Source organism: Dipodomys merriami, unplaced genomic scaffold (assembly GCF_024711535.1).
Source record: "Dipodomys merriami isolate MVZ:Mamm:240054 unplaced genomic scaffold, mDipMer1.0.p SCAF_173, whole genome shotgun sequence".
Classification (NCBI taxonomy): Eukaryota; Metazoa; Chordata; class Mammalia; order Rodentia; family Heteromyidae; genus Dipodomys; species Dipodomys merriami.
Window position 1 is genome coordinate 1,293,482 of NW_027203082.1, and position 144,179 is coordinate 1,437,660.

The 144,179-nt window shown below is 37.8% G+C and overlaps 2 protein-coding genes across 4 annotated transcripts; one reads left to right on the top strand and one right to left on the bottom strand.

The window, feature by feature from the left end:
* Positions 1-19,043: 19,043 nt before the first annotated feature.
* On the top strand, positions 19,044-32,316 carry Ttc14 (tetratricopeptide repeat domain 14). Of its 3 annotated transcripts, XM_070025861.1 has the most exons (12): positions 19,044-19,314; positions 20,748-20,872; positions 20,960-21,159; positions 23,024-23,108; positions 23,263-23,392; positions 24,152-24,307; positions 24,847-24,918; positions 25,372-25,491; positions 25,597-25,719; positions 28,694-28,811; positions 29,673-29,782; positions 31,112-32,316. In XM_070025861.1, exons 1-12 carry the CDS (start codon positions 19,154-19,156, stop codon positions 32,028-32,030), a joined length of 2,319 nt encoding a protein of 772 aa, XP_069881962.1. In that variant the 5' UTR covers positions 19,044-19,153; the 3' UTR covers positions 32,031-32,316. The 3 variants fall into 3 exon arrangements, 1 of the variants encoding a protein (XP_069881962.1); XR_011372631.1 differs by lacking the exon at positions 31,112-32,316 and having other exon boundaries at positions 28,694-29,284; positions 29,673-29,746; XR_011372632.1 differs by lacking the exon at positions 31,112-32,316 and having other exon boundaries at positions 28,694-29,284; positions 29,690-29,736.
* A 2,409-nt stretch (positions 32,317-34,725) lies between these two features.
* Positions 34,726-100,177, bottom strand: Ccdc39 (coiled-coil domain 39 molecular ruler complex subunit). Its single transcript, XM_070025828.1, has 20 exons — positions 100,023-100,177; positions 94,961-95,080; positions 92,847-92,993; positions 90,309-90,467; positions 89,069-89,161; positions 88,839-88,967; positions 85,125-85,316; positions 69,092-69,195; positions 68,177-68,309; positions 65,846-66,040; positions 62,496-62,660; positions 60,578-60,715; positions 58,354-58,562; positions 45,503-45,626; positions 41,556-41,715; positions 40,333-40,439; positions 37,313-37,453; positions 36,870-37,049; positions 36,559-36,641; positions 34,726-35,546 (listed from the first exon to the last, which is right to left on the bottom strand). The coding sequence occupies exons 1-20, from the start codon at positions 100,110-100,112 to the stop codon at positions 35,399-35,401; spliced, it is 2,817 nt and encodes a 938-aa protein (XP_069881929.1). The 5' UTR covers positions 100,113-100,177; the 3' UTR covers positions 34,726-35,398.
* Between the last annotated feature and the right edge of the window lie 44,002 nt (positions 100,178-144,179).

Consider the following 144,179-nt stretch of genomic DNA (forward strand, 5'->3'; position numbering starts at 1 on the left):
TGGAATGTTATCCAGGAAGGAAATTCTAATGTACGTAACAGCATGAAAGAATCTTGATGGTATTTTCCAAGTAAAATGAATGAGTCACAAAAAGATGTATACCATTTATATGAGGTATGGTGAGGAGTCAATTTATAGAGGCAGAAAGTAGAATGGAGGCTTCCAGAGTGATCCAGGGACCACAGAAAGGGAAGGATCTTTGAGACCTATGCATTGTCTTCCAGTGACTTACAGATTATCACATGGAAAGTGTCAATTAAAAGAATGTACATGGAGGTTTTAGTCTCTTCTGGAACTAGCTTTCCATCAAAAGAAAAAAGGGAGAGTTTAAAATTTAAAAAATAACTATTAGTTTAAAGGATTGTCAGCAATGTAAGAGCCCTAGTGAACAAAAAAGAAAACTAATTAATGAAAAAAAGGATATGAAGAGCAGTGTATATACACAGATGCATACATAATTATATATTATTATATAATCTTTATATATATAGTATATAAAGTAGTAAGATAGTAGAATTAGTATAAAGGTAACAAATAGAATCAACAATGCAGATCTTCACAAATACTAAAAACAAAATTTAAAAGGAACAACCCTAAAACAAGTCAATTATTTCTTAATTTATTATTTTATTTTATTTTTGTGTTAGTACTGGAGCTTGAACTCGGGGTTTAGGTACTGTCTCTTAGCTTTTTTAGTCAAGGCTGGTGTTGTGCCACTTGAACCACAGTTCCACTTCTGGTTTTTTGGTGATAAGAATCCAAGAAATTTTTCTGCCCAGTCTGGCTTCAAACCATGGACCTCACATTCTGAGTACAAGCATGAGCTACCAGCACCTGGCTCCAAATCAAAGTAAATAAGAAATGAACCAAAATTATGCAAATGAACAAAATGAACAAAAATTATGCAAATAGAAAGGAAAGGATTGTGTCCATAATTTTTAACAATCTAGAGTTGTTACCAGGAGCAGCATCAGATAAAAAGAGAATATAGTTGTTCAAATGAAAGTGTTAAAAACAAAAAGGCTTTCTTGAAAATGAAGATAAAAACACAGAAAATATTATACATTTATCATGAATTAAAATTACTTCTTAGGTGTTTCTGAGAAAATATTTCTCTTGAGGATTTTTTTGAAATAACTATTTCTTGAAATAAATGTCTTTTTAAAATAAATTTCTTCTGGAAACAAAAAGAAAGACAGTAAATGGCAGATCCTCATAAATCACAATGGAAATATAACAGTCCTGGAGAATGTGGTGCTGGTTTTCAGAGTAATCAACATTGTACAAGAGTTTCATTTTCCCAGTGATGCCAATATGTTATCTTTTAATTTTTTTGGTAATGACAATCCTATCATATCCCAATTCTAATTTGCATCTCCCTCATGGTTAATGATGGTGAGGCTCTTTCTATTTATCTACTGACTATATAGATATCTCTTCTTCTGGAAATGTCTATACAAGTCCTTTGCCCGTGTGTGTGTGTGTGTGTGTGTGTGTGTGTGTGTGTGTGTGTGTGTGTGTAGAATACTGGCATTTGAACTCAAGAGCCTCACCCTGGTGAGGCAGCTGCTCTGCCACTTCAATAATGCTTCCAGCCTTTTCATATTAGTTATTTTTCAGGTAGAGGTTTGAGGTTTTGCCCAGGGCCAGCCTTGAATCACAGCCCTCCTACCTGTACCACATGTATAACTTGCATTACAGATGAATACCACCATATATAGGTCATTTGTTAGCATGAAAGTCTCATGAACTTTTCTTCCAGGGCTATCCTTGAATCACAATCCTCCTGAACTCAGTCTCCATAGAGCTGGAATTATGAATCTGCACCATCATGTCTGGCTCCACTTTATCTTTCACAATGGGTCAACATTTGTTGCCTTTTTGAAAACAAATTTGATCACATCGTTCCTCCTTAAAATCCTTCAAAAACAGTATACATCAACACAAAATAAAAGCTGAAGTCTTTAGAATGGTACATAATAAAGTCCTTAAAAGAAATTCTTACTCTTCAAGCCCAGCCCCTCCTGCCTTATGCCTCAAAAGAGTATTCAGTTTCCACAGATTTATGAATATGCCATTCTGTTATCTCCTGCTGTTTCTCCCCTACCTGAAGTACCTGCACACCCCCTCTTCTTACCTCACATACCAGTTTTACTCACATTAACCCTTCAAGACTCAGCTGTGCCACCTCTGGCACTCTGTCTCTCTTATGGCACTTGCCACTTAGTACCAAGCTTCTTGGCCTCAACCAAGATGTCCTCAAATAAATGAAACAACAAACACACAGTAGTACTTCGATACAAAGTAATATTTCTATGAAGTAGTTCTGCAAAGGAGTTTCAACTCAATAAATTAACTTATAAATACAGTGCATCTTGATCAAAATACCCCATATTATTCAGTAATAAGGATATAAGTTATCAAACCACAAAACACATGTAGGAAACATAAATACACAATGCTAAATAAAAGAAGCCAATATGAAAAGGCTATGTATTATATAATCCTAACAACTCTGAATGACATTTTGCAAAAGGCAAAGGCAGTAAAAATACCAGTGATTGCCAGTTTGGGAGGAAGAAGGGAGGGATGAAGACATAGAGAGGGAATTTTAGGGTGTTAAAGCTTCTGTAATGTTGATTATATGACATCATGCATTTCTCAAAACTCCATGAAAGCTCACAACACAAAGACTTCAAATAGTAATAATATATCAATATTACTTCATCAAGTATAACAAGTTACCACACCATTGCAGATGTCAATACTGGAGGAGGCATATGGGGACTTTGCTTTCTGTCCAATTTTTTTCTGCAAGTCTAAAACTGCTCTAAAAACAAAGTCTATTTATAAAAAGGCATAGATTTCTATTGATAATTCTCATTCAAATGAACATACTTGTAAATTATCTTCTTTCATTTAATATTTCTCTCCTCACATTAAAATTTTAGCAACACATTTATATTTATGTTTTTTCCCTAATACATAATCATTTCAAAATATTGAACTCTTTCAACAATCACATCGATATTACACATAATATTAAAGCTACTGAATAAAATTTAAATTGTGTGTGTGTGTGTGTGTGTGTGTGTGTGTGTGTGTGTGTGTGTGTGTGTGTGTGAGTTGTGGGGCTTAAACTCAGGGCCTGGGTGCTGTCCCTGAACTTTTTTGCTCAAGGCTAGTGCTCTACAACTTGAACCACAACTCCATTTACAGCTTTTTTTATTTTTTGATGGCTAATTGGAAATGAGTCTCATGGACTTTCCTGCTTCGGCTGGCTTCAAACTGTGATCTTCTCATCTGTCTTCTGAATAGTTAAAATTATAGGCGTGAGCCACTGGCACCTGGCTGAAATTTAATATTTCTTTATAACTATTATATACTAAAATGTATCTTAATTAATATGTGTGGGGAAACTTTGCTACCAGCTTTATTATACTATTGTTTAATACATCTAAATATTAATTCCATTTTTACACATGTGGATCTTAAGATTCTGTTGGTATAGCCAGGGAATGTCTTTGAGAGGTATCATAGAATTGAAAAAAGTAAGAAATGAGAAAGTAATTCCGGAAAAAATGTCCAAAATTCTTGGAATATAGGTTTAGAGTTTTGTACCTAAAAGGATGGAATGACGGAGCTGGAGAAGACCAGGATGGGGACTGAGGCGCCTGACATCCACGGGCTCCTCTGTCCTCATCCTGGTCTCCTAAGTAGAGTCTGGGGAAATTGTGTAGGAAAAACATGGGCTTCATTTTTAAATTATATTTTGCTTATGGTATTCAACAATATATACATATTTAAGCCCTTTTGTAAATGTTTTATCTTTCAGAAGTATTTCTTTCCTAAACATTTTTAAGGAATGTTGATGGAATTTTTTAAAACCTAAGAAAGTGTTTATACAGAACTGTTTACACACACACACACACACACACACACACACACACACACACACACACACACACACACACACAGAGGGAGTTTTTAAAAAGTTTTGTGATTTCCCCTAATGATTTTTGGGTTTGTGAAGTAAGAACTCTCTTTGAGAACCTTAGCCAGGGTCAAGAACAAGCATGTGAGGTAGCCAGGAGGAAAGCCCAGATTGTGTCTGTGGCCAGCATTATGCACACATGCCCTCTTTCTTCCTCTGACAATCCTGGAGGCTGTATGCTCTCTGAAATGCTGTGACTATTCATACTGCCTTATGTTAATAGTTCATATCTCTTAAATTATTTACATTCGTCCTAAGAGCAGAAACTGTACCACACTGTAATTATTAATTAACAAAGGTTTCTAGACTGTTAGAATCCAATTTTTCCATTAATTTATGACAGAGATGGAAAAATATATTAATTAATTTCAAGCTTTTACTTTATCTTGCAAAAGGGAAATAGGACACTTATTTCTACCTTTTGACTTATGTAAAGTGGAACCATAATTCCTGCTACAGAACTCTTATGTAAGATTATCACATCTATTTTCTTTAATATTTTATCCAATATAAAATTATGCTATAAATGACAGCCAGAAAAAAACTAAATAAAATGAGAAAATAATTTGATTTTTTTCTATTCAAAATGAAAATGGCATTTTGCTTGCTGTAGATGACTGAACATAATCCATACTCTTGAACTAATATCAAATATTTACTGTTACTCTATTGTGTCAGAGAAGTGTAATTAATTATCTTAATGTTACAATTCAGACTAGTTGAAGAAAAGGTTAATATGGTTAAAAAAAACTGAGTGGCAAATCATCTTAAAGAAATCTTCTGTTTGTTTGGTTTTGGTGTTACTGGGTTTTGACATCAGGTCTCATATTTTTGCCTAGTTCATCCTAGGACTGCAATTTTCTCAAACTACACTTCCCACACAGCTGGGATCTCAGGCATGGACCATCACAACTAGTTTGTTTATTGAAATGGGGATATCCCTAACTTTTTGTCCAGACAGGCCTCAACCATAAAACTCAAAATCTCTGCCCCCTGAGTAGGTAGGATTCCAAGCCTGATCTACCAACCTGGCTTAAAGGATCATGTTACTTAAAACATCCTAAAGAAATTTCATAATACCTAGTTTAGTTGTTTGCAAGGTTTTCAGTTCTTTTAAGTACTTTTTAACAGACAAATTTATACATTTTTAATATTTTTAATTTTCTTGAGAAATCCTTTTATGTAGATGATACAAGAAACACTTCGGGCAAATAATCATACCTATAAATTGAGTACAGATGAGTGCTTTTCTCATCTAAAATATATATTTTTGAGAGTACAGCTATGCTTACTTAAAGTAACCATGGTTTCAGCATGGTTGCACTGACAGGTAGTTTGGGAGTATTCTCTTGGAAAATAATCCAATCTTAAACAAGACTCTTCAAAGATTTCACAAAATTCCATTCACAAAATTTCACAAAACATCTGAGGAGGGGGCTGAGAAGGTGGCTCAGTGGTAGAGTGCTTGCCTTGCATGCCTGAAGCCCTGGGTTCAATTCCTTAGCACCACATAGGTGAAAAAGCCGGAAGTGGCACTGTGGCTCAAGTGGTAGAGCATTAGCCTTGAGCTGAAGAGCTGAGGGACATTGCCCAGGCCCAGAATTCAGACCCCACTACCAACAAAAATAAATACATAAATAAATACATAAATAATAAAAAATATATAAAATAAAATAATATTTTTTTAAATCCGAGGACTTTTTCTTCTAGACTGAGCATTTGCTATCAAGCAACACATTGTTCAGATGGCAAGCCTGATTATGACTTTCAAGTTCTTGCATTTTCCATTTATTTTAAAGATTAAAGATGAAAGGAATATACATTGTCCTGGGTGCTGATAGAAAGAGATATCCCATGTAAAGTAGAGGATTTAGTATGGAAATGGTTACAGGAAATCTATTAGAGGTAATGTTTTTAAGTCAGGGCCAGCAGCTGTGAAAGCATTACTCTTCCAGGTCTGAGAGCAGGAAGGTACAGAATGGCTTCTCTAACCTGGAAAGGAAAAGGCACTAGGCAGGATCTATAGCCTCCGGAGAGGGATCATCAATCAACTGAGATCTGGGAAAGAGAATATTTGCTGACCTACTTTTTAGAGGAGACTTCTATTGGCTGAAAGCAATCAGAAGCCAGAAGGAAAACAAGTTCTTTGATCCAGTTCAAGGAAGTCAGTCCCCTGGGGCACAGAGAACATTGGAAAAGAGCAGAGAGTAGACAGGGAAGGCAAATGGGAAATATACAATACAGTACATTTTTGCTACAAATAACAAAAAAAGCAGGCTAGTCTAAGTAAATAAAGGAACATATTTACTTAAGTATTTTCATGTCCATCTTGATGCAGGATCTTACAAGAAGACACTGGGACTCATATCTTTTCATCTTTTTAATCTGAGTTACTTAAATGCAGACTTTATACAAGGTCTTCAGGTGGCAGCAAAATAGCTGATTGTAGCTTTAGATTGAGACCTATCTCCTTAACTAAAAAACAAAGTAAGAAAATAAAATAAAAATAAAAGGTCGCTAGGCACTGGTGGCTCATGCCTATAATCCTAGCTACTCAGGAGGCTAAGATCAGAGGATTGTGGGTCAAAGCCAGCCCAGGAAGGAAAGTCCATGAGACTCTTATCTCCAATTAACCACCAAAAAGCAGGAAGTAGAGCTTTGGTTGAGTAGTAGAGTGGTATCCTTGAGCACAAAAGCTCAGGGACAGCCCCAGGACCAGTACAAAAATAAATAAATAAATAAACAGATAGTCAAGTAAAGTAGAGGTCATTTTAATAGCATAACAAGAGTTCATGCACTTGACATCTACTGACCTAAATCAAGTCATCTGCCTGTTCCTACACCAGTCAGTTTAAATCATACAAGTTAAACATTATTGATTCATCCTGGATCTCATATCTATTTTTTTTCTTTTTTTTCTGTTTTGAGATGTGTTCTCACTTTCTTTCCCAAACTGGTCTCAAATTCATGAACTCAAGTAAACCTCTCACCTCTGCCTCCAGAGAGTACTGTGACTATAAGTGTGTGCCACCATGCATGGCTGACATGTAACTATTATTTAGAAAATGGAAGCCCAATAACAGGGAAATTACTAAAAACTACCAAAACTGATCCCAGGCAAACAATGATAATAAATGACCATTAAGGCCTATTTATTAATGCCAGTCATTTCTTAGCTCTCTACTATCTTGATGTTCAGTAATCTATGGCCCTATCTTATTGGTCTAAATAGCATTTAAAAATGTAACTTCTACCTTTTAATGCTCATCATGCAACTATTTGATTAAATATTAAATTAGTTTTCCAGACTCCATAAGCATTTTCTACAACATAAGCAGTCTCTTTAGGCTACTAAATCCTGAAGAAGAGGAGTACTTTCTGCTTTAATTGTTAGTTAAATTCTCTTCCCAAACAACTAGATAGGAAGATAAATTAACAAGTCAATCTGATATTAACAATAGAATACTCTGTATTTTTCATGCCAAAAGATAATGGTTTTGAAGCCTGAAGAATCACATAATCATAGATATTTAAGGCTGGAAAAACCCAGATCATTTTAGGAACTAAAGAATCAAAACTAGAGAGCATTTTTACATGTTGAAGAAATACATTTTTTCCAGAGACTTTATAACAGGATGAAATAACAAGAACATAACTTGGTTTGTGTTAACTGGAGACACTAAATGAATTTACAACTCACTGTGACCATCAAGTGAGTGGCAAGAGATTATGAGGGATAACATTTGATGTATATTTTCTTTAAATCACCCTGATGTTTAGGGGATGAAACATTTTAACAAAATACACAGCTCTCCCAGATCACATTGATAGAGGAGATGGAGATTTTTATTGCAGCTGTATATTTGCTGATAAGACAAAGTGAAGTATGCAAGTACTTAATCATCATATCTTCTATGAAATGAAAGGGAACATCATTTATTTTTAGCTGTTTACAGGACTTTCTTTTCACCTTTCCTCTCAATAATATACCTACATATTAGGTTTCAAATTGCTTACCTACACAAATTATATTAGCTTTTCATAGATATTCAGGATGGCTTCGTGTTCATTCCTCTACCTAAGCACATTTCTAAAATTATCCAGTAATGAAGGTGAAGCTACATGTTTAGAAAAGCAAATGGGGAACAGCATGTCATTTTATTTTAGTCTGTTTAACAAAAACAAACTGAAACAATGCACCGGGATAAAAGTCACAATAACATTACATTCTCTTTGTCTCCTTCTCTCTCTAGTTATTCTCTGGCGGGGAGGGGGGGAAGGATAGGATGTTAAATTGAACCCTGACATCTGGATGGAAGATATGAGCTGGTCTTACTCTTGGTAGCTAATATCCTTGGAGAGTACGATTCTCCACTGCATTAACAATCTACTGAGATGCCACAGCACATTCTACTGATCAGTCACCATCTTCCTGAGGGGTCCCTTCACCCTGGCTGATACTGATAAACCACTTACAGATCTGATGCGTCTCTCTTTCCCACCTATATTCTATACTATCACATTTGTACTAATGCCTTTTTTATGTACCTCTTAGACTATAAAAGTTCCTAGTGTTGTATCACTATGCCAAATCATCATCCAGTGTTCTCTGATCCACTGTTTTTGAATAACTATATGAATCTCAGGAAGTCTACTACAATTCCAGGGAGAAATGGCGAGACTGAAGAGTAAAGCCATTGGTGGAAGAGGAGGAAAAGACTCCATTGCCTTCCTTGCACTGGCACCAGGTTCATCCCACAGGAGAAGAAACCCACAGGGGAAAATAAAATGCCAAGACTTCCTTTGCTTGCTTCCATCTCCATTTCCATTAGTAACCTTTCATCTGTAACTAAATACCTGAGCAACAACTTTATTTTGGCTTGTAATCTCAGAGCTTCACCCTCCAGCACTTTGTGTCTGAAGCAAAGGAGAATATCATGTTTGCAGGTGTGTGTGAAGGTAGCCTCGGCTCACCTCATGTCAGCCAGAAAGCAGAGGGAGGGAGGAGAGATAACAGAGAGGCAGGCAGAGACCAAGTACAAGAATGTCCCCAGTGATCCAACTCTTCCAACAGGCACCACCTCCATATGAACTCATCAATATTCATGAAGAAAGTGTCCTTAGGATTCAATTTTTTCACAATAGTGCCACTTGGAGGGCCAACAGTGTGCCCTGGAGGGACTATTCCTACCTGGAATGCTCATCTTGTACTTTATTTCTAACAGATGCTGCAAAGGTCCTGGTCTATTAAGTCCATCATCTCATTTATTGTTTACATTGTTGTTTCTACAATTTCACCTAGTTATGAGTCACAATTTTTATGCCTTTTTTACGTTCAATGGTCTTTTTTTTTATGGATATTGGGTAAATACTGGATATTACTGAGTGAGTTTTAAGTTTTGTTTTGTTTTTTTTTTTTAAGAAAGCTGAGTTTTATTCTGGCAGACAATGAATTTACTTAGGGATTAGATTTATGATTTTTGAAGCTTCTTTTTCAACTTACTTTATAGAACAAACTTTAAGGCTACTTTTAAACTGTCTTCCTGGAACAAGATTAAAAAAAATAAACTTTTGGAGACCTCCAATGCCCAACAAGGTCTTTATACATTAATTGGCCAAAATACATCTCCACACCCCATCAAACTGATAGTTTATAGCTTCCCAGTACTTGTTCTTTCCCTGATGGTTGGGTTTTTTTCTCTGCTTTCTAGGGTCTCATACTATATATGTGTGGTTTAGTAGTCAGTCAGATATTTAAAGGAACACCTCTAAAATATCTGGAGTCTTTCCCTACTTAGCTCTCTCTACTTTGGTCATCTGTCCTATAAATTCTAATCCCTTAAGCCTCCTCAAACTCTGATGTCTGTTTCCTCATCTTAGCAAGGCTGCCATGCTGTCTAGATCCCAGCTCTCTGCATCACTGTTTGTCTACTAAGTGCTACCTGGGCTAGGGATGTAGCTCAATGGTAGAGTGGTTGCCCATCATGAGTGAGCCTTGGGTTCAATCCCTAACACTGTGAAACCAAAAATAAGAGATGTAAAGGGCTCCTAGCCACAAATGTGGGCAATTACAGGAATTACTTAGTTTTCCTTCTCTTTGACTTTAAACCCTGTGTTGACTGTTGTCCTGGATCTAAAACAGTTGTTTTGTATATTTTGTCTAGAACTGTGTTTTTTAAGGAGTGGGAAGAGGGGAGGTAATGATGGAAGGTTTCATTTGGTACCAGCCACTTAATCATAGCTTCAAGTATAAGTCAAGACTTTTAGTTTTCTCTATAATATTGATGACAGTCCCTAAAACAATGATTATACTTTTGTGTTAAGCCTCACTGAGAGAAAATATCACTGCTTAACCATTTGGATAGGAAATAATTCAATTAATCAACTCATATGTTATACTTCCATACTTTACCCCACTGTCCACGGCTGTATTAACTAGATTGTATACTCAAATTGTATTGCCACTGAAATGATTGCAATCCACATATGTGAAGCAGAGCCAGAAAACTGGTTGACAAAACTGGACAAATGAAAGCTTTCTAAGAATAGAAGGTAGATGTAGAAAATAGACATGATTTTTGAAGAAGAAAAGCAACTTCCTGAAAAATAAAAGAGGGATTGAGATCTCTTCTGATCATATTTAGGGGGAATAAGCTCATTGCATGGACCTTGGAAATAGAATATAATGATCTGTAAGAGATAAGTGGAAGTTTGAGTGTGATAGAGATAAAAGGACTTCATAGCTCCCATCAGTATGGTAGGGCTAGCCTTCAAGGAGACACGTCAAATGCTCCCAGTGAACAAATCTTGAATAAATTATAGAAAAAAAAAACTGAAATGGAAACCTAGGAATTTCAGAAAAAATTCAAAATATACTACCTAAATGAATAAGTATGCCAAAAGTCTCACATAGGCAGATAAGGCATTAATGTATTGAAAAGAAAAATATGTTCATAAGACAGATTTCCCATAACAGTAATATGCTATCAATTCACTATCCTCTTAAAATGTATTTGTTTAGTCCGTTTTAACAAAGTTAACCATAAAAAAAAACACTTACCTTTACAGTCAACTTTTCTGATGCATGCACACCTGGGGAAAGGATTATGTAAACTCTGAACAGTTCATAAAAAGAAATTTCTACAAAATGATATAAAATTCTCACTGATAGCTCTATACTACTAACTCCAAAGTCCCTACAGAGATTTTTGTTGTTTGGTTCAGGAAATAAATTATCTTTAATTTAGCCAGAAATGAGAAGAAAGCTGGGCACCAGTGGCATACACTTATAATCCTAACTATTGAGGAGGCTGTGATCTGAGGATTACAGTTCAAAGCCAACCTGAGCAGGAAAGTCTGTGAGACTCTTATCTCCAATCAACTACCAAAAAGCTGGAAGTAGAGCTACTAGTAAATGGTAGTAAGTGCTAGTTAGTAAGTGGTAGAATTCTATCCTTGAGCAATACAGCTCAGGGAAAGCTTCCAGTCCTTGAGTTCAAGCTCCAGGACTGGTAACAAAATGAGAGAGGGGGATAAGAAGGGAGGAGAGAGGCGGGGAGGGAGAGAGAGAGAGGAGAGAGGAAAAAGAAGGAGAAGGAGGAGGAGGAGGAGGAGGAGGAGGAGGAGGAGGAGGAGGAGGAGGAGAAGGAGGAGGAGGAGGAGGAGGAGGAGGAGGAGGAGGAGGAGGAGGAGGAAGAGGAGGAGAAGGAGGAAGAGGAGGAGAAGGAGAAGGAGAAGGAGAAGGAGAAGAGGAGGAGGAGGAGGAGGAGGAGGGGTGCGAGGGAGGGGGAGGGGGTTGGGGAAGGGAGGAAGAGGGGAGAAGGAGGGGGAGAAGGGAGGAGGGAGAAGAAGTGTAGGAGGCATGGCAAAGGCTTGACAATGTTCTAATTACTCAAAAATAATCAATGTAATATTTATCATTGTGAAATTAGATTATAACTTATTGTAATTTTTCTGATCTAAAGTTTAAAATTATAATAAGGGTACTAGTTATTTTTTCTGTTGAACTAATAGAAGCTATAAAACCATATTTTATTTAACGTCCAAGTCCCTAACATTAAAAATATGAGATTCTTCAAAATATAATAAAACATTGCCAATAACCATTCATGGTTAATTTTGTCAATTGGAATTTTTCTTGTTTGCTTGCTTGCATTTTTGTCTTTCCTTTTTTGATACTTGGGATGAAACCTAGGGCATTGAATATCCTATGCAAATGCTTTGCCATTGAGCTACATCCCAGCTTTCAACTGGGATTTTTCCATGTTTTTTTTCATCACTGAATTTCCAGCACCTTGAGTTGTTTAGAATAAAAAGGTATTCAATAAACATTGGATGAATGCATGAATTACAACTCTCATATCCATGCTAGTTGGAGTGATACCAAAGAAAATGAATATAATTCGGAATCATCAACTAGTGAAAAGTCACAGAAAAAAAAAGCTACAAAAGCATAGCCAAAACACTTCCTTCACATGCTGGGTTTTGGTTTTGTTCCTCGTAGGAGACAGAGTTGAAATGTAACCAAAGATGAAAACGAAATAGTAGCAAAACTCTAAACTACTACAATAAAGAATGATGTTCAATAGCTCAAAAAATGAGGTTATTGCTAGGCATCAGTGGTTCACATCTATACTCCTAGCTACACAGGAAACTGAAATCTGAGGCTGGAGTTCAAAACCAGCCTATGCACGAAAGTTCATGAAACTCATATGTACAATTACTACCAAAAAGCTGGAAGTGGAGGTATGACTCAAGCATTAGAGTACCAGCCTATCATGAAAAAGTTAGGAATAGTGCTCAGGCACTAAGTTCAATACCTAGTACTGGCATACAGACAATAAATAAATAAAGTTATTTGGAGTCAACAGTCCATGAAAAATGGGAATTATTCTTTACTCTATGCTCAGCACAGATGTTATTTTTTTAAACCTTCATCAAACATAAGGAATATTCTTATAATCTAGATTTTGTAAGGTAGTTTAGAAATGTTGATAATGGCCTTTAAATAAAATTAATGTAATTTTAGACCAAAAGATGTTAAATCACTTCAATTAATATCTTTTTTGGAAGTGTTTATTAGATACATTTATCCTCTTTTATAAGAAGTGATGATTCATTCTGCCCAGACTAATAGTACATATGGACTACCAAGGCTAATGATACATATGGACAAGCGTGGAACCTAGTAGATTGAATGAAGAATTTCTAACCATTCCCAGTTCTTTCATCTATTCCTTGCGAGCAAGCAAACAAGAAAAATTCCAATTAGGTTTCTAGTTACTTCATAATCATAGGGTAGCCCTGCTCTATTGTCTTGAAATCTGGCATCAAAGTAGAACACAATTGTGATGCTTTATGTGTTCACTTGGCTGGGCTATGGTGCCCAAACAGGTAGTCAAACATTGTTCTGGGTGTTTCTGTGAAGGTATTTCAGATGGGATTCATATTTAAATTGTCCCATTTTGAGTGCAGGTTCCTGTCTTGGGTTCATTTCATTCAATGGACTGAAGGCCTGAGTAGAACACAAGACTGATGTCCCCTCAACAAGAGGAAAGTCTGCCAGTAACCTTAACAGGCACCATTAGCTCTTCCTTGGCCTTCATTTTACAGGCCCATACTCTGCATTTTGATTTGCCAACCTCCACAATCACACAAGCCAATTCCTTACAAATAATTTTTAATATATACATACACAGCCTATTAATTCTGTTTCTCCAGAGGACTCTAATGCAACTGATGGGAGGCTATATTTTCTCTAAGCAAAGAACATCACAGAGAAACTATTTACTTACAAATACAATGAAATCAAAAACTATTAACACAAGATAAAAAGATAAAAACTAAATGTAAAACTGGAAACCTGGGATGAGATATGGAAGTAAAAAAGTACAAGTACTACTTTTGTGTTTTTTGAGAGTAAATAATTTAACTTATATCTGAGCTTTTTTTTTTTTTTTAAAGAATGAACTCCTTTACCATCAAGTTGAAAACAATCAAACTACATGCTTTTGGAGTATCCAGTCATCATGTTCCCCGCACCTGTCAAAGGCACTTTGAGTCCATTTGTAATATGGATCACTTTTTTTTTGCAAACAATGCCTTTGGGAAGTGTGTGTGTGTGTGTTTGTGTGTGTGTGTGTGTGTGTGTGTGTGTGTGTGTGTGTGTGTATCTTTAGGAGTAGTCATGAATGTGTAGCTGAAGATATCAATCTATTCTATATCAGCATTGCACACATCTTGCAACATTTTCAAATGAACATGCTGAATTTGTTCTGAAATATCTTCATTCTGCTTCTAGTCCTTTTTATAAACAAAGACAAACATAGGAGCCATTCTGGTTGAGTCTAGCTAGCACTGCAGATGGTCACCACATATGATCAAACATCACACATCCCCAGGGTTGCTACATGCATCATACACAGGTTGTGATACAACTGTACCACCACTGTGTCCTGTGTCCAACAGCTGTACAATGTTCACACTGAGTCTCTTCAGAACTAACCAGCCTAGATGGGAACAAAAGCTATTAATTTTGTGTAAGAGGGGAAAATCTCAAGTACTGAGCCAATCAACTTGAATAATGTTATATAAAATTACTTATAGTCAAATAATATTCTCAAACACTTATCAGTCACTAAAACATAGAGAAGGTGTTAGAGATACAATTATCCTCAAATAGGTCTCCATCCCCAAATTCTGTTTCAGCTGACAGGTTTTCTGGTAAAGAATATACAATTTGATACCACAGTGATCTTATAGCACCCTCAAGTGGATTAGACTGACAATGTTTTCATTTTTGAAAAGAGATGTTTTCTATGACAGGAAAAATAGAGGTCAGAACCCTTTCAAACAAGGAATATTTGACTGAATGAAGATGTACCAAACCTTATCTAAAGGCTTGTGCCATGAGTTATTCCTTTAATAATGGGATATATTTGAGTTTGATTAACTATACTCTCTATTAGTATTCCTTACTGCTTCTTGATTTGCTTCAGGGTGGTTTTGAATAGAGTTTTTAATATAACCTAGCTAGTTCCCTAATATAGTAGCAAAACAGTAACCTAACATCTTTCTTACCATGTACTTTGTAATGAAAACTAAAGAAATAATAATAGAAAAAAAGGGTTCACGCTATCTTTCAACATTTTTCTTAGGTTCTTCAGAAAAACAGAATAAGAGAATTAATATTACATGCATATATTACATATATACTATATATGTCCTATAAATGTCTATGTCTCTATAGCTGTCATATTTATACATATATAGTGACTCACATGTGTTTTGAAGGGTTAGGAAAATAGAGAAATTTTATAATTTTCAATTATAGTAACATAATTCAGTCTGAGTTCAAAAACCTGAGAATAAGTGGTTGATGATATAAAATCCCAGTCTAGAGGCAGGCAAAGATGAAAAGTAGAAAAAGTCATGAATTCCTCCTTCTTCTGTGGATCAAGTCTTCAGTGGATCAGATGATGTCTACCTTCTCTGTGAAGAGCAATCTACTTTTCTAAGTTCACTGATCCAAATCCTAATCTCATCTGAAAATATCATTAACAGACGTATCCAGAAAGAATACCTAATCAGCTATCTGGGCACTACCTAATCCAGTCAAGTTGTCATATAAAATTATCACAATACGTTAAAAAATTAAGCTTTATACAAATATACTTAAATATTATGTCCTTAAGAATCATGGTTTCAGGTATTTTCACAATAAAAATAAATAAAAAAATAAATGCAATGAAAAAAAAAAAGAATCATGGTTTCAGCTACTCCACTAAGCTGAACAGAATACTAGAGATACAGTTAAACAATGTGGATTACAAAACTAGTGTTTGAATTAAAAAGCATTTATTAACCTTTCCATATTCAATTTTTTCATCTTTAAAATGCCACAGTAGAAAGTACAGAGGCTACTTACTTGATATTAGTCAAAACTCTTAGTTCCAAACCATAAACTTACTCAAACTGGCTTATACAACTAAAATGGATTTTCTTCAACAAAAAAGGAGTGAGGGAATTAGAGAATAACAAAGTTGTAGAATTGGCACCATCCAACTTAAAAACATACTCTAAATGTACAATTACTGGAGAAAGAATAGACAGACAAGAAAGCACACAGGAGAAAAGTCAAGAGATCTTTGACAAAGGCAAAAGGCAATACTTATGGGAAAACAGTCTTTTCAACAAGTAGAATTGGAGTAATGGGATGCAAAAAAAAAGGCTACACACAAGTCTCACACCTTTTATTAATTAATATTAAATGGATTATGAACCTACATGTAAGGTATAAAACTCTAGAGACTCCAAGATGGTAACATAGAAGAAAATATAGATGATCTTGATTGTGGTGATAATTTTTTAGCTAAGACATGATAAAGGAAAAATAACATAAGTTAGACCTCATTTAAAAATTTTTAATTCTCTATAAAAGATACAATCAGGAGATTATAAAGACAGAAGGTTTATAGAAAATATGTGCAAACAACATATACAAACAACACTTAAAAGTCAACAGTAAGAAAACTAACAAGCCAGGCCCTGGTGGCTCACACCTATAATCCTAGCTACTTAGGAGGTTGGGATCTGAGGATGGTAGTTCAAAGCTAGTCCTGGCAGAAAGTCTGTGAGACTCTTAGCACTAATAAAAACTACTCCGAAAAGGCTCAAGTGATACAGCATTAGCATGGGCCGAAGAAGCTATTGTGCCAGGCCCTGAGTTCAAGCCCCAGGACTGGCACAATAGAAAGGAAAAAATGAAAACCAACAAATCAGCTGGGCACCAGTAACTCTTGTCTGCAATACTAGGTTCTTAGGAGGCTGAAAACGAGAAGATTGACACGTCCTTCTCACCAACAGGAAGCAACAATGGTGCACATCTGTCTTCCCAAGCTACATGGGAAGCTCAAAGTGGGAGGATTGTGGTGCCAGGCCAACTCAGGCAGAAAACTGAGTCTCCATGGTGAGCAGCAGGACATGGTGGCATGTGCCTATAATCTCATGGAAAGACAGGAAGCCAAAAAGTAGGTGTACCCAGTCATATGCTTGGGTGGAAAGCTAGCCCTCAACCAAAAGCTGAAAACCACAATGGTTTGAGTTCAAATTCCCAGTACTTCCAGAGAAGAAAAGGGGAAGGAAGGTTAGGAGGAAAGGGGGGTAGATGGGAAGAAGAAAGAAAAGGAGGAAGAAGAAGAGAAGGTGAGGGGGGGGAGGAATCCAATTTAAACATAGTCAAAATACCTTAACAGCCACCAAAGAAGATATGTAACTAACAAATAAGCTTATCAGAGAAATGCACATTAAAACAATGAGCTCTTATTGCACATCTACTAGATTTGCTGTAATTTAACAATACCAAGTATTAGTGACAATGTGAAGCAACAGGAATTCTCATTCATTGTTGGTGGGAATACAAAAATGTATAACTACTTTGGAAAACAGTTTGGAGCTTTCTCACAAAACCAAATATACTGTTTTCATGTGATCTAGCAATCACTCACCAATTTACCTGCCCAAGAGATGAAAACTTATGTTCACACGTAGCTATTTGAAGCAATTATATTCAAAATTGCCAAAACTTGGAAGCAACTAAATGTCTTTTGGTAGGTGAACAGATAAGCTATGGAGTACCCAGATAATGAACTATTTATTCAGCACTAAAAAGAAAGGAGCTATCAAGCCAAGGGAAGACATATAAGGAAAAAAAAAAACACATTGCTGAGATTGTGAACAATGTATAATTTCAACTGTAAAGAAACACCCACCTCACAGGCCTAATCTCCGCCCTGGAGGGCAGCACCTGCTCAGTAGATGAGGCACCTCCCACTCCCCCCCCCCCCCCCCCCCCCGCGACCGACCATATAAAAGAGGCCTCCAAGGAGGCAGACAGCACTATTTTCTCCCTTTCCTCATGAGAACTTGGCCTTGTCAGCTCTGCTGGCAATAAATCTTTTCTTCTACTTGATTTCGGTCCACGTGGTCTTTTGGGTTACTTTCTTTGGGGTTACTTTCTGCCTAAGTTACATTTTTTCCTTCACCAAATATTTGATATTCTAGAAAAGGAAAGACTAAAAAGAACAAAACTCATTGTTTTCCAAGAGTACTGGAAAGAAAAGGAAAAATAGGCAAAACAAAAATGCGTTTTAGGGAGTGCTTGGATGGTAAACTCGTCTTTATACACTTGTCTACATGCATAGAATGTACAGTGCCAAGAGTGAACTTTAAGGGAAACCATGCGATTTGGACGTTATTATGTATTTCTGTATAGGTTCATCAGTTGTAACAAACATAACCTGGGCAGGGGGTTTTAGTAATGGGACCCCGTACATGTAAAAAAGGATGTCCAATAGGAAGTTTTTTACCTTCTATTCATCTTTGCTCTTAAAAAAAAAAAAAAAAAGCAGAGCTTCACGGTTTCCTTCGGCTTTTCCATCAAGACTGGTGCTCTACCTCTTGAGCAACACTCGGGTTTTTGTTGGTTTTTTTTTTGCTGGTTAACTGGAGAAAAGAGTGTCAGGGACTTTTCTGCCCAGGCCTGACCTGGAACCTTGATCCTCAGATCTCAGCATAGCTAGGACGGCAGGCGTGAGCAACTGGCACGTGGCCTATTGGGTTCCCTAACGGACATCACCAGCAGTGAATGCCACAACCCCAATTACTTATAGTTGCCTGCTTCCGTCTGCACTTGGGTCTGCCCAGGAAACGGTCCCAGAGCGAGAGTCAGTGCAATGCGGTCTAGCGAGCGACGACGGAAGGGCACTGGGGCCGCAGCCGGCGCCGCTCCTTCTGCGTTCTCACCCCGGCGCGGCCACTTAGGAGCACGCCAATCAACCGGAGAGCGAGTTATGATTTTCCCTAGACCGGACCCGGGCTGTTTTGAGATAGTACAGACATTCTATAATCTCCGAAGAACAAGCTTACCCGCCCGCCCCTACCCCTTAGTCCCAGTCGGCCCGGGCCTAAGGGCCTTTCGGCTTCCGTAATCTCGCTGGATCTCGCGAGGCCAACGCTGAGCTCCGCGGCGCCCACTCCGGAATACTTCCGGGGAACGACGGCGGAGAGGGACGGAGGGTGCGCTCCCTCAGCCCAGCCCGCGGCCGGCCGGACCCGCTCGAGTAGGGGCACGGGACGGGGCCCCGCCGCCTGCCGGCCGTTATGGACCGTGACCTTCTGCGCCAGTCGCTGAACTGTCACGGGCCGTCCTTGCTCTCCTTGCTTCGGAGCGAGCAGCAAGACAACCCGCATTTCCGGAGCTTCTTGGGGTCGGCGGCGGAGCCAGCCCGGGGCCCGCCGCCCTCCCCGCACGTCCCGGGCAGGTGAGGGCCCAGCCGCTGCGGGCGGGCGGACGGGCGGGCCGGGGTCTGGCGCAGGTGAGGGCCCAGCCGCTGCGGGCAGGCGGACCGGGGTCCCGCGTAGGTGTGGGCCGGAGCCGCTGCGGCCGGGGTTCGAGGTCCCGGGCAGGTGAGGGCCGGCGCCGGGGTCCCACTCAGGTGAGGGCCCAGCCGCTGCGGGCAGGGTCCCGGCCTCAAGTGGGCCCAAGCTGCTGCGGGTTGTGGGTGTGCCATGCCAGCTTTCTGACACTGCCAAACCGAGGTGATTTCCCGAGTAAAAAATTCTGTGGGCCTTCTAAAGCTGGAGACTCCACTGTGTAAGATTCCCCGTCCTCCATTTCCAGGTTGGCAAGAGAGAATGCCTGGTTAAAAACTTATCTGGGCGAACCCAGATGCAGTTCGTTAGATAAATGGATCAAGAAAATGTGATATATATATATATATACATACATATGTATATATATACATATATATATACATATGTATATATATACATATATATATATATATATGAATTCTGTGCCTCCATCAGAAAGAATGACACTGCCCCATTTGTTAGCAAATGAAAAGACTTGGAAAAAATTATATTAAGTGAAGTAAGCCAGGCCCAAAGAAACTTAAGTCCCATGGTTTCCCTTATTTGCAATAACTAGTACATGTCTAGGAAGAGCAGCAAAGGTCAAAAGCTGTGTACATATGACCATATAAAATGATGCTAGGCAAAATGACACGGACATAAGTGTTTTTTTTCTTTCTTGCTGTTGTTTTTAATGCATTTATAATGTACCATGTGATTATTTTTGTGTCTTTTGTATGTTCTTCCCCCACGATATAACCCCTGTTTACACTGTATTTGATGTTGGTGCCCTGCATCTTGTATATACATTTTTCTAATTTGGGAAGGGGAAGGAAAATAACAAAATGCTGAAATAAGGATACAGATTGTCCCATTGTAACAATGAGATGTACAAGACACTATGTTGAAAGGAACTTTACAACTTGGGGGAGGGGGGGAGTTGGGGAAGTGGGGAGGGAAGGGATGGTCAGGGAAAAACAAAGGAGGAGGTTATAATGCTCTATAGGAAATGTACTCATTACTCAGGTAACTATAACGCCTCTGTATAATATTTTTACAATAAAAATATATACAAAAAAAACTTATCTGGGCAAGAGTATTGAAAGGGGTAACATTGGACAAGATGCATTATACTCATAAACTGACGTGCTGAATTGAAATCCCCTTGTACAAAGTACCTAATAAAATTTTCAATTAAAAAAAATACCGTTTCTCCAGCCTGGAGCTTGCAAGAGATTGGGCAATGAAAGTCACAAACAGAAAATTGCACCAACAAGGGCACTGCAGGTTTTTTGTTTTTTTTTTTTTAAATCAACTTTCACAAATTCTGTTTCTTTTTAAGAAAAGAGAAGAGAGTTGAAAACATTGAAATACAGAAATTCATCTCCAAAAAGGCAGATTTGCTTTTTGCACTTTCTTGGAAATCAGATACACCAACGATTTCTGAAGCTAATGAAGACAGCGAAGGTGAGTTTTGTCTTGGATGTTTTTACAATTGGTCATTTGGTTTAATGGGATGATTCAAAACAACCATGTTTTTAATTATTTTCTCAGCTCACTATGCAGTCATGCCACCTTTAGAGCAGTTTATGGAGATACCTAGTGTGGACCGGAGAGAGCTGTTTTTCCGAGATATTGAACGAGGTGATATAGTGATTGGAAGAATTAGTTCCATTCGGGAATTTGGATTTTTCATGGTGTTAATCTGTTTAGGAAGTGGAATCATGAGAGACATATCCCACTTAGAAATCACAGTAAGTTATTCACTTTTTAGTCATGGGGATTACTGTTTTGATAGTCATCTCATGCAAAAACATTGTTTGTGTTCAATTGTGTTTAAGTATCCCTGCTGAGATGCTTGGGGAATTAAATGAGTATTAGAGAAAAATGTTTCCTCTTACCAAAATACTATAGTTTTTTTATCCATTGCTATTTCCCTTTTTTTTTGGGGGGGGGGGTTGCGGGTTGCACTCTGGTTACCGGAGCAGTTTCCTTTCTTATGGTGGCTCTCGCCTGTAATCCTAGCAACTAAGGAGGCTGAGATCTGATGATTGCTGTTCAAAGCCAGCCCGGGCAAGGAAAGTACGTGAGACTCTTATCTCCAGTTAACCACCAGAAAACCAGAAGTGGTAAAGCATTTGCCTTGAGCTGAAGAGCTGAGGGACAGCGCCCAGGCCCAGAGTTCAAGTCCCACAACCGACAAAAAAAACAGAACATGCTCAAAGATGTATTTGTGGGCATGGCAAAGTCGATCAGATATTCAGTAGCCTTACACCCTCTAGTTGAACATATTCTTAACTAATATTTGGCATTAGATACTTGAATGAGATAATTTAGAAAAAAAAATTCTCATCATCTATATAACTACAATTGACATTTGAGATTTGCCCATTATATTTTATTTTGCCTAAGATAGTCCTGAATTTGAGATAGTGTATCACTTTAAAATACTTGGTATTTGCTGCTGTCCAAGCAGATAAGAAGAAAGTAAAGCAGAACTTTGTAGAACTCTCATTTCATTATTTCTGGGAATCCCTATACTTTCTATACAAATTTGAGTCTTAATTTTAACAAATGCAAAACATTTTTTAATCTATATTTGGTTCCTAAGCTAATGGAGATTTTAGTTTGTTTTTGTCAGTTGTGGGGCTTGTATTCAGCACCTGGGCATTGTCTCTGAGCTTTTTTGCTCAAGACTGGCAGTCTACCAATTTGAGCCTCAGCTCCACTTCAGTTTTTTGACAGTTAATTGGAGATCAGCCTCATGGATTTTCCTGCCCTGGCTGGCTTTGAACCACAGTCTTAAGTTTTCAGCCTCCTGAGTAGCTAGGATTACAGGTGTGAGCCACCAGCTCCCAGCTGATATTTTAGTTTTTGAACCGAACCAAAAAACAAGTTGTTGGAACACAGAAATTGTTTCTAAAGTTTTTAAATTGAGATTTTTTAGGTTGAGTTACTTGTGTATTGCAAGTGAGTGAATAAAGAAAACATGACTGTGTATATACATATAACAGTGAACTTTTGTGCCATGAAAAAGGAGTAAATCCTGTCATTTGTGACAAAATAGGTAAAACTGCAGAACATTATGTTAAATGAACTAAACCACATACAGAAAGATGTAAACTACATGTTCTTATTCATTTGTGAAATCTAGAATGCTTATTTCAAAGAATAGTAAAAGAGTAGGTAGCAGAGGCTGGTAAGGTTTGTTACAGATAAAAGAGTTGGAGAACAGGTAACATACAGTTAGATAATAGAGTAAGTTCTAGTGCTGGTACTGCACAGCAAAAAAAACTATAGCTTACAACTTCTTACATATTTTGAAAAACTGTAGAAGAAGAATTCAGAGATTGAATCACAATGAAATGAGATGGAATGCTAGTTATCCTGATTTGATAATTATTTGTTGTGTACATATATTGAATTTTCAAATGTACCCTATATAAAGATAGCTACTATACGTCTGTTAAAAAGAAAAAATTAAGCTTTAGGATAATGGTTATTACTTAATGTTCATGTTCATTATTAACTGTTCATACTGAACAATTAGGATAAAAGAAGATACTCTTCTTGCCCGAGAGTGAAGTATGTGGTATTTTCAGCTACTTGTCATTGCAGGCTCTTTGTCCATTGAGAGATGTGCCTTCTCACAGTAACCATGGGGATCCTTTATCATATTACCAAACCGGTGACATCATTCGAGGTGATAATTTTTACCATATTAAAAACTCAAAAGTTGTTAAATTTTTTATTTTAAAAGTTTAGTATAATACGGGTAGTATTTGGAAAAAATACCATGGATTTTTATGTTACTTTACATTTTCTTAACAGCTTAATTCTTTCTGTTTTTTTTAAAGCTGGAATTAAGGATATTGATAGATACCATGAAAAGCTTGCAGTGTCCCTCTATAGTTCATCTCTTCCACCACACCTGTCAAGTATTAAACTTGGTGTAATTACTTCTGAAGAGCTTCCTTTATACTACAGGTAGTTATGCTTCATATATATCTGGGATTAAAATAGAAAATTATGGTAAGATTCTGATAATAAAGTTGAATTTTAATTTCTTTTATTGTATAATGTGTTTTTATTTTTTGTATGTATGTCAGTCCTGGGGCTTGAACTCAAGGCTTGGGGCCCTGTCCCTGAGTTTTTTTGCTCAAGGTTAGTACCCTACCACTTGAGCTACAGCTCCACTACCAGCTTTTTGTTGGTTAATTAGAGATAGCAGTCCACAGGAAGGAGAAACGGGGAGAAAGTGAAGAAAAGGGTGCTATTGTCCAAAAATACATATTATTACCTGGCTTATGAAACAGTAATCCACTGTACAACATCTTAATAATAACATTGTTTTTTAATTGGTAGGAGAAAAAAGTTTCATAGGCTGTCTTGCTTGCGCTTGCTTTGAGCCATGCATGATCTTCAGATCTCAGCTGCTTCAGTAAGTTTCTGTGCTTAGAGCCATGGTTTAGCAGTATTGTAGCCAGCCTAGCAAACTCAAAGCCTTGAGTTCAAACCCTAGTACCACCAAAAAAGAAATTTCTACAAACATACCAAAAAGGAAACTTCTACAGACATAGTAGAATGAACTATATTATGATATAGTGTGGCACCATTATGTGTACAAAAATGGTTTCAAAACCTAATACAATAATGTTATTTCTCTAGTAGAAATGTGTTAATTGTGCTAAATGTGCTAAGACAAATATTTTATGTTTGTGTGTATGTGTCTGTGTGTTTCCTAAGGAGGAGCGTTGAACTAAACACCAATTCTTTGGAGTCCTATGAAAATATCATGCAGAGTTCCCTCGGATTTGTTAATCCAGGAGTAGTTGAATTCCTCTTAGAGAAACTAGGAATTGATGAATCTAATCCACCATCTTTAATGAGAGGCCTACAGAGGTATGATACATCAGTATTATTCTCTTATTTAGAAAGTTATACTTGATCATAGCAACAAGACTATGTCAAAGATTGAATGAATTCGGTGGTCCCATCTGCACTGGACACTTGACAATGATAGATGTGACCTCATAGAGAAAGGTGTAATAAGTTTGTATAACAATTGTATGTTGCAGGCACCAGTGGCTCAAACCTGTAATTCTAGCTACACAGGAGCCTGAGATCTGAGGATCACAGTTTGACATTAGCCTGGGTAGACAAACCCAACAGACTCAGAGACATCACTGATACCCTGAGACATCACTGATACCCTGAGTTCAAGCCCAGGACTGGCAGACACATGCAAAAATTGTATTGGTACACCTAAGAAAAATATCATTTACTAATAATACTTCTGAGATTTGAAGGATTTCACTATGTAAATGAAACACAGATTTCTTTTGGGATTCTCTCTTTCAGTGTATAGTGTCCATCTGTCAGAATGAAGAATAGTTATTTTAATATTACTTACACAATGAATTTTATTATTTTTTTAATAGCCAAAGTTTCTCTGAAGAAGATTATGCTGCTTCATTAAGAAAGAAACAGTCTGCATCTTGGGCTTTAAAATGGTATGAAGATTGTTTTGTTTCAACAATTGCATCATCTAGTCTGAAAGTTAGGGTAAACCAAGCACTCATATTATCATTAGAATTTGAACAAGTGAATTAAAACAAAGCTTTTGACAAAACAAAGCTTTTGATAGGCATTACATCGTCTTAGGTTGTAAACATACTTTTGTCTACCATTTTCAATTGTTTTTCGAAAAGAATTAGCATATTGATGTCTGAGTTTTATAAACATAGTGAAGAAAACCTTGAAAGGAGAAGTGCTTCTTAGAATATCTTTAAAGACATTTTTAAAGTAATTATTTGCCAGGTTTGAAGACATTTGCTTATGAAAAAAATTTATCCACACACTTAGATGGACATGTTAAATTGTAACCACTTGCACAAACTTTTGAAGTTCAGAAAAAAATTATTCACCCTAATATTTTATTTAGCTATTTTGTGAAATATTTTTAGTGTGAAGACTGGAGTTGATTACTTTAAGGTTGGACGCCATGTAGATGCAATGAATGAATACAATAAAGCTCTGGAAATAGACAAACAAAATGTGGAAGCTTTGGTAGCTCGTGGAGCATTGTAAGTAAACTGGATTTTAATGTGTATAATGTAATTATACCTGAATAAGACTTAAAAATTAAGCTCACAAGCTTACGTTCCTCTAATTTTATTTAATGTCTCTAGATATGCCACAAAAGGAAGTCTGAACAAAGCAATAGAAGATTTTGAGCTTGCATTAGAAAACTGTCCAACTCACAGGAATGCAAGAAAATACCTCTGCCAGACACTTGTAGAAAGAGGAGGGCAGTAAGTATTGACCTTAATAATAGAAATCTAATGTAAAACAACTTCTATGAAATCTTGAACTGTATATAAGGAAAAATATTGTGTGAGTATCTTTAGCTCTCACAATTCACTCTTTGCTTCAATTATGGACAACACTTTTTTAAAGAGGCAACATAAAGGCATATTAATGAAGAGTTTGAGGTGCTGTATGACCTTTTTTTATTTTTTTGGGTCTGTTCTCTGTCCCTCAGCTCTTCAGCTCAAGGCTAGCGCTCTGCCACAGCGCCACTTCCGGCTTTTTTCTTTTTGCTTATGTGGTGCTGAGGAATCAAACCCAGGGCCTCAGGCGTGCAAGGCAAGCGCTCTACCACTGAGCCACCTTCCCAGCCCCCATTTTAAAACAATTTAAAACAACCATAGATGAGTCATTTTTTACTATAAAGGCTGATTAAGGAGTATGGCCTGAGTTTGATATAACTTTGAAGGTCATCAATACTGTAAATGGCTTTCTAAAGAAAATAAATATTTGTTAAAAAGTTTTCGAGGAGTTTCTCCAGTAGCACAATCAGATTATTGGCCTCCATTAACTATTCCCACATCGATGGTTGGGACTTCTTAAACTGTCCTGAGCATCTCTTTTGTGTTAACATCCCTGGACTTTATGAACCTGATTCAGGTTCTGCTTTAGTTCCTTCTTTTTCTGAAGCTTGTAAGGAATGGTAAAGAGACCTGGAGAGAAATTTCCAGGCCATCTGCAGTAAACCTAGCAAGTTGTTCTTAAAATCTCATCCTGTTAAAGCTCTTTCAGTTGTAAATGCATCCATTTTTATGTCCTTAGGATATGAGATTATTGCCTCAAATTCTACTTTTGGGACCAGTTCTATAGACTATAAGTTAGAAGGCTAATAATATTAGAAAAAAACCTTTGCATGTTGGAAATTGGGAATTGGAATTAATGTTTTGTAGTTCTTGGAACTAAGATATTCAAAGGCAAAGAGTATTCCTGGTTTATGGATGAGGTGGGAGTATTTTATGAACACCTGTCCAATATCAATTTATAGGTATTTACCATTCTTGGTATCTTTGTCACTTCTGCCAAATTTGATTCTTTGGGGACATTCACTTTTGAAACTTACTGTAGTTGGTCTGTTTTGTTTTGGGTGCTATCCCTGTTCTTTTTTGCTTAAGGCTACTTTACCACTTGAGCCACAGTTCCACTTTTTTCTTCAGTGATTAACTGGAGATAAAAGTCTCACAGAGTTTTTTGCTTAGGCTGACTTGGAACCATGATCCTCAATTCTCAGCCTTCTGAGTAGCCAGGATCACAGGTATGAGCCACCAGCTCCCAGCTTATGATCTTTAAATAACCAGGTCCTAGGTATTTTTTTTTTCTTGTCTTGTAACTTCTTTCTTGCTCCAAAGAGGATTCCTGTTTCCTAATGATCTCTAACTTTTCCTTCTCAAAGAAATGAAAGGATTCAGGGTTAAAAGTTGTTCAAATCTTCCTCTAGTGTTGGTGTATCTTTTTGATTACTTCACTGTCCATATCCCACAAAGAAACGTTCTGATTTTTTAGGATAATAATGTAAGAAAACCTTATAAGATGGCAGCATTGGAATCAGGCTGCAAATCAAGGTTTTCCTGAAGAAGTATATGTACATTAGGTTCATTTCAGAAACAACTACATTCTCACTAGTCTTGACGTAGGTGACACTTGCAGAAAAATGTCCAGAATTGTGTCTTTGGTCATGTTTCTAAGGTTGTAGTTAATCCTGGGCATGCTTATCTGCTTTGAATCTACATCCACTTTAGTGTGGCAAAGGAGTTTCTTCTTCATTGACTGGAAGAAATTATATTTTTCCAAACTGCTTATTTTTGGGTGGGGGGTGTCTTTTTTAATAGGGCCATACTGCAGTTTGAATTCGGAGCTTTGCACTTGCTTTTCCGGTGCTCTGGCCACACACTCTTTTTGTTTTGTTTACAGGCAAGGTCTTCTTTCTTGTTTATATCACCTGCCTATTTCTCCTGAGTAACTGATAACCTTTGATAACCTTGGGCTTTCTTAAAATGAGTCTGTTGCAAGTTCAAGAAAACACTTAGAAAATCATTACCACACAAACATGTTTCAAAAGCAGAGATAAACAAGCTTCAGTACTGCTTGACTAATCATAAAATCTAAATTAAGTGAGATTTTTGAACTACATGTCTTTAATTCATGTGAACTTTCTAACTAATGGCTGGAGCAGCTTTGTATCTTCTCAATAAGTTCTGAAAGCCTACCAAGATGATCCTGTTATTACCTATGTATTCTCTGTTAGTTGAGTAGTTACTGGTTATCTAGGCTACTAGTATTGTTAATCTTTGACTTGTCTCTTACTCCTTATGTCCAGTTTACTTACCCAAAAATGATAGCCATTGTTTGTTTTGCACTAATTGTATGTTCCTTCTATGAACTAAAACATTTTGCAAAGTCATTTTCTAGTGATTATCCTTTCTGAAAAGGGTGTGTGTGCGTGTGTGTGTGTGTGTGTGTGCGTGCGTGCGTGCGTGCGTGCGTGCGTGCGTGCGTGCGTGCGTGCGTGCGTGTGTGTGTGTGTGTGTCTTCCAAAAGACCTTTACCTGTGGATTTTCTGGGGAAAAGTATTCTGTGGAAAGGAAAAAAAATATAAACTACAAGGGAAAACTATGTAATTGTATGCTAAAGATCAAAATCATACTGAGGTTTTCAGACATCAGTTATCATGTTTTCCTGCATTTCTTCAAAAACAGGCAAATGGTATTTAGTTAGTTTGTAATGGCTTTTCATTTGTTAAATGGTCTCTTTTCCAAGTAAAATACAGTAAAAAGCACATGATTTATTCATTTTGGCAAAAAAAAAAAAAATTGCTCAAGATTGCTTTTCTCTAGTAAGTTTTGTCATATTAACTTCTGACTTATATGTGTACTTAGATACTTTTGTTTTTATAAAAAATGCTAAGTCTTCTTTCAAATTTAGGCTAGAAGAAGAAGAAAAGTTTTTAAATGCTGAAAGTTACTATAAGAAAGCCTTGGCTTTGGACGAGACTTTTAAAGATGCAGAGGATGCTTTACAGAAACTCCATAAATATATGCAGGTGATTCTTTATTTCCTCTTATTTAGTGATATTTAAAATTAATGCAAGATACAGTTTTCCTCTAGGAACAAAATATATAGATTATTTTAAGTGAAGCATTAGCATTTTCTTAATGAGTTTGTTATTGTTTCATAGTGCTCTTTTTTTTTTTTACTTATACTAAAAGACAATTCTTACTGCCTAATTTTGGCATGTGTTTTTGAGAACTGTCCTTTGTAGTGAGATTACGTGGTGGTTATAAAATTATCATTGTTGAGACTGTAATTGAGCTGATTATAGAAACCTTTTTGAGACACCGTGTTATCTGCCTTTTCCTGTAATACTGATGATGATGTTTTCTCATGCATTTTCTTCTGAATTGGACCATTGCTGCTGTGTCTGTGACATCTGATGCTGCTCATCCCCATCCACAAACTGGAAAATGATTTCTTATGTAATCATGCATCCAACTGGGCTGTGCTATTTTTTAAATGGTTTGTATTCGAATGTGGTGATTTCCCCCTTGATTCACCTCTATGGAATGTCTTTATTTGAATTTTACTTGCAAAATTTGTGTCCCTTTTTGCACTCTGGGTCATTGGTACCACTGCAATGGCTTCCCCTCTTTTCATGGGATACCAACTGCAATATGGTCCTCAATATTGTTCTGGCCATTCCAATGATTAATGCCAAACATCTGTATGACTAACCTTTTTATGTTCTTTAAAAAAAAAAAAAAAATCCTTGCTCAATACTGGCTCTATGGTGATTTCATTATACTAAATTGGATTTCTGGTTGGGGGATGGTCTTTTAAATACTGTGGTTTGTATATTCTGCTATTTTTTAACGTGTGGTTTTTTCCGATATCTGGGTTCTAAAAGAAATCTTTGGAATTAAGAGAAAAACAAGCTGAGAAGGAAGAAAAGCAGAAAACAAAGAAAATAGAAACAAGTGCAGAAAAGTTGCGTAAGCTCTTAAAAGAGGAAAAAAGGTAAACTATAATATGCATTACTTTTTTTAACTTAAAGCAACCACTGAGTTGAACCCAAAGTGCCATATGGAGGTAAAGTATATTCAAAAGTATCTCAAGTGATAATTAAGAATTCTTAATAAGCCAAGATTCATGGCCTATGTCTATAATCCTAGCAACATAAGAAGCTGAGAGTTGGATGATAGTGTAAGTGGTAAAGTGTCAGCTATGATCAAGAAAGCTGGGCAAGTGTGAGGCCCTGAGTTCAAGCCCCTGTTCTGGCACCAGAAAAGAATTCTTATTCAATCTCTATGCCGCATGGTTTTCTATAGAGGAAATTAAGCTTAGTAGAATCTAAGGTTAGAATTCTAATATTTATATGTAATATAATTTATATGTAATATAACATAATTTGTATGTAAATTATATATATAATTAAAACAAGCCAGATGCCAGTGGCTCATGCCTGTAATCCTAGCTACTCAGGAGGCTGAGATCTGAGGATCGCGGTTCAAAGCCAGCTTGGGTAGGAAAGTCCGTGAGACTCTTATCTCCAATAAACCACCAGAAAACTGGAAGTGGTGCTATGGCTCAAGCAGTGGCATGCTTGCCTTGAGCTGAAGAGCGCAGGGACAGCACCCAAGCCCAGAGTTCAAGCCGCATGAATGACGGACCAAAAAAATTATATATATATAATTAAAACATAGAATAAGTCGTTTTAATTATCTATATGGTAGGGAAAAGTGTTTCAGAACTAGAGCAATGATCAGTATCAATGATTGTCAGTTAGCAGTGGTTCTTGTTGTCAAGAAAATATTTGGTAGTGTCAGGAGGCTTTTGGTAAGATTCACACACTAGCATAGTGAATAGAGAGTCAAGGCACTGGTAAATGTCCTGCAGTGCATAAGAACCAAATGTCAGTAGTGATGAAGCAGAAAACCTATGAAACTAGAGTGGGCAAACTTGTTTTCTCTTTGATTCTTCAGGAGAAAATTAAGTTGCAAGTCTCCCAGTGTCTTCCAGAAATGAAAGGTTTGCTGGTCTGGTCTCATGGCTCCACTGGTAGAGCCATGCTCAGCAATCACAAGGCCCTAAGTTCAAACCTTAGCACCACAAAAGAAAGAAAGAAAAAAATTGTGGACTTGCTTATTGAATACCAACTATTTCCACCAGTATTATTTTTCTTACAAGTCGCAAATTATGATAAAATTGTACTTTGTAGTTACTGAGATTCTCAGCTCTATAATTTATAGAAAATCTTTAAAAGAAATAAGATCAAAATATTTATGGGTAATTTACTAACATTTTTTGTATTGGGCATATCTGATGAGTTAATTACTTTTTTTCCAGGCTGAAGAAGAAAAGAAGAAAATCATCATCTTCTTCAAGTGTTTCTTCTGGTGATGAGACAGTTTCTTCTTCCTCATCGTCCTCCTCTTCTGGTCACAAAAGGCATAAGAAACATAAGAGGACCCGTTCAGAGTCTTCTCGAAGTTCCAAAAGGCATTCAACAAGGGCATCCTCAAGTCATATAGAACAGAATAGGAAAGACGAGTGCTACCCAGTTCCAGCAAATACTTCAGCATCTTTTCTTAACCAGAAAAAAGAAGTGGAAAAACTGCTGGAAAAGCAAGAGAGGTTACAGTACCAAAAGGTACAGGTGAAAGAGAAGGATAGATGCCCTCTCTCTTCATCTTCAGTTGAAATAACAGATGATTTTGGAGGTAGGTCTGAAGATCCAAGAGATGTTTACAACAGCTCTAAAACCCAGGCAGGATGTAGCAAAACAGAAAAGCCATATAAATCAGAAAGACATTTTTCCAGTAGAAGAAATTCCTCAGATTCCTTCTGTAGAAATTCAGAGGACAAAATAAGAATGTATGGTTACAGGAAATGTGAAAAGGACACAGAGGGAAGAAAAGAACACTACAGAAGGTGGGAACCAGGCTCCATGCGGCATTCTACATCACCAGCAAGTTCAGACTATTCTTGGAAGTCATTTGAAAGACATAAAAAATACACTTTTTCTGGATCCCGTGATTTCAGTAGACACGAGCAAAGATACCGATTAAATGCAAATCAAGAAGAATATGAAAGAGAGGACAATTCTGGGGAGGAAAATAAAACAGAGGTTCCAGAAAAAGATGGACTAAATAGCACAGAGCAATCAGAAAGCAGAGTTAAAAAAAATTTACCTCAAAATTTACTCAATATATTTAACCAAATAGCTGAATTTGAGAAAGAAAAGGGAAATAAGCCAAAAAATTAATATGCTAAGAAAATTTGTACCATTACACTAACAATAAAGTTGGAGTGTTTTAGTTCTAACAGTATAATGCAGAAATATAGAGGTTTTCTCAGATTTTGTTTTAGGTCACCTTGTCACAGCTTGAGTTTCCATTTTCAGCCTTTCATGGGAATGTTTATGTACAATATTTTTCCTACTCAGTATAAACAACTTTACCTAAGGATAAATATCTAAAAGCATTGTTTCTTCATTGTTACACTGTATGAGAATCCCTTATCCTAAGAGAAAATTAAATTTGTTCATTGAATATCTGTGTTGTTTTCATCAAAACTTTTTACTCCATTTTTTTGTCAAAAGCCCCAAACATAAATATATATATATACATATGTGTGTGTGTGTGTGTGTATATATATATATAGAGAGAGAGAGAGAGTACTATATTTCATATCCATTTCTTCAACTTTTTGGACAACTTTATTTTAAATTGTTACACTTAATTTGTCTCTGAAGCCTACTTTAAAGTAACTGGTGAACAGCTACTGGCTTATGTCCAGCTTAAATATCTTAGGAATAAGACCATGAAAATTTATTTGGGAGCAGAGCCTTTTTTTTTCTCTATTATTTTTACTTTTAGCTAGCATGGTTGTAAGATTTTTTTTAACTATATTGATAGACCTTTAGAGACTATGTCCTAGTTAAGAGTAGATAAGAGTAGAAAATAATCCTTACAGCAAAAAATGACAGTGGCAAAAAATTACCTTTAAGTGTAGATTTCTTCTGGGGTAAGAAATTACCAGTCCAAGTGTTCAATGAGAAATCTCTAGGCATACTCTAGAATAATCTAGGCTGGCTTGTATTACTTTGTCACTGCCTTTCCCTTATTGTCACCCTTTTCAGTTCTAAATAAATGACTGTACTGAGTACAGCCTTATTTTACTCAGAATAAATGCAGCAGCTAGAGCTTTTACAGAAGGGACTTAGGTTTTTAAAGATTCTCCTAAGATTACTGAAAATGGTAGAGTATACTCAGAGATACCAATAGGAATCAGGTACTATTGGACTTAAAATGTTTTGAGAATCTTAGTTGAAGATTCTCGAAGGCGTAAATGACAGTGGACTTTAAAAAATCTAAACACTCAAGATGTAGGTCAAGGGATAGATGAATATCCACCTACAAAAGCTGAGAATTACAACAAAGGGAACCTCATTACTTGGTGTGTCTTGCAGCTCTTGCCAACAGTAATATAGCAGAACTTTTCATACTGTTGTGTATTGTTTTCATCCTTCAAAAATTGTAATGATTGAGCTCATGTTGCAGTGGAACAAGGAAAAAAGCCTTAAGAACAGCACAGGTGTGTGGCTCAAGTAGTACTGAATCTGCCTAGCAAGTGTGAAACCCTGAGTTCAAGCTCCAATATTGCCACAATTGGAACTATAAGTAAGTAATGGCAGTAGTAGACACCAAGTCTTATCTAAGAGTCAGTTCTATTAACTTCCTCATTATCTCTATAGTTTTATAATTGAGGTTCTTAAGGAGTAAAAACTACCTCTTGCATATAGCACTTAACCATGGGACTCTCCAGAACAGTTTGATATTGCCCACACTAATTAGGGTATTGCCTTGTCTTGCAGGCTGCCTGAATTTTCAAAATGTCATCTTTCCAAGGACCTCTCCTAGGATATAGTAAGTGTAAGCAGGGTGCATCACGCAATTGTAAGGGTATGCTCAGGAAGCCCATTGCAAAAAGTACTAGGGATTGACATTTCAACAATACCTAGTGATATCTTCAACTCAGTATCAGTGTGTATACACTTTGTATACACCCAGCTGTGAATTTGTTTCTGTAAGTATGGGTTTAACCCCTTCTTAAAATTTAGTATTATTACACTAAAGTAAAAAATATTTAATATAGGAATTAAAGTTATATGCTAATTGAAGAACCTACTTAATGTTAAGTTGTAAGTAGTGACTTAATAAATAGAAATTAACTATAGTACAATTGCTATGTGTCAAGCCCCCAGCATTTTGTTTATATTACCCAGTTGCTTCAGTAACTCAGAGTACTATGTTACAAATGAGAGGAAAAAAATAAGTTAATGCCCAAGGTCACAGAGCTAGGACACAAATCTTGGCTTCATAGAACACACCTTACTGTTCTCAAATTCCAAGTCATTTACAAATTAATGCAGATCTGACAATAGGACTTTGAGAAACATTAGGCACCTAAATAGTTTCAGGCCTGTAAATTTCACAGTATAATTTTGGGTCCAAAAATTACTCAGCCTTGTTACCCCTCTTTTTTCTGATTGAGCATGCCAGTTTGGGGCTTGAACTCAGGGCACTGTCCCTGAGTTTCTCAAAGCTTACACTCTAATACATGAGCCACAGCTCCACTTCTGGCTTTTTTGGCTCTTAATTGGACTTTCTTGCCTGGACTGGCTTCAAACCAGGATCCTCAGATCTCAGACTCCTAAGTAGCTAGGATTACAGACATGACCCACCAGCACCCAGCCTTGTTACCCCTCTTAATCCCTGGACTTCACTACTATGCCTTTTCTTGGCAATTTCTGAAACAATGAGAAGCTAATTTTCTGTCATTCTGCTTTTCAAAGTAATTGTGACTAGTGGTTCTAAGACAATCACAGTCATAAAAATTTTTTTTCAAGATTTGAAGGAGATGTTCATTTACACACATGAATTCTAATACCTTTATTTGAAATCAAAGTTTTATAATATTTCACACTATCCCAAGAACTTGGAAATGCTGGATACCAAATGTTAACTGAAAAAACATTTAAACCTAATAGCTTATCTCCAGTGTAAATTTATGTAACTCTACTTAAAAATGAATAATAAATTCAAATTGCACATCTAGCTTTCTTTTATGTGTTTTTAAGGAAATTTCAAAATAAATTCTTTATGCATAGTTGGCTATATTTGACTTTCAAAATCATTGAAGCTGCACTTTGGTTAATACCCAGCATTACTCCTTACCACTATGATGCTGTCAGTTACAAATTAGACCAAAGGAAAAATTACCTTTGACATGTTTTTTCAAAAAAATCTAGTTTGGGGATCTTCTAGGGTAAATTAGCAGAAATTTTTGCAACAAAGTCAACTACTCACAAACATCAAGACTATAGCGAGAAAACCCCTTTTTCTCTACTTATTTAATATAGCCTGGTTAAGAATCAATTACTATCTTTCAACTTTACATATAGTAGTAGAAAAGCACATTAGCTTCTTTGAGTTTTTACTGGATAAATGGTCATTTTATTTAAAAGACTATCTAATGAGATGATTTATATCATGACATAAAAAATAGAAGGGATTTGCTGTTCAGTGTGAGACTTTTCTTGTCATAAAACTTGAAAGAAGATAAAAATATCTATTTGGTCTTTTTGTTTTTATCATTATTAGAACTACTAGCACTAGGTGGCCTGGAATGTCTGTCTGCTTGTGCTGAGTCAGGGAAGCTGAGCTCTACCACTTTAATCGAAGACTGGGAACCAGTAGGACTGAAGCTCCTAGTTGACCTAGGGGAAAAAAGAATGTCATAAACTTAATACAAAGTTTATATTTAATATAGACCCCTTTTATCATTAGCAAGAGATGCTATAATTCAATAAGTAGAGCTTAAAATACATGTTAGCAAAGTCTAAAGGTATTAATACCAAAACCTTTTTTAAAAGAACATAGCTTCTATAGATAGATCATAAATATGTTTCTATATGAGAAAAATGTTTTCAACTATCATTTCTTAAGAGTTGGAAGCATTAAGCAAGTATTAATAGCATGTTAATGCTGAAATCTCTCAATGAACTAATAAAATGTAGCTGTTGCTTATAGGAGACTAGAAGTTCTAAACCTAGGATCATCAAGAAATTTGTCCACAAAGCACTAGTGTTGAAAGTGTCCCTAGTGATAGATTCAGGACACTATTAAATTGATTGCAGAGGTAAAAAAAAATAGTTAATACTTTTAGCAAAATAAAATTAAATCCTAATTATATACAATTTCACAAATGCAGCTTTAATAAAAAATCATACTCCACAGATCTGTACATCTAAGTTGTTAAAGTTTTAAAAGATTTTTCTCCAACTTGGTCCACTCCAAATCCTAGCTGTACCCCTCAAATCTCACCTGCTTTATCCTAAAATAGTTGTTAATCATGGCCTGTAGGCCAATTTAGAAGTAATGACATCAGAAGTGTTTCTAGCAGAGCGCCAGTGGTTCACATCTGTCATCCTAGCTACTCTGGACACTGAAATCTGAAGATTTCATGCCAGCCCAGACAGGAAAGGCCATGACACTTGGCTCAAGTGCCAATCCTTGAGCAAAAAAGCCAAGGCACAGTGTCCAGGCTTAGTTCAAGTCCAGTACTGGCACCAAAAAAAAAAAGTGTTTCTACTTATAATTACATGGTGCTGGAATAGAGAGCTGGGCAGAGGAAAGGCTGGTAGTGTGGGGCTGGGCCAGCAGCTGTAGGATTAGTTGGGTTCATTTAGCAGCTGCTACAAGCTACAATGTTTTACACCCTCCACTTACCTTCCTGATCGCAGGGAAGACTGTGAAGAGGACCTAGAACTATGAAGACTGCGTTTAGGAGCTGTAGGGAATTCCAACCCATTCTGAAAGAATAAATAACAGCAATCATTAGTTCTGTATTTTCAAAGAAAAATATTCTTAATTAGATTTTATGACGAAAACATCAACAGTTATTTTCATCAAATGTTTAAGAAATAGTAGGGCTGGGGATATAACTGAAAGCCAGAGAACTTGTGCAAAGCCTGTGTGAAGTTCAGTTTCCAGCACCAAAAAAACACAAAACACACATTACGGGGTACTGCATGTGTTACCTGCTGAAAGTATGTTTGGAGGACAACTTGGAGATCAGCATTTTTTTCTGCTATCTCAATTAACATTTCATCAATGTCCTTGTGAAACTGTTTTGTTTCACGAAATTTAATATCTTGTTCCTCTAGAGTTTCATCTTGTGTTTGCTTCAAGAGACGGATATCTTTTATGAGTTTCTCACACTGTAGGAAAAAGTAGTCAATTATTAAATAGACCTCTGTTCCTGATTGTTTGCAGATAAGGATATGAGTTTATGATTTGAGATTTCAAAAAGTATACACATTTACAGGTCAGGTTTTTTTTTTTTGTTTTTTGGGGGTTTTTTGCTTATGTGGTGCTGGGGAATCGAACCCAGGGCCTCATGCATGCAAGGCAAGCGCTCTACCACTGAGCCACCTTCCCAGCCCAAGGTCAGGTTTTTTTTTTTAAAAAAATATATCATTACCTGTTTAGTGACTCTCTCTAATTTTGGCTTCTGTTCCTCAGTATCTTTACGTAGTTGGAGCAAATAATCTTGCTTCCCTGACAATTTTTCCTTGGCAGTTTTTGTTAAATGTTCTACAACTTCTGAAGTATTTTCCATGCTCTGTAGAAAAGAAAGTATTAATATACTTACTGGTTAGAACAAAAAAATTAAATTGACAGTGTTAGCTATTTGTCAAGTATTCACTTAATCTAAATTCTTTGTTTTTAGTTACATGTATTTTATTGGTCAATAATAAGTATAGTGGTCTTGTGGACTGTATTTTTTATATAGTCCCCCAGAAAACTTATTTTGGTACTTGAGAAAAATAAAGAATATGAAACAGGCACTGGTGGCTCAAGCCTGTAATGCTAGCTTCTCAAGAGGCTGAGATCTGAGGACTTCCAGCCAGGGCAGAAAAGTCTGTGAGACTCTTTATCTCCAATTAACCAGCCAAAAGCCAGAAGTGGAACACTGGCTCAAGTGGTAAAAACATCAGCCTTGAGCAAAAAAAGGCCAAGTGAGAGAACGAGTTCAAGTCCTAGTACCAGTATATATGCACACACACACACACACACACACACACACACACACACACACACACACAAATGTACTGGATTATTGAAATCAAATAATTTTCAGAAATTCAAAAGTCATATCTCTTCCGTTTTTTTTTAAATCATTTAGGTCTTGTTTACAAAGCATGTTTACATCTCTCAGTGATTTGCTTTAGTAACTAATTTCTACTTGAATATTTCTTGTCTTTTAACCCTTTTGTCAGTACTAAGGCTTTTAAGGCCTCACACTTGCCAGCCATGTGCTCTACATCTTGAGCCACATCTTGATCTTGTTTCTTTTCTGCCAAATCCTCAATTAAAAATAACAAGTTTACATAAAAAATGAAAATCTTGGGGCTGGGACGTTGGTTCAGTGATAGAGTGCTTGCCTTGCATGCATGAGGCCTTGGGTTCGATTCCTCAGCACCACATAAGCAGAAAAAAGCTGGAAGTGGTGCTGTGGCTCAAGTGGTAGAGCGCTAGCCTTGAGCTGAAGAGCTGAGGGACAGCGCCCAGGCCCAGAGTTCAGGCCCCATGAAGGACAAAAAAAAAAAAATCTTTTGTACAGTTAATAGAGATCCTTTTGAAAAGTTAAAAGACAATCAACTGGGGGAAAATCTGCAATATTCAAAGGAGTGGTAGCCATAACATTTAAAGTTCCTTGGTGGGGTGCCTATGGTTCATGCCTGTATTCTAGCTACTCAGGAGGTTGAAATTTAAGGATCCTAGTTTAAAGCCAGCCCAGGCAGGAAAGTATTTAAGACTCTTATCGCCAATACACCACCTAACCAGAAGTGAAGTTATGGCTCACATGGTAGAGCACTTGCCTTGAGCAAAAGAAGCTCAGGGACAGTGCCCAGGTGCTGAGTTCAAACCACACACCCCACACACTGGCAAAAAATTAAAAATAATTAAAATTGTTAAAAAATCTCCACAAAATGAACAATAAAGAGAAAAAAATAAAAGGACACAGAAGGTCACTTCATTCTTGGAAGGTACATTTATGTAGTAAACACAGATGCATGATCTATTATTCAGAGGCATGCAAATGAGGAGTTACCAGTATGTATTCATCGAACTAGCACAACTAGAACAGTCTGCTCCCACCTAGTGTTAATGAAGAGAAGAAAAGGTCACATTTGTGCAAAATGGTGGGATGTGAATTGGTACAATGCTCATCAAAATTAAATGTCTGCAAACTGCATGACCCAGCAATTAAATTTAAAAATAACTTTTAAAAAACTTTTGCTTGAAAAGGTCAGATAATGTGATGTTAGGAAAATGAACCCTTAGATATGTATGTAAATTTTTTTTTCTTTCATGCATTTGTTTCTAACACATTTATAAGATTATTTCCTTGTTGCTTTGTGTGTCCCTCCCCCACAGTATAACCTCTGCTTTCACTATATTTGATGTCGGTATAATTTGTGGAGGAGATGGGGAAAAACAAGTCATTTAAAGATATAGGTGGACCCGTTGCAACAATGAGAAGTACAAGTTGTCATGTCGAAAACGAACTTTACAACTTTGGTGCAGGGCGGGGGGGGGGGGGGGGGGGGGAGGATTAGGTGGGGGGTGCTGGGAAGGGATGTGAAGGGTAAACAAAGGAGGAGGCTGCAATGCTTGATAAGAAATGTACTCATTATCTTGCCCATATAATTGTAACCCCTCTTTACAGTATGTTCACAAAAAAATTAATTAAATTAAAAGATTAAAAAAAAACAACTTTTGCTGTGTGCTCAAAATGTGACAGCATTTTTTCCCTCTATTTTTGGAAGTATGGGACCTCACACTTGGTAGGCAAGTGCTCTACTACTGAGGTATCCCTCCAGCCCTTTTTTATTTTTGCATATAGTGCCTTGTATTTTTACTTGTGGCTGACCTCAGATTGTGCTCTCCAAGTTATGCTTCTTGCATAGCTTGAAACACAGGCCTGCAGTACCGTGCTCAGCTTATTGTGTAAGATGCCATCTCTCTTACTTTTTGTCTGAGTTGACCTGGAACCATGACCTTCCTGATCTCCCAGTTGCTCGCCAACCTCCCCAGTAGACAGAATTACAAGCAGAGCTATTGCACCCAGCTAAACTTTTTAAGGGACCAATCGTAATGTGATCTTAAGGAATTAAATTAAGAATCTTAAGGAATGTAATAAATAGTAGGCCATTATATGGCAGTTGTGAGTCATCAACTAATAACACATAACTGTTGATCTGAGCATTATTAAAGAATTTTAATTGATTTACTATTTCATTCACTTTGGTAAGGGATATGAGATGTATATCTCTTACTATTTTCCTGAAAAGGCTCCAAAAAGACTGCTTTCTTTGTGCAAGAGTAAAAAATAAGTAGTAAGAATAACAAAAGAATACAGAGGGGCTAAAAGGCAATGATATAGATTGTTGACTTTTATTGGCAGTTTATTATTAAGAAGCTTATGGAATTTACCTGGATGTCTTCTTCAATTTCTCTGATTTGTCTTTGTTTGTATCGATATTTTTCATCAGCAATTCTTTTTTGTTCTTCTAGTTTAATTTTTAGCCCATATTCATCACCTTCAATTCAGAGAATTTTTAGTTTGATTTTGATATGCTATATATAAAATATAAGGTATTACATATATTACATCTCCTAACTTTTTGTTATTAAAGGTTAAATTCATTATATCTACTTGAAAAACAGTATGAGCATGTAGTAACTTTTTTTGTTGTTTTTGCTTTTTGTTTTTGTCAATGGTTAGGCTTGAACTCTGGGCCTGGGTACTGTCCCTGAGCTCTTTTGCTCAAGACTACCACTCTACCACTTGAGACACAGCTCCACTTCCGGCTTTTTTGATGGTTAATTAGAGATAAGAATCTCACAGACTTTCCTGCCTGGAAAGGCTGGCTTTAAACCATGATCCTCAGGTCTCAGCCTCCTGAGTAACTAGGATTACAGGCATAAGCCACTAGCACCTAGCAAATCATACTGTGTTCACTCTGTGCTTTTTTTTTTTTTGCCAGTCCTAGGTCTTGAACTCATAGCCTGGACACTGTCCCTGAACTTCTCTTGCTCAAGGCTAGCACTCTACCACTTCAGCCACAGCACCACTTCCAGCTTCTTCTGTTTATGTGGTATTGAGGAATCAAACCCAGGGCTTCATTCATGCTAGGCAAGCACACTGCTACCATATTTCCAGCCCTGTAGTAACTTTTTAGTCAACACAAAGTAGCAATATGCTACAAATTTTTTTCAGATTGAAGTTAATTCCATAGAGAATGATGTCATATACCCACAGATCTAATAAGGGAAATAATACATTAGCAGAATAATTACAAAAAGGGGAAAGAATGGAAGGATGTTTGATTTTTCTGACACAATCAAACATGGCACATTCTTTATAATTCAATGGTTTTTTTTTGGGGGGGAGGGGTCCGGTCGTGGGGCCAAAACTCTTGGCCTGGGTGCTGTCCTTCAGCTCTTCAGCTCAAGGCTAGCACTCTACCACTTAAGCCACAGCACCACTTCTGGCTTTTTTTTTCTGCTTATGTGGTGCTGAGGAATGGAACCCAAGGCCTTAAGCATCCAAGGCGAGCGCTCTACCACTGAGCCAACTTCCCAGCCCCAATTCAGTGGTTTTTTTTCTTAACTAAATAAACTTCACTGCATATATTTCTTTGACTCCTACATACTAGTTGGTGTCACTTTTTTAAAAGACTGTTTGTAATGATCATTGCAGTTGGTCAGAACTTGCAGAGTGTTTTCGAGGGCATAAATTTCCTTTTCTGCTTTGTTGATCTGAGCATCCAAACTGTCACCTTCCCTTTGAAGTTCTTCTTTTTCTTGAGCAGCCTGAACAGAAGAGAAGGGAATCACTTAAGGTACTAACTCACAGGGAGTCAACCCACAATTAAAGTGTGGCTGTTTCTGGTCTCTTTTTCTCCCACCACACTATTTCAAGTGAAATGGCCGTTTAACTAGGCCATAGAACCTAGCTGGAGGAAGCAAGTCCCCAGGTATGTGCCTTGAAAGGTTATTCTTGTTGACAGTGCTGTCAGTCTGTCTGTCTGTCTGCTGCCTAGCTGCTGTGCAGGATGCAACTAGTTCTTGCCCATGCTCCTGGACAGGTTGTTTTGCATTACCACAACCCAGAAGCCCTGGCTGAGTGACTCAAGACTGAAACCTGAAACTGAGAAACATGAACTTTTCCACCTAGAGTGTTGATGTGGGGATATTTTGTCATAGAAATGGAAGTTTGGCTCAAAGGCAACATTTGTTAAGGAAATGTGTCTAATTCACTTCCTGAAGAATAATGATACTAATGTTATTGTAAAATATTAGAAACTGAAGTGTTTCTAACAAACCTATTTCTCACAGAGTACATTCTAGTGTAAAACAAGTGTCCAGTGGTTGAATAAAACTGCTTTTAACTGAAATTGATTTTATGGAAGCTTATAGTATGTTCATGCTGTATCTGCTGACCTGGAACCTGAAAAGTTCTTAGAAAATCATTTGAGAACTCTGGAGAGCCTGCCTACTGAGTTATCTTGGTTAAAAAAAAGTTTTTGCTGAGAGAAGAAATTTTTCTTCTCAGCATTTATAGCATTTGATGTTTTCTAGCCCCATCTATTCACAATCCATTTTAAAGACTGTGGGAGGTAAAACAACCTAGAAAATGAGTTTTTTGGATAAACCTTGGTTGCCTTTTACTTCTCTCCAAGATCTGAAATGAGAATGTTCCTGAACCTCCTGCTTTAATACCCGATTTCAACTCCACATGCTATTAATGCCACTTCCCTTTTCAATCAATTTGATACCTGCCTAGCTTTATTATTATTAATAATTAATTAAGATAAGTTCTTGCAAAATGGCTTTCCCAAGCTGGCCTCAAACTGATATTCTCCTTGATCTAAGTCTCCTAATTAGGTAGGATTACAAGTATGAGCCACTGCACTTGCCTTGGAAATGTTTGTAGGATTTTTGAGCATTTCAAAGCATTTTCAAATGATTGCCTAATTAATATGACCTAATAAAAATGAACTGAAGACATTAAAATATGCCCAAGTATAGACCTAAAAATATGTTGAAGAATGGTCATCCAGGCAATACTGGTTCATGCCTATAATCCTAGCTACTCAGGAGGCTGAGATCTGAGGATCTTGGTTTGAGGCCAGCCAGGCAGGCATACAAGTCCTCACCTAGTTGAACTAGAGGCATGGCTCAAGAAGTAAAACACCAGTCATGAACAAGAAAACCAAGCAACAGCATGGAGCCCTGGGTTCAAGCCTTGGTAACCGGAAAGTAAAACCTAGTTAATTGGAATGACCTTAAAGAAGAATGGCTTTAGGGAAAGTAAGCAAATTTTGAAAGCCAGAAAGGAGTGCTTTCTCCAGCTCATGGAGATCTTTTTCAATGTCTGAATTTTTTTTTGGGGGGGGGGGGGCGCGGGTGGGGAGATGGGAGTACTAAAGTTTAAACTCAGAGCTTTGAGTTACTTACATAGGCACTCTACTGCCACTTGAGCCATGCCTCCAGCCCTTTTTTGTCAGTCATGGATCTTGAACTCTGGGCCTGGGTGCTGTTCCTGAGCTCTTCAACTCAACACTAACGCTCTACCACTTGAGCCACAGTGCTACTTCCGGTTTTCTGGTTGGAGTAAGAGTCTCACGGACTTCCCTGCCAAGGCTGGCTTTGAACCACGATCCGCAGATCTCAGCTTCCTGAATAGCTAGGATTGCATGTGTGAGCCACCAGCACCTGGCTTCCAGCCCTTTTTTACTCTGGTTATTTCTGAGATTATGGTCCCACTTTTAGCCAACAGTCTGACCATGAGCATCCTATGTATGCTTACTAACACAACTGAGAACAGTAGGTGCATGCCATCACACTCAGCTTTTCTTTTAAAATGGGGTCTCATGAACTTTTTGCCCAGGCAAGCTGGCCAATCAGGCCAATTGTCCTGATCTCAACTTCCCAAGTAGCTTGAATTACAGACATGAGCTTGCTTCCACCATAGGGCCTTTTTCATCTTTTTGCTAGCATAGTTGTATAGCATGGGATGATTCACTTTGGTAGATCCATGAATACAATATACTTAGATCGTATTCACCTCCTACTACTCTTTCTTATCCCTCTTACATGCAATTATTATCTTACTTGCAATTTCAAAAAGGGTTTCATTATGACTTTGCATGCAAAATAAGTTGATCATATTCTCCTTCCTCCTTACCCTCCCACAGTTCCCTGAAATAGTCCCCCATTTGGGTCCACATCCTTTATCTTTAGATGTAGCTTCTGCACATGTGAGAAAATAGGCAGTATTTGAGTATGCCTTATTCACTTAATCATCATATTATCTCCATCTCCATTCATTTTTCTGCCAAATGACATAATTTGTTCTCGATGTCATGGCTAAGAATGCTACGCATGTCTTCATTGGCCATTCATACTTGTTTTGTGAACTGTCCAACTCACTTGCCTCAAGGATTGGGAGTTCATAAAACTAACAGTGCTTCAGGAAATGAATTCTAAGAAATGGAAACAAGAGGTCTTTTTCTTTGTTGCTGTTTTTGTTTTCCTTTATTTTTGTCTTGTTTGTTCATTTATATGCCTTTGGGCCAGTAAAGGGAGGCACAGAAATGGAAGGACAGAGGGTGAACAAATGCAGCAGTGATGCTCACTAGACACAATGTTAAAAATGAACTATACAACTTGTGGGTGGGGACAGGAGAGGAAAACTGGGAGAGAGGGAAGGATTCAAAAAGAAATGTACTCTTTACCTGGCTTATGTAACTGTAACCCCTCTGTACATCACCTTTATAATAAAAATAACAAATTTTTAAAAATAATACTGTTTCAGTACAACTGTTTTAGTCCCTTGTCAAGTGCAATAGGTAATGGCTTTAAGCAAATTAAATAAGTTGCTTTGTTTTAGGAGGAAGATGTCAGGTTCATTTTTAAAATCCAGAGAATCCAGGCACTGGTGGTTCACACTTGTAATCCTAGTTACTCAGGAGGCTGAGATCCAAGGATCCCAGTTCAAAGGCAACCTAGTCAGAAAAGTCCATGAGATGCTTATCTCCAAAAACAACCAAAAAAGCCTGAAGTGGAGTAGAGCTGTAGCTCAAAACTAGAGTGCCGGCTTGGAGCAAAAGAAGCTCTGGGACAGTACCAGGCCCTGAGTTCAATCCCCAAGAACCACAGCAAAAAAAAAAAAAAAAAAAAAAAAGCAAGCATTTTCTGTGGTTTCAACATGAACTCTCCAGTATGAGCCCAGGCTCAGATAAGGAAGGTTTCATCAGACCAATGGCCTCTCTAGGCAGTGGTACAGATAGTAGGATGTATACCCTGGAAGTGACAGATGGGGATGTGTCACCATGGAGTTTCATCTTGTCCCTGGTCCCCATGAGGTGAGCCTCTGTGGTCCACTATGCCCTCCTGCCTGATGTCTGCTGCACCACAGGCCTAGAGGATTGTCCACTGAAACCACAAGTGAAAAGAAGTCTTGTCTCCTTTTAAACAGTTTCCCTGGGTTATTTGTTACAAGGACAAAAGAACTGGCTAGCACATGATTACTAGGAGTGGGTTAACACAGAAAGGAGACTTCACACTACCACAACTGTAAAGCAACTAAGATTACCTTGATGACATAATAGGCCTGCGTCTTCTCCCCTTCTCCTTCTGGAGGCAGCATTACAATGGTAAAGATTTCATATCGATTCTTCAGTTTATCGATTTTATTTAGCCTATCATGGAACTCAGCACTAATAGGAAAGAAAGATGCAAGGAACTATCATGTGTTCTTACTGAAGGCAGAGGGATTGTGTTACTATTAAATGCAAACATAAATGTGTTTTCACTTTTTAATATTTCAAATGAAAGTTTACCCTACTTGAATGCTAACAGGTTAACATGCCACAGCTTCATGGATGCTGGCAGAAGACACCAACTCCTGGTGACTGAGGCAAAGGACTTTATCACGCACAACATAGCAAGTAGTGGCCCCTTTCTGACTGCATTACTTCCCTTGTACCCCATGCCCAAGCCAGCCAGGAAGGGTTCAGAGGCCTGTACAAAACACAATAGAGCTGGGCACTAGTGGCTCACGCCTGTAATCCTAGCTACTCAGGAGGTTGAGATCTGAGAATCACGGTTCAAAGCCAGCCTAGGCAGTAAAGTCCATGAGACTCTTATCTCCAATAAACCACCAGAAAACCGGAAGTGGTGCTGTGGCTCAAGTGGTAGAGTGCTTGCCTTGAGCTGAAGAGCTGAGGGGCAGCACCCAAGCCCAGAGTTCAAGCCCCACAACTGACAAAAACAAACAACTAAACAAAAAAAAAAAAAAAAACAAAAACAAAAAAAACAAAAAAAAAAACAATAGATTTGTGCTGCAGGTAATGAACCTCACCCAAGCAATGGGAAATGACCATGACTATTTCTCCAAAAGGCCCAACTGTCTCTAACTTGTGCTGTTCAAAGCAGAACAGGAGCTAGTGCCAGTGCTCACACCTGTAATCCTAGCTACTCAAGAGGCTGGGATCTGAGGATCAAGGTTTGAAGCCAGCCCCAGCAAGAAAATCCCTGAGACTCATCTCCAACTAAGCATCAAGAAAAACTTTAAATTAAAAAAAAAATTAAAAGCTGGAAGTGAAGCTGTGGCTCAAGTGAAAGAGCACTAGCCTTGAGCAAAATGCTCAGGGACAGCACCCAGGCCTTGAGCTCAAACCACAGGAGGCATGTGTGAGTGCATGCATGTGTGTGAGCACTGGTGCGCACATGCGCGCTCGCTGGCGCGCACACACACACACACACACACACACACACACACACACACACACACACACACACAGAATAAGAAAATTCATGCCTCCCTTGCCTTTCCTTGCAAGAAAGGTGAAAATGATAGAGAATTTTCTTTCAACATTCAATTCTTAAATGTTAGCTTCATTTTTCTTCCATTTCAGTATTTGGGGAGCTATACTAATATACGCACAGGAATATGGAGGTAACTGCTATAGCCTCATGAAAGCAAGCCGCCAAAGTTAGTGAAATCAACTCATCACTTTCCTATTCCTACAGAGTTCTGATGCAAACAGATTTAATGTCAGAGGTTATACTTCTTTTTATTTTAAATTGTCAGTGTTGTCATCGGACTTCCACAACTTCACACTTAAGATGGCAGAATGAACAGAGCTATATCTTTCCTCCTTTCTAAAGTAGGGGAAAAATACACACACACACATACACACACACTTATCAAAAAGAAAAGAAAGGACAGTGAACAAGACCCTTATTCAAACCCTAGTACTGCCAAATGAATGATTAAGTGAAATATAAGCTCTGGAAGTAGAGGTAGACTCATTTGATGGAGTGCCAACCTTGAGCAAAAGGCCAAGCACAAGTACAAGGCCCTGAGTTTAAGCCTTAGTACCAGGACAAAAATAAATAAATAAATAAAACAGGAAGAAGGAAAGGAGACAGGAAGGGAGGGAGGGAAGGAGGAAAGGAGAAAAGAAAAAAAGAAAGGGAAGGAAAAAAACTCTGTGACAAGAAAGACAAGAACTTATTCATGAACTAAAAGAAAAAATGGAAAACACAGATGGGATAAGATCAGCAGAACAAAAACAGATAGACCCCTGGAAATTTGCTGCAATAACAGTAGCCTTTTTCCATTGAGTTTGGATATGACCCAAACTCAAGAATATAAAATAAAAGAGCACCAGTGATCTGTGAGGCCCTCATCAATGAGAAGTTAAGAAAAGATCTGTTTACACACGATCAGGGCCATTCCCCTCATCCCTGGACATACATTGGGATGCTGACATGGTTTCTTCTCCAATGATAACTAGACAATTACCAGAGTTTCCCCAAACATGAATATTGCAACGAGAGAGAGAGAGAAGTAAAAAAACAAATATGTAAAGCCGGGCACCTATGGCTCACACCTGTAATCCTAGCTACTCAGGCGGCTGAGATCTGAGGATCATGGTTCAAAGCCAGCCCAGGCAGTAAAGTCCATGAGCCTCTTATCTCCAACAAACCACCAGAAAACTGGAAGTGGCGCTGTGGCTCAAGTGGTAGAGTGCTAGCCTTGAGCTGAAGAGCTGAGGGACAGCGCCCAGGCCCAGAGTTCAAGCCCCATAATCAAAAAATAAAAACGAAAAACAACCCAAAAAGCAAATATGCAGTAATTTCTAAAACAGAGGAGGTAAATAAGGAGAAATGTTCCACTTAGCAATGAGATAATGTCTTCATTATTCAAAATAAACACTACCTATCCTTTTGTAACCATGGAAACCCTAACCCTGCCTAAGTTTTATTAGAACACAGCCATGATCATCCACTTACATATTTTCTTGTTTTGGTACCTCAACTTTATTTTTGTTCTTTTTCTTTCATGATCCAGCTATTTTTAAGTGTCAAGGACTGTCAAAAATGCAGACTGCAATTGAGTGATTTAACTGCAAATGTTGAATCAAGATCTAATTGTCAAGATTAAAGGAGACAACATATTGAAAGTTCATAATTATGTTTACATGCTTTTTATGGCTGATTTTAGTCACAACGGCAAAGTTGAGCGGCTGAAACAAAGACTACAGGCCTTCAAAGTACTAATATATTTCCATCTAAGCCCAATGGAAAAGTGTGCAAACCTCTGATGAGAAGAAATATGTCACTGACATAGATAAAATGGATGAAAAAGTCTCAAATTGTTGTTCTAAAAAATATTTACCAATGGATCTTACCTACATAAACTCTTGAAAATGTAATCAACTATATAGATAAAAAGCAGATCAGCAGTAGTCTGGGAACAGTACATGGGAAGAGATTGGATAGAGAAATTATAAAGGGCACAAGGTTATCTATGGACATGAGGTTGAATTAATTGCCTTGTGTATGGTGATATTTTCTTAGGTATACATTTAAATTATATACTTTCTATGTGTGCTATTTATTGTATCTCAATTTTGTCCCTACAGAGTTGGTTTTTAAATGAATCTTCAATTAAACCACTGATAGGAAAGGTAAAAGAAAAAGGAACATTTGGTATGGTAATATCAAATTTTGTGAGATGACATTCAAGTAATACATAAATTTTTTAGCCTTTAAAGTTAAAAATTAATAAATTCCACATCTATCTCAAGAAATTGAAACAAAAACATTCAAATGTCACAAATAAGAAAAAGTAATAAAGGTGAGATTAAAAATTAATGAAATGGGAGGGGGGACCAAGATGGCGACGGGGCAGTAGGGAAACGCCACAGCTCTCTCCAACCAAAAAGAGAGTTCGAGTTCCAATGCTTAATCTCCCCAAGAGACCTACAACAACAAAAAGACGAACACTCAGAGAAAAACCAGAGGCGGAGAATAACAAAAAAAGAAAGAGAGAAAAAGAAGAATTTCAAAACAGAGAAAAGCGAAGACCCCTCCCCCAACCTTTACTGGCCGCGCGGCAGTGCGCCAAGCCGCCGGCCAGCCGGCCCCCGGCGGGGGCTGGGGGACCCCAGAGACACAGCAGAGACACAGGGGGCCGCTTTCAGAACATCAGGTACTGGTTTGCAGAACAGCAGATCGCCAGGAACAGAGAAACCTACCAGCCGGGAGTCTCCACGAGGATCCCACCCCCACCCCTCACTCTCCACCCGAGCAGAGAGGCTCCATCCCGCCAAAGCCACTCGGCATCAGCAGAGTGACAAAAGGACCAGTCGGCAGACCACCCGGCCCGCCTGATGCCTGATCGCGATCGCAATGATCCAGCACTCTCCACCCGAGCAGAGAGGTTCCATCCCGCCAAAGCCACTCGGCGCCAGCAGTGCAAGAAAGGGTCCTGTCTGCAAACCACCCGCCCGCCCGATCACGATTGCAAAGACCCGGCGGGGTCACTCGGGCCCCAGAGGTACCAAGAAGCTGCCTGAGCGTGGACACTCTTGACCCGACAGCTTCGACAGAGGCAGAGACAGAAAAGAATCACACAGAGCCACCACCGCCCAACCCAGCCCGGATTGCAACAACAACTGACGACCTACACCACACAGAAACAACCAGCTCCAGGGTGAGTACCCCACAGGGGAAGTGTATCCCTCAAGGGAGACCAGAGCTGGAGGGAATCCCCAGACCCTGACCTAGACTCCCTACCCCAGCACCCGGACCACAGGACCCACTAAAACTGGGAACTGTTTGAGAGCTCCACCAGCCCATGGAGCACACTCAGCTGGCCAGGCTAGAGCAAGAGTGCCCCTGGAAGGGAGCTTAAATGCCCAAGCCAGGAACAGCGCCCCTGGGTCAAGACTACCAACAGTAGAAGAAATTTGAACTGTGTCCCCCAGGCTGTATAACCTAGGTGGTATACACATCAGCACAGGCCTAACGAGTGCGCTCCAGGCTGCATAACCTAGGTGGTATACACATCAGCACAGGCCTAACAAGCGCGCTCCAGGCTGGGGCCGGAACCAGGCCCGGGGATCCGGCGCCTGAACAACACAACCAACTCCTCCCAATTGAAGTAAAAAGCTGAGCATACGCCTCAACAGAGGGGAGAAAACCAGGAAACAACACTCCCCCGGGAAGCACGCCTGTGACAACAAAAGACCTGGAGGCCCAGGACAAGAGAAGCCCAAACCCCACCAAAACTCCACCCATATACCCTAGACTGGGAATTGGGCAACACAGGCTGCCAGCACCTGATAGTAAGCAGGAGCACAGACTGTTAAGGCGGCTCAGCAATAGAGTCATAGTCTTGGATGTATGAGGCCCTGGATCTGATTCCTCAGCATCACAAAAGCAAAAAGGGTTAGAAGTGGTGCTGTGGCTCAAACGGTAGGGTGCCAGCCTTGAGCTGAAGAGCTGAGGGACAGCACCCAAACCTAGAGTTCAAGCCCACAACCAGCCCAAAACAAATAAACAAAAACACATCAGGAGCCCATAGCAGACTCCAGCATTTGGGAGAGTGCATCCAGAGCATCTGTTCTTCACAAGAGCACCCGTAGGAGCAAACACAAGCAGTCTAGGCTGCTCAACCCTTCCAAAGGTGGGAACTGCCAGCAATCTACAGCAGAGAGCTGAGAATCCTAAGTCAGAATAGCAGCTGGAAATAGGCTCCTAACAGAACCCAGATCAGGCACAGACTCTCTCTACCAATACAGAATCAGCAACCAAGCAAAGACAGACACACCAAAACAAAATTGAAGAGCAGTCTCCTGAACCTCCATGCGAAAATCACAGAGAAAAATCACAAGGTTTACTACCACCCAGGAGAGCAAGCCCACCTCAAAAGCCAGCAGCCACACAGGGGAGAGCCCCAGTGGGAGCAAAGCAGGAATGGAAGACAAAGGCTACTTCCAAGGGTTGCTGGAGGCAATGACTCAAGAAATAAAGCGAGAAATTGATCAGAAATTGAAAGAGCACAAGGATGAACTATCCAAAGAGATACAGGGTATCAAACAAGAGATGCATGCAAAAATAGAAGCTGCACAAACCTCAGTAAGAAGTGAGATAAACGCCAAATTAGAGGTAATGCATACCTCATTGAGAGGTGAGATCAGTACTCTGAGAACCAACATTGAATCCATAAAGGGATCCATTTCCTCCATGCAAACCACAATAGAAGCCACTGTCAACAGAGTGAATGAAATGGAAGGTAGGGTGTCAGATACAGAAGACAGAATACACCAACTGGACCAAAAAGTGACAGATATGGAAAAATCACTCAAATTAAACAAAAGGGATATTCAAGAGCAAGCAGATAATGCTAAAAAATTTAACCTTCGCATAATTGGAGTGGACGAAGGTGAGGAATTCCAGAGCAAGGGAATGCAACACCTATTTAACAAGATAATCAATGAAAATTTTCCCCACCTCAAAAACGACCATCTTAACTACATCACAAAAGCTTATCGAACACCCAACAAGCAAGACCCCAGGAGAAACACTTCTAGACACATTATAGTAAAAATGATAGATCTGAATAATAAGGAAACAATCCTGCATGCAGCAAAAATGAAGAAGGAGCTATACTACAATGGGAAAAAAATAAGAATTACTGCAGATCTCTCCACACAAACAATGAATGCAAGAAAAGCCTGGGAAAGCACCATACGAGCCCTGAGAGCCAATAACTGCCAACCCAGACTGATCTACCCGGCAAAGCTAGCATTCACATTCGATGGAGAACTGAAAACTTTTAATAGCAAAGAAAAACTAAATGAATACATAAACATTAAGCCAGCATTACAAAGAATTCTAAGAGGGGGGACACAACCTGAAGAAAGCAGCCAGGAATTGGGGCCTGCCCCAAACAGGCGTTACTCAAAGTCTAACTGAGCAAGCACAGGAGGAAAGGAAAAAAAGAAAATCTTAGGAAAACAGAATGGCAGGGACAACAATGCATCTCTCTATACTTTCTCTTAATATAAATGGGCTGAATTCGCCAATTAAAAGAAAACGAACTGAGGACTGGATAAGAAAACAAGACCCATCCATCTGTTGCCTTCAGGAGACCCACCTCTCAGCCAAACATACAAACAAACTCAGAGTGAAGGGGTGGAAAAGGATCTACCAATCAAACGCCCCCAGTAAGAAAGCAGGTGTAGCTATCCTGATATCTGACAAAATAAACTTTTCATTAAAATCAGTACAGAAAGACAAGGACGGACACTACATATTAATAAAGGGAACAATCCAAGAGGAGGATATAACCATCATCAACTTATATGCCCCAAATATTGGTGCACCCAGATATGTCAAACAAATGCTCTCAAACTTAAAGAATAAAATAGATCCCAATACGATAATACTAGGAGACTTTAACACACCACTCTCACCAAAGGACAGGTCTACCAACCAGAGGATTGGCAAAGAAGCTACCGAATTAAGAGAGGCCATACTTCAAGCGGAATTAACTGACATCTACTGAGTATTTCACCCTAAAACAACACAGTACACATTCTTCTCAGCAGCTCACGGAACTTTCTCCAAAATAGACCATATCATAGTTCATGCAAGGAACTTAAGCAAATACAAAGGGATCGACATAATCCCCTGTATCCTATCTGACCACAGTGGAATCAAGCTAGCTCTCAATAACAAAGCATACCGCAGAAATTTCTCCAATACATGGAAATTGAACAGCACACTCCTTAACAATGCCTGGATAACAGAAGAGATCAGAGAAGAAATAAAGCATTTCCTACAATTCAATGAAAATGAAAACACCTCACAAAGAAACTTGTGGGACACAGCAAAAGCAGTCCTGAGGGGCAAATTTATTGCCCTCAGTGCCCACATCAAGAGAATGGAGACAGACCAAGTAAATAATCTCATGTTGCAATTAAAACAGCTAGAAAAACAGGAAAAAATGGGACCTAAAGCTACTAGAAGAAGCCAGATAACCAAATTAAAAGCAGAGATTAACCAATTAAAAAATTAGAAAACCATAACCAAAATAAACCAAACAAAAAGCTGGTTCTTTGAAAAAATAAACAAAATTGATGGCCCATTGGCTAGATTAATTTAAAAAAGAAGAGAGGAAACCCATATTAATAGGATTAGGGATGCCACGGGAAACATCACAACACGTACCCAAGATATCCAAACAATTCTAACAGACTACTTTCAAAAGCTATACTCTCTAAAGGAAGAAAATGGGGCAGAAATGGATGCATTTTTAGAGAAATACAAGTTGCCCAAACTGAGCAAAGAAGAAGTTAACCAATTAAATAAGCCAATATCCTATAATGAGATACAGGAAGCTATCAAAAGTCTTCCAACAAAAAAAAGCCCAGGACCAGATGGATTCACAGCAGAATTCTATAAGACCTTTAAACAAGAACTAATACCCATACTCCTCAAGCTCTTCAGAGAAACAGAGAAGGAAGGAGCTATCCCAAACTCATTCTCCGAAGCCAATATCACACTCATCCCCAAACCAGGCAAAGACCCAACCAAAAAGGAGAATTACAGGCCAATCTCCTTGATGAACACAGATGCAAAGATCCTTACAAGATTCTAGATAACAGAATCCAGAAACACATAAAAAAAATAATTCATTATGACCAGGTAGGCTTCATCCCAGAGACACAGGGATGGTTTAACATACGTAAGTCAATAAATGTAATCCAACATATCAACAGAGCCAAGGTCAAGAATCACATGATTATCCCTACAGATGCAGAAAAGGCCTTTGACAAAATTCAACATTCATTCATGCTAAAAGCTCTGGAGAAAATAGGAATAGAAGGAACATTTCTAAAAACAATAAAAGCCATTTATGACAGACCAATAGCCAATATTATACTTAATGGGGAAAAGCTACAACCAATTCTCCTAAAATCAGGAACAAGGCAAGGATGCCCACTGTCTCCACTCCTCTTCAATATAGTCCTAGAACCCTTAGCCAGGGCAATAAGGCAAGAAAAAGACATTAAAGGGATCCGCATAGGGAAAGAAGAAGTTAAACTATCCCTTTTTGCAGACGACATGATACTATACCTCCACAATCCCAAAAACTCCATCCCCAAACTCTTAGAAATCATAAATCACTTCGGCAAAATAGCAGGATACAAAATAAACCCACAAAAATCAGTTGCCTTCCTATACACTGATAATGTACAGGAAGAGAGGGAAATAAAGGGAGCAACCCCATTCACAATAACCTCCCGAAAAATAAAATATTTAGGAATTAACCTAACCAAAGATGTAAAAGAACTATTTAATGAGAACTATAAAAAGTTAAAGAAAGAAATTACAGAACACACTAGGAAATGGAAAGACCTCCCATGCTCCTGGATAGGCCGACTTAATATAGTAAAGATGGTAATACTTCCAAAACTAATATACAAATTCAACGCAATTCATATTAAAATCCCAATGACGTACATCACTGAAATACAGAAAACAGTCCAAAAATTCATATGGAACAACAAAAGACCTAGAATAGCCAAAACAATTCTAGGGGATAAAGACAATATGGGAGGGCTATCCATGCCGAACTTCAAACTCTACTACAGAGCTATAATAACAAAGACAGCATGGTACGGGCACAAAAACAGACCCGAAGACCAATGGAACAGAATAGAAGATCCAGAAATAAACCCACAGGCCTACAGCCAGCTGATATTTGACAAAGGAGCCAAAGACATACAATGGAAGAAACACAGCCTCTTCAACCGCTGGTGCTGGGAAAACTGGGCAGCCACATGCAGAAAACTAAAAGTGGACCCCAGCCTATCACCACGCACCAACATCAACTCAAAATGGATTAAAGACCTTAACATTAAACCTGAATCTCTGAAACTACTGCAGGACAGAGTAGGAGAGACACTTGAACTAATAGGCACAGGAAGGTACTTCCTGAACAGAGTCCCAGGGTCACAACAAATTGGAGAGAGACTCGACAAATGGGACTACCTTAAAATAAAAAGCTTCTGCACAGATAAAGCTATCGCAACCAAGCTAGAAAGACAACCAACTAATTGGGAAAAAATATTTACCAGCAATATATCAGACAAGGGGTTAACATCCTGTATATACAGGGAACTCAAGAAACTATCCCTCCCAAACCCAACAAACCAATTACTAAATGGGCAAGGGAACTAAAGAGGGACTTCTCAAATGAAGAAATAAAAATGGCAAAGAAACACATGAGGAAATGTTCATCATCCCTGGTGGTGAAGGAAATGCAAATAAAGACAACCCTGAGATACCACCTTACCCCAGTCAGAATGTCCCACATCCACAAATCAGCCAACGACAAATGCTGGAGGGGATGTGGAGAACGAGGAACGCTATTACACTGCTGGTGGGAATGTACACTCATACAACCACTTTGGAAAGCAGTCTGGAGGGTCCTTAGAAAGCTAAAGATTGACCTCCCTTATGACCCAGTCATACCACTTCTAGGCATCTACCCTGAACAACAGGAACCAATATACAAGGACACGTGCACCTCCATGTTTATTGCAGCACTGTTCACAATAGCTAGGATATGGAAACAACCTAGATGCCCCACCACAGATGAATGGATCCAAAAATTGTGGTATCTATACACAATGGAATTTTATGCAGCCATTAGAAATGACAAAATAATGGCATTTGCAGGGAAATGGATGGAGCTAGAAGGAATCATGTTGAGCGAGGTAAGCCAAGAACGAAGAGACAAACAGTACATGGTCTCCCTGATAAGTGGATGATGAATCCAAATTGTTAGGTGATATGACAAAACTAACAGGACTTAAGAAACAAAGAACTCCCACTCATCTGGTTGAACCACTACTAAATATTCCCATGCTGTTGATCACATATATGGTATATAACATATGAGCACCGTTATATATTACAGACTGTGATAGACAATTTGCTCCAGGAAAGTTAGAATGAACTTGTGACTTTAAATGAGCATCATTATTCCACAATACTGTGAATTTCCGGAAATTAAATAATCACTTAATCACAATCAAAAAAAAAAAAAAAAGAACCTTGGGGAAGGGAGGGAGGGGATGGTAGGGGGAAAACAATGGAGGGGGTAACAATGTTCAAGAGGAAGTGGAAGTGTACTCATTACCTCACTCATGTAACTGTAACCTCTGTATAGTATCTTTACAATAAAAAAAAAATCTTATGTAAACTAAAAAAAAAAAAAAATTAATGAAATGATGAATAAATGCACCAGTTGCAAAGAGTAGTAAGACTTGTTTCTTTCAAATATTGGTAAGACTACTTACTTACTGATTATACACAAGAAATAAAAGACACAGGTGATTAATATCAAGAACAAGGGTCATTTTTATAAAGACTACAGGAATTAAATAATAAAATATTATAGACTATTTTATGGCAATAATTTGAAATTTGAGATGAGTTGGAAAGTTTTTCACAAAGAAAATATGCCTGATTTATTGATTCTATTAGAAATATAAACTCTGCATTTTTTGGGGGGGGGTCTGGTAATGGGGCTTGAACTCTGGGCCTGGGCGCTGTCCCTCAGCTCTTCAGCTCAAGGCTAGCACTGTACCACTTGAGCCACAGCGCCACTTCCGGCTTTTTTCTTTTTGCTTATGGGATGCTGAGGAATTGAACCCAGGGCCTCATGCATGCAAGACAAGCACTCTACCACTGAGCCACCTTCCCAACCCCAAACTCTGCATTTTTCTATAGTAATAAATTAATTGAACCAGTGGTTGAAAATCTTTCCCCATTAGAAAATTCTAGGTCCCCAGTGGCTTTACCAATAGTCTTTAAAAATCCAATGTATTCTATTTTACAAACATAGATATAATATAGAAAAATACGAGACACAAAATACGAAGGTATACATAACCTTTATAACCTGAAACCTAAAAAGGCCTTAGAGCAAAGAAAACTGTAAGTCATTTGTACCCATAAGTACAGATGCAAAAATGTTAGCTTGGCTTAACTCTGAAAAACTGATCAATATAATTAATTAATGAACAGACTGAGCTGTTAATTCATTCATGTTAATGAATGGAGAAAATGTCAACATCCATTCCAGTTAAACAAATAAACAATCTGTTATTGAAGAAAATGGAAAAGGATATCTCAGAACAAACTAGGGAGGGGAAGTAGCACAGTTTGTCCAGATGACAGGAAGCCCCGGTGGGATCCCCAGCACAGCAAAAACTAAATATATATTAAAGCCCAGCCACTCTTAGGGTTAATGGCAAAACAATGCATGTTTTTCCTACTGAGAACAGGAATAAGAAAAAAAGTCGCTGTAATCACCACTATTCAGAACTGAACTAGAGGTCTTAGCAAGTACAATATAGAAAGAGAAAGAAAAAGTATAGATTGGAAAGAAAGAAGCATAGCTATGATAATTCAAATTTTAATATGAAAGAATACCTAGAATATCAGAATCTGTAGGTGAATTAGAGGTTTGGGAAAGCTTCTGAATATTAGTCCTCAGCCATGCACAAAAATGAATTCCAAATCGATTAGTGATCTTAAAGTAAAACAGAAAAGGTCCAAGTTTCCAGCCTGGCAAAACTTGGATGCATTTACACGAAACGCTTAATAAACTGAAAATTTTGTCCCCAATGTGCAAACAAAATGACAAGACTAAATCTGTGCCTGGTGATGTCAATCTAACTCTGAAGCTACACAAACACAGACACCTTTACAATTTGCCTGTATGTTTGCTTTGTTTTATAGTATCTGTACTCCCTGTATTTTTCAAGAGCTATTCTATAAACAGATGATGTATTTCTCCATTGAAAGTACACACACACACACACACAAAAAACAGCAAAATCTTAAAAAAAAAAAAAAAGTAAACCAGAGCCTCTAAAGATCACAGGATTAGTCAAAGGGAGAAGAAACAGCCTAGACATCTGGCTCTGATACACCCTAAGGAAAAGCGTTTGCATGTGAGTAATAGAGATGGCCATCCCACAAGCAGTGGAAGAGACAGGGCTGCTCACATCACCCTCATGTTTGTTTCCCAATTCTTCAGTAATGTTTCAACACCTTCACAATTACCTTATGATTTGCCGTTCTTGATCCACACATCGTATCTGGGCGGCCAACATGGTTTTGTGAACCTTAATTTCTTCACTTCGCTCTTCCATGGCTGTACGTAATTGCAGTTTTCTTTTTTCCAGTGAAACAATTTCCTCAGCCTTACTGTGAAGCAGTTCTCGAGTGCGCTTAACCTCCAGTTTTAAAAGATTGTAATCTATCATCAATTCCTGTTGAAATAACACAATTTTCAAATATTGGAATATTTAGTTTTATACCAAAATATTTTTGTATTGCCATAAAAGTCAAACTTAGCCAGGTGTCAGTGGCTCATGCCTGTAATCCTAGCTACTCAGGAGGCTAAAATCTGAAAATCATGGTTCAAAGCCAACCCAGGAAGGAAAGTTCATGAGACTTTTAACTCTAGTTAACCACACACACACACACACACACACACACACACACACACACACACACACACACACACACACACACACACACACACACACACACACACACACACACACACACACACACACACACAAAGGCAGAAGTTCAGAGCACCAACCTTACTGAAAAAGTTAAGGGACAGTGCCCAGGGCCTGAGTTCAAGCCCCAGTACTGGCACACACACACATACACAAAAAGTCAAACTTGAAAAGGTTTTTTTGTCAGTCATGGGGCCTGGACTCTGGGGCTGGGTGCTGTCCCTGAGCTCTTCAACTCAAGGATAGCACTCTACTGCTTGAGCCACAGCGCCACTTCTGGCTTTTTCTGCTTATGTGGTGCTGAGGAGTCAAACCAGGGCCTCATAGTTGCAAGGAAAGCACTCTACCACTGAGCCACCTTCTCAGATCCAAAAAGGTACCTTTTTAAAATGGGATCATTGACTCAGACATTATCAAAGATCTTAATGTGTTCAAAGTCATGATTCTAACTTTTCTTTATAATAAGGGAAGACTTACAGTTATTTCAAATAATTTTAAATAGTTCAATTTTAAATTCAAGTATTATTATAAAAAGGAAAAATTCCTAAAAGTTGAAACTTAAAATTCCCAGAAAACACACAAAGTCCTATGGGTAAACATTTTATACTCTAAAATAAATCTTTTTTTTTTTTTTTTTTTTTGGGTCCCGTCGTGGGGCCTGAACTCTGGGCCTGGGCACTGTCCCTCAGCTCTTCAGCTCAAGGCTAGCGCTCTACCACCTGAGCCACAGCGCCACTTCTGGCTTTTTTTTTCTTTTTGCTTATGTGGTACTGAGGAATCGAACCCAGGGCCTCAAGCATGCAAGGCAAATGCTCTACCACTGAGCCACCTTCCCAGCCCTAAAATAAATCTTATAAGATACTATTGAAGCAACTTTTATTTTAAAACTATTCAATCATGAATAGAATGTTAAGAGATTTTTGTTGGGGATGGGACAAGGATAAGTTAGGAGTAGAGGGAGGAAGGGTGAACAAATAAGTCATTGTATTTAATGTCCACTATGTAAATAATTGAGCTACATAACTTGTGAGTAAGAGGGAATGAGAAAGAGGGGGAAGAAGATGGAAGAGGTGACATGGACCCATGGTGCATTGTACTCAGAAACACCTTTGTATAATTACTGCATGTTTGTTAAGAGGCAAACTAAAATAATGGGATATGACGCATCAAATTGACAACAATTTTATAAATTAAAATATTCTTAGTGGAAGCAAACAAAAAAAGAATCACTTACATATGGCTGGTAGGAGGTATGAATTGAAACCTCAAGAGGGAATTTGACTTAAAAAGCATCTTGAGACACTTATGAGCATCTCATTTTTGAATCATAATTACACATATAGAAATGTATCTCAAGAAATCAATTGAACAACTATACATCTATATACATATAGGCACTGCACATTATAGTGTACAACAAAACAGTGGAAACAATCATACCCAGGAGTAAAATCTGCTTAAACTATGCTAACTTCATGCAATGTACTCAAAGTCTTTTAAGACTTATTTTCAAAATAGCAGTTAATGTTTAGAAAACATGTATAAAACATTAAATACATGTATTAAAATACATTAAATATGTATAAATCCAACAGATAAAGTCAGTTTTGACCAAAAGGAATAATCGACTTTAACACTTTAAGTAGAGTGATCATAATGATTTATTTTCTTCTTCATTATTCACTGTATTTTAAATTTTTCTATAGTTAGCATAGAAATACACCACTTTTAAAATTATGCAAACAAGTGTATCGCACCTCTTTAAATTCTTTGGCTTTCTTAAGTTCTTTGTCTGATCTGTCGATGAAAAGTGTTAGTTCACTTATTTTATTCATGAAAACCTGCTTTTCCTCACAATTTTTACTGTTTGACTTCTTGATAAAGTAAAGGTCATTCTGTAGGAAGGCAAAGGTATATGAAATTTTGTTTTAAATAACCATGGTAAATATATACTAAAGATATATTAAATTATTTCTCATATTTATAATTGTTTCTCATATTATTGTACTATTGCTTATTTTCCTTTTTTATGTCAGCATTTAATAACCAAATACTTTCATCTCTATCATCTTGTTAATGCTTCTAGTGAAATGTACATGGATAGCTGTACAGGACTCATTGATGCCATTCTAGAGTCCACTGTTTGATTTTTCCCAAGGCCCAGATTGTGAGAAACAGAAGGGCCTCCTGACCCCTGCCCACACCATCTCTTCCCTCCTCCTTTGCAGTAGCCAGACAATAAGAAGAGTAAAATTAGTGATATAAAAGTGTGATGTCAGAAAATTACATTTGGAACAAAAGAATTAAAGAACTGAGTTTCTGTAAAGTACTGTTTCTGTAAAGTAAGATCTGAGGTGCCATGGGAAAGGGCATACAGAATGACCTTACAATCAAATACTACTGTGGAGAAGAGCAAATCTTCATTAACTAGCTTTAATTTTTTTTAAAAAATCACTGTATTTCTCTTGTCTATTAAAGGCAGAGTTGGAACAGGGCTAGGTACTAGCTCGCTGGATAATGGAGACACCGTGGCTAGGAGGTTAGAAGAGGAAGGAATCAGCGGTGTCCCCACACCACAGCATGCACACGATCCCGGCCACACTCAGGAAGCATGCTCACATACAGATTCTTCCCCTTTTCTCTACCATAATGTTCTTGTAGTCTAGTATTCTAAATAATTGACACAATGATGGTTATGACATATCTATTGAAAGGACTGAGTTAAGATATACACCACTTCTAGTTTTCCCAAATACCCTAAAATAATATTCAATATCTTCTTTTCCAATTAATAAATGAGTGTACTAGGGTGCAGGAAAGTTAAAATGGCCAGGCGAAAAATCCAGAACAGGTTTTATCCAGTCCCAAAGCTGGTATCGTTTTCCAGTAAACCAAGACAACAGTGAATCAATATTTTATCAAGGCATGAACTCCAAACCAAAATGTTATGCAGGGCAATTCTAACTAGAACCACTAGGGGACAGTCATCACCAGTCCTTCCCACAGGAAATAAATAAACATTTAAACCCTATAAAGTTCCCAGCCTGTTCAGGTCTTAAAACAAAATTCCTACAATTAAAAAATATTCTCATCTTACTTAATGATGTCATTTGAAATATTTTAAGCAATTAGTAGACAACAGACAACAACATATAAACAGTTGCTTTGGCTAGCTGACATTTCAGTGGTAAAGAGCCTCAGGTTATTCGTTATGGCATAAAACTGGGATATATCAATGTTCTCCATAGTAGGTAGATGCTTTAAGAGTATTTAAGTGGATCACGAATCAAACCCTACCTCTATGGGCTAGCTACATACTCTGGAAACATAGAAATTTACACAGAATAATATGTGTATATTTATATAACATGTATACATATACTGTATATGTACTATATATCATATTAATGCATTGATAAAGAATACATATATAATATATATGTGAATGTCACAAGACACTTTTAAGGATTATGTGAAATAGAATATTAGAGGCAGGTAATGCAACATTTAGCATGGAATAAAATCCTTATTGGTGGGAACATTACGTTCTGATAGTATTTGTTAGGGTATTTGTTAGGGTGACTTGGCAATCACATCTTAGGAACACATTGACTTTAAAGAAAATAACTAGTAAATAGGATATTGAAAACAAAGAAAGGTTTTTGTCTAAGTTACGTGAAGCTTCTTGATCTGTGTTTCTAAAATAGTACATGTTGATTGCTTCTCATCCAATGTTTTCTTGAGTTCAACAATTTTTGCTTCAAGGATTTGTTTCTCTTCTGTATTAATATCTCCCTTTAACCGTGACATTCTCCGTTCCACTTGCTGAATGTAAAAATCCTGTTAATAGTTTTAAAAAAGAGGTTAGTGAGGGGATATAAATAATTAAAGGCATTGCCATAACTACCAACACAGTAAATACTGCCTTTAGTTTTGTGGAGGCATTATTGAGTTTACTTTGGTGCTTCACTAATCCGGGATAAAATTCTTCCTATTTTAAGGGGAACAACAACCATTATTCAGTAATCAGAATACATGAGAGTGACACAAAAACCCAAAAACTATCTGAAAAATACAACCAAGTCACTCCCAAAGCCTCAGGAATCCAGTGGAATGGATTTCTGAGGGGACATTTCATACAGGATGCAAGAAGTCACAGATAGCCAGAAAAGGGTATACGGTAAACTTGCAGTGAATAGTGTTTAAAATTAGTTTAATTAGCAACTGTACTTGGGAGAAATTAAGAATATGTTGGGCGTGGAAATTGCGATGTAGAGAAATAGGACTTAAGAAATTAGCATGAATACCCCCAAAAATCAATGGCTTTTCTGTATGCCAACAATGAGAAAAGTGTGGCTGAAATTAGGAAAGCAACTCCATTTGTAATAGCCCCACAAAAAATAAAATTCCTAGGAATTAACCAAAGAAGTGAAGGACCTCTATGATGAAAACTTTAAAATCTTGAAAAAGGAAATCAACACAGAACTTAAAAAATGGCAAAACCTCCCATGCTCCTGGATTGGAAAGATTAACATCGTGAAAATGTCAATTCTTCCCAAGGCTATCTACAAATTCAATGCAATACCTATCAAAATTCCAACCTCATTCTTCAAGGAAATAGAAGAGGCAATCCAAAAATTCATATGGAACAATAAAAGACCCCGAATAGCAAAAAAGCTCCTCAACGGAAAGAACACTGCTGGAGGAATATCAATACCAAATTTCAAACTCTACTATAAAGCCATAGTAATCAAAACAGCTTGGTATTGGCATAAGAACAGACCTCAGGACCAATGGAATAGAATTGAAAACCCAGAAATGAACCTACAGACCTATAGCCACCTAATCTTCGATAAGGGAACTAAAACAATAGAATGGAAGAAAGACAGCCTCTTCAGTAAATGGTGCTGGCAAAATTGGTTAACTACATGTAGAAAACTAAAGCTAGATCCTTATATATCACCCTGCACCAGAATCAACTCCAAATGGATCAAAGACCTCGAAGTCAAAGCAGACACTCTGAAAACATTACAGGATGGAATAGGAGAAACCCTAGGTCTCCTTGGCTCAGGCCGAAATTTTCTGAATAGAGACCCGGAAACACAAATCAAAGAAAGGTTGGACAAATGGGATTGCATAAAGTTGCAGAGCTTCTACAGGGCAAATGACATAGCTAGCAAGATCAATAGAAAGCCTACGGACTGGGAAAAGATCTTTACTAGCCATACAACGGACAAGGGTCTCATATCTAAAATATACTTGGAACTCAAAAAATTAAACCCCCCCAACAACAAATCCACAAAGAAACAACTGCCCAATGAATAAGTGGGCAAAAGACTTAAAGAGAAACTTCTCTGAAGAAGAAAGAAGGATGGCCAATAGACACATGAAGAAATGTTCAACATCCCTAGCCATAAAAGAAATGCAAATCAAAACAACATTGAGAGATCACCTCACTCCAGTTAGAACAGCAAAAATCAAGAACTCTAACAACAACAGATGCTGGAGGGGATGTGGACAGAAAGGAACCTTACTTCATTGTTGGTGGGAATGTAAACTTGTTCAACCACTTTGGAAAGCAGTATGGAGGTTCTTCAAAAGACTTCACATAGAGCTCCCCTATGACCCAGCAATCCCACTTTTGGGCATTTACCCAAATGTTTACAAACAAGACCACGCTAAAGCTACCAGCACAACTATGTTTGTTGCAGCATTATTTACCATAGCTAAGATATGGAATCAACCCAGATGCCCCTCAGTAGATGAATGGATCAAGAAAATGTGGTATATATACACAATGGAATTCTATGCCTCCATCAGAAAGAATGACATTGTCCCATTTGTTAGGAAATGGAAAATCTTGGAAAAAATTATATTAAGTGAAGTAAGCCAGGCCCAAAGAAACATAGGTCCCATGGTTTCCCTTATTTGCAATATCTAGTATATGTATGAGTCAAGCAGATAAGGTCAGATAATGTGATGTCAGGAAAATGAACCCTTAGATATGTATTTTAATGTTTTTTTCTTTCATGCATGTGTTTCTAATGCATCTATACGATTATCTCTTTGTTGCTTTGTATGTCCCTCCTCCACAGTATAACCCCTGCTTTCACTATATTTGATGTCAGTATAACTTGTGGAGGAGATGGGGAAAAAACAGTTGTTTAAGGATACAGGTGGACCTGTTGCAACAATGAGAAGTACAAGTTGTCATGTCCAAAAAGAGCTTTACAACGTCGGTGCGGGGGGGAGGGGGAGAAGGATGTGGATTGGGGGGGAGGGGGAGGCTGGGAAGTGATGTGAAGGGTAAATAAAGGAGGAGGCTACAGTGCTTGGTAAGAAATGTACGCATTATCCTGCCCATGCAATTGTAACCCCTCTGTACAGTATGTTCACAAATAAAATAAAATAAAACTTAAAAGAAAAAAAGAAATTAGCATGAATAGAAAATATATGTTAATATATATCAAAATACAGGAACATCAAAAATACTTTCACTCCTGGCCTGGGGAGGGAGCTATGGATTTACACATTTGTATAAGTGCAAATCAGCATCCAGTTTTTTGAGGTTTGCTATGTCATGACCTTTGTTTCACTCTGGGTCCAGACACCCCAGATTTCTATAAACATGGCCTTCTCTCCCTAGAGCTTTTTCCTGTTGCCCATTTATTTTAGATTGAGGGAAAACATAGCTTTTAAATTCCTTTGACCTTTAGTGACCTATTATGAAAGCCAACATTCAGCATCTACTTATTGTTCCAAAAATTATTTAGAATATATTTTCTTAAGATACTGGAGCATCTAGGGGTTTTTGTTTGTTGATTATTGAGACAGGGTCCAAGTTGACCTTGACCTTACCATGTACCCTAAGTTGGTCTCAAACTTAAGATCCTCCTGCTTCAGCCTCCTGAGTGCTGAGATTATATACAGGTGGGTACCACCACACCAAACTCTGTACTGGGGTGTCTTTATCATCACAACCACAACAAATCAATGTGGAAGGATTTTATAAGAGTGCCACATACCTGACTGTACATAATTTCTTGCTGCTTCAAGGTTTCAAAGTCCCGCCGATGTAACTGATTGTTGAGATGCTTCAGAGAGGAACGGGTTCCTTCAATTTCTGACATAATCGCTTTTTCCTTTGTTGTCTCTGCCTGTAGCTCCTGAACTTTCCTAAACAACACATCTTTCACTATGTTCAATTGAACTTCCACTTCCTGAGAATAAGAATTATAGTGATGAATGCAATTAGAATATCTTGAAATATTTTATTTATATGAACATTATAATTTAGAAACTCAAAAACAACCTTTTTAAGCCCTTAAAAAAAAGCCCATCCCATAATTTCCAATGTTTCTTATATTGTCTGTCCTGGTGGACTAGATCATTAGTTTTCTATTCCTCAATCTCACACCTTGACCTGTGACCTTAATTCCATCCCACATTGCCCCAGGCTCAGAAATAGGCCTCTTCAGGGGCTGGGAAGGTGGCTCAGTGGTAGAGTGCTTGCTTTGCATGCCTGAGGCCCTGGGTTCCATTCCTCAGCACCACATAAGCAAAAAGAAAAAAGCCCGAAGTGGCGCTGTGGCTCAAGTGGTAGAGTGCTAGCCCTGAGCTGAAGAGCTGAGGGACAGTGCCCAGGCCCAGAGTTCAGGCCCCACGACCGGACCCCCCCCCCAAAAAAAAAAAGAAAGAAAGAAAAGAAATAGGCCTCTTCAGAAACTAAAGCTGAATCTAGCACCCAATACCGAAAATACTTTTTTTTTTTTTTTGGTCAGTCGTGGGGCTTGAACTCTGGGCCTGGGCACTGTCCCTCAACTCTTCATCTCAAGGTGAGTGCTCTACCACTTGACTACAGCACCACTTCCAGTTTTCTGGTGGTTAATTGGAGATAAGAGTCTCACAGACTTTCCTTGCCCAGGCTGGCTTTGAACCGCGAGCCTCAGATCTCAGCCTCCTGAGTAACTAGGATTACAGGTGTGAGCCACCAGCACCTGGCTTCCTCTGTATTCTTATACACTCATAAGTATATTTCCCTTTGAATCTCAATAGGAGACAAACCTCTGCTGATATATTTAAACTCTTACAAGGCAAGATATATCTGATATTCTCTGCATTTTAAAATGTAATAGATGATTTTCATTGGGATTAAGACCTTTTAGAAGATTGGCAAAGTTTCAAAGTTGGTGCTGGGTAGTAAGTAAGTGAGTATATCTCAAAAAAAAAAAAAAAGACAGAGCTGAGGCTTTTTATTTCAACAAACAAAACTCAACAGCAATGAAAACAAAGATAATGAACACAGCCCCACTAATGTTCCCATTAATGTTCTTGCTGCCCACTAATATCTTCAAAAAAATGTAAGAATGTGGATAGTAAGGGGAAACAAATGCTTGATAAGAAATGTACTCATTACCTTGCTCATGTAATTGTAACCCCTCTGTATGGTATTTTCACTATAAAAATAAATAAATAAATAAATAAATAAATAATTTTTAATGTAAGAATGTTTTTAATTTTATGTGACCAAAAGATCTATTTCATATGAATGTCACAGATTTCTTATAAGTTTCAGTCCTACACTGTCTCATAGAAAACCATGCTCATAGGGAAAGAAAACATACAACTTTAAAATACTGATGTCTGATTTGAACTCAAATGCTACTTAACTCAGTGCTGCTTGATTTCATTACTGAGGAATATAACACATTGAAGAAGCTGGATTTTACCCAAATATGAATGGATCCATATCTTAAATAAAATATCCAGAGACTTGCTGCCATTTTCTGCTTTCCTCTGCCCCTCACAATAGAGTAAGAAGCAGTACCTGTAGTGTCATGAGACACTTATTAGTTGACCACTCTGATATTTGCAAAGGAGAAATGGGGAGCCAGCCTTTCCCAGTTCCTCATAAATGGCTTTCATATGAAGGACACACCAGTTATGGGAGGAGGGGAGGAGAAAGTTATTGAAGTGGTGTATTTTAGAGTTTCATTTGCAAAAGTAACTTCCAGATTATAAGAGGTTAATGGGAGAGCAGGTGATGATGTCATATAAGTAATGTAGCTTGTGAAGGGAATTTCATCACAAAACAACACAACAAAGTGATAATTGGGTGAAAATCAGTTACAGAATAAAGGTCCTTTCATCAAGATATGTCAGCAGACATAGGGGTACCGGACCATTGGGCACACGTAGGCATCGGAGAGCAAAGGACATGGGTGAAGCGAAGGACACTTCAAGGTTAAATTCTAACTAAGTTGCAGAGCCTCTTCTAAGACTTTCTAGTCTCTGGACCCCAAGAATCTAATTCACTCTTGCTAAGTGTGCTATGGGTCTTTTTAATGGAACTTTACCCTTATGCTTTTTTCCTCTTCCTTTAGCATGTCTTCCAAATTGGTAGCTTTTTCTTCTACACTCATGGTTTTCTCAGTTATCATGTCTAATTTTCTTTTTACAATCTGATTATGATTTTTTATTTTGTATAACCTAAACAGGTATGTGAAGAAAAGACAGAAAACGTGTACACACTATTAAATGCAAGCAAAGAAAGTTGATTCTTAAAATCCTTTATATAATTTGAAAACTTCTTTTGCTGTTAACATTTTGATTATCACTACATATCTCATAGGCCCTAAAACAGTGCTCTTGAGACCTTGTGATAAAAATGACAGGAAAATTATAAAACAAGGTTTTAACAAGTTAAGAAAGAAAGTTAAGAAAGACTAATGTGCCAGGTGGCTCACACGTGTAATCCTAGTGATTTGAGGATCACAGTTCAAAGCCAGCCCACTCAGGAAAATTCATGAAATTCTTATCTCCAATTAATCACAGATAAAGCTGTAAGTGGCACTATGACTCAAGGCTAGGGCACTAGCCTTGAACAAAAGCAGTTAAGGGACAGTGCCCAGACCCAGAGTTCAAGCCCCATGACCAGCCCCCATCCCCCCAAAAAGACTAATGTTAAGTGTTTAGTAGCTTTCTAGAGGTAGTTAAAAAATTTAAATAAGCTGGGTACTCATAGTTCATGCCTATAAGCCTAGCCACTGAGGAGACTGAGATCTGAGGACCACCGTTCGAAGCCATTCTAGCCAGGAAAATCCACAAAACTACTATTTCCAATTATCTAGCAAAACGTCAGAAGTAGAAGTGTGGCTCAAGTGGCAGAGCACTACCTGTTTTCTCTAATCAAGAGAAAGTCAAGAACCTGAGGCTCTGAGTTCAAGCCCCAGAATCAGAATGAACAAAAATTTAAATAGTTCTTTCCTTACCTTGCTGTTTCTTCCTGAATGTCTTTCTTTATTTTAGAAGAATGTTTTCTCAGAGCTTGTAACTCACTGGACGTTCTACTCACGGTGGCTTTTAAAGAATCCAGCTAGTTGTTAGTTAATAGACAAAAATTATATATTTATTCTCTTATAGAACAATTGCATTTCTGAAAAGTTTTATTCTGAAATATCATAGGTATCACATCCATAAAAAACAGTAACTTTGTCTGAGTCAAGCATAAAAGGTCAGATAAGTTGATGTTAGGACAATGAACCCTGAGATATTTATTCAAATGTTTTTTTCTTTCATGCAATTGTTTCTAACACATTTATAAGATTATTTCTTTGTTGCTTTGTATGTCCCACCCCCACAGTATAACCCCTGCTTTCACTGTATTTGATGTTGTTATAATTTGTGGAGGGGAAGGAAAAAAACAAATCGTTTAAATAGGGATACAGGTGGACCCATTGCAACAATGAGACGTACAAGTCGTTATGTCGAAAACTTTACAACTTTGGTGTTGGGGGGGGAGTGGGAGGGGGGAGGGCTGGGTAGGAGGGCGGGGGGGAGGATGGGATGGGAAGGGGAAACGAAGGAGGAGGCTACAATGTTTGATAAGAAATGTACTCATTATCTTGCCCATGTAATTGCAACCCCTCTGTACAGTATTTTTACAATAAAAAACAGTAACTTTTTATAGTTAACGTATATATTTATAGATGTTCTCAGTCTCACATCATATTTTAAATGGCTTTGTTGTCTAATGCCAGAAAACTGTAAAGACCTATAAATATGTGTTGGAAGTGAATACAGAAGTGTTCAATGTCACTAGATGTGCTCAGGAAGATTCACAATAAACTAATGACTAGGTATATGAGTTAAGTGGTAGTGCACTTGCCAAGCAAGTGGGAAACACCGAATTCAAACCCCAAGACTGAAAAAAGAAAGGATCTTTTGTAAGATAGATTGATATATATGAAAAAGATGCTCAAGAAAATCATAAGTACTACAGGATATGAAAAGTTTCAAGAGATTCAAATACTTCATCCTCCTAACTACAACATCCTCCTTCTAGAACATGGTTTACAATTAAACTAAGATAAATTGTTAAGACAAAGTCTTAAGACATGAATTGTCTCGTTGATTAAAAAAGTTTGTGAAATCTATGGTGGGATTTGGGGGTGGGGAGTAGAGTGGCTCAACTGGCTTGCCTAACCTGACCTCAAACCCCAAAAACGTCTAAAAAAATGAAGAATATTTGTTATAATCTAAGATCTTGTGAAAAAGAAAAAAATGCAGGAGATAAAAATAAGCATATAAAAACACTCATTTCATACACTAACAATATACCATCTAAAAAAGAAAAAATTTTAAGTCTAAGCTACAATAGAGACAAAAACAGTAGAATACTTAGGATTAAGTTTAAACAATGAAATAAAAAAATTATATACTGAAAACTACAAAATTTTGATAAAAGAAATTAGAGATAACACAAGTAAATGGGAAGAAAACCTATTGCATGAACTGGAAAAATAACTCTGCTAAAGTGTTGAAACTGTCAGCTATCTATAGCTTCAAAATAGCCCTACCAAAATCTCAATTTCATTCTTTTCAGAAGTAGGAAAAAATATCCTAAATAAACTCCAAATAGCTAAAGCAATCTTGACCAAGAAAAACAAAAGGTAATCATACTTCTTAACTGTATAATAAAGTTAGAAATCAAATTACTTGCATAAAAGCTGACATATGCACCAATGGAACAGAATAGATAAACTATAAATAAATCCAAATACGAAGGGTCAACTAATTTTTGAAAAAGGCACCCAGAATTAAACATAGGGAAAGAATAGACTGAACAAAACAGTTTTCTAAAGAAGGTATCAAATAGGCAACAGGAAAATGAGAAGGTATGTAGCAACATCATTAGTTTTCAGGGAAATGCAAAAATTCAAAAACCAGATGTAAGGAAGTAAATTGAAGACCTGAATACAAAATTCAGCAACTTAGATGAGAAATTAGTCCAAAAGAGATAGTCAGGGGTGGGGGAAGGGGAGCCAATAGGAAAATCAGGAAACAAAAAGCTCAATAATGCAATTTTTAAAATTAATTTAAAATGTCACCAGTAGGAGGGGGGACCAAGATGGCGACGGGGCAGTAGGGAAACACCACAGCTCTCTCCAACCAAAAAGAGAGTTCGAGTTCCAATGCTTAATCTCCCAAGAGACCGACAACAACAAAAAGATGAACACTCAGAGAAAAACCAGAGGCGGAGAATAACAAAAAAAGAAAGAGAGGAAAAGAAGAATTTCAGAACAGAGAAAAGCAAAGACCCCTCCCCCAACCTTTACTGGCCGCGCGGCAGTGCGCCAAGCCGCCGGCCAGCCGGCCCGGCGGGGGCTGCTGGAGCCCCAAAGACACAGGGGGCCACCTGCAGATCACCAGGTACCGGTTTGCAGAACAGCGGATCGCCAGGAACAGAGAAACCTACCAGCCCGGAGTCTCCACGAGGATCCCACCCCCACCCCTCACTCTCCACCGGAGCAGAGAGGTTCCATCCCGCCAAAGCCGCTCGGCACCAGCAGCGCAACAAAGGGACCCAGAGCACAACGACCCGGCGGGGCTGCCCGGGCCCCAGAGGCACCGCGAAGAAGCTGCCTGAGCGTGGACACTTTTGACCCGACAGCTTCGACGGAGGCAGAGACAGAAAAGAATCACACAGAGCCACCACTGCCCAACCCAGCCCGCAACCACCCCAACTGAACTCGGATTGCAACAACTGACGACCTACACCACACAGAAACAACCAGCTCCAGGGTGAGTACCCCACAGGGGAAGTGTATCCCTCAAGGGAGACCAGAGCTGGAGGGAATCCCCAGACCCTGACCTAGACTTCCTACCCCAACACCCGGACCACAGGACCCACTAAAACTGGGAACTGTTTGAGAGCTCCACCAGCCCGTGGAGCACACTCAGCTGGCCAAGCTAGAGCAAGAGCGCCCCTGGAAGGGAGCTTAAATGCCCAAGCCAGGAACAGTGCCCCTGGGTCAAGACTACCAACAGTAGAAATTTGAACTGTGTCCCCCAGGCTGTATAACCTAGGTGGTATACACATCAGCACAGGCCTAACGAGTGCGCTCCAGGCTGCATAACCTAGGTGGTATACACATCAGCACAGGCCTAACGAGCGCGCTCCAGGCTGGGGCCGGAACCAGGCCCGGGGATCCGGCGCCTGAACAACATGACCAACTCCTCCCAACTGAAGTAAAAAGCTGAGCATACGCCTCAACAGAGGGGAGAAAACCAGGAAACAACACTCCCCGGGAAGCACGCCTGTGACAACAAAAGACCTGGAGGCCCAGGACAAGAGAAGCCCAAACCCCACCAAAACTCCACCCATATACCCTAGACTGGGAATTGGGCAACACAGGCTGCCAGCACCTGATTGTAAGCAGGAGCTCAGACTGTTAAGGCGGCTCAGCAATAGAGTGATAGTCTTGGATGTATGAGGCCCTGGATCTGATTCCTCAGCATCACAAAAGCAAAAAGGGTCAGAAGTGGTGCTGTGGCTCAAATGGTAGGGTGCCAGCCTTGAGCTGAAGAGCTGAGGGACAGCACCCAAACCTAGAGTTCAAGCCCACAACCAGCCCAAAACAAACAAACAAAAACGCACCAGGAGCCCATAGCAGACTCCAGTATTTGGGAAAGTGCATCCAGAGCATCTGTTCTTCACAAGAGCACCCATAGGAGCAAACACAAGCAGTCTAGGCTGCTCAACCCTTCCAAAGGCAGGAACTGCCAGCAATCTACAGCAGAGAACTGAGAATCCTAAGTAAGTCAGAATAGCAGCTGGAAATAGGCTCCCAAAAGAACCCAGATCAGGCACAGACTCTCTCTACCAATACAGAATCAGCAACCAAGCAAAGACAGACACACCAAAACAAAATTGAAGAGCAGTCTCCTGAACCTCCATGCGAAAATCACAGAGAAAAATCACAAGGTTTACCACCACCCAGGACAGCAAGCTCACCTCAAAAGCCAGCAGCCACGCAGGGGAGAACCCCAGTGGGAGCAAAGCAGGAATGGAAGACAAAAGCTACATCCAAGGGTTGCTGGAGGCAATGACTCAAGAAATAAAGCGAGAAGTTGATCAGAAATTGAAAGAGCACAAGGATGATCTATCAAAAGAGATACAGGGTATCAAACAAGAGATGCATGCAAAAATAGAAGCTGCACAAACCTCAGTAAGAAGTGAGATAAATGCCAAATTAGAGGTAATGCATACCTCATTGAGAGGTGAGATCAGTACTCTGAGAACCAACAGAATCCATAAAAGGATCCATTTCCTCCATGTAAACCACAATAGAAGCCACTGTCAACAGAGTGAATGAAATGGAAGGTAGAGTGTCAGATACAGAAGACAGAATACACCAACTGGACCAAAAAGTGACAGATATGGAAAAATCACTCAAATTAAACCAAAGGGAAATTCAAGAGCAAGGATATAATGCTAAAAAATTTACCCTTCGCATAATCAGAGTGGACGAAGGTGAGGAATTCCAGAGCAAGGGAATGCAACACCTATTTAACAAGATAATCAATGAAAATTTTCCCCACCTCAAAAATGACCATCTTAACTACATCACAAAAGCTTATTGAACACCCAACAAGCAAGACCCCAGGAGAAACACTTCTAGACACATTATAGTAAAAATGATAGATCTGAATAATAAGGAAACAATCCTGCATGCAGCAAAAATGAAGAAGGAGCTATACTACAACGGGAAAAAAATTAGAATCACTGCAGATCTCTCCACACAAACAATGAATGCAAGAAAAGCCTGGGAAAGCACCATACGAGCCCTGAGAGCCAATAACTGCCAACCCAGACTAATATACCCAGCAAAGCTAGCATTCACATTCGATGGAGAACTGAAAACTTTTAATAGCAAAGAAAAACTAAATGAATACATAAACATTAAGCCAGCATTACAAAGAATTCTAAGAGGGGGGACACAACCTGAAGAAAGCAACCAGGAACTGGGGCCTGCCCCAAACAGGCGTTACTCAAAGTCTAACTGAGCAAGCACAGGAGGAAAGGAAAGAAGAAAAACTTAGGAAAACGGAATGGCAGGGACAACAATGCATCTCTCTATACTTTCTCTTAATATAAATGGGCTGAATTCGCCAATTAAAAGAAAACGAACTGAGGACTGGATAAGAAAACAAGACCCATCCATCTGTTGCCTTCAGGAGACCCACCTCTCAGCCAAACATACAAACAAACTCAGAGTGAAGGGGTGGAAAAGGATCTACCAATCAAACGCCCCCAGTAAGAAAGCAGGTGTAGCTATCCTGATATCTGACAAAATAAACTTTTCATTAAAATCAGTACAGAAAGACAAGGACGGACACTACATATTAATAAAGGGAACAATCCAAGAGGAGGATATAACCATCATCAACTTATATGCCCCAAATATTGGTGCACCCAGATATGTCAAACAAATGCTCACAAACTTAAAGAATAAAATAGATCCCAATACGATAATACTAGGAGACTTTAACACACCACTCTCACCAAAGGACAGGTCTACCAACCAGAGGATTGGCAAAGAAGCCACCGAATTAAGAGAGGCCATACTCCAAGCGGAATTAACTGACATCTACTGAGTATTTCACCCTCAAACAACACAGTACACATTCTGCTCAGCAGCTCACGGAACTTTCTCCAAAATAGACCATATCATAGTTCATGCAAGGAACTTAAGCAAACACAAAGGGATCAACATAATCTCCTGTATCCTATCTGACCACAGTGGAATCAAGCTAGCTCTCAATAACAAAGCATAACGCAGAAATTTCTCTAATACATGGAAATTGAACAGCACACTCCTTAACAAGGCCTGGATAACAGAAGAGATCAGAGAAGAAATAAAGCATTTCCTACAACTCAATGAAAATGAAAACACCTCACAAAGAAACTTGTGGAACACAGCAAAAGCAGTCCTGAGGGGCAAATTTATTGCCCTCAGTGCCCACATCAAGAGAATGGAGACAGACCAAGTAAATAATCTCATGTTGCAATTAAAACAGCTAGAAAAACAAGAAAAAATGGGACCTAAAGCTACTAGACGAAGCCAGATAACCAAATTAAAAGCAGAGATTAACCAATTAGAAAATCAGAAAACCATAACCAAAATAAACCAAACAAAAAGCTGGTTCTTTGAAAAAATAAACAAAATTGATGGCCCATTGGCTAGATTAATTAAAAAAAGAAGAGAGGAAACCCATATTAATAGGATTAGGGATGCCACGGGAAACATCACAACACGTACCCAAGATATCCAAACAATTCTAACAGACTACTTTCAAAAGCTATACTCTCTAAAGGAAGAAAATGGGGCAGAAATGGATGCATTTTTAGAGAAATACAAGTTGCCTAAACTGAGCAAAGAAGAAGTTAACCAATTAAATAAGCCAATATCCTATAATGAGATACAGGAAGCTATCAAAAGTCTTCCAACAAAAAAAAAGCCCAGGACCAGATGGATTCACAGCAGAATTCTATAAGACCTTTAAACAAGAACTAATACCCATACTCCTCAAGCTCTTCAGAGAAATAGAGAAGGAGGGAGCTATCCCAAACTCATCCTACGAAGCCAATATCACACTCATCCCCAAACCAGGCAAAGACCCAACCAAAAAGGAGAATTACAGGCCAATCTCCTTGATGAACACAGATGCAAAGATCCTTAACAAGATTCTAGCTAACAGAATCCAGAAACACATAAAAAAAATAATTCACTATGACCAGGTAGGCTTCATCCCAGAGACACAGGGATGGTTTAACATACGTAAGTCAATAAATGTAATTCAACATATCAACAGAGCCAAGGTCAAGAATCACATGATTATCACCACAGATGCAGAAAAGGCCTTTGACAAAATTCCACATTCATTCTTGTTAAAAGCTCTGGAAAAAATAGGAATAGAAGGAACATTTCTAAAAACAATAAAAGCCATTTATGACAGACCAATAGCCAATATTATACTTAATGGGGAAAAGCTACAACCAATTCTCCTAAAATCAGGAACAAGGCAAGGATGCCCACTGTCTCCACTCCTCTTCAATATAGTCCTAGAACCCTTAGCCAGGGCAATAAGGCAAGAAAAAGACATTAAAGGGATCCGCATAGGGAAAGAAGAAGTTAAACTATCCCTTTTTGCAGACGACATGATACTATACCTCCACAATCCCAAAAACTCCATCCCCAAACTCTTAGAAATCATAAATCACTTCGGCAAAATAGCAGGATACAAAATAAACCCACAAAAATCAGTTGCCTTCCTATACACTGATAATGTACAGGAAGAGAGGGAAATAAAGGGAGCAACCCCATTCACAATAACCTCCCGAAAAATAAAATATTTAGGAATTAACCTAACCAAAGATGTAAAAGAACTATTTAATGAGAACTATAAAAAGTTAAAGAAAGAAACTGCAGAAGGAAATGGAAAGACCTCCCATGCTCCTGGATAGGCCGACTTAATATAGTAAAGATGGTAATACTTCCAAAACTAATATACAAATTCAACGCAATTCATATTAAAATCCCAATGACGTACATCACTGAAATACAGAAAACAGTCCAAAAATTCATATGGAACAACAAAAGACCTAGAATAGCCAAAACAATTCTAGGGGATAAAGACAATATGGGAGGGCTATCCATGCCGAACTTCAAACTCTACTACAGAGCTATAATAACAAAGACAGCATGGTACGGGCACAAAAACAGACCCGAAGATCAATGGAACAGAATAGAAGATCCAGAAATAAATCCACAGGCCTACAGCCAGCTGATATTCGAGAAAGGAGCCAAAGACATACAATGGAAGAAACACAGCCTCTTCAACCACTGGTGCTGGGAAAACTGGGCGGCCACATGCAGAAAACTAAAAGTGGACCCCAGCCTATCACCATACACCAACATCAACTCAAAATGGATTAAAGACCTTAACATTAAACCTGAATCTCTGAAACTACTGCAGGACAGAGTAGGAGAGACACTTGAACTAATAGGCACAGGAAGGAACTTCCTGAACAGAGTCCCAGGGTCACAACAAGTTGGAGAGAGACTCGACAAATGGGACTACCTTAAAATAAAAAGCTTCTGCACAGATAAAGCTATCGCAACCAAGCTAGAAAGACAACCAACTAATTGGGAAAAAATATTTACCAGCAATATATCAGACAAGGGGTTAACATCCTGTATATACAGGGAACTCAAGAAACTAATCCCTCCCAAACCTAACAAACCAATTACTAAATGGGCAAAGGAACTAAAGAGGGACTTCTCAAATGAAGAAATAAAAATGGCAAAGAAACACATGAGGAAATGTTCATCATCCCTGGTGGTGAAGGAAATGCAAATAAAGACAACCCTGAGATACCACCTTACCCCAGTCAGAATGTCCCACATCCACAAATCAGCCAACGACAAATGCTGGAGGGGATGTGGAGAACGAGGAATGCTATTACACTGCTGGTGGGTATGTACACTCATACAACCACTTGGAAAGCAGTCTGGAGGGTCCTTAGAAAGCTAAAGATTGACCTCCCTTATGACCCAGTCATACCCCTTCTAGGCATCTACCCTGAACAACAGGAACCAATATACAAGGACACGTGCACCTCCATGTTTATTGCAGCACTGTTCGCAATAGCTAGGATATGGAAACAACCTAGATGCCCCACCACAGATGAATGGATCCAAAAATTGTGGTATCTATACACAATGGAATATTATGCAGCCATTAGAAATGACAAAATAATGGCATTTGCAGGGAAATGGATGGAGCTAGAAGGAATCATGTTGAGCGAGGTAAGCCAAGAACGAAGAGACAAACAGTACATGGTCTCCCTGATAAGTGGATGATAAATCCAAAATGTTAGGTGATATGACAAAACTAACAGGACTTAAGAAACAAAGAACTCCCACTCATCTGGTTGAACCACTACCAAATATCCCCATGCTGCTGATCACATATATGGTATATAAAATGTGAGCACCATTATATATTACAGACTGTGATAGACAATTTGCTCCAGGAAAGTTAGAATGAACTTGTGACTTTAAATGAGCATCATTATTCCACAATACTGTGAATTTCCAGAAATTAAGTAATCACTTAATCACAATCAAAAAAAAAAAAAAAAGAACCTTGGGGAAGAGAGGGAGGGAGGGGATCGTAGGGGGAAAACAATGGAGGGGGTAACAATGTTCAAGAGGAAGTATACTCATTACCTCACTCATGTAACTGTAACCCTCTGTATAGTACCTTTACAATAAAAAAAATAAAAATAAATGTCACCAGTAAACAAAGCTAGGCAAAAAAAGAATATCAGGAATTGAAGTTCAAGTTGAGGAATGATTGCATTCAGTTATCAATAGAAAAAAATACAATCATAGCCACTACATCCAAGATCTCTGAGTCTTGGTTAAAAGATCAAATCTATGAATCTATGGTGGAGATGCTGGAAGGGAAATACTGACTAAAGGCACAGAAAACTTATTTGATAAAATAACTACAGAAAATTTCCCAAATCTAAGGAGATAAATGGTCATCCACATATGTGGAGCACTAAAACATCAAATAAAATGTAGGCAGAAAAGAACACACACATGCTATATGCTATTTAAAACACTAAGAATAAATAACAATAGAAAGAATACTGCAATCTGCAAGAGAGAAACACCAAGTTGCTTACAAAGGCAAATTCATCAAAATAAAGCAGACAGCTTAGCAGAAATCCTAAAGGCCAGGAGAGTATGTGTTGATTTATTTCAAACAAGATAATGGTCATCCAACACTACTATATTCAGTAAACTTATCTTTTAAAAGAGAAGGAAAAATACAGATTTTCCAAAAGAAGCATAAAAAAACTAACTAATCCATGACTACTAAGCCAGTACTGCAGAAAATACATAAACAAAGATGAGGGAGAAAAATGTGCACATGCATAAGAACTTGAGAAAATAAATCTCACTAGAACAATAGACAGAGAAATGAGAAGTAGGAAAGAATCAAACATTATTAACTCAGTGAAGCAACACATCTTTAAGATGAAGGGAGAAATTTGTAGATATTTCTTAATAATAACCCTGCATGCAACCATAAATCAGTTCATCCTTGATAAAGATGTGAAAACTGTGAATAGCTCAGTAAGTGAAAAAATGCAGAAAAATAACTTCGATGGAATCAAACATTGCTTAATGATAATAACTCTAAAGACACTAGAAATGGAAGCACTTTTAGCTTCCATTATACTAAGTGAGAAAAAAAAACTGAAAGCATTTCCTCTAAAATCAGGAATGAAGAATATAGTGTTTTAATTCTTAATCAAAGAAATAAGGCACAAAAAAATAAAAGGAATGAATCCCAGAAAGGAAGAAATCAAGTTATCCTTACTTGAAGATAATGTAAAACCAACATATTGCAGGACTTTGGCAGCTCAATCTGTAATCTTAGATACTCAGAAAACTGAGATTTGAGGATTGATGTTTGAAGCCAGCTTGGGCAGGAAAGTCAATGAGATTCTTATCTCCAATTAACTACCAAAAAGCCAGAAGTGGATCTATAGCAGTGCACTAACCTCCAGCAAACAAACAAACAAAAAAAATGCTCAGAGACAGCACTCAAGCCCTGAGTTTAAGCCCCAGGACCAGCATATACAATACCCAAAAAAACCAACACATTGATTTGGTAGCTTTTCTTTTTATCAGTAATGAGAATGCTGAGAAAGAATTTGAGAAAACAATTCCAACTATATCGCCTCAAAATATTACATAGGAATAAATCTAATAAAGAAAATAACTCTAAAATAAAGATTATATATTGAATAACTTGGACAACAATAAAAGATAACCGACCTTCCATGTTCATAAATTGACAGAATATTCAGATGTCTAAATAACAAAAGTGATCTACAGATCCAATTCAATCCCCATTAAATTCCAATATCATTTCACAATACTAAAATTCATATGGATGTTCAAAAGACCCCAAAGCAATCCTGAGCAAAGAAGAGCAATACTATAGGTAACTAACTTTAAATTACACTACACACAGCCAGAATAATAAAAACAGCATGGCCGGAAGTGGCTGTGGCTCAAGTGGTAGAGTGCTAGCCTTGAGCTGAAAAGCTCAGGGACAGCACCAAGGCCCAGAGTTCAAACCCCACAACTGACCCCCTCCCCCCCCCCAAAAAAAGCTTATCTATAAAAACAGCATGGCATTGACAGATAAATAGACACATAAACCAGTGGAACAGAATAGAGGACTCAGAAATAAACACACATAGCTACAGACACTTGATTATCAATATAGATGCCAGAAATAAATGTTGGAGAAAAGACGGCTTCCTTGACAAATGGTGTTGGGTAAACTGGCTATCTATAAGTAGAAGACTGTACAAAATCAACTCAAATTGGATCAAAGATCTTACTGTGAGACTTGAAATTTTGAAACTACAATAGAAAAACTCAGAGAAAACACTTCAAGATCTAGGCATAGGCAACTACTTTCTGAAGAGGACTCCAAAAGCTCAGAAAATAACAGCAAATTTTAACAAATGAGACTGAGTGAAATTACAAAGCATCTGCCTACAGAAAATCTGTGTAGCTATTACTATTCCTTTGAAAAAGGGTAATTATCAAGAATATACAAAGAACTAAAAAAATTTAACAGCAAAGGAACAACTAATCCAATGTCGGCAAGTGAATTAAACAGGCAGGTCTCAAAAGAAGAAGTACAAATGGCAAATATATAAGAAGTATTCAGGAAGTAGAACTGCTCAAAGTGGTAGAACATTAGCCTTGAACAATAAAGCTCAGGCCAGCACCCAGGCCCTGAGTTCAAGGACAGTCACAAGAAAAAAAAATTCAACAACCTTAGCCTTAAAGAAAATATCAGAATGACAATGAGATTCCATCTTACCCAGATCAGCGTGACAATCATCAAAAACCAACCAACCACAAATGCTGTCAAGGATGCAAGGAAAAGGAACCCTCATACACTAGAGGTGGACATGGAATTTAGTATAGCCACTATGGAAATCAGTATGGAAGTTCCTCAAATAATTAAAATAAAACTACCATGTGTGACCCAGTCACACAGTTCTGGGGAATAAACTCAATGGAATCTAAGTCAGCATACACTAAAGACAGTTGCATAGTCATATTTATTGTGGAACTATTCACAATAGCCAATATGGAGTCATAAACTTGGTACCCCTTATCTGATAAGGGACAAAGGAAGCATGGTATATACATACAACAGAGTTTTAGATAGGAAAGTAAGCTAGACTCAGGAAGACAATCCCACATGTGTTAGATCTTTAAAAAGACATGAAAGTTGGGGCTAGGAAGGTGTCTGAGTGGTAGAGCGCTTGCCTTGAATGCCTGAGGCCCTGGGTTCGATTCCTCAGCACCACATAAGCAAAAAGAAAAAAGCCGGAAGTGGAACTGTGGCTCAAGTGGTAGAGTGCTAGCCTTGAGCTGAAGAGCTGAGGGACAGCGTTCAGGCCCCACAACTGGACTCCCCCCCCAAAAAAAAAGACATGAAAGTAGAAGATTATTCAGGAAAAGAACGGTAATCAGCAAGAGGGGGCAGGGAGAACTTAATGGTGGAGAAAATAGGACCAAAATACATTACATTCATGTATGAAAACATCGTAATGAATCTTAACATTTGGTACAATTAACATACATCGCCAAAATGCAAAAGTAACCCTCATATATCTGATAAGTAGTTAATCTCCAAAATATAAATTCATATAACTCATAGCAACAATAACAAAAATAATAACACAATTTAAAACTGAATAAAAACCTAAATAAACTTTTTTTTTCAAGTAAGAGATCAAATGGAAAGCAAGTATATGAAAAAAAAAGCCACTAATCATCTGGGAAATGTAAATCAAATGATAACCACACCTATGTTAAGATAGTTATTATCAAAAAGTCAAAAATAACTGCTGGCAAAGTTACAGAGAAAATATTAGCATATCCTCTTTCATTTTGACTTGACACCCTCCATCTTAGGTCCTTAGCCTTTTCCTGAAATCAGGTGACCAGAGAAGACCAGACATTAACTCCCACCCTCCACTGATAGCCTCCAGCCACAGTTGCAGTAGCTGAATACCTTCAGCCCAGAGATAACCCCCCTGCCCTTCCATTCCTAGCCCCTGGCCCTATAAAGCTATCCCTGTTGCAAGAAAACCATTGCTTGTGTTGCACCTAGTTGAGAAGACACAACATTGTTATCCCTCTAGTTGGTGTCCATGTGCTGAAGTGGATCTTCCATTGGATATTGCTGGCAGGAATGTAAAGTATATAGTCATTATGAAAAGCAGTATGGAAGGTCCACAAAAAATGAAAAATAGAACAACATATTCAAGTAGTCCTACTTCTGAGTATCTATTTAAAGGAAATAAAATTGTATGTCAAAGAAATATCTGAATTGCCATGTTCTTTACAGCACTATTCATGATAGCCATGAGAGGGAAACCACCCAAGTGTTCATAAACATATGAATGGATAAAAAAAATACAGTGTTCATACCTACATAATGGGCATAATGGAATATTAAATAGTTAAATATTCTTCCTTTAAAAAGGAAGAATATTTTTAGTCACTTCCAGTCTATCCTTCCATTTGCAATAACATGGGTAAATGAATGCTTTAATATACACCAATTGTATAAGGGAGTTTCACTGCCATATTTCCGGAGATGTGTCCAAGTCCCCCCTTCTTTTATATTCCCCAGGCCCTCTCCCTTCACCCTTCCCCTTCTCAAACATATTTTAGTGGGTTTCATTATGCTGTCGTTGTATGTGTATACTTTAATCACATTCACCCCTGGGATTTTTCTCCTCTTTCCTCCCCACCTACCTCCCCCCCTCCTCCCTTCCTGTTAATACCCCCTCCCCCAATTCAGTCTACCTTTATGGTTAGGTCCTAAGGAATAGATTGTTAAGTATTCTCACCACTGAAAAATATTACTATGAGGTAATCGTGATTGTTTCATGATAATCATTTCACATCATATAAATATATACATATATATGTGTGTCAGACCTCATATTTTACAGCTGAATATATTATATATATATATAATTTTTGTTTTTCAGTAATACCCTCAATAAAGCTAGCAAAGGGAAATGTATTTTTTAATACATAACATAATGAAGACATTACCTATCCCAACATAAGACTGAGCCTCTAATATACTAATAAGTAAAATATTTCCAAAATAGCTGGAGCCATTGGCTCACATTGCAATTCTAGCCACTCAGGAGTCTGAAGCCATCCCAGGAAGGAAAGTACACAACACTCCATCTCCAAAATAATTAGCAAAAAACATCCAAAAAACAAAAATCAAAAACACACTGTACTGGGGCTGGGAAGGTGGCATGCATGAGGCCCTGGGTTCGATTCTTCAGCACCACATAAGCAGAAAAAAAAAAATCTGGAAGTGGCACTGTGGCTCAAGTGGTAGAGTGCTAGCCTTGAGCTAAAGAGCTGAGGGACAGCGCCCAGGCCCAAAGTTCAGGTCCACGACCTGATGCCCCAAAAAACAAAAACAAAAACACTGTACTGAAGGTATGGTTCAAGAGATAGAGGTCTATCCACAAGCAAGCAATCCTAGCTTCCTTGAGGGCGTCAGTTCAAGCCCTGGAATTGGCAAAAACAACAAGTACTCATTTTCATATAAAAACTTGAATGTTCTCTGTGATCTTATTCAAAATACTTCAAAAAGTAGAAATTACTAAATATTCATCCCATTGACAAATGTGTAAACAATGAGGTACATTCATAATGGAATATTATTCTGCACTTAAAAAATGAAGCACATGCTATAACCTAGATGAAGCTCGAAAATGCTACACTCAAGGACACAAACGCTACAGAGTACATGATTTAATTCATATGAAATGTTCAGATTAGGCCAAACTGTAAAGATAGAAAGTCAACTAGTAGTTGTCAAGGTTGGGAGAAGGATAGACTGGAAGTGACTAAAAAAGGGACATGGAATTTGGGAAGGAGATGAAAAAACAGTCTAATATTAGTTAGTGGATGATGTTTCCACAACTACACTAATCTTCTAAAAACCACTGAAGTGTATACTGTAAAAGGATAGATTATGGTACATAAATTATAGCTCAATAAGTGGAAAGAATCCATCAATCACTATGGCTTTTTTCTGCAACTAGTTTAAGTTCTGGAAGCTTAAAGAAATGATCTATCAAGAGTGACATACAATTTAAGTAAGAAATTATCTATTTTTCAGATCCTATACTAAAGAAATAGAAAATAAACACTCCATCAGAGGTCAAAAGTATAATGACTTATAGAATGAAATGGTCTGTAATGTTCTGAGTTTCCATCTTCATAATGGTTAAGTTCAGATAATTGTGGCCTTCAAAACAAATTTCATAAAGATCACTTTATTGCCAAGGGAATCACTTCCTCTCTAATTGACACATATCTCCACAAAAGAACAAGACAGAAGATTTGTCTTCTTGTTTTGTTCCAAGGTGTTTTACCACATTACCCTACTAGCCAACTGAAATACTGTCCCATAACAAAGTAAGAAAGCTTGATCCCATGATACCAAGAGACTCTGAAAGGTAGAAGTCACATCTGCTTGTAGACTACTCAGAAGACACTGCAAGTGATTGCTCACTGTATTATTCGCCTGTCCGCTGGCCATTAGGATTTCCCATCAAGATAAATTGGTAGCATTTAGCCTCAAGTCCCTCACAGGATACCGTATCTAGCAGGAGTGCTGGATACTGCACAACTCCAAGGGGGCTCACTGGAGCATCCTAAAAGCTCCAGAACAAGGAATTACAAAAGACAAACAAACAAACAAGTTAGAAGAGGGTTCCTTAGTCAAAGGAAAGGCATCATACTATGGCTATTATAATATCATGATAAACACACAAACCAGTCTTTGTAATTGACGTACCTCATCCTTCAGCTGACTTCTATTCGTTTCATGTTGCTGGTATTCTATTCTACATTTTAACACTTTACGGTCAGCAGCAGCAATCCTTTTCTCATACTCTATGTTATTTCCAACCTCATTCTCTAAAAACTTGATCTTTTGTTTAACCAAATTTTCTTTTTCTCGTATTTGCTGTTTTATGTTTGCTAATGCCTAGGATTGAAACACACATGTTCATTTAAATATTTTCATATAAAAACCCTGAATGAAATTAAGTTTTTTTTTATTTTACCATTAGTAGGTTCAATACTCATTAGGCAAAAACTTTTTAAGAGAAATGTTTTAAAGATAGACTATTCAATGAATAAATACAAATTATTAATATGCTTACATCAACACCTATAAATTCATATTGTTCAAGGTCTCTGTATTCGTTTTTATCAATCTGAACTTTACTAAAGTATTGAAACATAACAAGTAGGCTTTTATGAATGAAGGGTAAGACCCTAAAATGTAACCGAGTTATTTGTCATATACAGATTTGGGTTTCAGTGAAAATTCCCAAATATTTTACAGAGTAGTAATTTTCATCTTTTGAAAGTAAAACTTTACTAGGAGTGGTGGTTCATGCCGGGACCCCAGTGCTCAGGAGGCTGAGGTAGGAGGATGTTGAGTTTGAGGCTAGCTTGGGTTCTATTTTAAGACCCCATCTCAAAAAGCAATTATTTTAGTTTCAATAGTAATATCTTCATATAGGCTTCTTTTTCTGGTCTTAAAGATACAATAATAAATAAAATGCCAAAGTATTGTAGCTGAAATGTGAACAAAGTATTTTTGGATACAAAGAAGTAATGAAATCTACCCAAGAGAAGTTACTAGACATTTGAGGTAGTATGTAAGTCAGAACTACAAAAATGAATAGCAATGTTTGTTTGGATGTGGTTAAAGCACAGGGCATTGGGCAAGGGGAGAATATACATATTGGAAAGGCAGGACTTAAGACAAAACTGTAAAAAATTCAAATGCCATGTTAAAGAGGCCCAACTTTCATTCTTTCTTTCTTCTTTTTGTGGTGCTGGGGATCAAACTGAGGACATGGTGCATTCTAGGCAAGCAGTCCACAACTGAGCTACATGCCCAACCCTTGAGAGGTAACTTGTAAGCACTGTGAAACAAAGAGTTTACAAAAGGGAAATGAAAAGATCAGAGGAGGTTTTCACAAGTGACTGCTCTGGAAGGCAAGAGATTTGGTTAATTACAAGGAGAAATTAACCTAAACCATACTTCTTTTCAGTTTTCCCAAATGGGATCCTACCAAACAACTAATCCTAGGAAACTGGAGGAGGGATAATGTGTTCTGAAATAGGTAAATTTTTGTAAAGTTGTATATAACATCATATATACAGGTATATCAAATGAATATATATGAACTATTACAATGTCGTGTATAGCAAATGATATTCTAATACTAGTCCTGGGGCTTGGAACTCAGGGCCTGTGTGCTGTCGCTGAGCTTTTTTTGCCCAGTGGTAGTACTCTACTAATTTGAGCTACATATCCACGTCAAGTTTCTAGGTAGTTAGTTGGAGATAAGAGTCTCATGGCCTTTCCTGCCCAAGTTGGCTTCCAACTGCTATCCTGAGATCTCAGCCTCCTGAGTAGCTAGGATTATAGGCATGAGCCAACAGCATCTGACTAAATTTTTTAACAAGGGCCATTCATGTTTAACTTTTCATATAGATGATGCTTATAACTAATATTCTAACATTATTACACTAGAATAAAAATACAATAGGAAAATTTTACTCCTATTCTCAACATTGTTTCAGGATTGTATGGGCCCACTCTCGCCTGCCATGCAGACACTGAGAGGGTAAGTGCCATTTTGGAGGAAGAGAGACCAAAGAGCACAGTTTCAGCAACAAAGGACTAAACTACATCACACCAAAATATGCTCCCTTCAGGACAGCGAACATTTTGAATGAAAGGCACTTAAAAAAACAGCAAAACCCCAGGATACTCTAATCTTCCTTGTGTTTTTTATTCTCTTTCTCTATGAAAGCAAAAGATAAAACTCCTATATTCTGATAGATTCTCCTATACCAGGAGAAATTTTGATATCTTTATCACCAGAGGCATTGAGTCAAGGTCAAAAGAGATTTGGACAAGCAAATCTTGTTAAACCCTTTCTGTTCTTAGTTACTTTCCCACAATTGTCCCTAGGCTCAACCCTAATAGCACTTAGCCGAACGACTTCTTTGAGTGATTTTTCTTGTGAGGGCTCCCTCTATTTGTGTAAATAATATGCAGACTTTTTTTGCTATTAATCTGTTTTGCATCATTGTGATGGTATGAAGTCACTCTCATTGACTCACAAAAACTGATTTTTATTTCACTTCTCAACTTTGGGTTCAGTGATGTCACATTGGTTGTGGGTATCATTGTACCACAGAAATCAGGAAGGCAAGGTCTAAGGAATTGTATTTACTTTCCCTTCTTTTTCTTTTCATCTTTAGAGGACAGTTGTTCAACTCTTAGAAGCATCCCTTTGCTAAAAGAAACCCGTTCTTGGCATTTGTCCTATGACAGATAGCTACTAGTTTTTCTTTCTTTCAGATCAACAATTTGACTCAGTGAGAAATCAGAGGGCAATGCAGCAGTCAGAACTTCATGTATGAGGGGCTGGGAAGGTGGCTCAGTGGTAGAGCGCTTGCCTTGCATGCTCAAGGTCCTGGGTTCGATTCCTCAGCACCACATAAGCAAAAAGAAAAAAGCTGGAAGTGGTGCTGTGACTCAAGTGGTAGAGCACTAGCCTTTTGCTGAAGAGCTGAAGGACAGCGCCCAGGCCCAGAGTTCAGGCCCCACGACCGGACCCAAAAAAAAAAAAGAACTTCATGTATGAAATTAAGAAGACCACATAGTAATGTTGGTTCTATGGGAATGGGGGCATCCCATTTTGTCAGTAGTCTTACTGGTTTCTTGCAGAATTTTAAACTACAAGAATCACAAGCAAATCATATCCAGATTTCTAAACTCTCAGAATTCTAAATTCCTAGTCACCTTCGCTGCTTGCCTTTTCAGGGAGTAGATTCAGAAAAGAACAGTTTGTTTGTTTTTTTCCTCTTCAATTTCTTCTTCTCCTCACTCATCTCCTCCTAATGGTCTCACGTTTAGTCCCTAATATTCAATTGCTTAGTGATCTCCCTAAAATAGTCTCCTCAATTATCCTTGAACTTAACAAGTAAGAATACTATGTGTTGCCACTGTACTGTCCTCTCCCTATCTGAGCTTTTGTATCACTGTATCACTTCAAAAGTGAGACTCTACAACAGTCTAGGGATTGTTTTCTGACTCTCCTCTCCTGTCAAAATGTGTGACTTACTTCCAGATAGCATATTTGGGTAAATCTAAGGCACTATGGTAATCATGTGTAAGTTGGGGCATCCGTTTTACTTCAGTAATATTTGTTCCATAATTCAGAGTTGGGAGGATCCAACTGGGAACTGTAATAAATAATAAGTATTAAATAGATAATCTTCATAAGTAGATAATCTTCATAAAGTTGCATTACTAAATGTGACTTTCGATTCAGCTTTGAAAAACATTTATCAAAACTATTCAATTCTGGTTCAAAAAAATGACTTGCAAATGACAGTGTGATTTACATTTGAAATAATGACTTAAATAGACAGAACACAAATACAGCTGAACATTACAAGAAACAAACTACTTTACCAAGGCACATTTGTCTATGTCTCCATCCCTCTTCTGCATCTGCTCTACTGTGTTCTCCCATTGTTTAATGAGTTCTTGTCTTTCACTGTGAATCTTACGAAAATCTTGTGCCTCTTTATCCAGTTGTAACTGTCAAATGGAAAGCAAATAACATCTAACATCTCTGTCAATTTAAGTAATTTTCACCATTTCCTTCAAGATTAACAAATGAAAATCTACACTAAACCAACCTGAGCACTTAAAGTCTCTGTAAGTTCATTGTCAAGAATCTTTCTTTTCTGATGACATTCCAAAGTTAGTCTTTCTAATTTCAGAGTCAGTACCTATGATATAATTAGAAAATATTTATTATCAATTTACTAACTTAAAAGCTACTAGGTAGCATATCTAATACTAAACATTATAATAATATAAGCATTTATTTGATATGCAGTAATAATACAATTTCTTATATTTTAATCCCAAAGGACTGATGTAATGTTTGCATACAACTTTATGCAAATTAACTTGTTTCTAAAGTGATTATTCATAGTTTTAAAGTAAATATTTAAAAAGGAGATTAAGCCAGGCACCCGTGGCTCACGCCTGTAATCCTAGCTACTCAGGAAGCTGAGATCTGAGGATCGCAGTTCAAAGCCAGCCGGGGCAGGAAAGTTCGTGGGACTCTTATCTCCAATAAACCACTAGAAAACCGGAAGTGATGTCGTGGCTCAAGCGGTAGAGCGCTCGCCTTGAGCTGAAGAGCTGAGGGGCAGCACCCAAGCCCAGAGTTCAAGCCCCACGACTGACAAAAAAATTTAAAAAATAAAAAAATAAAAAGGAGATTAAATTTCAATTTATTTGAAAATACTTAAAATAATAAATTCTATACAATCAGCTAGAAGTGTCATGTTTAATGATAACTTATTAGTATTACCAGATATGTGTAAATTTTTATTGATGGCTATGATAACATATCAATCAATACTACAGTCCCTAATTAGCAAAAAAACTACAGTAATATTCAACCTAAACTTGAAACAAAACTGCTCAATACCAAAACATAGTTATAGTACAAAATTTTAATTTGAAATATTTTCAAGAATCTGTCTAAATCAGAATATCTTTAACTTGGGGTCACACATAGATCCCTAATTGGTCAAAATGCTTCCGTGGCTCTGCATAATCAATTCAGCAAATTTTCTTCTTATTTTTATCTTTAAGTACTTGTGCAAAGGAGTTTCAATTCAACATGTTAGTTTGGGGAGTACAATGCATCTTGATCAATGTTAGCAAAATTTTGTGTATATTTGAGTACAGTCATGTTTTTCTATACATAGGGTACTTGGCTTTAATGGATATTCAAAGAGATTCCAAACCTATACCCCAAAAAAGTTAATAACTGCTGCTTTAAAAAATCAATATGAATAATTTTAGGTTTAAAAGGTTGACCTACTATAGATTCAGAGAAAACATTGTACAGTTTTTTACCCTAATCTTGTTATCATCCTGTTGTGAATACTTCTGCAAAGTGAGGGCGTCGCTGTCTTTATGAGCTGATTCTTCTAGCCAGGCCTCCAATGCTTGCTGGTCCCAGTTCATTTGACATTTCAAACCATCCAATTTTTGAGTAGCCTTAAATATGCTACTCTAATTTCCAAGGAACACAAGAGAAAGGCAGATTATAAAATATTATTTGCTATACAAACTAAAATAAAACATAACATTATACACTACAGAACATATTAAGAAGAAATCTTGTCCCTGCATTTCAGATGTATTATATACCATATTTCAATGTACATAATTATCAGCTTTATATTTCAACTCTTTAGGGTAAAATAGGGAGGAGACAGTTTACAAACTTGAGAACAGTAATTGAATCAAACAGTCTCTTTAAAAGACTTTAGAGGGCAGGGAGGATGGCTCAGTGGTAGAGTGCTTGCATTGCATGCATGAGGCCCTGGGGATTCCTCAGCACCACATAAGCAGAAAAAGCCAGAAATGATGCTGTGGCTCAAGTGGTAGAGCACTAGCCTTGAGCTGAAGAGCCGAGAGACAGCGCCCAGGCCCAGAGTTCAGGCCCACGACTGATGAAAAAAAAAAAAAAAAAAAACTTTAGGTAGGCCCAGTTTGGTGGCTTACACATATAATCCCAGCTACTCAGGAGGTAGAGATAGAATAGGTCATAGTTCAGAACCATTCTAAGCAAAAAGTTAGCAAGTTTGTAAATTGATCTCAGACCATCCTAGTGTGAGCAAAAATATGACTCACCCTATCCCAAAAATAGCTAAAGCAAAAAGGACTGACAGGAAGAGGAAGGGTGCTTGCCTACCAAGCAGTTCAAATATCAATATTGAAGGAAAAGAAAAGACTTTAGGATAGCTCCCTATGGTAGTTTCATTAGATAATCTCTCTAAGCCTCCAAAGACATACATAATATTAGATAAAATAATGTCACTGATACACTAATGAAAACCCATACCAAGTTCCCTTCTGCCCATTTTCAAGTATATTTGCTGCTTTGAAGAGGCCTCTTAAACAGAAATTTTGGAAACACTCTTAGTTGAAGTAAATATAGTAAAGGAGATAAAATATTTCTGTAAACTTAGTCATGTACTGAATCTATACTGATTAAAAATTATAAATAAGCTGGGCACTGGTGGCTCATGCCTGTAATCCTAGCTATTCAGGAGGCTGAGATCTGAGGATAATGGTTCAAAGCCAGCCCAGGCAGGAAAGTCAGTGAGACTCTTATCTCCAATAAATCACTAGAAAACTGGAAGTGGCGCTGTGGTTCAAGTGGTAGAGCACTCACCTTGAGCTGAAGAGCTGAGGGACAGTGCCCAAGCCCAGAGTTCAAGTCCCACGACCAACAAAAAAAATATATATATAAACAAAAAAAAGTACATATGTATATTTATGTATTAGTTATATTGTATATCTTATACTTAGTATTACATATAATATATAAATATTGCATATGTTTATATTATGTGCTTGTAAATATTTCATTACAAAGTTTTATGGAAATATGTATATGTGTGAATGTATAAATATGTGTGTGTTTCCATATATTCATAGACATATATGAAGAGAAGAATCTGAATTTAGAAAGAGTTCTCAAAATCAAGTCCTTGAAAATAAGGAAAAGAGAGAAACAGGTTGAATTAGTTTAAGATTAGACTCACAAAGTTAACAAGTTAATATGAAAGGTAAAAAATTTAATGAATTTGAAAATTAAAAATGTCTTAACTGTTAAAAATGAAGTACTTGGAGCTGGGAAGGTGACTCAGTGGTAGAGTGCTTGCTTGCATTCATGAGGCCCTGGGTTCAGTTCCTCAGCATCACGTAAGCAGAAAAAGCTGGAAATGGCACTGTGGCTCAAGTAGTAGAGTGCTAGCCATCAGCTGAAGAGCTGAGGGCCAGCACCCAAGCCCAGAATTCAGGCCCCACAACCAACAACAACAACAAAAAAAAGCCCTTGCATGTAAACCATGCTGACCATTTTGTAACTGGCTATTGGCATAATGCTCTGCACTTGGTCTCACTAGGAAGTTAGCAGATAAGTAATTGGGAAGCAAATGTAATACTCAATCAACTGCACTGAAATCAGTTTGATGTCCTTTCACTGTCTAGAAAACATTGTAAGTATGCCAAGTACCTACACCAGTGACTCATGCCTATAATCCTAGCTACTCAGGAGGCTGAGGTTTGAGGATTATGGTGCAAACTCAGTCCAGGCAGGAAAGTCTGTGAAACTCTTACCTTCAATGAACCAGTAAAAAGTTGGAAGTGGAGCTGTGGCTCAAGTGGTAGAGAGCTAGCTAGCCTTGAGACAAAAAGCTCAGTGACAGTGCCCAGGCCCCAGAAGTGCCCTTCCTCTCCCCCTCAACCCCCCCCCCCGCCCCCGAAAAAATGTATTAATGCTAAAAAATGAATGCCTGTCATGTACAGAAGAAAAAGTCAATGAGAGAGAGAAAGAGGCATACAGTAGCAGAGAATGTTAGGCCACATTTCAGCACGTACTTCCTTATCATTTTTCTTCTCATGTATTACAGCCATCTCATTTTTGAGTCGTTGGATTTCATCCTTCACTCGGCCCAGTTCTCGTTGGGCAATGGCCTTAAAATGTTCTTCACTTTCAATCTCACGCTCCCTTGCTTTGTAAAGACACTATGAAATAATTATAAAGTATTTATAATAATCCTTTAGACAAGAAAAGTTCCCACATCATGCTTAGATCAAGGACTATTAGCTCCATTACTATTGAACCCACACCACATTTCACTGTGATTACAATGTAGTTGGCATTGCTCACTAATTGTAAGTCAATAAACTGCCAGAGGAAATACTGTCTTCAGTTTTCAGATATTACATTGATTTAGGAAAACCCAAAAAACCAACTTAAAAGATATAACTCATTCTTTATCCATAAATGAAAAATATCAATTAAAAACAATATAAATTAAAATTAAGAAAATTAAAAACACAAGAAATAGAATTATATCAAATTGATTGCATACTCTAATTAAAAGATAATTTCAAAATGTTTAAGAACTGATGGTTATAAATATTTCCTAAAATATATTAGCATACTATCCTGCCTTTGAACTGGGTTGTATTTAATAAAGACATTTTTTTCATTAATGATCTTAGAGTGCTCAAAATGAATACTCTTAGTATTAACTTTACATTACTAAAGATGCTACTATTATAGGTAGTTTATTATCTTTTATGTTTTTAAATTCAGATTTGTTTATTTAATCCAGGTTTGATGGCAATAAAATATACATATAAAGAATCTTGATCTTAAAAAAAAAAGAATCTTGATCTTGCAGGTGGCTTATACCTGTAATCCTAGTTACTCAGGAGGCTGAGATCTGAGGATTGGGATTCAAAGCCAGCTCAGGTAGGAAAGTCCATTAGACTCTTATCTTCAATTAGCCACCAGAAAACAGGAAGTGGCACTGTGGCTGGTGGAGAAAGTGGTGGAATGCTCACCTTGAGCTGACGAGCTCAAGGACAATGCCCAGGCCTAGAGTTTCAAGCCCCATGACCGACAAAAAATTAAAAAATAAAAAAAAATCTTGATCTTTCAAATCCCCAACTCAGTAGTTTAGTAACATTAGGGAAAATATTTTTCTAAATAGTTTATTGATTATCAGGATTCAAGAATCCTGAATGTACTGTTTTTTTTAAATCTCATTAAATGTGTAACTTTCTAATGAGATTTGGGAACCATAAAATAATTAAAGGTGCTCTTTTCTTTGATTTACAACTGTTTTCTCAGGAAGATAAATGAATTTAGGAAAAAAACAGTTTGAGATGGAATTTGGTAAACTGTCCAATGCTGATTTTCCCAGCTGTCTGGGTTTGCTGCACATCATTGGGGAAGGAGATCTATACTTAAATAGATTATTTATAAAAACAAAAAAATACTTTCCAATTTTAAATTAATTTGTATATTTATTCTAATATAATTTGTATTTGTATCTCAAATTAATTTTGCCTTCCCCTGTTATCTTTAAATCTCCTAAATTTACTTGAATTTATTCATCTTAGTAGTATCATTGATTTCAAAAGACCCGAAGCCAGATGTGGTACTGCATGCCTATAATCCAGCACTGGGGAGGCTAAGGAATATGGACTGAGAGCTCAAGGCCATCCATAGCTATATGATGATACTGTCTCTCAAAAAATTAATTATTGAACTATGCTAATACAGCCATAGGGTTACTGAAGTGTATACACTATTATCCTCTACTCAAAATCATCCTAGTGGGTTGTTTTAAAGGAGATAGAACTCTATTAAGATTCCATTAGCGCTGTTTCTGCTTGAGGCCATAACTGCTCACTACTTTCATTAGATGCTTCTCATATTTTCCTGCTGTTCCACAGGACATTTTAAGTGATGATTTCTCCTCCCACGTGAATTAATTTGGGTTTAAAATGGGTAACAGTAGTAAGTTCCTCAATGCCTTTTTCTATCTGCTTTCTGGCTCAAGATTGTGTTCCCAATAGTTTGATTATGATAAAGTGACCTGTTATATCTCTAAAATCAAATCCCGGATACAAGAGCACTGTGAAATGTTCCATGACTACCTATGACATAATCAACATAAATTTCAATATTATTGTACCTGTGTTAATGAGAATTCTTGCTTGACATTTTTGAAGTGAGAAGTCATTGCATTAATTCGATCTTCAAAGTCATGCAGCTCATCTTGCAAGCTTGACCTTTCATCCTGCAGCTTTAGTAACTGTAAATAATAAATTATGTGGTTAACCCAAGCCCGCGCTGTAGCTCAAGTGGTAGAGCGCTCGCCTTGAGCTGAAGAGCTGAGGGACAGCGCCCAGGCTCAGAGTTCAAGCCCCACGACCGACAAAAAAAAAAAAAAAAAAAATCTACTGAAAAGCCCTATTGAAAAACCTAAAATCAAAAGCCCTATTGAAACACCTAAAATCAAAGGGAAATTAAATCTTCACTTAGCTCATATCAGAATTTGAGATGCTGTAGCCAACATACTACAGCCTGGGTGTCCCAACCAACAGAAACTTATTCCTCATAATTTGGAAGCCTGAGATCATCAAAGTGCTGGCTGCCTTGGTTCTGGAAAGGGTCCTCTTCCTAGTTTACAGACACATATCTTCTTTCTGTATCCACACACAATAAAAAGAAAAGCCATCTATCTGTTGCTTCTGCTAATAAAAATCCTGTTCGTACTTAGGAGAGAGCTTCACTTCGCTGGCCTAGCTGCCCCCAAAACCCCAGCTCTACACTGAGGGTTAAGACTTCACCATCCGAGTTTTGGAAGAACACAAATATTCAGCACATACCATTGTGCTTCTTAGAATGTTCACAAAATCTTCTAAAATCTACTGATATTGAAAATGTAAAATAATGGTGCACTTTGGAGATTATTGTGGGAAAGTTAACACCATATTACACAGAACAGAAATCTTCCTTAGCTTTAGAACAATCGTAGGCTCCATCGCTAAATTACAGTTTTCATACATCAGTATTACATTCTTGTCAGGCAAAAATGAGAATAGATTCGGTAACTAAATCACATGATATCTTAAGCATACATAATGGTTACATACATACAATTTTTTTCTCCCTGAACTCCTTTTCCAAACTCATAGACTTAGGTTAAATTTAACCAAATAGTGCTCATGTATTTATGTTTCTTTACAAATTTTGTTTGTCTTTGAATTAGAACCACTAACAAACAAAATGAAATTATGTATGCATTATCCTGCCCATGTAATTGTAACCCCTCTGTACAGTATGTTCTCAAATAAAATAAAATAAAATAAAATGAAATTAAACACTATGTAAAAACAAACTAAAACATTTGGGGAATTACAAGAATGAGTCTTAGGACTATGAGAATACATTATGCCTCAAAGTAGTACAAAAGCTCAACAAAAGAAAAGATGCTTCCTTACAAATTTGAGCTACAGACTTCAAAGTTAGGGATACCTCCCAGGGTTACAACCAAGTTACTGAAACGTGGAAGAAAATGTTAGAAGTCTCATCTAAGGGAAAAATTATGCTAATCTGTGTCCTATATTTTGCTAAACTTATTAATATCAAATATTGGTTTAAATAATGTTGTATTCTTCACAGGATTTTATATCCATATTACTTATACTAGATGTTTCATTAATTTCAGTTTTTAGTTTTAATTCCTTTTTACTTTGTGTCTTTTAGTACATGATGAAGGTACGTAAAGTTATACATTGCTCCTAATGTACAAAATTTTTGCTGTATGAATATAGATATAAAAGTCATATTCCATTCTTTCCTTACATTTTCCCTTTCAATGTCTTTTTTCTTTTTTCTTTTCGTGTGTGTGTGTGTGTGTGTGCATTTGTGTGTGCATGCTGGTTCTGGAGCTTAAACTCAGGGCCTGGATGCTGTCCCTGAGTTTCTTTTGCTCAAGTCTAGCACTCTACCATTTGAACTCTTTGAGCCACAGCTCCACTTCCAGTTTCCTATCTCTCTCTTTCTTTCTTTCTCTCTCTCTCTTTCTTTCTTTTCTCTTTCTCTTTCTTTCTTCTTTTCTTCCCTTTCTTTTTCTTTCTCTCTCTTTCTTTCCTTTCTTTCTTTCTTTCTTTCTTTCTTTCTTTTCTTTCTTTCTTTCTTTCTTTCTTTCTTTCTTTCTTTTCTTTCTTTCTTTCTTTCTTTCTTTCTTTCTTTCTTTCTTTCTTTCTTTCTTTCTTTCTTTCTTTCTTTTTTCTTTCTTTCTATAGTTTACTGGGGAGAAGAGTCAGGAACTTTCCTGCCCAGCCTGGCTTTGAACCATAGTCTTCACATCTCAGCCTGTGGAGTACCTAGGACTATAATTAGTGAGCCACTGGTGCCTAGCTTCAATGTCTTTTTTGATATAAGAACTAACCAGGAAATATATTTTCAGAAACATGCCAAGCAATATGATACAGGATCATTTTAAAACTCAAATTGAAAGTTATTTTCAGTTATCTTAAAACTTGCTGTAAATTCCATTGGCTTTCAGAGAATGTGATCTGTCAATTTTCTATTTATGTAGTGTTTTAGAGATTGTAAATATTTTAAATGTGGTAAAGTATACTTAACAAAAATTGGCCATTTTGATCATTTTAAGTGTCTAGTTCCATGACACTGAGAACATTTGGATTATTGTGTAGCCACCATCACTATCTTTCTCCAGAACTTTTCCATCTTCCCCTATTGAAACTTGAGTACCTCCACATAATCAAGTACCCTGCACAATTGTGTACTCCACATAATTCTTATAATTCTTACAAGATTTTGTGTACCTCACACAGTTTTAATAGGGAAACGGGGTAAACACTGAGTCCCTGTTCCTTCAAATCCCACCAGTCTACTTTCTGTCTCTCCAGGTACCTCATAAAAGTATTCAATGTTTGTCCTTTGGTATGAGACTCATATCGCTTAGCATGGTACCTTCAAGGCTTACTGTTCACTTTTATCACTCTCATTAACATTTCGGTAGTAACAAAGTACACCATTTAAATGTTTCAAGGACATGTTGTAAGGCATATATTTTCTCTTCAAGGGATATATGCACTGCTTTTTATTGTATTATTTATATCCTTATCTTTGTCCATTGTGCTTGTCTAATTCTAAGGAGATCATTAATGAAGTACTTCACAATAACTGCATTTTGTAGCTCCACGTTTTATTTAATTAGCATACAGCTTTGTGGTTTCTATTCATTCATCAATCATGCCTGTTATCATCACATAATGTCTGCAGATTGAAACTTTTGCTTATGAGTAAGAGCATAATTTAATTTGTAAGTTGAGAAGCTCTTCCTCATGGAGTTCCCAAATCCTTATTGCTTCTTTCTTAAATACCAAAGAATAAAAATCACCAGATATTTGTTGAAAGCTTACATCCCATGAAGGATACTAAAATAAAGCATAAGAATACTCATCTCTTCATCTTTAAAAGTAGTCAGTGATCCCCAATTCACTTGCTTGTCAGGTCTGGAGAATGGGTTCTATAAACTGCTATGAATTTATAAAGGCAATCTGATCATATCCATTAAAATTAAAATTGATGTGTTCATTCTCCTGCCAATAAAAGCAACATGTCTGAGGGACAGCGCCCAGGCCCAGAGTTCAAGCCCCACGACCGACAAAAAAAAATAAAATAAAATAAAATAAAATAAAATAAAATAAAAGCAACATGTACACATTTATCTCTGAATTTTACATCGTGTGTGGTGAGAAAAACTTGGAAATTTTGACATTAAAAAATCAAAATAGTCAATGAATACTGTCCATAAATGAAACAGTTTTCAAAAACTTATTTTTTCTCAAGTAAAGTTGTTATGGGAGTTTTCAACATCCAATATTTCTTATGATCAAGCAATACCTAAATTTCTTTTCCTTGCTAGGATTTGTATTTTGTGTTAAAAATAGTATATATACCTCATTGTATTTTTATAATATTCCTGTTGTCTCTTCTTTCTCTATACTCTATTACAACTGTTTGAAATATGTGTTTATTGTAGTGATAAACACTTCAGACAACAGTGGATATTTTGCTGAAGAGATATTTTGTATTTTTAGTTTATGCTCCTTCTTCTCTTTGAATATCTTAAACTTAAGAGAGTTGCTCTTTTGTTTTTGAGGCACTGGGAATTTAATTCTACCTCCCACTTCCAAGAGTTGCTTTTTTAATGTCAGACTTTATTTTGGTGAAGCAATTATGGTCCTCAACTTTTCCTCTTTTCACTATTCTGTAATTTTTTAAACAGCCAACCTCAATAATACGAATATAAAATTCTATGAGATAAATATCACGGCGATAACTAAGAACATTTAAATTGTACATATGACATTCTTACTGAATGTCCTTCAATTTACTCTGATTTTTAAACATAACAGGCAGAAACCTAGAAAGAAATATCAGCCATAATGAGTTTTGTTTATAACTATGCTTAAGTAGGCGTTACTAGGCAACTTCTGCGATCCCTTTCCAAAAGGCGCTAAAATTTAAGAAAGGAAGCCAGCTCAGAAGGCTAGAAATGATAACCGGAAGGGGCAGGAGAGGAGTGGTGGGAGAGAAAGAAGGACAATCCGGGTTTTATAGTTAATATCAGTTAGTATTTCGATTTGCTTTTTTTTTTTTTTAATGTAATGTATGCCAGACACAGGCGGCTCAAACCTGTAATCCTAGCTACTCAGGAGACTGAGATCTGAGGACAAGCAGTTCAAAGCCAGCCCGGGGAAGGAATTCACCACCACCAGAAAAAGAAAAAAGGAAACCATCAGAAGTGGAGCGATGGCTCAAGTACTAGAGTTCTAGCCTCGAGCTAAAAAAAGCTCAGGGACAGTACTCATGTCCTGAGTTTGAGCCCCAGGACCACCTCTTCTGCCCCTCTGCCCCTCACCCCTTTCCTCCTCATCTCTCTCCCCCCCTCCTCCCCGGTCCCCCCTCTGTCTCTGCCAGTCTCTGTCTCTGCCTCTGTCTCTGTCTGTGTCTCTCTCTCTCTCACACACACACACACACAGACACACACACACACACGCGCGCGCGCGCACACACACACACACACACAATTTTTCAATTAGCGAAAAGGGTAGGCAAAGGTGATGGAGGAGTTAGGATAGAGGACGCTAGGAGAATTCAGAATGGAGGAGGTTAAAGGAGGGAAATTACAGATTACAGGGCTCGCTCCTCACCTGCTCTTCCAGCAGCTGGTTCTCCTTGTTGGCCACTGGGATGGCGAACCCATCCTCCCAGTGCAGCTCGGCCAGAAATTCACTGCTCATGGCAATCGGAATCCCAGACCAGGAAGCAGAACCAAAACGTTCCTGGTCGCCCCCGCCCGCGAGGGAGCCACAGCCCCCCTCCCTGATCCCAGGCCGGTACGAGCAAAGTTGCTACCGGGCCCTAGCAACAGCCAGGCGTCCTTAGTTACCAAACAGTAAGCGCTTGGGCCAGAGGGAGGGACTTCCGGTTAAAGATTCCAGGTTCCTGAAGGAACCCGAGGTGCGCTCGCCTTGCGGGGGAAACACGACTGCACCCAGGTCGCTGCGCGGCGCTGGCGAGGGTCACGGCCTGGGGGCGCTGAGGCCACAGCCGAGGACCCACGGGAACCTGCTTGGACCTGCGCTCCACAGCCCCAGATCCCCCCCATTCTTTCCCCAACTGGCGTCCGCATTCATCCCGCAGCCCCAGCTTTGCTCTCCGGAGCTCCTCACCCTACGCCAGGCAAGACTAGAGGAAAGGCGCCTCTTACACTGGCAAGCATGTGCCTCATTTGCCCAGCGCCCCTGAACCCCTGCCCGGCTTGGGTAGGCTTGAGTTGTGCTCTCAGTAGCACCTCACAACTAAAAGGGACAAAACAGTTCATGAAGGTAATCCTTGCACTTCCAGATTAATTTAAAAACAAAATATGGTTAATGTTCTGTCATCACCCCTAACAAAATTAACTTCTTCAGTATCACCTGAGAACCATTTTATGTTCCTATTTACTCCGCTGTCCGGAAAATAAATCTTTTACAATTGCCTTATTATGCTTTTAAACCCCTCCCTTTTGTAGCTTTATTTCTTCGGGCCTAAATTATTTCTCAACATTTTATCTTCCGGAGGTAGTGTTTTTAAAGTCTAGAATTACACAATTCCCATGAAAATATCACTAACATTCTTTACAGAGATAGAGAAAACAGTATAAAAATTCATATGGAATAACAAAAGACCTTGAATATCCAAAGTAATTCTAGGCAATAAATAAATAAATAAAAGAGGCAACACTGGTGGTATCACAAGCTCTACTACAGAACTGTAATAAAAACAGCTTGGTGTTGGCGCAAAAATAGACCTAAAGATCAATGGAACAGACTAGAAGATTCAGAAATAAAACCATGTACTTTGGGTTATCTGATATTTGAGAGGGGATCCAAAGATAATGGGGAATATGTAGCCTCTTTAATCATTGGTGTTGGGAAAACTGGGCATCCATATGCAGAAAACTAAAAGCGAATTTTGTCACCATGCACTAGTATCAACTCGAAGTTGACCAAAGACTTCAATGTCAGACCTGAAACCTTGAAATTACTGTAAGAGGGAGCAGAACACTAGAACTCAAAGTTATAGGCATAAACTTTGTTGAAAAGAATCCCAAGGGTACAGCAAATAGAGAAACTTGATAGATGGGATTGCATCCAAATAATTTCTCCACAGCTAAAGACATCGTTACTAAACTAGAAAGACAGCCAACAAATTGGGAGAAGATTTTCATCAGCAATACATCCAACAAATATCCAAAATACACAAGTAGCTCAAGAAACTAACCTCTCCCAAACCTAATAAACCAATTACTAAATGGGCAAGGGAGATAAGGAGAGATTTCTCTGTAGAAGAGGTAACAATGGCAAAGAAACATTTGAGGACATGCTCAACATCCCTGGACATAAAAGGAAATGCAAATCAAAAGACTCTGAGATTAGATTGTCCAACATCACAAATCTGAACAACAACAAATACTGACAAGGATGTGGGCAAAAAGGAGCCCTATTGTGCTGTTGATGGGAATGTAAACTAGTACAACTATGCTGGATAACAGGCTGGAGGTTCCTGAAAAAACGAAACCGACATATTCCCTATGACTCAGGCATACCATTCATGGGCATCACAAGCCAGGATACTGTAAAGACATCTACACATTCATGTTCACTGCTGCTCTATTCACAATAGTCTAGTTATGGAAACAGCCCAGATGCCCTACAGTAGATGAGTGGATCCCAAGCTGTGGTATTTTACTCAGCCATGAAAAAGAGTAAGTTATGTCATTTGAAGGGAAATGGATGGACCTAGAATAAATCATGTTAAGTGAGATAAGCCAACCTCAGACAAATCCATGTTTTCTCTCACATGTGGAAATTAGATCTAAAATACATTGGAATATGATAAATTATATAGGACTAAGCATTCACACACAGTGAAACCAGAGAGGATAGTGATGCTTAGTGAAAGTCACAAACATTCTAACTTTCATTTCTAAGTTTAAATAAGTCTAGAATTAACCAAGAATTTTATACCTCACTTCTACAGTACCTAAATCCCCAGGATGGTTGAAGAGAAATACTCAACTTTTTGGGAATTTTGACCTACATAGAGTAGTGCGTGGAATTTGAAAGTCCAAATGCCTTACAGATGATCAATACTTAAAATAGTTTAGTCATTCCTAATAATGGAAGTATTAATAATTAGCTTATTTTAAGGTAGCACATGGTTATTTATACTTAAAAGATTCATTGTAGGGGGCTGGGAAGGTGGCTCAGTGGTAGAGCACTCATCTTGCATGCTCAAGGCCCTGGGTTCAATTCCTCAGCACCACATAAGCAAAAAGAAAAAAGCCAGAAGTGGTGCTGTGGCTCAAGTGGTAGAGTGCTAGCCTTGAGCTGAAGAGCTGAGGGACAGCGCCCAGGCCTAGAGTTCAGGCCCCATGACCGGACCCAAAAAAAAAAAAAAGATTCATTGTAGGGATGCTTTTTAAAGTTGCTGGTGTTAGTACTGCTCATGTAATCTTGAACATTACCTTCCTAATGTCTATCCCCAGTTAATAATGTGAATCCTGAGACTACTGCCTGTACCCATGTCAGTGACCTTCCCATCTCAGTGTTAGCACTACATGACTACAGATGCTTTGCATTTACCTCATTTCTCCTTGTTTCACAGCATACATTTCATAGCTGAAGCCCTGCCAAGAATCCCATGTCCCACATCTCAAGGATTCTATTTCCTCAGTTTAAGGATGACAATTATAGTGTTAGCTGAATGTCCATGCTTTCTCTAAATTCTATAGTTCATATTAACAATGATATTGACCCACGGTTTTAACATCTAGTTCACACACCCTACATTGCCTTGGTGTCACGCTAAACAAGGCCAGTTCTATGAGCCTTATTGCCAAATCTGAAATACTCAGATCTCAACATAGGTGGTCTAGTTTATTTTCTTCCCCCCCCATGAATTTAACTTTTCCCAAATCAGATTGTTCATGCTAAATTCAAAGAGAATTGTTTTCCAAAAATGATGGTATCTCTTTTAAGAAATAAAAAAATACATGCATATAAAAAATAAAAGGAAAAATCTTTTTACTTGCATGCAAGTCCTATTCCCACAAGATTACCACTGGTTGGTATCCTTTAAAATGAAGCTGGAAATATTATTTTTGGGTGGGGGGTCTGGTCATGGGCCTGAACTCTGGGCCTGGGCTCTGTCCCTCAGCTCTTCAGCCCAAGGCTAGCACTCTACCACTTGAGCCACAGCACCACTTCCAGCTTTTTTCTTTTTGCTTATGTGGTGCTGAGGAATCAAACCCAGAGCCTCAGGCATGCAAGGCAAGCGCTCTACCACTGAGTCTCCTTCCCAGCCCTGTAAATATTATATGAATTATTTTCCTATAAAAATAAGATCATATAATAAATATTCCTCTTAAAATTTATTTTTCAATTAACATGTTATCATATCTGCCAGCTTGGTAATTCAATGGAGATTTAAAATTAATATTATAATATCCCCAATGTTTAAATAAATGTCTTTGCAATACTCCATCAGTTCTAGAATATACTTATTTACACATTTTATTACCTAGGAAATTACAATACATCTTTTAATAATGTCTTCAACTTGTGAAACAGGATGTATCTTGCACACTTATGTGTTTCAACAAAACATATTCTTATAAATAAAACTAATGGCAAATAGGTATAAGCAATTTTATTTTGATAGGTAGCAATAAAATATCTTTCGTGAAAGTTTTACATATGCCTCAAGATGAGTGTGTCCTTGAATATTCTATATATTATGAAGTATTAGATATTCATAACCCACAGTCAAAATACTTTATTTCATTGATACTCCCCTAATTTCAAGTGATTCTGAGCTGGTAAATAATTCTTCTTGTTTGGGTTTGAACTTGAGAGACTCTACCGCTTGAGCCATACCCCCAGCCCTATTTTTGTTTTGCTTTAGTTTTTTTTTTTTTTTTTTTTTTTTTTTGTCGGTCGTGGGGCTTGAACTCTGGGCCTGGGCACTGTCCCTCAGCTCTTCAGCTCAAGGCGAGCACTCTACCACTTGAGCTACAGCGCCACTTCCGGTTTTCTGGTGGTTTATTGGAGATAGGAGTCTCACGGTCTCTCCTGCCCGGGCTGGCTTTGAACCGCGATCCTCAGATCTCAGCCTCCTGAGTAGCTAGGATTACAGGCGTGAGCCACCAGCGCCCGGCTTGCTTTAGTTATTTTTTAAATAGGTTCTCAAACATTTGCCTTGGACTGCAATTCTCCTACCTAGGACTCTTACACCTATAGATAAGATGACAGGTGTGTACCACTATATCTATCCTATTGAAATATAGGATATCCCTAACTTTATGCCCAGGCTGTCCTTAAGCCACAATCTTCCAGGTCTCCTGAATAGTGTTCTAAGAGTAGTCTTATATAACATATCCTGTGTTTCCTATTCCTCCCTATTCTCTATTTTTCCCTGTTCATTTGCTTTAATGGATTATGGAAATACTTTATGTTATACATCATAGTTGTGTTGTGATTTTTTCTACTCTTTTCTTGCTCTTATTGTCATCATCATATGTTTTAGACTATTGGACTTTGAACACTGTTGTTTTACTAAAACATTTTTCCCCTTGGCTTTTGCAAACTTTCTGTGTCATAAGAGCAAGTTTCCCATGGACTTTATCAATCTCATTAGCTGTCTTATTTTCTCCTTCCCAGCCACTAATATTGGTCTTTCTCAAGGCCAATAATCTTCTTTCTTTACACTTCTCCCACTTGTTCCCAGCTTGATCATATCTGTTTTTATAGCTCTACATACTGGTATGTTCTAGGACTGCCATAAGAAAATACCATAAACTGGGTGACTTAACAAAAAACTTTATTTTCTCAGAGGTCTGTGAGGTCTGCAAATACAAGATTAAGATGTTGGTAAGGCTGGCTTTTGATATGGCCTCTCATGAGGCTCAGCGACCAACTTCACTGTGCCCGCAATGGCTTCGTTCAGTGCATTCCTGTGCATCCCCTCTTTCAGTAAGGATATCCATTAGTACTGTGATGAGAACCCCCTCCTGAAGATGGCATTTAACTTCCATTATCTTCTAAAAGGCCCTGTCTCAAAATCCCATTACATTAGCAGTTCAGACTTTAAATTATGAATTTTTGGTTGGGGTAAAGAAAACAATTCAGTCCAACACAACTGTTATTTTCTTAATGGCTCCCATTAACATTTTCTCTAGCCCAGATCTCTTGTATGCCTTCCAAACCAAATCCAACTGCTTGCTTGACAGCTCCATTGTGATGGTTCATAAATACCTCAAATACCTTGCCTGCTGTATTAAACCCCAGGTCTCCATATCTTAATCTGGACTTCTTGTGTCTACCCTTGATGAATAATTTTGCCTTCCTATTCTCTTCCTATGATCCTATTTTTTGTGTGTGTGTGTTTTTTTTTTTTTTTTTTTTTGCTGCATCAGGACAGCATCTTAATCTTAGACTTTGTACTCCAAGAATCATGGAACATCTAGGATGCCCCATTCACTTGTTAACCTTTCTAACATAAAGGCTAAAATAATTTTACTCTGAGCACCAGTGTTTCCTAGATATAGGTATGCATACATCTTGAGATTGACATTTTATTACTGTGAGGTTTCCACTCACCCAGCTTTGATCCATCCATCAGTTCACTACCTTCACTCTTTCCTTCATCACCATCATCTTCTTCTTTCCCTTTCTCCCCTCCTCCTCTTCCTCCTCCTCTTCTCTGTGTGCTTCTCTCTCTCCCTCCCTCCCTCCCTCTCTCTGTCTCTCTCTGTCTCTGTCTCTGTCTGTCTGTCTCTGTCTCTGTCTCTCTCTCTCTCTCCCCTTTCTCTCTCTCTCTCTCTCCCCTCTTTCAAAGGGTCAGGGCCTCTTGCTTGCTTACTTAGCAAGTACTCTATAGCTTGAGCCACCTGAGACCCCCCGCCCCCCCCCCCGCCTCCCCACCAGCTCAATTCATAATGTTTTTTCAACACATTTCAAACTGCAAAAATCAATACACCTCACTCATGTTTACTGTTGTTCCTATTTTTCTTCTATAACAAGATTATATTTAACGAAATTCACCAGTCTGAAATTTTGACAAATTCTTCCAGTTAGTCACTTGAAATCGCTCAAGATATGAAACATGACTACCCGAACTTCCTTCTTACCTGTCTTTCCTGTTCCCACCTCCCTGAACCATTAGAGACACTCTATTTCATGAATCATTTTTCTATCAAAAATTTTCAGATAATCCTGTTATTGGTTATAGTTATTTGGAGCTAAGATGTAGATCTTAGTTCCAAAATCACTCCTTTTCCCTGTTCTGTGAGTTCTATTTTACCTGTCATAGTTACTCTGACAGTAGACATAAACAGTATCTGGCTTTATCAGTAGAGGGCACAAGAGAGACACAGCAGGAGGAAAGGGCTGATTTCATCCTGGTCTCTGTGGCTACACCTGGCAGGCAGGCTGGCTTGTGTGGCTTCTCCAGCACAGCAACATCCTGTGGTGCTTGGGCTCCTGCCCCTGCAGCATCAGCTCCCGCAGCTTTTCTTAGCACCCCCAACCACTCCAACTCTGGCAGTTTTGTAGCAAGTGCCTCCTGTAGGACTTGCATTCACAATGTCCCTGGTACCAAGGACAGATTTCCAGCAAGTTTTATCTTTGTCATTTAGTGAGACCTAGAAGGGTCTCATTTTTGCTACTCTCGATGCTGTTGAGGGAGTAAAGAAGCTCCTTACATCTGCTATTCTATAATTTAGAGTTTAATTTGTGTGTGTGTGTGTGTGTGTGTGTGTGTGTGTGTGTGTGCACCCTTCCTGAGGCTTGAACTTGGGGCCTGAGAGCTGTCCTTGAGTTTTTTTTACTCAAGACTAGTGTTCTAGCACTGGAGCCACAGCTCCACTTCTGGCTTTTTAAAAATACTTTTGCTGATTAATGGGTGATAAGATCTTACAGACTTTCCTGCCCAAGTTGGCTTTGAACCATGATCCTAAGTAGCTAGGATTGCAGGCATTGGTACTGGAGCCTGGCATGAATGTTCTTTTGCAATTTCAGAAACCAATGTAGTACTTGGCTGTCATACCTCCTTAGTTTCTCTTGGTCTGTGACAAGCTTTAGATTTTTTTCCTTTATTTTCCTTCCTGACAATATGGAGGAATACTATTCATGTGCTTGTAAGTCAATGAAGTTTTGTCCGATGATTGTCTTATGATTGGGCTGGAGTTAGAAACTTTGGAAAGAAACTTCAGAGGTGTCTTTCTCATCACAAAATTCAAGGGGCGCGTGGCTCTTCTTGACACCACTCCCGACTTGACCCTCCTTATGCCAAGGTAGTGTTGGCCAGGTTTCTCCACTGTAATGTTACCTTTTTTTTCCTCTTTCCGTGCTCTATTCTTTGAAAGCAACTCACTAAGTCCAGCCTGCCCTTGAAGAAGAAAGATTGAAGTCACTTCCTAAGGGAAGAATATCTCATATATTATTTGAAAAATATCTATCAGATTTTTCTCAATTTATTAATTGACATAATCACTAAATTGATTTATAATAATATGAAGTGTACATTTCATACTTTGGATTATACTATAAACTATGCTATTGGTTGGTTTTGTTTCTCAATTTGTTTCATCATTGGCATTGGCCCATGTGTCTGCGTGTCTTTGATATGCCTCTATCCCTCTCTCTCTCTCTCTCTCTCTTCTTTCTCTCTCTCAACATTCCTTAATTTCTGTTACAGCAAGACTTTCCAGGTTGATATTATTTTCTTGGCTCATCCCAACACTCAGCCAATTCTCTAAAGAGCCTTGTTCCTTACACTTCTGAGGAGGGCTTAAAAATCACTCTGGATATGATAATTGTAGGAGACTGTCCTTTCTTTTCCTTTCTTTGTGTGTAGACAAGGGCAAGGTATGGCTATATTGTCCGGACTGATTTTGAATTCTGGGTCAAGAAATAGTTAAATAATATCTGTGTGACATAAATCCACAAATTCATCCATCTCTATAATTGTTTTTGTGTTTACCTGTATATGCTAAACACTAATAGCATCAGTTTTGACCCTGATTTAGTACTTAGTACTGTCTATATTGGGTAAGTACTAAGGGACACAATTGCTGATCCTAAGACTAACAATATGTTTAGTTTTATGAAAACACGACAGAATTTTCTTCTAAGTAGTTGTGCCATTTTAAAAACACTTAAGCCAAACTCTTTTCAGGTTCAAACTCTTCACTGGTTTCCTGTGTTAGAATTAAATGCAGACTCTCTAAGTGCTCTATAAAGTCCTATGTGACCCAACGTAGGCTTGTTTTTTCCATCCCCATCTCTCATGGCATCTTTTACTTCATTCACAATTAGTAATTGTACATTCACTTGTTCCTTTGTTTTCTGTCTTTGCCCCTAGATTTAAAGTTGCACAATAGTAGGAATGATATGCAGTTTGTATTACCTCACTGCAGAAACTGAAGTAATCTCTGGAAAACAGTAAGGCTCAAAAAGGCTTGAGAGAATAAACCAAAATAAAAGGAGGAATATGGAATTTTTATTTAGACTTTTATGTTTTGTTTTTTTGTTGTGTTTTCTGTTGGTTCTGAGACTTGAACTCAGGGTGTGGGCATTGTCCCTAACATTTTTATGCTTAAGCTACTTGAGCCACAGCTCTGCTCCTGGCTTTTTTGGTGGTTAATTGGAGCCAAAATTTTAAGGACTTTCCTACCCAGGCTTGCTTTGAATCTCATATCTTAGTCTCCTGAGTAGCTAGGATTACAAGCATGAGCCACAGCACCCAGCTGACTTTCATGGTCTTTACCAGTGTAAAAGAAGGACTTTCACAGAAAAACTTCAAAATGGCTTGAAATGATTTTTAATATTTTCGTAATTATATTTTCTGTGTTAAAAGTTTTAATTAAATGGCTGGATATGGCTGGAATTCAACTGTAATTCTAGCTATTCAGGAGATGTAGGCAGGAAGATCACAATCTGAGGTCAGCCAGGGAAAAAAAGCATGAAACTGATCTGAAAAACAAATTTAAAAAAAAAGGACTGGGGTGTAAAAAAAATCAAGTGCCCAGCAAATGTGAGGCCTTAAGTTCAATCCCCAGCACCACTCAAAATAAATACTTGAAATTTTTGTTTGCAACTTATGTTCGTGGATGAGAAATAGATTTTTTTTATTGTAAAGATACTGAACAGAGGGGTTGCAGTTACATGAGTAAGGCAATGAGTACATTTCCTATCAACCTGATTTTCAAAACAAGTATCAATAGACTATTTAGCACATAGTTTATACTTTTGCTTAAAATGCATTCAATTTATATATTAGATTCTCATATATGTAAAGTTATATTTCTGGATGTCTGGTAATTCATTGATTTATCTCTGCAGAAGTGCCACACTGTTTTGAGTAGTGTGGCTTATTCCCATGATTGGTCAGGTTACCATCCATCACCACCATCACAACTCTATCCTCAAACACTTATACTTCCAAATGAACTTCGGAATTTTGGAACCAAGTTGTTACGTTTAGCTGTTTTTGTTGTAGGTGGTTTTTGTTGTTGTTGTTGCTAGTTTTTTTTTTTGTTGTTTGTTTGTTTTTTTGTGTTCATCTTGGTGCTTGAATTCAGAGCCTGAACACTGTTTCTGAGCTTTTTTGCTTAAGGCTAGTGCTCTACCACTTGAGCCACAGGTCTACTTCCAAGCACTTTTTTGTGGTTTGGTTGGAGATAAGAATCTCACAGCCTTTTCTTCTGCAGGCTGGCTTTGAACTGCAATGCTCAGATCTCAGTCTCCTGAGTAGCTAGTATTACAGGCATGAGCCACCAGCAAGGTTTGTGATGATGTTGTTGTTGTTGTTGTTTTAAATAGTGAGAGGCTAGAGAATTTTAGTGAATATGCAGAATAGTTTAAGAAGAAGTAAAACTTTTGTTTGCTTGTCTTTCTAAACAGAAATATGCTAAATGTGTCCATGTATTCATATCTTTTAAAATATAATTCTTACTATAGTGGCATAGGACTAGATTCAGGACATTTTAGGGAACTTCAGAGTTAGAAGAAATCTCCATGATTGTCCCCACCTACATGATATTTATCTGAATTATATTTCTACTGATTAAGCACTCCCTACCTACATTTTAAATTAGCTGTTCTGCTGTGCAGTTTTGATTAAAAAAAAAAAAAGAGATGGATCCAAGTTTTTATAAAGGAGTATTGACCCAACAGCCAAAAATTAGACAATATTTCTGATGTCATATTATTCTTGCAATATTTTAATTACTATTGCTGGTTCTTGTTGATCTCCTGAGTAAAGATGCTGAATTAATTAGTTGCTTATCATTAATGAATGATAATAAGAGATCATAGCTATCCTTAAAGAAAACATTTTCTCACTCTGAAAACATTACAGGATGGAATAAGAGAAACCCTAGGTCTCCTTGGCACAGGCCAAAATTTTCTTAATAGAGACCCCGAAACACAACAAATCAAAGAAAGGTTGGACAAATGGGATTGCATGAAATTGCAGAGCTTCTGCATGGCAAAGGACATAGCTAGCAAGATTAATAGAAAGCCCACAGATTGGGAGAAGATCTTCAATAGCCATACAACGGACAAGGGTATCATATCTAAAATATACCTGGAACTCAAAAAATTAAATCTCCCAACAACAAATCTTCAAAGAAATAACTGCCCAATAAATAAGTGGGCTAAAGACTTAAAGAGAAACTTCTCTGAAGAGGAAAGAAGGATGGCCAATAGACACATGAAGAAATGCTCAACCTCTCTAGCCATAAAAGAAATGTAAATCAAAACAACATTGAGATACCACCTCACCCCAGTTAGAATGGCTAAAATCAAGAACTCTAATAACAACAGATGCTGGAGGGGATGTGAACAGAAGGGAACCTTACTACATGGTGGGAGTGTAAATTTGTTCAACCACTTTGGAAAGCAGTATGGAGGTTCCTCAAAAGACTCCACATAGGGCTCCCCTATGACCCAGCAATCCCACTTTTGGGCATTTACCCAAATGAGCACAAACAAGACCACAACACTAAAGCTACCAGCACGACTATGTTTATTGCAACATTATTTACCATAGCTAAGATATGGAACCAACCCAGATGCCCCTCAATAGATGAATGGATCAAGAAAATATGGTATATATACACAATGGAATTCTGTGGTTCCATCAGAAAGAATGACATTGCCCCATTTGTTAGGAAATGGAAAGACTTGGAAAAAATTACATTAAGTGAAGTAAGCCAGGCCCAAAGAAACATAGGTCCCACGGTTTCCCTTATTTGCAATAACGAGTATATGTCTGAGTCAAGCAGAAAAGGTCAGATAAGTTGATGTTAGGGGAATGAACCCCAAGATAAGTATTCAAATGTTTTTTCTTTCATGCAATTGTTTCTAATATATTTATAAGATTATTTCTTTGTTGCTTTGTATGTCCCACCCCCATGGTATAACCCCTGCTTTCACTGTATTTGATGTTGGTATAATTTGTGGAGGGGAAGGACAAAAACAAATTGTTTAACTAGGGATATAGATGATCCCATTGCAACAATGAGATGTAGAAGTCGTTATGTTGAAAAATGATCTTTACAACTTTGGTGGGGGGGGGGGAGGATCGGGTGGGGGTAGTGGATGGAGTATGGGAAGGGATGGGAAGGGGAAACAAAGAGGAGGCAACAGTGCTTGATGCGAAATGTACTCATTATCCTGCCCATGTAATTGTAACTCCTTTGTACAGTATTCTCACAATAAAAAAATAGAAAAAAAGTAAATTTGTAATAAAGTAAAGCTCTTTTAAAAAGAAAACATGAAAATTCAGAATAACAGGAAAGATGTCTCTAATTACAGACTTTCAAAAATATTTTTAAGAGAAATTCATAATCATAAATTTCATATTGCCAGTGGCAATATGTGTTATAGAATTGATGTGGATACAATAGGATCCATGTTTCTGGGTTATTATGTAATTAACTTGGAAAGAGGGTTGTGTGCATGTGTGTGTGTGTGTGTGTGTGTGTGTGTGTGTGTGTCTGTGTGTGTAATCAATTGCTATATATGAATTACTATAGACAACACTACTGGTTTTCTAGGTGTGGGGCAAAGGGGAAAAGAAGACCCTTTATGCTACCGATAAAATGGTTTCCCTTATTTGCAATATCTAGTATAGGTATGAGTCAAGCGGAAAAGGTCAGATAATGTGATGTTAGAAAAACGAACCCTTAAATATGTATTTTAATGTTTTCGTTTCTTTCATGCATGTGTTTCTAACGCATTTATAAGATTATTTCTTTGTTGCTTTGTATGTCCCTCCCCCACAGTGTAACCCCCGCTTTCACTTTATTTGATGTCAGTATAACATGTGGAGGAGATGGGGACAAACAAGTCGTTTAAGGATTCAGGTGGACCTGTTGCAACAAGGAGAATTACAAAATGTCATGTCAAAGCAAGCTTTACAATGTCGGTGGAGGGGGGGGAGGGGGTATGATTGGATGGGGGGGAAGGGGGAGGCTGGGAAGGGAGGTGAAGGGTAAACAAAGGAGGAGGCTGCAATGCTTGGTAAGAAATGTATGCATTATCCTGCCAATGTAATTGTAACCCCTCTGTACAGTATGTTCTCAAATAAAATAAAATTAAATTAAAAAAAAAGTCAAGAAAGAAAATAATTGAGCAAACCAATACTTTAAGAAGTTTTGGTATTCACAGGGTCACACTTTTACTAATGAAAACATATATTTTACTGATTTCATTCACAGACCCGAATCCAGTAGATGGTGCTACATGTCTGTGTATGTAAAATATCACAAGTGCCTGTTATCTTTTTGTCTTTTTTTTCATTCTTTCCTTCTCCCTTTTTTTAAATCCAGATAACTCATCAAGGTCTGCTACAATAATAAAGATTACTCCAAATCAGCTGAGCCAAATCATTAGGTACAGCATTAGAGATAAACTTAAGAAGAAAACCCCTAGAAATAATAGTTAAGGACCAAATGCCAATAAATGCCAGTAAAATCTATTAACATCTTTCTTCCTTTGGTTTTCACATAGAACTATATCATTCTGTTAAAAAACATCCAGATTCAAAATCATAGTTTTTTTATTTTTCTATTTTTAGTTGCTATTGTCAAGATGCAACTAAAATAATGATAATAATTAGCAACCAAAGTTTAAATTTAAGATTGTAATAGATAGATAAACATGTAAATCAAGCTTTTAGGAGATACCATACACAGAATGATATAGCATATATATATATATATATGCTGAAAACCTAGGCATATGAAAATTTATAAACATGAAGTTTGTTGTTGAATTAATGATTAAGCTAACCATATATATTAATGTTTCATTATAAATCATTAAAGACTAAAAACATAAAAAATAAAGACCACAAATTAATCCTTGTAGCCTAGAAACCCATAATTATTTTGCTGCTTAGTAATTCTAAACACAACTAAAGTTAACATATAATTAGAATCGGAAGTTGCCCATTTTTGTCTTTTTATCAGGCTGATTTGTAATGTGCTATTATCTCATGTATTCAAAATGTTTTGGAAATGTCATTGTTAATCAAGGATAAGGGTGACATCAACTATTTGTGTAGAATTAAAACATTTTCACTATTGTTGTTTATTACATTAAATTCTGATTTTGTTATTTTGTTATTTTAGCTATTTATAATATGATTTCAGAGGTCCTTTGAAGGTTATTTTACTCATTGTATCAAAAGAAAAGTGAGATCTATGGTTATTTGTGAATAGTATACATAGGGTAGATTGTTAAAGGTTGACTAAAATAATTTTACTTAATAAATGATAGTCTTTTAAAGACTAGTACAAGTTCCAGAAAGTCAGCAGTGATCTTTCAGATAACTGCTTTGTCATTTACACTTTCCTCATCCCTATGTTCATTAAGTCTTAAACTAGTCCTTGAGCAAATTCAAAGAGTCAGAGCTCCACTCTTTATGTATGTTATGTAACCTGGAGAAACCTCAAAGCCTTAATCCAGGGACTGACAGCTTGATGTAACTCTTTCAATATCTCTATCTCTGTCTCCCTCTTTTTCATTCTCTCTCTGTTTTTTTCTCTCTCTCCTATTTATATTGCCTCAACTATGTTATAAGTGGTCCTTTTAATCCTTACGTTTTTAGAACTGAAGTTATCACGAGACAGTGAGCATTTCAGTTGTCATCAGTAGCAGGTATCTTCTTCTCCGTCAAGTAGTGATTACTGCTATCATACCTGACACATAGGTGGTCTACTGCTGAAAATATTAAGGCAAACAAATAAAGAATCAATGACTTCCAATGTGCTAAGACTATAGTTTTATTCTTAATTTTTGGGATACGATCTCTCGAATAAGTAGAATTTCTTCAACATTGAAAACATGATTATTTTTTCCTTTAGAGAAAGTGGAGAACTAAAATTGGGGACAGCTTATCTGTCCCTGACTGGTCTCTTGACCTCCATAATTGATCTCACTGATGCCATCTCCTACAAAGTCATTTCACTACACCTCAAATCTAGGCACATTAGCTTTCTCCCCGGACAAACTCCTTTGTGGATCTTTATGACTTCAGGACATGCCTAAAAAGCTCTGGTGAACTGCCCTCTGCCACTCCTCAGCCTCCTTCTCTTCCACTCTTACATGGAAAATTCCGGCCCAGCTAATATGTTTTCCTTTCCTTTAACTTCCCTCTCCCTTCAAACACCTATCTCTCTGCTTGGTACTCTTACCATATTTTCTTAGTTAATGTCAAACTTGTCTGATTTAAATATGATCCACTAGCATTATATTTTCATTGTCATGGCATCTAAGCCATTTTACCTTTGCTCATCAACATTGGGTGTGCAGTAGACATTGATTCATTCGTGTCATTGAGCACTTGATGTGTGATAGGTTCTCTGGAGTCAGTGATGCAGATGTGTATCTGTGAACAAACCAGACTGAGACCTGCCTCCACAATCCAGGAAGACTTTTATCCAGGATGGGACCCATGGGAGGAGACTCAGCTGCATTGACCCCATAACCCTGACCTGTACTCTACAGTACACCCATAATTGCAGATGCATTCAGTGCTTCTTGGAGGACCATCCTCAACAGCTTCAGCTATGACTGTTCTAACAGCCCTAATAGATGATTTAAAAAAATATTGCCAACAACTCCTTTTGCTGTTAGTATTGCTCCTCCTAAATAATGCAATCTTTCATTCCCTTCTCTGTTCTTTTGTACAGTTTCTTCATATTCTTTACAAAATGAGCATACATTAGTTTAAAATTAAAATCCAGGCACAGGGGGGCTCACTCCTATAATTCTAGCTACTCAGTGGGCTGAGATCTGAGGATCTCAGTTTGAACCCAGCCTGGGCAGGAAAGTCTGTAAGACTCTTATCTCCAATGACCAGTAGAAAACCAGAAGTGTTGTTGTGGCTCAAAGTATATTACACTAGCCTTGAGCAAAAGAGCTCAGTGACAATGCTCAGGCCCTGGGTTCAAGCCCCACAATGAGCAAAAAAAGAAAAAAATTAAAAGGATTTTTAACAATAGTAATAAGCAAAATAAAAACTAGGAAGTAGTGAAGAGTAAGTGAAAACTGCAAAGAGAAAACATACATGCTATGTAACTACTATACATAAAACCATATGGGGTAAAGATACAAGGGAATTTGTGTCTGTCTTGATACTGAACACCAACATCTATTTGAGCACAACACAAAAACAAGGCTTTCTATGAGGCTGCAGCTTGACATTTCCATGCTGCTACATGCAGAAAGCAACCGTGCCCTGGGCTACAGCACGTGGCTGGTAGTTCAGGCTTTAAGAAATACTGCAGAGAGGTGGCTTGCTTTTATTCTGTGAACTATAGCTCTCCACACATAATATGAGGGTACATTTACTGAACACACTTGTTATCTGTCAATCTATCTCTCAGCCTGCATTTGGCTATGTTTTGGTTAGTAAAAACAGAAAGCAGGATTATTCACTGGCTTCTGCCCTCAGGGAAGTAATGGTTGCTTCTGACCCTCATAAATTGCTGTTCTGCTCTGGTCTGTAGCATTATTGACATACATCCTACATAAAACTATATCTGAATACAATGAAGTCAGTTTATTCGAAAGTGAATAGCATCTGCATATATGTACCTAAATAACTTGAAGTAGTTAAATAAACACCTGTCCTACTATTATCATCCTGGATGGAGGTGTCTCCAGAGTATACTGACTTTTTCCTCTTGGAATCTTTTTTATATCCATAGTCTACCTCAGATTAAAAATCTTAAACTATTTATTATTTTCTTCCCTACATTGAACATTGATTTATTCTTTTTTAATAAGTTTTTATTGTGAAAATACTGTACAGAGGGATTACAATTACATGAGCAAGGTAATAAGTACATTTCTTATCAAGCATTGTTGACTCCTCCTTTGTTTTTCCCCTACCATCCCTTTCCTCCCATCTCCACGACTACACTGCCCCCCCCACCCCAGCCTAATTATTCTTATCTTCATATTCTCTTGTCTTAATCCAAAGTCCTTTGTGCATGACTTTTTTAAGTTTTCAGTGAAGGATTTCTGAAGAAGCAAGCTAGTTATTCTTTCCTTTCTTGTTTTCTGCCTTTTACTCAGGTTCGTTGCAGAGAGGATAGTAATGATGAGAGGGAGAGAGACAGACATTAACCAACAGTTTTCTTTTATGAACAAGAAAATTGGCCGTTTTCCTATTAGCATATGAGGAACCTAAGAAGGTCCCTTGTTGTCAAGGCAACAGCTATTCCTTGGGTAGCCACAATAGAAAAGCCAGAGCAATCTTTATAGGATCAAGTTTTTTTTATCATCAAATCATAGAAAGGAACCTTGAGAGTCTACCTAAACTATTCTCCTGTCTTTAGTTAAGACCCACTAAAATAATTTGAAATCAAAGAGGAAAAAAAGTCCTCTTTTAAATACTTCCAGCTTTATTTCTTGGTAATCATTTGTAGTATTTTACAATGCACACTGCAAATAATTTTTTTCAATCATTCCAGCTTAAATTTTTCCTGCTTCAATTTGATATTCACTTCTTACAGTTGCATTTCAGTGGAAATAAATAATTCTACATTTTCCTTTTTAAGACTTTGTCTGTCCTAAAAAAAAAAACCCTCAGATTTTTTTAATTTTAATTTTAATTTTTTTATTGTAAGAATACCGTACAGAGGAGTTACAATTACATGAGCAAGATATTGAGTACATTTCTTATCAAGCACTGTTGCCTCCTTTTTTCTTTCCCCTTCCCATCCCTTCCCATACTCCTCCCACCTCTCCACACCTGATCTTCCCCCCCCCCACACACACACCAAAGTTGTAAAGTTCGTTTTTCTACATAACGACTTGTACATCTCATTGTTGCAATGGCTCCACCTGTATCCTTATTTAAACAACTTGTTTTTCCCCTTTCCCTCCATAAATTATACCAACATCAAATACAGTGAAAGTAGGGGTTATACCAAGGGGGAGGGATATACAAAGAAACATAAAAATCATCTTATAAATATGTTAGAAACAACTGCATGAAAGAAAAAAATTTGAATACTTATCTTGGGGTTCATTCCCCTAGCATCAACTTATCTGACCCTTTCTGCTTGACTCAGACATATACTACTTATTGCAAAGAAGGGAAACCATGGGACCTATGTTTCTTTGGGCCTGGCTTACTTCACTTAATATAACTTTTTCCAAGTCTTTCCATTTCCTAACAAATGGGTCAATGTCATTCTTTCTGAGGGAGGCATAGAATTCCATTGTGTATATATACCACATTTTCTTGATCCATTCATCTACTGAGGGGCATCTGGGTTGGTTCCATATCTTAGCTATGGTAAATAATGCTGCAATAAACATAGTTGTGCTGGTAGCTTTAGTATGGTCTTGTTTGTGATCATTTGGGTAAATGCCCAAAAGTGGGATTGCTGGGTCATAGGGGAGCCCTATGTGGAGTCTTTTGAGGAACCTCCATACTACTTTCCAAAGTGGTTGAACAAGTTTACACTCCCACCAACAATGTAGTAAGGTTCCCTTCTGTCCACATCCCCTCCAGCACCTGTTATTATTAGAGTTCTTGATTATAGCCATTCTAACTGGGGTGAGGTGGTATCTCAATGTTGTTTTGAGTTCCATTTCTTTTATGGCTAGAGAGGTTGAGTGTTTCTTCATGTGTCTATTGGCCATCCTTCTGTCCTCTTCAGAGAAGTTTCTCTTAAGTCTTTAGCCCACTTATTTATTAGGCAGTTGTTTCTTTGAAGATTTGTTGTTGGGAGATTTAATTTTTTGAGTTCTTAGTATATTTTAGATATAAGACCCTTGTCTGTTGTATGGCTAGTGAAGATCTTCTCCCAATCCATGGGCTTTCTATTGATCTTGCTATTGATCTATTGATCTTATGTCCTTTGCCATGCAGAAGCTCTGCAATTTCATGCAATCCCATTTGTCCAACCTTTCTTTGATTTGTTGTGTTTCGGGGTCTCTATTAAGAAAATTTCAGCCTGTGCCAAGGAGACCTAGGGAGAAACCCTCAGATTTTCTATCTTAAATTTTAATGAATGACGTTAGATGTTTTATATTTTTTCAGCCACTGGTATAAGTGATACCCTGATGAGTTTGATACCTAACTAGACCATGTCTAATTAGGGAATTGTGTTCGGCATGTGACATAGAAAGTTAACCAGTGGTGCCCAAAATGACAGGACAGCACCCACTTTCCAATCTGTCTACTCATGTCCTAAATAAATTTCATTTATTGGCTTAAATTCATTGTCAGAGTCTTTGTTGCTTTTTGTTTGCTCCCACAGAATGGCTAATATAACTTTTTGCGGGGGGGGGGGGTCCGGTCGTGGGGCCTGAACTCTGGGCCTGGGCGCTCAAGGCTAGCGCTCTACCACTTGAGCCACAGCGCCACTTCCGGCTTTTTTTCTTTTTGCTTATGTGGTGCTGAGGAATCGAACCCAGGGCCTCAGGCATGCAAGGCAAGCACTCTACCACTGAGCCACCTTCCCAGCCCCTAATATAACTTTTGATGCCTGGTGTCAGTACAGTTACTCATTCTGTACCTGGTGCTTGGCCAACTGATTTTTCTCTTCAAGTAAACAACCATGTTAATATCCTTGTAGCAATGATTCTTTTTGCAAGATGTAGTTTTTCCTGTGCCACATTCATAATGACAAATTTAATGAACATACTTTTCGTTCCATTGTCTGATTGTCTGTGTCACTGCTTGACATATGCTAGACACTGGACACAGTCAGGAATTCTGAACATTTGTCCTGGAGTTATCCATACGAGTTGATCAAGCACAAAAATATTGACAACCTACAGCCAAGTAGTTCTTTTTTTGTCACCTTTTTTCTTTTGTCATATTATCCTGACCCCCTTCTGCTTCAGTGGTAGATGGAATACTTTCTGATTCTTCTTTAATATGAGCTGTAAATATGGACTAATGTCATCTATTGAACCTTAGCACTGTGCTAGGCACTGTGGTAAGCAGGTTATTTAGTTCATCTCCTCTCAGTTTCTCAACAACCTCATGGGGTATTTAGTCAACTCCTTTTTACAGAAAGGAAAACAAGTTTAGTGTAGTTAAATAATCTTCCCAAGAAAATATAACTACTGAGTGGGGAGCCATGTTTGCATGATAGAATGATCTGCTCTCCTATACTCTTAACCACTATGCCTTAGGTCAGGAAAATGGGCACATCACTTATATGTAGCCCAAAGAACTGTAAATAGGTTAAGTTTCTGGAAGGTGACTTGCAATATGTATCAGAGTTCTTAAAAAGCTGTATCTCCATTCCACCATGTACTCTTTTGTCCCGACCCGCAGGACTTCAACGAGGGCAATGAACCTAAGCGAGAAGGAATGAAGGGACAAGAGACACAAAGAAGGACAGCAAGACAAGGATTCTGATCAAGCTGCCAAATTTTATTTTTCACACAGGGGTATTTATATGCTTGGAATAAGGAAGCTTTTTCATTGGCCGTAGCAGCTGCAAGATGTTTGCTTAGGGCAATGTGAAAAGGTGGTCAATAGCAGCTACCTGGTCTTTGTTTGGGGCAGGATGCAAAGACCAGATTCTGTAAATAGCCTCGAGAGATGTTTCCAGCGAGATAGTCAAGCTTATCATGCAGAGAGACTCCCTGCAGGGCTCTCGACACTCTTTTACTTGTAAACATCACTACTGCTCTTAAGTGTTTTGCTAATTATCTTTTGGAAAATGGTGAACCTTTATGACCAAATTACGAATTACGAGGTAAATACCATCCTCTTCACTTAGGAGAAAGGCAATGTAAATCTATTAGAAGCTTTGCGAATCCCTCCCCTGGTCACAACTTATCCACTGTGAAACTGGCTTGTGGTTGCTGAACCCAAGTCTTTTGCTATGTACTACCAAGTGTTCTTCATCCTAGGAAGTAATCCTTAACAAATAATTGTAGGTCTGCACAAGAATGTTCATTATAGCTCTGTTTATGTAGTCAAAAATGTGAAAAAAAATCTAGTAGTATGTGTTTATGGAAAATCCATAAACACATTTTTATAAAAGAAGTATGTCATTTATATTATTGATAGTATGCAGAAATATTGATAATAATAGCAAATCTTACTTCACACCTTAATTTTTATTCCCAAAAGTAGACCTTTATAGAAAGACATAAAAATTCACCAGACAAATACAAAAACAACATAAACACGGGTCTCTGTATGACTAGATGATGGTGACTTTTTTTCTTAAATATGCTTGTATTTTATGTTTAAAATAATGAGATTGTGTTTGTAAATAACAACTCAATTAAAAAGCAATATAAGGCTGGGTATTAGTGGCTCACACCTGTAATCTTAGCTCCTTAGGAAGTAGAACTTGGTTGATTTGAGGCCAGCCTGGGCAAAAGTTCCTGAGACCCTATTTCAGCCAATAGCTACTTGCAGTAACGCATGCCTGTCATCCTAGCTACAGCAGGAAGTAGAGTAGGAGGATCATTGTGCAGGCTGGTTTAGGGAAAAGTGAGATCCTTAAGATTTTTTTTCATATTTTATTGTAAAGGTGATATACAGAGGGGTTACAGATACGTAAGTAAGGTAATGAATACATTTCTTGTGGAACATTGTTACCTCCTCCCTCATTTTTTTTTCATTTTTTTATTTTAATTTTTATTTTTTTGTGAACATACTGCACAGAGGGGTTACAATTACATGGGCAAGATAATGAGTACATTTCTTATCAAGCATTGCAGCCTCCTCCTTTGTTTACCCTTCATATCCCTTCCCAGCCCCCCCCCCCACCTAATCCTCCCCCCCCCCCCCGCCCCCCACCAAAGTTGTAAAGTTCGTTTTTTGACATGACAACTTGCACTTCTCATAGTTGCAACGGGTCCATCTGTATCTTTAAACAACTTGTTTTTCCCCATCTCCTCCACAAATTATACTGACATCAAATATAGTGAAAGCCGGGGTTATACTGTGGGGGAGGGACATACAAAGCAACAAAGAAATAATCTTATAAATGAGTTAGAAACAAATACATGAAAGAAAAAAACATTTAAATACATATCTAAGGGTTCATTTTCCTAACATCACATTATGTGACCTTTTCTGCTTGACTCATACATTTACTAGATATTGCAAATAAGGGAAACCATGGGACCTATGTTTCTTTGGGCCTGGCTTACTTCACTTAATATAATTTTTTCCAAGTCTTTCCATTTCCTAACAAATGGGGCAATGTCATTCTTTCTGATGGAGGCATAGAATTCCATTGTGTATACATACCACATTTTCTTGATCCATTCATCTACTGTGGGGCGTCTGGGTTGGTTCCATATCTTAGCTATGGTAAATAATGCTGCAATAAACATAGTTGTGCTAGTAGCTTTAGTGTGGTCTTGTTTGTGATCATTTGGGTAAATGCCCAAAAGTGGGATTGCTGGGTCATAAGGAAGCTCTATGTGGTCTTTTCAGGAACCTCCATACTGCTTTCCAAAGTGGTTGAACAAGTTTACACTCCCACCAACAATGAAGTAGGGTTCCCTTCTGTCCACATCCCCTCCAGCATCTGTTGTTGTTAGAGTTCTTGATTATAGCCATTCTAACTGGGGTGAGGTGGTATCTCAATGTTGTTTTGATTTGCATTTCTTTTATGGCTAGGGAGGTTGAGCATTTCTTCATGTGTCTATTGGCCTCTCTTCTTTCTTCTTCAGAGAAGTTTCTCTTTAAGTCTTTAGCCCACTTATTTATTGGGCAGTTTTCTTTGAATATTTGTTGTTGGGGCATTTAATTTTTTGAGTTCCAAGTATATTTTAGATATAAGACCCTTGTCCGTTGTATGGCTAGTGAAGATCTTCTCCCAATTTGTGGGCTTTCTATTGATCTTGCTATGTTCTTTGCCATGCAGAAACTCTGCAACTTCATGCAATCCCATTTGTCCAACCTTTCTTTGATTTGTTGTGTTTCTGGGTCTCTATTAAGAAAATTTCGGCTTGAGCCAAGGAGACTAGGGTTTCTCCTATTCCATCCTGTAATGTTTTCAGAGTGTCTGCTTTGACTCCCAGGTCTTTGATCCATTTGGAGTTGATTCTGGTACAGGGTGATATATAAGGATCTAGCTTTAGTTTTCTACAAGTAGTTAACCAATTTTGCCAACACCATTTACTGAAGAGACTGTCTTTCTTCCATTCTATTATTTTAGCTCCCTTATCGAAGATTAGTTGGCTATAGGTCTGTAGGTTCATTTCTGGGTTTTCAATTCTATTCCATTGGTCCTGAGGTCTGTTCCTGTGCCAGTACCAAGCTGTTTTGATTACTATGGCTTTATAGTAGAGTTTGAAATTTGGTATTGATATTCCACCAGCAGTGTTCTTTCTGTTGAGGAGCGTTTTTGCTATTCGGGGTCTTTTATTGTTCCATATGAATTTTTGGATTGCCTCTTCTATTTCCTTGAAGAATGAGGTTGGAATTTTGATAAGTATCGCATTGAATTTGTAGATAGCCTTGGGAAGTATTGCCATTTTCACGATGTTAATCTTTCCAATCCAGGAGCATGGGAGGTTTTGCCGTTTTCTAAGTTCTGTTTTGATTTCCTTTTTCAAGTTTTTAAAGTTTTCGTCATAGAGGTCCTTCTCTTCTTTGGTTAAGTTAATTCCTAGGTATTTTATTTTTTGAAGGGCTATTACAAATTCCTCCCTCATTTTGTTTGTTTTATCTTGTGTTTTGTTAGGGTTTTAGGCAATATAAAAAGTAAGGTTCTATCTGGAAAATAACCAGAACCAAACTAAGTGCAAAAGTCCTGAGTTTGAATGCTTGTACCATTTTTAAGCAATGTAAAGAGGCTTTACATGAATCTATCTGGAGTCCTTTTCACAGTGGGAAAGCACTTACCTTGTAATGAACAGCTGTGCTTGGAACAAGGGTTAATTAAAACTGATCATTCTGTACTATCTCTGTTGATGGCAGGCTATCAAGAAAAGAGGATTACTTGGAAGTAGGGCTGTGGCTCCAGTGGTAGAGCGCTACCCTTGAGCTGGAGAGCTGAAGGACAGTGGTGATGCCCAGAGTTCAAGCCCCATGGTCAACAGAAAATAAATAAAAAGAGAATTACTTGATTTTATGTAATTTCATGTGATCCTAGATCTTAATAACACTTAACATAGGAATTTAACAAACTTCTACCTAGATCAATCAATAAGCTGGCTCTGGTGGCTCACAACCTATGTAATCCTAGCTCTCAGGAGCCTGAGATCTGAGGACCTTGTTTAAAGCCAGCCAAGGCAAGAAAGTCTGTGAGACTCTTATCCCCAAGTAACCCCCAAAAAGTGCGGCTCAAATGGTAGATCTCTAGCCTTGAGCAAAAGAACTCAGGGACAGTGACCAAACCCCATGTTCAAGCCCCATGATTGACACCATAAAAGGTAGAGCCATTTAACCGTTTAACTCCTCTTGACATAACTCTGAGTTGTGTTGGAGATGTTAGTGATTTGACTCTAGTGCCTGGTCTCTTCCCATGTCTACCACTTACTCTCATTGTAGAATCTTGAGCTTCAGAAGCATGATTTTTTTTCTCCTCACTCACAGGCATTTTGAGATGATTGAGATAATATATGTAAAGTTCTATCTATGTTATTGGGTGCTTAGTACTTGATAAAGGACATATATTTTTATTATTATTATTCTTCAGTGGTCTTTTCTTTTTTCTTTTGTGCTTGAATTAAGGACCTGGTTGCTGTCTCTTAGCTTTATCACTCAGGGCTGGCATGCTACCTCTTAAGCCACAGCTACACTTCTGGCTTTTGGGTGGTTAACTGAGGATGAGAATCTCTTGGACTTTCCTACCCATGCTGGCTTTGAACTCCAGTACTCAGATTACCTCCCGAGTAATAGTATTACCAGTGTAAACCTGCTCATTCTTAAATGTACATGTTCTTAGTCAAAGTTACCAAGCACTTGCCTGAAGAATTTAATCTAGGGGAAGGATGGAGAAGTTAAAGTATGACATCATACTAATATCCATTCATAATCAGGTGCTGTGACTCATGCCTGTAATCCTAGCTACTCAAAAGGCTAAGATCTGAGGATCATGGTTCAAAGCCAGTCTGGGCAGGAAAGACCATGAAACTCTTGTCTTCAGTTAACCACCCAAAAGCTAAAAGTGCAGCTGTGGCTAAAGTGGTAGAGTGCTAGCCTTGAGCAAAAAAATTCAGGGACTGCTCCCAGGCCCTAAATTCATGCCTTAGGACTGACATTTGAAAACTGGAATTATCTATAACCAGATATGCTTAAATTTGTTAGACTAACTAAAGTTGAAAGAATTCTTGAGGTTTTGTAAAGCAAGTTGTTTTTCCTTTATCATTAATGTAATTACTATGCCAATATTGGTAAGAAATTATTTATATAGAATTGTTATTCAGCTTTTAGAGTCAATACAAATTGTTTAATAGATATAGCATATAGATACAGTCCCTAATTACCATGTGGACCCCATTCACTCTAATCCACATCAGAAATGCATGTGATGGGTAAAGTTAAATATTGTGTCATTCAGGCAAGAAATAAATACCAATACAATAAACAGCTTTATATATATATATATATATATATATATATATATTATTGTAAAAATACTGCACAGAGGGGTTACAGTTACATGAGCAAAGTAGTGAATACATTTCCTATCGAGCATTGTTACCTCCTCCTTTGATTTTCCCCTACCATCCCTTCCCTCCCCACCACCCCAACTCTTCTCCCCCACTCAGAGTTGTAAAGTTGTTTTCAACATACTGTCTTGTACATCTCATTGCTACAATGGGTCAACCGGTATTCTTTTATTTTTTGTCAGTCGTGGGGCTTGAACTCTGAGCTTGGGTGCTGTCCCTGTGCTCTTCAGCTCTAGGCGAAAGCTCGACCGCTTGAGCCACAGTACCACTTCCAGTTTTCTAGTGATTTATTGGAGATAAGAGTCTCATGGACTTTCCTGCCCGGGCTGGCTTTGAACTGTGATCCTCAGATCTCAGCCTCCTGAGTAGCTAGGATTACAGGCGTGAGCCACCGGTGCCCAGCTTCAACCTGTATTCTTATTTCAGCATTGTTTTATTTCCCTTCCCCTCCCTCTGCAAATTAGAAAAATGTATATACAAGATGCAGGGCACTGAAATCAAATACAGTGAAAACAGGGGTTATACCATGGGGGAAGAACATACAAGAAAAACAAAAAAATCACGTAGTACATTTTAAATAGGCTAAAAACAATAGCAAGAAAGAAAAACCCACTTGTGTCCCTATCTTGGGGTTCATTTCACTTAACATCATCTTATATGATCCTGTATACATAGCTTTTGACATTTTCTGCTTGTCCTAGACTTATACTAGTTATTGCAAATAAGGGAAACCATAGGACTGGCTTACTTCATCTAATATAATTTTTTCCAAGTCTTTCCATTTCCTAACAAATGGGGCAATGCCATTCTTTCTAATGGAGGCATAGAATTCCATTGTATAAATATACCACATTTCTTGATCCATTCATCTGGGGCATCTGGGTTGGTTCCATATCTTAGCTATGGTAAATAATGCTGCAATAAACGTAATTGTGCTAGTAGCTTTAGAGTAGTCTTGTTTGTGATCATTTGGGTAAATGCCCAAAAGTGGGATTGCTGGGTCATAAGGAAGCTCTTACGTGGAGTCTTTTGAGGAACCTCCATAGTGCTTTCCAGAGTGGATGAACAAGTTTACACTCCCACCAACAGTGCAGTAGAGTTCCCTTTTGGCCGCATCCCCTCCAGCACCTACATGTTGTTATTAGGGTTATTGATTATAGCCATTCTAACTGGGGTGACGTGGAATCTCAATGTTGTTTTGATTTGCATTTCTTTTATGGCTAGAGAGGTTGAGCATTTTTTCATGTGTCTATTGGCCATTCTTATTTCCTCTTCAGAGAAGTCTCTAAGTCTTTAAACCACTTATTAATGGGGGAGTTGTTTCTTTGAGGATTTGTTGTTGGGGAATTTAATTTTTTTAGTTCTAAGTATATTTTAGATATGAGACCCTTGTCCATTTTATGGCTAGTGAAGATCTTCTCCTAATCCATAGGCTTTCTATTGATCTTGCATGCAGAAACTCTGCAGTTTCTTGCAATCCCATTTGTCCAACCTTTCTTTGATTTGTTGTGTTTCTGGGTCTTTATTAACAAAATTCCGGCCTGTGCCAAGGAGCCCTAGAGTTTCTCCTATTCCTTCCTATAATATTTTCAGTGTGTCTGCTTTGACTTTGAGGTGTTTGATCCATTTGGAGTTGATTTGGTACAGAGTGATATATACAGATCTAGCTTTAGTTTTCTACAGGTCTTCAATAGCTATTTCCAAAAGAGACTTCACAAGCCTCTTTATTCTAGTGCAGGGAATTGTGATGAATGAACACATACACATATACATGGACACACACACACACACACCCCAAAACAGCTCTTTTCAATAAGAGAACATTGTACCTGCTCACACTATTTTCTCTAAAGCTCAAAAGAAACCAGGCTTGGGGAAACTCTTGGCTGTCTCTTGTCAATGAAGTTGTTATACGCAAATCAGAATTGGCTTTTCAACTGGATTTGGTCGCGTGAGGCAACATTGAGCTTGTGTTCTTAAATGTCTCTGTGCCTTTCCCCACTCCCACATTAGTTGAGCCTCACTGCTCTTCATGGTAATCCTTCCCTACCCACTCTCCTTGTCAGCTGAGCCTCGCTGCTCCAACAAGTAATGCACTTCTGACACAATAGGGGGATGGCAGGAGCAGAGTGGGGAAAATCAGATAATGCTGACACAAGCTTGACAGACTTGCTTCTTTTTGAGTGGCACATTATGAACTGGCCAAGTGAAACATGGAGGCATTTATCATGCCTTATGTAGCATTTGAATGGGGTACAGCCTCCCTGGTAAGGTTTTGGATTGTTGCCAAAGATTCTCCAGCTAGCTGCTTCACATATTTACTCAGAGTGCTTCCTCTTCACCTCTTTTAACTATTTTGGCTCCAACCTGCTCTAGAAAAAGATTCAAGAATATGTTGTAACTAGTAATGGAACTACCAATTGTGTTACATGAAGAGCAGGCCAATATGGAAGCCAACTGAGAAATGTCTGCCACTAGAAAAGTGGTTTTGGTTGGATGCACATAGCTATTGCACCTATGTGATCCTTTACAAGAATATCCTCTTTGGTCTCACTGTGTGTGAATGCCTAGAAATCTGTATAATTTATCATATCCTAGTATTTTTTCCTTTTACCATCCAGTATGTTTATTTGTAATATAGACACATTCTACTTACCACAAATGAGGGAATCCATGCAACCTATGTTTCTTTGGGTCTGGCTTACTTCACTTGATTTTATTTTTTCTAAGACTACATTTCCTTGCAAATGGTACGGTATCATTCTTTCTGGTAGATGCATAGAATTCTATTACATATATATTACATTTTCTTGATCCATTTGTCCACTGAGGGGCCTTTGGTTGATTACATATTGTAATCAGTATTGTTTAACAATACTGTAATGAACATGGTTGTCCTGGTAGCTTTAGTGTGACCTACGTGCATCCGACCATATAAAATAATATTTTATCAAAATAAACACTCCAAGAAGTAGAAACAAGAAGGGTTTTTTCTCTCTTCGTTGCTGTTTTTGTGTTCATTTCCTTTTGCTTTCTTTGTTTATCTGTCTTTGGGAGGGGAAAGGTGGCCCAGAAAAGGAAGAACAAAGGGTGAACAAATGCAGCAGTGCTACTCACTAGACACTATGTTGGAAACGAACTATAAAACTTGTGGGTGGGGATGGGAGGGAAAAACTGGGAGAGAGCGAGGAAAGGGGTGATATTATTCACAAAAAAATGAACTAATTTCCTGACTTATGTAACCATAACCCCTCTGCACATCACCTTTACAATACCAATAAATAAACTTTAAAAAATTTAATAAAGAGCTAGGAAGGTGGCTCAGTCGTAGAGCGCTTGCCTTGCATGCCTGAGGCCCTGGGTTCGATTCCTAAGCACCACATAAGCAAAAAGAAAAAAAAAGCCGGAAGTGGTGCTATGGCTGAAGTGGTAGAGCACTAGCCTTGAGCTGAAGAGCTGAGGGACAGCGCCCAGGCCCAGAGTTCAGGCCCCACAACCGGACCCCCAAAAAAAATTAATAAAAAGAAAAGTGTCTGGGGGTGGCGGGGTGGGGAAACTCTAGGTGTCCATAAGAAAAAGCTAGGTTTTGTAGGGTTTCCACACTTACATCCTTGCACAGGGCTGACTTTGGGCTCATCCAGAAGACTCAGTCTGGCTACTCAAATCTGAAGGTTGTGGTTTGAAGCTAGCCTGAGCAGACAAATCTAAGTGACTCTAATCTCCAGTTAACAAGAAAAAAGCCAGGAGTGAAGCAGTGGCTAAGTTGGTAGAGCTAGCCTTAAATGAAAAAGTTAAGAGGCAATGTCAGGGCCAAAGTTCAAACCCCTTCTCCCTTCTCTCTCTCTCTCTGTCTCTCTCTCTCTCTGTCTCTCTGTCTCTCTCTCTCTCTCTCTCTCTCTCTGTCTCTCGTGTGTGTGTGTGTGTGTGTGTGTGTGTGTGTGTGAGAGAGAGAGAGAGAGAGAGAGAGAGAGAGAGAGAGAGAGAGAGACAACTTAGGAATTTCTGAGCCACTCTGAAAGAACAAAGCATAACCAGAAGTCCAAATTTTTCCCTATTAGTTAACAGTAATCATCCATAAAATGTATAATACCACTTTTTACAAGACACCCATATGAGTATTTTGTTTTTATTAAATGTACAAGTAAATGTTAAAAATCTGCCAGAGCCAAAAGTATAGCCCTTTTTATATCTTAATTAATTCTACCAAGGATCACATATAGACCTGAGAGTCATACAGATGCAATTGCTGTATTGTGCAATCATGAAGAAAATAACTCAAGATGTCTAAGATTCAGTTTTATTGTGAGTCAAAGGCATTTTCAACTCACTGTTTTACCTATTAAAAGTTAGTAAAAACTGTATCCTTAATACCAAATCCTATAAAGTAGGAATCCGGTTTAAGACAGATTTCTTCCCTCCCTCCCACCATGTTTTCTTTATAAACAAATGGACTTTGCACACCACTGGATCAGAGAAGACAGTAATTGCTATAATAAAAGAGTGTCATAAAGGCATAACCCATTTACCTATTTGTCCATGATGCTAAAATTGTCCCTCAATTGAAGGTCTTAGGAAAGTAACGAACACCGTGTTAGCATGTCAGAGGCATTTATAGGTAATATTTCATTAAACTACATAAAGGACTGATATTGAAGGATGCAAATATTCTCATCTTCATTTTACAGGAACTTGAATATTTTGAGATTGTGTGCTTCCAAGAAAACAACCAATCTGTGACCAAGATGTAATTAAGACCCACGAGTTCTAATTCCCAGGCTTTGACTCCAACCTTTGAAAATGTTTCAATTCAACGAAACTAATGGCACTTTGGTCTCTGGAATTAGATCCTGTTATCAATGACTTCCACATGGAAAGATCATTCCAAAATGTGTAATTAACCAAGAAAATGCAAATAAACCAATTTGTACCTGCTATTTAGAGGTAAGACATAGAAATGGCTTGAGTTCATTATTTAAATATGTAACCCTCTTTTCTGCTCTGAGCACAGCTTATATTTTCTAATTTTTTTTGCATAGTTTCTCAAAAATTACATTTTCAGTGAAATATATGTATCATTTCTGAGTCAATCATCAATGCAGGGTCTGGGATAGAGAGAGAGAACAAAACAATAAATGGAAAAATAGAAAATGTACTCTTCTTTTAATATCTTTTGGCAATTCAATGGCAGAAACATTTTTCAAAACTCTACTACTTACTATCCTTACTCAGAGGTGAGAAGTTAAAGTCCTAGTCTAACATGAGGAGAAACATGGTAGCATGAAGAAGGGAAGGAGGGAAGGGAGGAAGTAGCCAAGTTGGAAGGAATAGGTAAATACTTGTGTGTGACTTCTAAAAGGTAGATGGTAAACAATATAATAAATAAGGTATTGCCCAGAAAAACCTCTTAGAGAAAGAAATACTTAAGCTGAACCTAGAAGCTTCTGTCAAGTGATAGAGGATCTATTCAAAGAACTTTAAAGCAAACATAACAAAACAAAACAAAAACAGACTCTCCATTGGCATTCTTGGAGCAAGATCTAGAATACCCAGGCTCTCTCTGTTGTCTGACTCTATTATCCTCTTTCACTGATTCTCTTTGCCTGTTGGCTTTGCATGTGAGTTTTCTCTGTGTGTTGAACAATGTGGCCACTGGCAGCTTTGGGCTAACACTTTTCCAAATTAATGATACAGATGAAAGAATGTCTCTTGTTTATCTTCAATCTAGGAAGGACTCCAGTTGGCCCAGTTTGGATTACTTGCTAATCCTGGGACAAATTGCTATGATCACATGCATAATAACTTGTCAGGTCAGGCCATGTGGCTAGAGTTGGGGCACTACTGTGATTGCCAAGCTTTCCAAAAATTGAGTATCAGTGGGATAAGCAGGCTCTTGGAGGAAGAAGGATTCTGAAAAAAACTAAAATATCAAATGCCACTGCAGTCTGAAAACACAGACTGGGTATCTCTAAGGTGACACGGAGAGAATAGCTATTGTGAGCAAAGGAAAGAACTTATATCTGGGCATGGTGGTAAATGCCAAGACACATGTAATTCCAGCACTTGAGATGGTGAGGTAGGAAGATTGAGTTTGAGGCTAGCATAAAAGATATAAAAAAAAAAAAAAAAGCTGGGCACTGGGGGCTCATATCTGTAATCATAGCTATTCAGGAGTCTGAGATCTGGGGATCACGGTTCTAAGCCAGCACAGGCAGAAAAGTTCATGAGAACCCTTGTCTCTTTATCAGAAAAAGTCAGAAGTGGTGCTGTGGCTCAAGTGGTAGAGCGCTAACCTTGAGCACAAAGAGGCTCAGGGACAGCACCCAAGTCCTGAGTTCAAGCCCCAGGAACAGAAAAAAAATAAAAATAAAAATAAACTATTTTTTTTCAGTTTGAGCACAGGCAAGGAGAATGAAAACTCAGTGCATAGTGAGAAAATAGTACTGGTGAAATATAGTAAGAAAGTGTGAGGATTGGTTGGGCTTGGATGAATGTGTATTTTTTAGTACTATAAAGAAGTCAGCCCTGTTTTCTTAGCAAGATACTGATTTTTAAGGCTTTGAGAATCATCATTTTAGAACGATAGGTCTGATTATATTGCAGTTGACTCTATGGTCTCCTAGCAAGCTGTTTTTAACTCTGTGAAAATGCTAAAACCTAGTCTATACTTTAGAAAGATAATTCTGATTTTACCAGAGACAAGGAGTTGGGTAGAAAAGATATAGTGAGCATGCTATTTTTTCGAAACATCTTCATTTTCTAAGGAGAATTTCTCCACTTGTGGGTTGCTGATTGAAATGTCAATCACAGTGTCTACACTAGCACAAGTTGAGTTGAATGTTGATATGTAGCATACAATACAAGTGCACCAATCTGAGTTCCTTTTTGATGCTTAATACATGGATCCTTTAGACAGCTACTGTAGACTGTAAGAGATCTCTCTCTCTCTCTCTCTCTCTCTCTCTCTCTCTCTCTCTCTCTCTCTCTCTCTCTCTCTCTCTCTCTCTATATATATATATATATATATATATATATATATATATATATATATATTTGCCGGTTGTGGGGCTTGAACTCTGGGCCTGGGCACTGTCTCTAAGCTCTTCAGCTCACGGCTAACACTCTACTACTTGAGCCATAGCATCACTTCTGGTTTTCTGAGTGGTTTATTGGAGATAAGAGTCTCATGGACTTTCCTGCCCGGGCTGGCTTTGGACTGTGATCCTCAGATCTCAGCCTCCTGAGTAGCTAGGATTACAGGTGTGAGCCACTGGTGCCCAGCTAAGATCTCAATTTTAGTAGCAGGGTTTTTTTTTTTTTTGTTTTTTTGTTTTTTTTGTTTTGTTTTTGTCGGTCATGGAGCTTGAACTCTGGGCCTGAATGCTGTCTCTTGATTCTTCAGCTCAAGGCTAGTGCTCTATCACATGAGCCACAGCGCCACTTCTAAGATCTCAATTTTAAACTGTGTAAAACAGAAGGCAAAACACAAGACAAATGGAGGTGAAAAGAAGAAGATAGGCGGAACTCACCTGAAAATGTTTCAGTATTGAACCAATGGTATTTGAAAGCTCTGGTTGCATACAGCAATTCATTATTTTTTTCATTTAAATGACTTTGTACCACATGTCTTTGACTCAATGACTGGAAAAAGGCCCAACTAATATAAAAGATATCTGTCATTCATTAAACACTCATTCATATTAGATATGGTACTGGGTAATCTATGGGTATTGTCATATTAAACCTATCTATTAATCTGGAAAAGTAAATACTTCATTGCTTATTTTACAAATGAAAAAGCCATTAATTAAATAAGTACATTTTGAAGGTTTTATTTTTTAGCTACTGAGACAGAAATGATGTTTTGTTCAACTTTAAAACCTAAGTTCTTTTAATAAATCCCTTCTATGCTATGCCCCTTCTGTACCATTAGAAAGCAATATTCTAAGTGAAAAATAATGGAAAACCTTAATTAAGTCAATAGCAGTGGGATGATGAAGGAAAAAGATTCACCTAATATTCTAGGAAGAGAAGCTTTCATTTCCATTGATTTTTTAAAAAGTATTTTAAATGTTGAATAAGGAGAAGACATCAAAGAAGATTCTGAAATCAAGTTAACTTCAACAAGTATAGGAGGAAAAGTTGACTGAAAAGGTAAATTTCATGTTCAATTTGAAGTGCTTGTTAAATATTCAAGGGGAGCCATCCAGGAGAGGGTTATGAATAAAGTTCTGCTATAGGAAGATCACAGGAGATATATAAACAAGACATACTAATAATGTTTATAGCTTCTAATGTAGATGAGATTATTCATAAACAGTTACTTCAAAGTGAGAAGTAAAAGATGGTGGGAGAAGGATCATTTCTATTTTAAAACATCAGCCATTAATAATATCTCTATGATACTTCGCTCTCCTATTCCAATTGTGTTTTATTTTTTCTCCATATTTTATCTTGTTATAGAAATGGACATGTCAGCATTTGTCTGGCCCCTGAGGTTTTATATAATAGCTATATAGTAGCTCATGCCTGTAATCCCAATGTTCAGGATGTGGAGGAAGAAGGATCACAAGTTAAAGATCAGCCTAGATTTTCTAACAGATCCTATCTTAAAAAAAGTACATTATGTCCCATGGTTTCCCTTATTTGCAATATCTAGTATATGTCTGAGTCAAGCAGAAAAGGTCAGATAAGTTGATGTTAGGAAAATGAACCCTAAGATATGTATTCAAATGTTTTTTTCTTTCATGCGATTGTTTCTAACACATTTATAAGATAATTTCTTTGTTGCTTTGTATGTCCCTCCCACACAGTATAACCCCTGCTTTCACTGTACTTGATGTCGGTATGATTTGTGGAGGGGAGGGGGAAAAGCAAATCGTTTAAATGGGGATACAGATGGACCCATTGCAACAATGAGATGTGCCATTCGTTATGTTGAAGAATGAACTTTACAACTTTGGTGCGGGGGGGGGGGGGGGGGGGGAAGTGTAGCGGGGAGGACTGGGTGGGGGGGCAGAGGGAGGATGGGAAGGGATGGGAAGGGGAAACAAAGGAGAAGGCTACAATGCTTGATAAGAGATGTACTCATTATCTTGCCCATGTAATTGTAACCCCTCTGTACAGTATTTTCACAATTAAAAAAAATTTTTTAAAGTACATTATGTGGATATATGGAAATGTCATAACAAAATTCCTTACTTTGTACAACTTAATATAAATGTTTTTAAGTATTTGGAGCATACTTCAGTGAGAAAGCACTTGCCTAGCATATACAAGGATCTGGATTTGGTCCACCACATATATCTTTTAAAATATTTTTATTCTATGGAACTAGAGAACAGTGCTCAAACTTCAAACTATACTAACCTAGGATAAATTTCTCCTAAATAATCCACTAGTCATATGGCTGGGAAAAATTACTTCTCTTGACCTATCATTTTCTTCCATGAGAAAGAGGATTTGAAATACTTCCCTCATTAGGATGCTTTAAAATGAAAGAAATAACCATAAAGCTTTGGAACAGGAACTAATGAAACACATTGTTTCCTTATAATTTCTGTTTTAACAAACTAGACTTCCTGAATGAAGACCCTGTGTCATTCAGCACTATGTCTCTGTTCTCTGAGTGTCTGGTACCCAACAATCACATGACACAACACATGAGTAGATATAAAGCCAAAATTCTTGGTCATAGAATGATGGATCCCTCTCCTATCAGGTCTCTTTAGCCGTCCCCAATCTGTTGGTTTAGGACAGTGCTGTGTATTAAGTTGGTATAATGAGACACTAAGCATTCATTTACATGATACATCTACTGCCTCATTTAAAACGACTAACAAGTATTTCCAAATATCTCGAGTATATCCTTGAATTAAGAACACTTTCTGAAACGTTTCTGTTTTCTAACAACTCTTAAACAAGTATTTGGGAAAAGAAGAAAGGCTCGAAATGTTGATGGATTAGTCAACTTGGCATTATCTATTAAGAGATCTAAAGATGTAAATAAAAAAAACTTTTGATTTAGTGAAACTACTTTTCTAGAAGTAGATTTATTCTAAGGCAAAAAAAATCAAAGGCTTATATTGCATTAAAGTATATTCATTATAACAGTATTTATTATGGTGAAAAGCAGACACAACCTAAATGTTCTCCATTAGGGAAATAGCTCAATGAATAACAGTGCAGTATGTGATTGTCTATTTAGTGAAGTCATTTGTTGAAGTTTATATTAGGGCATAGGAAAATGTATGTAACCTAAGATAAGAAGAAAAAACAGAGCACAACTATGCATGTAATCTGGAGGCAATATTGTCAAATCAATGAATAAATATATCAGAAAGAGACATAAATATTCCATGCCATCAAGATGTTCCTGATTTTCTGAATCCAGGCGATAAGAACTAAAATAGCTACAAGTACCTCTCTTTAAGTAGAGAAATTGATTTTTAATTCTTTTCATCTTTTTAAATCATGCACACATGCTAAATTAAAATGTTTTACTTACAAGTAAAACTTAGAAAGGCACAAAATTCTTATTTTTCAATATAAAGAGATAAAAAGAATTTTGAATCTCAGTTGGTTTTGGGGGAGATTTTTGAGAAAAAAGAAACAAACTGACTATCATTTCAAATTTCAGTTGAGGTGTTTCTCCATTTTTGCTGTCAGGTAGTTAAGACAAATGCCTAAAACAAAACCACGTAGGTATGTAAGGGAGTGCTCAGTGCCCCAACCTTGACATGGCTGAACCCTTATATATTCTATATACTCACGTGTCATCAAAAACTCTTCCTGTTCCTGTCCTAAAAGTCCAGTGAATCTGTCCTCTTCTTTACAACATCACACAGCTGTGTTAGTGCAGTTTACCATCACCTATCTCCTGGATTATCTGGCAGCTTTTGAACATGTCTACATGCCTTCAGCCTGCCCCTCAGCCAGTTCAAGTAGGAAGCAAAGTGCTCATCTTGAAGGACAAAACTACAGGCTTCTCCATTCACTGTTCAGAGAAAACTCGTGTGTGTGTATGTGTGTGTGTGTGTGTGTGTGTGTGTGTGTGTGTGTGTGTGTGTGTGTGTGTGTGTGTGTGTGTGTGTGCGCGCGCGCGCCTGCCCGTCCTGTGTCTTGAAGTCAGGGTTTGAGTACTATCCCTGAGCTGCTTTAGTTCAAGGCTAGCACTTTACCACTGGAACCAGAGCTTTACTTCACCACTTGAACCAGAACTTCATTCATAGCTTTCTCCCATCCAAGGACTAAACAGGTCTGTCCCTGCTTAGCTTCTGAGATCAGACGGGATCGGGCGCGTTCATGTTGGTATGGCCATAGACTCACTTACAGCTTTCTTTGGGTAGTTTTTATTGGTGATAAGAGTCTCACCCACTTTCCTGCATGAGCTAGCCTCCAATCATGATCCTCAGATCTCAGCCTCCTGAGTATCTAGGATTACAAGTAGGAGCCACCAGGGCCCAGTAAGGAAATTTCTTTTTACAGGGCATCTGACACCCTCATCTTCTAGTCTGCTTTGCTTCTCTGCCAGCCTTTTTGATCACTTCCTTTCTCACACTGTGCTTCAGCATGCAGAGCACTTGCTTCGGTACTGAACCCCAAGAAGTTGTAATAACCTCACTCATCTCTCTCCATCTAAAGTACTTTTCTCTGTGGCTAACAGGGCACCTCTGTCTTATTTGCTCCCAAGTAATCTGATTAAAGGCAGTTGGCATATGTTATGGTATCACATAGTACCCTGCAAGATATGATATAAATATATATAAATATATATATGATATAAATATATAATATAAACATATGATATAAATATATTTTGTCATGACTATTTTTTCTTTTTATTTATTCTTTATGCTTTTGATTATTTATGGTCTGTTTGTTCATTTGATCTCCTTTAATTTAGGCTGTAAGCTACTTAGAGGGACGTGTTCCATAGCTGGATGTTGATGACTCACATTTGTAATCCCATCTATTCAGTAGGCTGAGATCTGAAGATCTCTAAGCCAGCCTGGACAGGACCATCCATGAAATGCTGATCTACAATTAACTAGCATAAAAGCTAGTATGCAAAGGCTAAGGGTCAACATCTAGGCTGCCCTAGTGTTGGCCAAGGGAGAAAGAAAAGGAAAACGAAAGGGAAAAGGAAGGAAGGAAGGAAGGAAGGAAGGAAGGAAGGAAGGAAGGAAGGGAGGAAGGAAGGAAGGAAGGAAGGAGGGAAGGAGGGAAGGAGGGAAGGAAGGAGAAGGAGAAAGGGAGGGAGGAAAGGAGAGAGAAAAGAAAGAGAAAAGAGCAAAAGAAAAAAGAAAGTAAATAGGAAAGGAAGGGAGGGAGGAAGGGAGGAAGGAAGGAAGGAAGGAAGGGTAGGAAGGAAAGAAGGGAGGGAAGGAAGGAAAGAAAGAAGGGAGGGAAGGAAGAAAGGAGGGAGGGAGAGAAGGAGGGAGGGAAGGAGGAAGGGAGGGAAGGAAGGAAGGAGGGAGGGAGAGAAGGAAGGATAAAAGAGAAAAAAATCTCTGTTTTACTTCTACAGCTCCCCTGTTGCAATGCCCAGTACATATAGCAGGGGCTCAGTCATGTCAAGAAATGACTGAATGGACCTATGAACAACCTTATTTCAAGTATAAATGACATTTTCTCTCAGTTTGGGAATGGGAATATATCAGCTTAATGTAGCATTCATGCCTAACATGTGTGAGTCTCTAAGTTCCATCAAACAAAACTACATAACACCAAACAAAACTAAAGGAAAATGAAAAATAAAAAAGCCCTTGTTTTTCCCAGTGGTCTCTGGATTAGCCCAAGGAGAGCAGACACTGCCAATACCAGGACAGCCACTCGGTCATGATCAGCCAAGGAGACAACACACAGCATTTTATAGAAAGAATCCTATCACTTGCAAATGAGGGACTTATTAAAGAAATGAAACAGAGCAATGGTAAATCAATCATGTTATTTCTAGCAATCTTTACAAATGCCACTCACTGTTTTTAATTCAATAAGTACATTTTATCTTCACCAAGATTTGAAGGCCTCTTGTACCCAGCCCCCACGGTATCCCTAATTTTATTCAATGTCTTTTTTTTCAGTGTTAGCAAGGAATAATTTTAGTATAACAGAGTTGAAGTAGCGAGAAATAATGACGGAAAAATTTCTTCCTCCCCAGGAAAGAAATGAGAATTAACAACTTCAAATGGTGGTTCTTCTCTGTAGCTTTTATAGTTTCTGAGCTAGATGAATATCGTTTGTATTTTCAAAGCAGAAAACTATGGTTCTTCACTGTTGTAGTTCTTAAAGTACATTCTTCAAAACAAGAAGTCCTTGATATGCATTATGAAAAAAGAAAATTCTGGGCTGTTACTTTTCGGGAAATGTGGCTGTTTTTTTTCTTGCTTTTGGAGGGATACAACACAAATGTTTATTGAGCATTGTGGAACCTGAATTGCTAAACCCATTTGAGCTTGGAGCCCAAAAGACTTTTTAGCAAATGCTAGAATATGACTGGATGATTGTATTCATGGCGAGAAGAAAAGGTTCCAGTCCTGCTGGAGCATGCTTACAATCCTCTCACCTCCAGACCTCAGCTTCCTGATTTGTAGAGTAAGAAAGTGGGAGCTGGTGTTAAAGATTTGCTTCAGACCTAACTACTTACCATATCAAATCATGTGCTCATCTTTGCTCATTGGACACTTAAGAAAAAGTTTTATGTCAAAGATTATTTAACGTGAATCATACGAAAATAAAATTTATCACACATTCTGAATTTTAATTTTACACCATCATTGAGATCTTTAGATGGACATTCAGATACCTGAAACCTATTTAATCCTCATTCATGAAAAAATTTTTTTAAAAAATAGTTAATTTTCTCCCCTATGCAATGGTCTTCTTAAATACCTAGTGCCATTTTCTCCCTTTCTGATAAGTCATTGAAATAAAACTAATGGATATACAAGTATGAAGATACCCTAAGGTTGGGACCTCTGAGTCTGGCAAACAAAAAGCTGATTCTTGAGACCACGGTGTGCTGTAGACACATCTGGCTTGCTTCAGCTCACAATGGCAGGAATATGAACTGTGCTCAAAAGCACTATTTGTGCAAATGCAAATAATATTCCATCTGCTCTGGATTTCTTTCTCCCTTATATAGCTTTTGTTCCAGTGTGGTAAAAGCCTGTTTTTTTACCCTGAAGTGCTCCTGCTGATGAAGAGTGAAGTACATGACAATGACTGAAATCCATTATCAAACAAATACCGGGAGCTTTACCAGCACGTCATCTCAGGGAAGGTTGCCTTTTTCTCTGGCATTAAGTTGAAAGCGATTTGTGCTCATGCAAATAAGACAAAAATGCAAAATGGTGGGTTTAAAAAAAAGAAATATGAATATATATATTCCATAAACTACAGTTTGCTTTGTAAATCTCTCATTTTTAACTTTTCTCGTGGTGGGAGGGCATCAGCAAAGCAGTTTAGCAGCCTTCTTTAGATTTCCTTACAGTTTTGAGTTGAGATAACTTCAACAGGAGAATTTAGTTCTGCCTTATGCTCTCTTAAATAACTTACTGGGGTTCAGGAGAATGGCTTTAGTTCAGGGCAAGTTGATAAGAGACTTAACCCCTGTGCTGCAGAAAAGAAACATAGTCAAGTTTTAGAGATTCAACATCAGGATTTTTTTTTGCTGGTGGTGAGAACTGAAAGGTAAATTGTCCAACTTCAATCTTAAGGTCCACATTTCTAAGAGAGAGAGAGAGAGAGAGAGAGAGAGAGAGAGAGAGAGAGAGAGAGAGAGAGAGAGAGAGAGAGAGAGAGAGAGAGAGAGAGAGAGTGTGTGTGTGTGTGTGTGTGTGTGTGTGTATCCAGTATACTGGACTGAAAGCTGAGGGCTTCATGTCAGTTACTTTCTTCTGAAAATTAATAAGCCATCTCTCTTGTTTCAGGAACACGACAAAAATGAGTGAAAATTATACAACTGTTACAGATCGCTAAACCAACTCCAGACAACAACACTAGCATTTAAGTGAATTCTACCTTCTTTTCAGCTCCCTTGGCTATCAGCTTTGCCCTTTGGTTTTACTTCCTTGCTCCCTTCTGAAGCAGAGACAGAGAAAAATAGTTTGAGCCTTTCTGAGATTGGGGAAGGAAGATTATAAGCTTGCTTGAGCATAAAATCTTTTATATTAAAATTTAAAACTCATATTAGAACATTTTTGGCTGTTTTATTTACACCTAATGATTTCATTTAATAATACTTGTATTTTAAAGAGAATTTTCACTTTGTGACATTTGAAGAATATTCTTTAATTAAGCTAGCATTGGAGATTTGCTTTTATATATTTTTTTTTATTTGATAGGGGATGAATGAGGGGGAATGATAGAGTAAATTTGATTGGGGACATTCTTAGTATGTATGAAAATATCCTAATGAAATGCTGTTGTATGAATTTTATAATTTGTAGATTTCTGATATGCATTTCTTTTTGAGATTGAATTTCTACAGTGATATTTTCAATGAACATAGATTTGAAATATAATGAAGCTTACATATTTGATATTGGGCTACAATGAAATAATACATGTTATTATACCCAAATTATTAAGGATAAAGTTGTTTTTGACATTTAAAGTATTAACGCTACTAACACAATTTACAATTCTGGATAAAAAGATTGCTTGAAAATTAACAGTATTTCCTTTCTAGAGTGCATTGTAAGCACCAATGATTATTTTCTTACATACTTTTTAAGACATATATTAACCTATCTTTCATAGTCCAAGTAAACAGTGAAATTAAGCATTTGAATACATGAGTATATCATATCACAATTCTGGAGCTAAGCTTCCTGAAGATACTAACATTGTTGCCCAAATAGCTCAACAGCTAAAAATGTCAACTAAAATAAATTAATAATTAAGCACCAAAGACCACTAAACTTGTCTTTAATTGTATTTACAGGCTACTTTAGAGCCACTGAGAATTGTAGAAATAAAAATAATATCTGTTCTAATAGAACCACTTTTTATCAAAGGTGATTTCCTTTTATGTTAAGACAAATAACTTTGCACATCTCCTGACTTCAAAGGGAAGCATATTATTTCAAATATGTTTTAAACTTTTCACATGAAATCCTTACACATTAAACCATTAATATACGGTTAGTCAGGAAAATGTCTTATTCCTTCACAATAATGTCTGACTTTAATTAGACCCTGAAAAGTAAAGGATTTAAATTCAAATCTGGCCAACATTAATTATAGAATTCTTAATATTGTAGCATGTCCTTTACTAGTTTCTAGAACATGCCCTGTGCTAAATAAAAAAGGAAATTAGCTTCTGAGGGACAAAGGACTGGTTATTATAAGGGTTATACGTATTGATATGTGCTATTTCATCCTAAGGACTTTTCCCAATATTCAAAGAGGCAAGGTAGAATTCCTTATCTGTTTCAGTCTTCTTTGCCCTCGCGGATGAAGAGCTACAAACCTAAACTGAATCATTTTGCAGCCTGTTAAGTAGGAAACTGACTCCCCTTTCCACTCCTTTTATGATCCCTCCTTATTCCTAGGTAAACAGATATTTTATACACACATAGCAACTACTGCACTGCAATATCCTGGGCCCATTACTTGAATAGTAGAAAGAAAAAACCCGACGAATGGCTCAGAAGGAAAACACCAAATCACACACTAGGTCCTGAGATCCTTGGAAACCTGTTCTGATTTCACTTCATGAAGAAGTGCTCTTAAAATCAGTCCACAACTCAATCAATTGTTGTGTTTTAATTAAACATTCTTTTGTGCATGAAGGATTTTTATGAGCTGTACCCAGAGATGGCATATGGAATGGTAAAACGTTTGAGGAGATCCAGCACTCATCTTCAGTTCTGCCAATTACCACTTGTGAGTGTGACCTGGTCAGTTCTTTAGCCACGATCTTAATACAGCTCGTCTTGCCAGGCATTGGTGACTCATGTCTTTAATCCTCTAATCTCAGGAGGCTGAGGTATGAGGATCATAGTTTAAAGCTAGGCAGAAAAAGTCTGTGAAACTCTTACCTATAATTAGCCTGCAAAAAGCTTGAAGTGGAAGTGGTAGAGATCCAACCAGGAGTGATAAAGCAAAGCAAGAGCTTGAGGCCCTGAGTTCAAGCCTCAATATTCACACCACACACACACACACACACACACACACACACACACACACACACACACACACACACACACACATCTTTAACATGTTTACAGCACATGCTCCATTTACTTCTCACCATTGCTCTGAAATTTTTTTTTTAAACATGGTTGCCACACTAAATTTATTAAATTGCTAAAAAAAAAAAATTTCAGGGGTTACCTATTCAATGGAAAACAGTATATAGAGCAACATGCATAAAGTTCATTCAGTATTCATTGGGGAAACAAGCAAAAGCAACAGAAAATTAAATCAAGGCTGTGAGAGCAAAGGTTAGTAACTATAAATTTTGGAGCCTTTTAAGCATTAAAGATTCAAATATTTTTAAGAAGTAGAAAACTTTGTAGTGTAACAGTTCCACTCTTGCCCCATGTCAAAAAATTCCATAGTTAATGCTCTGAAATTTTATGTTTAAGTACTAAACAAAGTTGTGGCTTCCATGAAAATAATACATTTCATACATTTCTATAACTTTGTGAAGAAAAGATCTCAAACTAATTTCAATATTGAAACATCTGTTATACTCTGGATCCTGGTGGCTCACACCTGTAATCCTAGCTACTCAGAAGGCTGAGATCTAAGGATTGTAGTTCAAAACCAGTCCACTTAGGAAAGTCTGAACTCTTACCTCCAATTAACTACCAGATGCTGGAAGTGGAAGTGTGACTTAAGTGGTAGAAAACTAGCCATGAGCAAAAAAGTTCAGAGACAATGCCTAGGCCTTGAGTTCAAGCCTCAGGACTCACATACACACACACACACACACACACACACACACACACACACATACACACAAAAAAAAATCTTTTATAAGTAATGCCTTAATATCAAGGGACCATCATCAATTCTAATTTTGGTTAGGTATTCCAAAAATTTTCAAAGTTATTATGATATAAAAACAAACACAGTTCATTCACTTAATATTTCATTTATTTACCTCATTTTATTTCAACCAAAAAAATAGGGAACCACTCTAAGTTGCTGAAGTAAGAAAAAGAAAAAAATTGTAGTCAATAACGGTTCTAGAATGAAAGAATTATAAAACATTATGTTTCAATGCAGAATACTTTCTTGGTACATCTTAACATATCATAATATTTTTCCAAATCTTTCATTCTGAAAAAATTTAACATGAGAAAAAAAGGAAATATGCTATAAATACTTTGTAAGTGTCTAAAACTCTATAATTAACTTAGAGATTCAGCAGATTTGCAGTAATTCATTTATAGAAAATCAACATAACAGAAGGGAACACTGAACCAGTTTCCCCTTATTAGAGGCCTGATCTCTAGCTTCCACCAATCTCACAGCCAAGGCATAAATGCTCCGAGATAGGCATTCATTACAACACTCTGCTTGCAAAAGAAATTTTAGTCTAGTAATCAAAAGCAACCTAGCTCTTATGGACATTTCTAATTTGTTTCAAGGCCAAAACTGATTTTGAAC

Excerpts from the sequence above, each read along its gene's own strand:
- Ttc14 (XM_070025861.1), top strand. The coding sequence starts at position 19,154 with ATGGACCGTGACCTTCTGCGCCAGTCGCTGAACTGTCACGGGCCGTCC. Across the intron at positions 23,109-23,262 it reads AACCGGTGACATCATTCGAG|CTGGAATTAAGGATATTGAT; the intron begins GTGATAATTTTT and ends TTTTTTTTAAAG. Across the intron at positions 24,308-24,846 it reads TTAATGAGAGGCCTACAGAG|CCAAAGTTTCTCTGAAGAAG; the intron begins GTATGATACATC and ends TTTTTTTAATAG.
- Ccdc39 (XM_070025828.1), bottom strand. The coding sequence starts at position 100,112 with ATGAGCAGTGAATTTCTGGCCGAGCTGCACTGGGAGGATGGGTTCGCC. Across the intron at positions 40,440-41,555 it reads TAAAAAAGTGACACCAACTA|GTGATGAATATGGGCTAAAA; the intron begins GTATGTAGGAGT and ends TCTGAATTGAAG. Across the intron at positions 37,454-40,332 it reads AAATTGAAGAAGACATCCAG|AGCATGGAAAATACTTCAGA; the intron begins GTAAATTCCATA and ends TCTTTTCTACAG.